The sequence below is a fragment of the Cucumis sativus genome, chromosome 1 (assembly GCF_000004075.3).
Source record: "Cucumis sativus cultivar 9930 chromosome 1, Cucumber_9930_V3, whole genome shotgun sequence".
NCBI classification, from domain to species: Eukaryota; Viridiplantae; Streptophyta; class Magnoliopsida; order Cucurbitales; family Cucurbitaceae; genus Cucumis; species Cucumis sativus.
This window is the reverse complement of record NC_026655.2, coordinates 20002629-20146807: the sequence shown is the minus strand read 5'-3', so window position 1 is coordinate 20146807 and position 144179 is coordinate 20002629. Positions and strand designations below refer to the sequence as shown.

Below are 144179 nucleotides of genomic sequence, written 5' to 3'. Positions count from 1 at the left end.
GATCTTAATTAATACAAGTATAGTATGAAGTGATAGAATCTTTATAACATGTTTAGAAATGATTTAAAATTTTTTTAATTACTTTTATCATATTCACAGTTGCTTTAATAATTTAATATTTTGATTCATTTTTAAATTCTGTTTTCTTATATGATTATAATGATTTTTAAAATGACAAAAATTAATTTTATTCTCAATAATATATAAATAGATTTAAAAGGAAAAGCAAAACAAAACAAAATTTTCTTCTTTTTTCTTTAAAGAAATGAAAAATGACGTTATATAAGGAAGAAAAGAAGAAGAAAAATGTTGCACTCCATTTTATATATTAAAAAAGAAAAGCCAATGAAGTTCAAATCATATGTGATGTTTAAAGCTAAAGAAAAATTATAATATGGGTTTCGTAATTAATAATTTTTTTTATTCTTTTAAAATTCATGATTAATAATACAAATCTTCAATGTCCAATATTCAAATCTCTTATTTATTTAATTTGATTAAATTATTAAGTTACCCAAATTCCTTCTTACAAGCTATGAATGTTGCACATTATATATTCATTGGAAAACAAATGCTACAAGGAGTCTTTATTTCATTTTATTATATTTTATCACAAGATTTAGTTGACTTTTGAATTTATACAGTTAAGAATATAAAGTGTATATATATATATATATATATATATATATATATATTCAATTAATGATCAACTAAATCCAAATGCTGTGATGCACGCTATAGATTTGATTTATTAAATAGAATAAAGAAAATTATATGTTTCTTTAGTTAATGAAGTTAAGTTGAAGAATAATGTAGTTTTAAAAAGAATGGATAGATATAGGGGTGATGTAAAATTTAGTTCCTTTAATATTCTAGTTAAAAGAAAGATTTTTTTTTATATATATTTAGAGTCGAAATGTGATTAATGTAGGATAGAAAAATCGTGAACGTGGAAAATAGTTTTGAATTTTTTAAAAGTTAGGTTTAATATGGATTTCTTAGTTTGAAACAAAATTAAAGATGCGTAATATAGAAAAATAATTAATCGTATGGTATTCAACTTAAAGATATACATACAAAGTTAAAAATATATACCATTCCATTTCAACACTAACTCATGTGTAATGCAGTAGTCATCTGCTTATCTCATGCCATCTATTTTAAATGTTCTTTGATGATGAATTATGTATACTATCAAAATCTTGTTGGGGTAATTACAACCGACTATAATTCATCGTACTTTTATGGTTGATTACAACTCGATGTAGTTATGTCTATTGTTGTTGGTTGGCACCAATCTTCTTGTAATTGAGTTGTACCATGATAAATAATTGTTTGATACACAATATGGTCAATTTACTATATCTCATTTTGCACCATATGATTGCAATGGGCACACTGCATATCTATCAATATAATTACAAAACTATTTAAAGATAACAATCTATGTCAAAATAAATAAATAGCATCTATATTTGTCATCTTCATCCCACAAAAAAAATAAAAAATTGTATAGATGTAAAAGAAAATTAAATAATCACTCACTTGTATTGTGTGAGGTACACGATTATCACGCTATTTAGGTTAAAAGCACATTCCTCGTCCACATTTCATTTGTATAAGTGCAGACGAGGTAGACATTTTTAGGAATTTTTAAATTCGATCCACGATTTTACAGCTCTATTTTCATCTATACTTTTTCGTTTGTCCTATTATTTTTGTCATTGATTATTACTTTTTTATTATAAGACTGTGGTTCTCTAAATTGTCGAATTGATTGAAAAGTAATTTGAAAAATATATGTTGTATTCATGACAATAGTTATATATATCATTCTTTAATTTCATATTTTATTTAAGTGTATAATAATTTGAGAGATTAGATCAGAAATCCAACCTTCCTTCAAAGAAGTATATTTATAGTGTTGGATAGCCACTTTGACTCTTTTAACATTTAATCTTTTTTTCTTTTTCCAGAAAAGTAAACTAATCAACAAACAACATAGTCTACAAGGTCAAATGAATCACATATTAATTCCTTGCAACCAATAGACATTGGCCTAAATATATACTCATCTTTCAAGAATAACATTATGTATTATAAGCATATCAATGCTTGTTAAAAATCTATGTCAACACCTATTCAAAATTCAATTCAACAAATGAATAAGAATGCAAATTAAGTCCACAAATGATAACGACGCACAAGTACTTGTTGATCGATAAATTTGATAAATGAATGGTCATTAATTTTAACATCAATTGTATGATTGATATATTTTATATTTGGATTTCATGATATAACAAACATAAAGTATATTAGACATACTACCTGTTGATACATCAATGGGAATAAAATTTCAATAAGATTAAAACGAAAATCTGAATTTGGTGCAGTGTTAAGAATTAACAAACGCCTAAGTGAAACCAATAGAGATTTAATGCATATATTCTTTCTTGCTAAGTTCATAAAAAGGCTATCTGAGCTCAAACTTAAACTTTCAAACTAAAATATATTGGAAAGTAAATAAAATTCAATCCAGGGAATATCCATATCCTATTGAACACATCTCTTTAGAATTTCTACTCAACTATGTTGCACATAAGGATGCAGCAGTATCAAATCAGCTACATCAAAAAAAGTGCAAATTAAAGCCTAACTCGAACAGCAGCCAGCTTTCTTTACAGCAGAAACATCCTTACTGACATCGATTTTCTCTCCTTTCGGAGGAACGGAAGCAGCAGCAGTGCCATCACCAGCCTCCATTGCCTTCTTGCTTACAATGTGATAAATTTGAGTAAGGACTTCAGCGAATGAGTTCTCGACATTGGTTGCTTCCAGTGCAGAAGTCTCCATAAAATAGAGAGACTCCTTCTCAGCAAAAGATTTCCCATCCTCTGTTGAGACTGCCACCAGGTGTCGAAGATCTGATTTGTTACCAACAAGCATGACCACAATGTTAGGATCGGTATGGTCTCGCAACTCCCTTAACCACCTCTCGACATTTTCAAAAGTGGAATGTCGTGTGACATCGTAGACAAGGAGTGCACCAACAGCACCTCGATAGTAAGCACTAGTTATCGCACGATACCTACAAATCCCAAAAGAGATGGTTAATCCACAGAAAGAATGAGACAGGAGAGTGTGTGATTGACTTTAAGATTCTATTGTAAACAAGACATAAAACAGAGCATACTAAAGAAACTTTATGATTCAGAGGATGAATTGGAAAAGCTAGTCGATGCAACATTAAAACAAACCTCACATATGATCAGCTAAAGCATTGAAGCAGCAAATGAATCTTGTTTACAATATAGCTCTTTCTCCATTTCTAACACAGAAAAGGGCAGAAATACAATATACTGGTTTGTTCCGTTTTCAGGTTAGTACTTGAAGTTATCAATTACAAAACATTCTTAAGAAGTCTGAAACAAATAAAGGGATATCATGGAATGCTACTCAATCACTGGAATAAAAAAATAAACCAGAATTTCCTTTGAGCAACACAGGATAAGCTATCCTACATTATGTTATTTTCTTTACATTGAAAAACAAGGAATCCTTTGCACCTCTGTAGAGGCAGAATGAATACTTCATACTGACAAACATGCACAGGACATGGACTTCCTCCAAATATGAAATGTACCAAGGATAAAACGTAACTTGTGATGAAAAAGAAAACTGCAGACATGTTCATTTTTGAGAAATCTAATACTAAACCTGATAAAAGGCTAATGACATAGTCACCCAAGAGTCCAGATCTCATAAAGTTGAGAGAAAGAGGAAGAATATGAAGAGTGGATAATAAGTAGGTTGACTTTGCGGACACGTGCACAGATGCAGACAAGATTTTTGTAAGCAAATATATTAGGAGAAAGAGAAAGGGAGTAGTAGATCAGCATTGGGTTATGCAATGAAAAAACTAAGAACCAAGAATGTATATGTCCTAACACTAGCGGTTTGGACTGCCTATACTTGCATTCTGTATCATTGAAAAGAAAATCAAAAGAAAAATATGTATATCTTTGCAGATACATTAAGAAATTTGGGACTATCATGGTTCGATTCCATACTTCAAAAGCATCTATCTAGTTTTGTAACTTATGGCTTGACCGATAGGAGATCCATGGTAGTCGAAAGATATGTTCATATTTATTAAATAAAGAAGGAAAAATAATGTGCGTCACACTTGTGTTGGGATATACTGTTAAGGCATGAATATCCATTTCTATGCCCATGATTAGAAGAAATCATGGAAGACTACTAAACTTTTCAGCAATAACAACTGATAAAGCACATCAATATATGTTTGGGTCGAGATACTGAAACTTTAAAGTCTAATTTCGTAGTTATCATGTCAATCTTGATTCCTAGTATGAAATGTTTCCAATGAACCTACTATGGAACTTCATATATCCAGTATAGAAACAAACTTACAAAAGTAGAAATGTTCTTCCATTTTTAACAGAACTACCTTTTCTTTTTCTCAGGGTCCAAACTCGGAAAACTACAGAATCTAATGACAAGCGTGTTTGAACAGGTCTCAGCATTACTTGAAGTCATTTCTAATTATGAAAAAAAATCACAAAACAGATTATGAAAAAATTCACTTAACAGAATCAACAGCCTTCTTTCAGGAGGAAAATTCAAGTAAGAGACAACATTCAGACGTTGCAACAGTTCTAGGAGTCTTTGTGATGCTATGCCTAAGCTCTCTAAAAAAGTTTCTCTAAGTTGTATAACAGCGTACTAAAATCTGTCACTCTACTTCTCTTCCAAATATTTCTCAATTCCTACAGAATTAAGGAATTCTAATCATTCTTGTACGTCAATTTATTTAAGGTGTAACCAGACAAGCAACTCGAAGCAGCATTGTCCAGATCCACTAAATTTGTAACTACCATCTCGGTTCTAAAGTCCAAAACTCTAATTAAGTGAATGCAGAAAGAGATTTATGATGTAACCCATCATAAATTTCACATTATACCACCCACTCTATAGAAGCTAACAAAAAAACAATTCCATCAGCAAAATCATCAAAACAACAGCACTACCCAAAAATCTTGATTCGCGATTAAAACACCAAACAACACCAAAACTAGAGTAAAAATAAGAAACACCCAGATCTTGAAAAAGGGAAAGCATAAGAAAGAGAAACAGTTTCGAACCTTTCCTGGCCAGCAGTATCCCAAATCTGAGCCTTGACAACCTTGCCATCAACATTCAAACTCCGAGTAGCAAACTCAACCCCAATGGTGGACTTGGACTCGAGGCTAAACTCGTTTTTGGTGAACCTTGAGAGCAAATTGGACTTGCCCACACCGGAATCTCCAATCAAAACCACCTTAAAGAGGTAATCGTAGTCATCTTCAGCTCTGTAACCAGCCATCGGAGTTCCCCTTCTGAAGAAGAACTTTGGTTGGAGTAAGAGAAAAAGAAATGGGGAAATAGGTAGATCTCAGAATGGGCGCTTTTTGGGGGGTGGATTTTTGATCTTGTTGTTTCGAGATTGTGAAATGGAAATGGGAAAGACCGCTGTGTGTCTTGCTGGGCTGGACTCCAAAGAGAAGGTGGATGAGGATGAGGAAGAGGAGAAAGACACGTCTCTTTTTCAAAATTTTGGATTTGGGAATTTATTTTTGGTTTTTAGGTTCTACCAAACTATTGAATTGACGTAAATATCCTTCCTTATTTTACGAACTCTGCTTTCCATTTGAAATTGTTATGGAAGGTTGTTTTTGTCATTTTGATGACAACGATCTAAGCGCGTTAGAAAATTAAATCATGGAAGGTTATTTATTTATTGGAGGGAAAAAGTGTGACGCTTTTTGAATTTTCTTACAACATTGGTTTTCTCTTTCTTTTTTTTTCTTTTCTTCTTCTTTCTTTTTTAAATTTAAATTTAAATCTATGAGAAAATTCTAAATCACACCTTATACCCTTAAAAATCACATTTCCTTCCTAAACTTTCATTTTTAATCATTTAATTTTATATTTGTAAAAATACAAAATACAGAATATATAAGTCATCAAATAGTAAAAATTGACATGAATTTCTTTACGCGAGTAACTAAATTGTTACAATTGTGAAATTACAATATAAAATTTTGATTGACAAACTTTAATAATCATATCACTCTTAAACGGTGACATTTTGCTATATTTGTAAAAAAATTGAACTATTGATCATCTAAATTTTTTTTCTAAATTTATATTGTTATTAAAATTTCACAAAAAAATAATTTTGCTCATTTTCCTAAACCATATATTGCTTTTTGTGGCATATTTGTTAACTAATCACAAAAGTCCAAATGGACACAATAATGAGAACAAATTTGAAATTATTAAGAAAAACCATATGTTGTGTTAGGGTAGCACTCATACATCTAGTTGGTACAAACTATTTGATAAAACTCCTTGTAATGTAAGTGACTTGAATGAATGATGTATGTAAATTTAATAGAAGGTGTTTAGTCATGTGCTATAGACTAGTGTGGGGCATCATCTACATGTAGTGTGTATAGAGTTTTGGGTGAGAGATCATATAAACTTATTAGATGTAACCTCAACATAATGAACTCTCATTTTAATTTTTAGGTATGGTTGAATAAAGTGGAGATCTATAGCTATACAAATTTGAGGAACCTAATCTTCTACTTTATAGATAAAGATAGAGATCTTTGTTTGAGTGTTAATCGAATACATAACAATCTAATAAGAGTTGATGCATATCATGATTTGATATTTTTTAGCCTTTTAACGTTAATAAAGCACTTTATTTATATCTTACTCATTTTCAATAGAAAATGTTAATGTCAACCTTCGTATATGTCTAAAGTTCAAATCATCAATGTCGATGGAAATATTACTTTCAAGGACTTTAATGTAAATTTATGGAAATTGTTATAATTAGTTATTGAAACTTTGAGTGTAGCTTAAGAATATTATTGATCATCATTTTTGTCAAATAAGACAACATCTATAGCATAATTATTAAAAGAAATGCAAGATGAATTACAAATTATCTAAAGTATACAAATATTTTTGAGGTGAAATGATGTTATAATGAATTCCCTATTAAATTTCGAGGTAAAAATGAGTGAAAATGAATGGAAAATGTTTGAATGAAGTTAAAATTAAATATAGGCATTTTTTTTGGGTGCTTTTTTTCTTTTCAAATTCAATTTCTTTGGAAATAAAAATTTTGAATTTAAAATAATGCTAAAAATTAAAAATAGTCCATTGAAAAAACTTCATTATTGGGTGTAATTAGGATCATAAAACTAAAAAAACATCAGAGAGCTAAGGTCAATGAGTAGAAAAACGAAATTCTTCCTACCACAATTTTGAATTCATCGAAATCTCAAAATTTCCACCATAATATATGTCATCATGTAGATGTCCTCTATTCGCACAAAATAGGAATTAAAGTAGAATTTGCACAATCAATTCTTGAAGCTCTAAACATGAACACAAGGGACCTCTAATACTAACATCCTTCTATATGCGCTTAAGAGTGTTTGCTTCCAATAACTAAAGAACTATTAAATTAAATATACGTGTGAACAACATATACAATTGAAAAATCAAAACAAAATCCATCCAAGATTTACTCGTAGAAGACCAAAGGGACACAAGAATTAACAAAATCATGATCAACCTGATTTACAGATGAGGTGCAGCATATAAAATCCCATGCACCTCCACCTTGTAACACTGTGGACAGTTTCTGTGGATACACAAAGAAAGTAACCTGTAAAGATGTTAAAGACAAGTCACAGACAAGATTTTATATTTAGCCTTTTGTTCTAAAGCCCCTACCATATTTGGTGTACCAAAAATGAATGCTCGATTCCTCGAACTATAATACATATTTCAAACTGAAAGGAGATTTTTCTGTGGACAACGATCAAACTGGAGCAGGGGTTTGCTCAAGGAGTTCTTTCCCGGTAATGCCGTCCTTCAGGTTTTCGAAATAAATATTGTAGTCTTTTTCTGGAGGTGGATTCTCAGGGTCCACAGTGAATGGTTCACTAAATGGAATCACACTTTTAACCTGCAAGATGATATCACTAAGAAGTGAGAACTTTAATGCTTGTAACTAAACTAGATCATCTATATATGTAATCAAAATCCCACGTTCAGTATTCTGCCTCTTTTGTGGTCATTCAGCTTCAGTCCAATCAGTAAAGCTAAAGATTCTTACCTGCATGCCCTGCCATTGCACTTTATCTTCTTTTATTCCCTTTTTTTTATGTGTGTAGGGGCAGGGGGAGAGGGGGTTCTTGATCTTTTGGATTTTTATTAATTTTTTGGGGCTTGGAAATAAACTGTCTTGGGACGTGTGATAACTTCAAAATATTGGGTGAAAATGCTTTTTCTAGTTCGATTACGGTCCATGTAATAAGTAGCATCAGGAATTTTCTCTACCCATGAACCTACATTTCAATTCTACATACTACAACTATATAAGATAACATGAGATTTCATCTCAAAATCAATTAACGATGGAAGAAGTGGTCTTCTATTTTATAAACATTATGAGATTCTTTGATTTATTTTCCAATACAGGATCCTCCATAACCTACAATGGGGTGTTTGGGACGAAGAGTGACTTATAATAGTTTGAGTGTTATAAAAGTTTGAGGATTCTAATAGTATGCATTTGAGGTGCAGACTATATCTCAGCTTTTGTCGGCGTTGCTTCCTTTTGCAGTGGCTGCTACTGGGACTTCCGCTTTGGCTTGGCTTTCTACTTTTACTTGGTAAATATTTGGAGCTTAGTGACAGATGGGGTGTGAGGAAGAGGAGAAGGGGAGTGAGAAAAAGTATTATCATAATACTAGGATTAGGAAAATCCTAATCAAACATGGAGTGACCTAATTTCCCTCTCCACTTCTCTCTGATCCTAGAGGCAAACAACCCTAATCTTTTACAAAGGGTAAGGTTAAGAAGTTGGAGAACATTCGTGTCCAGAGAACTTTTATTTTCTGTCTTCGTTTTTCAAGAAGTCCCATTCATTGAACTCCGACATAAAGTTCAAACAGCCATCGAAGTTAACAATGAATGAGATACTAGATAGATCATGGATGGAGGGGAAAAGGTAACTAAATCATTTTATCACACAAGAAAATAAAGTAAATAGAGATGAAGGGAGGGCATTGCCTCAAATGTTTTGTCACATGCATATGGACTTTCCAAAGCAGCAATGCAAATACGAGCAATTTCTTCCCTTGATACCTTACCCTGTATTTAAAAAAGGAAAGAATGCCATCACAAGAAATCTATATTTAAAATTTGAAAACCAGAATTAAAGTTAACACGTGTCTGATTCATCATATAATCTTCTGTTATATGCAGGAACAGTTGGAGAATGCATATTTCAGTGATAGGTATGTTTAAAATCTAAACCCCATACATCAGTTGTTGTGGTGTACCGTTATATTATCTCCTTGATCAAAAATGAGATCTGCACCAGCAGGCTCCTCCGTTAACGCGCAAGGTCTTATTATTGCATAAGGAATTCCACTTTCCCGAATTAAGTCCTCTCCCTGTATAGGAAATGATCAATATTTAAATGAAATGGAACATAAGAAGTCATATATGAGAGTTGGATCATCTGGCCAATTCTAGAAGAATGTATTAATAGAATTAGTCTTAAACCTTCAATTTGAATGTAAGAATAAAATCCAATTCTTTATTCAATCGGACAGCAGGAGGTTGTTTGCTGAGATCAAGCCCAGGCCTCTCAGGTCTTGTAACTCCAGCTGAACTCACATGGACAAACCTAGGAGTGGATAAACAGAGAGAGGAACTGATTAAGAAAATTGGAAAGAGATCAAAATAAGCTGAGTCCTAAAAGATGATAGTTTTGGTGAACCTGGGAGTTATAGGATCTTTTATATAAGCTCTTATACTTGACAGTGGAAGTTGAAATGGACCTTCAACAAAAGTTGGGTTGAGTTTCCCATCATACTCAAACTTGCTAAACATGAGCTGCATTATGAAGTACATGTAAAAAACACCATGCAAGGAAGAAAATGAGAAGAAACTAAAAGAAAAGCAATCTTGCCTGCAGTGAAACAACATTCGTAGGGTCAAAAGGTGGGGCATCTGTAACAGTACGAGCTCGAAAGATTGGCCTCAGAGAGGTAAATGGCACACGAACCTGAATATTTGAGGTGAAAGAAATATAACCAATCATTACTAGTTTGATTGATCATATAAAAAAATTTAAAAACAATTTTAAAAACACCCAATAAAGGTCTGATAGGGATACTCACAGACTGCCATTCCCCTTTTGCAGTGTCAAAGCCGGCTGTATAACCAACAGTATCCCAGTCTGTGCTGGTGCGGACAATCAGTTTATACCGACGTCCATCACCTTTGACACGCAACTCCAATCCATCATAAGCAGAAAGATCTTCTGGCACAGAAAAATTCTGTATAAATACAAAGCATGGAAGAACATTAGATTAGGCGATGTAGGAGAGCAACCTCTTTATTTTAGAAGACTAAGAAAAGAAACTAAAGGAAAAGAAAATGATCTGTCTGAAGAACAAATGAAGCAAGAATAGTAATTCCCATTCGCAACAAGCAAAGACGTGAAGGAAAAAGAACGGATAAAAAAATGATAAGGGTTGATCATTCAGCCCAATACAATAGAAAAAGAATTTGATGCAATCCAAATCTGGAAACACAATATTACTCCAATGCTACTCAAAATGAAAATCTAGGTTTTCTTGATGATGATGAAAAAAGAGTTCTCAATTTATAAGAGGAATATTCGTCATTAATTGCTTACTTAATGGAGATGTTTTTAATTCAGTTGTTCTCATATTTCATAACCTAAAAACGACCATCAAGCATTCTGTACAAAAAGGCGATTACAATTAGTTATAGATATCTGACAATGTAAGGCATGTGCAGAGGAAATATTCAAGATATGTACATTACCCTTGTCCGAATACTAGTAAAGCCACCATTGTTTGCAGTTGAAAGAACACCTGAAGCAGAGGCATCCAAACTTAGATTCTTGATCACAATGGTTCATTCTATTAAGAGTGACGTAATCTTGGGCTGGTACACTGTCTAAAGGCCTAAAGGAAGAAACCTTTAAAAACTCCAGTTGGTCCACCAGCTTCACCACCGTTCATGTCGATTTGAAATGAACTTTCACTTACTCCACCCATTACCACATCGTCTAAGGCACCCCAAGGAATTTCTTTGATACTGTTTCCTGCAAATAATGAAGTGTAAACTCGATTACTCCTGGAACATGATTGCATCATCACTGTTGCTGAAAGTATCTCTTTGTTTCTTGTCCCTTTGTCTCTTGATCCTGGAATTAAATTTCCCTCTCTTTTAACCAACATTTGCCTCTTCCCTGAGTTGTAACTTGTAAGAAATCTCTTTCATTGTGATGTGTTTCCTAAGACTTCTTAGGATCAGTAGAATATAGTCAACCAACTATATAATTAGATAGCCAATTTAATAAATGTGGGGCCTAAGCCCAAAACAAAAGCAAAAATTGAAGCCGCCCCAAAAATTGGAGGAATGAAAATGCCCTTCCCTACTTTTTCAAGAGGAATCAATGAATATACCTGGTTTCTAATTTTAAGGTGAGCTCAAATTGAGACTCATTCTAGCTTGAAGCAACAAAAATGAGGGAAAATAATTTCTTACAGTTAAATTACCTCTAAATGAACATGGCCCAAAGGAAATCAATCCACAGATCGTTACCTCATTTTGTGGAGCAGAGAAATAAGGATTCGAATAAGGGGTTATGAGATTGACAAATAAAGAAATAGAGAAAATGTTAACAAAAAATATCGACACACAGATTTATGTGATTCACTAACAATGTGTTAGTTGTGTCTATGGATAGAAGAAGAGATCAATTTATTAATGGAGATATATATTAGATAACGCAATATATTAGATAACGCAATCTAGAGGTGCCACTAGACACACGTGTTTGGTCATACGAACTTCAAAGCGTCAACTAATAGATTCAAGGCATTCTAACACACAGATTGGAAGAATCATCCACAAGGTATACAACGGGAATCTAGGAAAATGGTGCTCATCATTCAATGTACAAGCTGCCATAATTGCAATACATCTATCATCATTGGAATAAACTTTTCTAGGTAGAAAATGAAATACAAAATGCTACAGCTGGTAGTTGTTTTCTAATCAACCATCCTAGACATTTTCCTTCCCCCCGAACTTTGTATAATTCACCTTTTTCTTTCCTTCTTTACTAGAAACCTCTCAATTTTAAATCTTACATGTATCATTGAATAGGACCAAATGCCACAAAAAAGCAAAAGGCAAAATCACCTATAACTTGATAAAAGTGTACCTTCAAATCCAAAGAGTAGCTTCCCATTTCGGAGTCCAACACCACTCTTCACAGCATTGATCAAATTCTGCATTCCAATAAATTCCACCAATTCTGGGGAATCGCCTTTGATCTGCATCAATCAACCATAAAATGAATCTCGCCAGGAAGCATTACTTTTTACGTTGTCTACCGTACATGTCCAAGTCAACTATAATTTTTAGTTTCAACTCCCAAATAAAATTCATTCAAATCTGACTCCGATATTTAGCTAGTCACCTCAGGTTCAAAGAACTTGATTCCCTGCACCATATCAAAGATTGAATCAGAAAGCTGCTGCAGATATATGGAATTGAATATAAACAATAAGTTCCTGGAATTGACAAACGGTCAGAAAGTTAAAATAGTAATACCTATACTGACATAGATTGAAGGGTAAAAATAAAAATAGTAGACGTCAATAAACATACTTGGCTATACTTTGCTCTTTCTGGAGTGTCTCCTTCCTTTGGTCCAACAATGACGGAGATAGCATTAATTACCTTCCTCACTCCCTTAAAGTTCTCAGGTGCCAAAGTGCTCCCCTTCGTAACATCCCCAACAATCTGATATTTCAAGGTAAGGAAAATGATTTGGAGGTACGTGAAAGTTGAAACAAGTTCATGCAGAACAGAGCTTCGAAAAATGAGCAAACCACAAACAGAATGTGATTTCTTAATAATACTATCTACCTATTGTGAAGTGCTTAAAATAGTATACTTAATTTTTTATACCCACTTCTCCTAACTCCACTTCAGTCAGCATATTATATGGTCGTTTGGTTTTCAGACAAGTTTGGTTTAATGGCTAAAAATTCACATATACTTATATGACATGATGGTAAGGATGAAATCTACGGAGCTTGGTTGATGTGAAGTGAAAAAAAAAAAATAATAATAATACATTTCTTTAGTAATATCAGTAGGAAAAATTGAGGAAGTGGCAAATGATTAAGAATTAACGAGTCAACTTCCTAAGATACGTATTTAAGTTTCTCTCAAAGCAGGCTCGGTCAAGTTAGTTGATACATACTTTCATTTTGCTCACCAATTATCATCCATAATACTTTTGTAATACCTTTGTTAGAGTGTTGATATAATATGAAATTTAGCTTTACCCATCAGCTTTAACTTTTGGGTTGAGTGGTGATTTACGATAAAAGCAGGAGATCTTCTTGTTCAAAGTCTAAAACCCTTACTATGCCATTTATGCTCCATTTACTGTTAATTTATACTTCTTGGATCTCCACAAATTTGAAACTCAAAAGTTAGGGGAGTGTTAGAATGTTGATATAATATTAATTTAACTTCACCCATCAGTTTAAGATTTTGAGTCTGATTGGTGATTTAAGAAACTTCAATACAAGAAAACTGAATTTACTATAAAGCAAAGAGCAAAAGCATCGCCAAGAAGTAAAAAAAGTATTTACAATAACTTTGATCAATAAGTGGTGATTGAACTAACCAATCCAATGTCTGGGCCTAACATCTTCCTCGCTTTCTCTTCATTTCTGACCTGAAAGATAAAATAAAATAAAACTAACCGTTGAGAAAAAGAAAAAAGACATCATTATCAATACTTATTCTGTCTCTTCTCAAAAGTTGTACAAATAGCATGCGGTTTGAATTTGATGAAAGCACAACAAATAGAAAACCAATAAGCTGAAAATGGGAAGACTGATATACTAAAGCTCGAACTGGCAAGCCTTTTTTCCTCAGGATATCAACCACCCTTCTCCCAACCCCACCCGTTGCTCCAGCAACTAGAATGAAGCCAGAAGTTTCCATTTCTTCAACAGGTTTGCTCGGCGATGGACCCGACAGTTGAGCAATCAGAGACTCAAAAAACTTCACCATAAACCAAGTCAAATTTCAGTCAATTGATCAGTGAAAAAAAAACCCAATAAAAGCCATAAGGCCAAGAAGTTAATCCAACCTTGGATGGAGATGGGGGGCCATTGAAAAAGTACAAGGTTCTCAAAAACCTACCAAAATCCCAAGCTTCTGCAGAAACGGGTTTTGTTGGGAGTCTGAGGGAGCAGGATTGTGGGATGCTCAAGTGGAGAAAAGAGTGGTTTCCGGCGAGAATTTGGAGAAATGGGTTAGGAAGTTGAGATGATAGGAAGAAACTCCTTCTAGTAGTGGTAGTGGGTGATGACGAAGGAGTCTGCAACGGCAAAATGAAGTTGAATTGAAGAAAACAGGAGATGGGTTTATAAGATTAAAGATGAAATCGGAGTTGTTGAAGAGTGATTGATTACCTTAAGAAGAAGGGAGGAGGAGGACGGTAGAGATGAAAGTTGGAGGGCAAGGGAAGAGATTTCCATTATTGATTGAAGCAAAAATGAAAGAAGAGAGTTCAAGGTCTGTTGTTGATATTTGATAACTGAGAATTAGAAACAAATAGAGACCACAAAAAAGCGCCAACAATCAGACCGACTAACCCTTCCCTCCGCTTTAACGACGGGAGAATTAACAAAAACGTTTCTTTTTGTTTTTTAAATTTAGCTAACAATTCAAATGAGGGTCAAATCATAAAACAATACAACATTTTTACCATTTATAATCAATTTTATTTCTTTTTTCCAATGTTTGAGATCTAAATCATCTTATCAAAATATAATTGCAACTTCATTACACATCAAATTCAATCAAACGTGAATTAATGAAATTTTCTTCAATAACTTCAAACGATAGTGAGTATTTTTTTTTAAATCAATCAGAATTGGTCTTTTCTTTCTCTCCTAGTTCAATAAAATTACCATTTTAATCTTAAATGCATTCAACCCATCTTTTCAGCTTTTCTTTCCACTTCTTCTTTTCTATTTTGCTTCTTTTTACCCTCTATTTTTTTAGTTTTCTTACTCTTTTTTGTTTGGATCTTTTTTCATTTCTAGTATCTAGTATATAACATAAAACATAGAGCATTAAGTATCAAGCATCGTACATCTAGTGACATTCTTAGTTGCAAGCATGTGGGTGGTTTTTAGGCATATTAGTAAATTTGTAAAGTGTTAATATAGATTGGATATCACTTTTCGTTCACTTTTCAAATTTGAGTCATTTTTCATCTGGATCTCTAAATAGAAGTCATTCGTACAAATAACTCATCAATGAAATCATGTACTTTTTAAAATGGTTAAATACCTTAAAAATCCATTGACACTTTTAAATTTGATTTTTCAATTCTTACCCCAAAATAATTTCTCAAAATCTCATCAATTTTACATAAAAAATTAAATAGGTTAAACAAAAAAGAAATATGAAAGTGTTGTAAAAATAGTCGCATCAAGATACCAAATTCGAAAAAATATAATATTAAGATAATATAATATAATATATAAAATTAATAAATAAATAATAAAATTAAGAAAATTATAAAAACTAAAAAAATTTAATTTCTCCCCATTTCCTTTGAATTTCTATCCCATGTAAGTGTTTTTTTATGAATCATTTGAATTTCTCTCGAATATAAGTGCTTTTTTACAAATCATTTAAAGGCAATTGACTAGCATAAGATAAATTATATGGCCACTAAAAATGAGTGATGAACACTGTGGATTGTTTCTGTGAATGCACAAAGAAAAGTAACCTGCAAAGATGTTAAAGACAAGTCACAGACAAGATTTTATATTTAGCCTTTTGTTCTAAAGCTCCTGCCAAATTTGGTGTACCAAAAATGAAATCTCAATTCCTCACACTATAATACTGCTAAGGTACCTTGTCCTGAAACTCAGAAAAACTCCCAGACAACAATAACAAGAGAATAAAACAGAGAAAACACTCTGTTTCATATACTGAAAGAGCAATATTATCCAGTTCACAACATTACATGAGAAATCCAGCAAAGAAGAGTTAAAAGGAAAATAAAGACAACAAGCAAACAGTGCCCAGCTCCTTTGAGAACGCTGGAATCCTCTCCCTAAAAGCCTTCAGCAGCTTTTACCTAAAATAGACCTAGGGTAACAATCCCAAAACATTCCTTATTTATACCAACAGTCAAGGGGGACACGCAAAAAATTCCTCTCTTGCCCCTTCTTTTATAAGTATGCAAATTTGGGGGTTTCAACAAATACATATTTCGAACTGAAAGGAGATTTTTCCGTGGAACGCAATCAAACTGGAGCAGGGGTTTGCACAAGGAGTTCTTTCCCGGTAATGCCATCCTTCAGGGTTTTGAAATAAATATTGTAGTCTTTTTCTAGAGGTGGATTCTCAGGGTCCACAGTGAATGGTTCACCAAATGGAATCACACTTTTAACCTGCAAGATGATATCACTGAGAAGTGAGAACTTTAATGATTGTAACTAAAATAGATCATCTATATATGTAATCAAATCCCACGTTCAGTATTCTGCCTCTTTTGTGGTCATTCAGCTTCAGTCCAATCAGTAAAGCTAAAGATTCTTACCTGCATTCCCTTCCATTGCACTATATCTTCTTTTATTCCTTTTTTTTATGTGTGTAGGGGCTGGGGGGAGGGGGGGCTCTTAATCTTTTCGATTTTTGTTATTTCCTTGGGGCTTTGGAATAAACAATCTTTAAACGTGTGACAACTTTAAAATATTGGGTGAAAATGTTTTTCTAGTTGATTATGGTCAATGTGATAAGTAGCATCATGAATTTTCTCTACCTATGAAGGACAAACAAGTATATGCACCGGCATTTCAATTCTATACTACAACTATATTAGATAATGTGATATTTCATCTCAAAATCAATTAACAATCAATTAACGGTGAGAGGAATAGCACTTTTTTTCGATATAGGATCCTCCATAACCTATAATCTTTTACAAGTGGCAAGGTTAAAAAGTTGGAGAACATTTGTGTGCAGAGAACTTCTATTTTCTGTCTTTCATTTTTCAGAAGTCACATTTAGTTTACTGCCCGTAGAACTCTGACATAAAGTTCAAACAGCCATCGAAGTTAACAATCAATGAGATACTAGATAGATCATGAATGGAGGGAAAAGGCAACTAAATCATTTTATCACACAAGAAAATAAAGTAAATAGAGACGGAGGGAGGGCATTGCCTCAAACGTTTTGTCACATGCATATGGACTTTCCAAAGCAGCAATGCAAATACGAGCAATTTCTTCGCTTGATACCTTACCCTGCATTTAAAAAAGGAAAGAATGCCATCACAAGAAATTATATTTAAAAATTTGAAAACCAGAAGTAAAGTTAACAGGTGTCTGATTCATCATATAATCTTCTGTTATATGCAGGAACAGTTGGTGAATTGCATGTTTCAATGATAGGTATGTTTAAAATCTAAACCTCATACATCAGTTGTTTTGGTGTACCGTTATATTATCTCCTTGATCAAAAATGAGATCTGCACCAGCAGGCTCCTCCGTTAACGCGCAAGGTCTTATTATTGCATAAGGAATTCCACTTTCCCGAATTAAGTCCTCTCCCTGTAGAGGAAATGATCAATATTTAAATGAAATGGAACATAAGAAGTCATATATGAGAGTTGGATCATCTGGCCAATTCTAGAAGAATGTATTAATAGAATTAGTCTTAAACCTTCAATTTGGATGTAAGAATAAAATCCAATTCTTTATTCAATCGGACAGCAGGAGGTTGTTTGCTGAGATCAAGCCCAGGCCTCTCAGGTCTTGTAACTCCAGCTGAACTCACATGGACAAACCTGTGAGTGGATAAACAGAGAGAGGAGCTGATTAAGAAAATTGGAAAGAGATCAAAATCAGCTGAGTTCTAAAAGATAGTATTTTCGGTGAACCTGGGAGTTAGAGGATATTTTATATAAGCCCTTATACTTGATAGTGGAAGTTGAAATGGACCTTCAACAAAAGTTGGGTTGAGGTTCCCATCATACTCAAACTTGCTAAACAGGAGCTGCACATGATTATGAAGTGCATGTGAAAAACACCATGCAAGGGAGAAAATGAGAAGAAACTAAAAGAAAAGCAATCTTGCCTGCAGTGACACAATATTCGTAGGATCAAAAGGTGGGGCATCTGTAACAGTACGAGCTCGAAAGATTGGCCTCAGAGAGGTAAATGGCACACGAATCTGAATATTTGAGGTAAAAGAAATATAACCAGTCATTAATAGTTTGATTAAAAAAGAGTTTAAAGACACTTTTTCAAACACCCAATAAAGGTCTGATAGTGATACTCACTGACTGCCATTCCCCTTTTGCAGTGTCAAAGCTGGCTGTATAACCAACAGTATCCCAGACTGTGTCGGTGCGGATAATCAGTTTATACCGACGTCCATCACCTTTGAGACGCAACTCCAATCCATCATAAGCAGAAAGATCTTCTGGCACAGAAAAATTCTGTATATACAAAGCATGGAAGAACATTAGATTAGGGGATGTAATAGAGCAATCTCTTTATTGAAGAAAACTAATAGAAGAAACTAAAGGAAAAGAAAATGATCTGTCTGAAGAACAAATGAAGCAATCAGTAATTCCCATTCGTCATAAGCAAAGACATGAAGGAAAAAGAACCAATAAAAAAATGATGAGGGTTGGTCATTCAGCCTAAGCAATAGAAAAAGAATTTGATGCAATCCAAATTTGGAAACAAAATATTACTCAAATGCTACTCAAAATGATAATCTAGGTTTTCTTGATGATGATGAAAAAATAATTCTCAATTTATAAAAGGAATATTCGTCACAAATTCCTTACTTAATGAAGTTGTTTTTCATAACCTAAAAACGACCATCAAGCATTCTTTACAAAAAGGCGATTACAATTAGTTATAGATATCTGACAATGTAAGGCATGTGCAGAGGAAATATTCAAGATATGCACATTACCCTTGTCCGAATACTAGTAAAGCCACCATTGTTTGCAGTTGAAAGAACACCTGAAACAGAGGCATCCAAACTTAGATTCTTGATGACAATGTGTTACTTCTATTAACAGTGACGTAATCTTGGACTGGTACACTGTCTAAAGGGTTAAAGGAAGAAACCTTTAAAAAGTCCAGTTGGTTCACCATTTTCACCACCGTTCATGTCGATTTGAAATGAACTTTCACTTACTCCACCCATTACCACATCGTCTAAAGCACCCCAAGGAATTTCTTTGATACTGTTTCCTGCAAATAATGAAGTAATAAACTAGATTACTCTTAGAACATGATTGCATCATCGACACATAATTTACGTGATTCACTAACAATGTGTTAGCTATGTCCATGGTAGAAGAAGATATGTCGAGAAGAAGAGATCAATTTATTATTAGAGATAAATATCAAATAACGCAATCTAGAGGTGCCACTAGACCCTCTGTTTGGTCATACAGAGCGTCAACTAACAGATTCAAAGCATAGATGGAAAGAATCATCCATTAAAGAATCATCCATAAGTTATAGAGCTGGAATATAGGAAAATGGTGCTCATCATTTATGTATCAGCTGCCATAATTGCAATACATCTTTCAACATTGGAATAAAATTTTGTAGGTAGAAAATGAAATACAATATGCTACAGCTGGTAGTTGTTTTCTAATCAGCGGGTAGTTGTTTTCTAACAGCAGGTAGTTGTTTCAAATAGGACCAAGTGGCTCACAAAAGCAAAAGGAAAAATCACCTATAACTTGATCGAAGTGTACCTTCAAATCCAAAAAGTAGCTTCCCATTTCGGAGTCCAACACCACTCTTCACAGCATTGATCAAGTTTTGCATTCCAATAAATTCCACCAAATCTGGTGAATCGCCTTTGATCTGCATCAATTAACCATAAAATCAATCTCGCCAGGAAGCATTACTTCTTACGTTGTCTACCATACATGTCCAAGTCAACTAAAACTTTTAGTTTCAACTCCCAAATCACATTCATTCAAATCTGACTCCGACATTTAGCTAGTCACCTCAGGTTCAAAGAACTTGATTCCCTGCACCATATCAAAGATTGAATCAGAAAGCTGCTGCAGAAATATGGAATTGAATATAAACAATAAGTTCCTGGAATTGACAAATGGTCAGAAAGTTAAAATAGTAATACCTATACTGACATAGATTGAAGGGTAAAAATAATAATAGTAGACATCAATAGACATACTTGGCTATACTTTGCTCTTTCTGGAGTGTCTCCTTCCTTTGGTCCAACAATGACGGAGACAGCATTAATTACCTTTCTCACTCCCTTTAAGTTCTCAGGTGCCAAAGTGCTCCTCTTAGTAACATCCCCAACAATCTGATATTTCAAGGTAAGGAAAATGATTTGGAGGTACTTGAAAGTTGAAACAAGTTCGAGCAGAATAGAGTTTGGAAAAAAGAGCAAACCACAAACAGAATGTGATTTCTTAATAATACTATATCTACCTATTGTGAAGTACTTAAAATAGTATTCTTAATTTTTTTATTCCCATTTCTCCTAGCGCTACTTCAGTCAGCATATTATATGGTCGTTTGGTTTTCAGACAACTTTGGTTTATGGCTAAAAATTCACATATACTTGTATGATATGATGGTAAGGAATGACATCTGTCAAAGCTTGGTTGAAGTGAAGTGAAAGATAAAGAAAAATAATACATTTTTTTAGTTTATCAGTAGAAAAAAATTGAAGTGGCAAATGATTAAGAATTAATGAGTCAACTTCCTAAGATACGTATTTACTTCTCTCTCAAAGCAAAGCCTCAGTTAAGTTAGTTGGTACATACTTTCATTTTACTTGCCAATTATCATCCAGGATACATTTGCAATATCTTTGTTAGATTGGTGATATAATATTAAATTTAGTTTTAGTCATCAGTAATTTTTGGGTTGAGTTGTGATTTAAGATAAAAGCAGTAATTGTTCAAAGTCAAAAACTCATTATGCCCTTTATGCTTCATTTAATGTTAATTTATACTTCTTAGATCTTCACAAATTTCAAATTCACAAGTAAAGTGGGTGTTAGAATGTTGTTATAATATTAAATTTAACTTCACTCATCAGCTTCCCTTTTGAGTTTGATTGGTAATTTAAGAAACTTCTATACAAGAAAACTGGGCCTAACCATATTATTACAATAACTTTGATCAATAAGTGGTGATTGAACTAACCAATCCAATGTCTGGGCCTAACATCTTCCTCGCTTTCTCTTCATTTCTGACCTGAAAGATAAAATAAAATAAAACTAACCGTTGAGAAAAAGAAAAAAGACATCATTATCAATACTTATTCTGTCTCTTCTCAAAAGTTGTACAAATAGCATGCGGTTTGAATTTGATGAAAGCACAACAAATAGAAAACCAATAAGCTGAAAATGGGAAGACTGATATACTAAAGCTCGAACTGGCAAGCCTTTTTTCCTCAGGATATCAACCACCCTTCTCCCAACGCCACCTGTTGCTCCAGCGACTAGAATGAACCCAGAAGTTTCCATTTCTTCAACAGGTTTGGTCGGCGATGGACCCGACAGTTGAGCAATCAGAGACTCAAAAAACTTCACCATAAACCAACTCAAATTATTGATCAGTGAAAAGAAAAAAAAAAAAAAAAAACCCAATAAAACCCATAAAGCTAAGAAGTTAATCCAACCTTGGATGGAGATGGAGGCACGTTGAAAAAGTACAATGTTCTCAAAAACCTACCAAGATCCCAAGCTTCTGCAGAAATGGGTTCTTTAGGGAGTCTGAGGGAGCAGGATTTTGGGATGCTTAAGTGGAGAAAAGAGTGGTTTCCAGGGAAAATTTGGAGAAATGGGTTAGGAAGTTGAGATGATGGCAAGAAGTTCCTTCTAGTAGTGGCAGTGGGTGAGGATGTAGGAGTCTGCAAAGGAAAAATCACGTTGAGTTGGAGAAAAATGGAGATGGGTTTATGAGATCACAGATGAAGTTCCAGTTGTAGAAGAGTGATTGATTACCTTAAGAAGAAGGGATGAGGATGATGGTTGAGATGAAAATTGGAGGGCAATGGAGGAGATGTCCATTGTTGAAGCAAAACTGAAAGGAGAAGTTTGGAGAAACATGAATTCAAGTTTTGCTGTGTTGTTTGAGAATTAGAAACAAAGAAAAACAACGGACAATTCCTCCGCTTTGGCGGGAGAATTATAGATGAACCTTTAACTTACTTCTAATTCAAAAACCAATCTTCAAAATTATCACTAAAAAAAATTAACCTAATAATTTAACCATTCTATTTTTAAAAAATACAATACATTCTAAAAAAAAATTAGGCTTAATTTTAAAAAACAAACATAAAAAATGAAATGGTAACTAGACATTCGGATTTAAATGATTTCATCCAAATAAAATTGTAAATTTGGAATCACATTTAGGCATAACATTAAGTTTGATATAAATGAGAAAAACTTTGCTTAATTACTTAAAGTAAGAGGCTCAAATAAACGATGAGTACCTTGTTAAAACTAATGAAAAGTGGTCTTCTGTTTATTTTATCTCCGAGTAAAATTAACATTATATTAAATGCATTCAACATTCGTTTACGTGTTTAACCGTTCTTTCTTTTTCGTCCTCTTCTTTGTTAGGATTGTTTTTTTCTTTTTTCTTTTTCTACTTTTTTCTTTTGTCCTTTTTCTATATTTCTTTCTCTATCTTTTTGTGCATTTCTACTCTTCAATTTTTTCCTCCACTTTTTGAAGTATCAAACATCGATGGGCAAACATATAGTTTAAACAAACTATAACAGTGAGGGGCAAGGGGTAAACATATAGTATAAATAAAGGACACTTGCAAAAATGGTAAAATAAGTTATAATAATTAAGTTCGTAGCACACACATTTTATTATTTGCAAAAATAACAAAAACGAAGCCCAGCCCACACATCAAGAGGTAATATGTCACAAATGCCCTCGTTACTAATATACGTTTGATACACCTGATACACCCTTTGATACACATGATACTTCTTGATACACCCGATAGATTTGATTGATACACTTGATGCACCTGATACTCTTTGATACACTCGATATTGAAACATACTAATATATGTTTGATACACTTGATACATTGCATATACATTTAGTATTCTTCACGTATACAATTGATTGATTAAATGAACTTGATATGCTTGAAGTCTTACTTATACACTTGATATACTATTGATATACACTTGTAAACTCGATTAATATACTTGATAATGATTCAATTTACTGATATGCTTTAACAATATATTGTTTATATACTTGAGAATGATACACTGAGTTACATCATTCATATACTTAATAATACTCTAATGAACCGCATAAAATTTGAAAAAATGAAAATCACGTAGGTAGTATATTAACCAACTAATATATATAATATAAGTATATCATAACACTAACATACGAAACTGAGACAAAGTAAAACCAAAAAATTAATGTAAAAAAATGAAACAAAATCATTTGGAATCAAATTCAACTCAAAATACACATTGAACAAAGTAAACAAAAAAATCACAAATGAAGTTATGTTACTCCAATCAACAATCATTATATTATATTATTCATATTACAATTATTGTACTATTGATATTTTAAAATTAAGATTAAGACAGAAAAAATAAATAAATTTTCTAGTATAAGAATAAACAAACAATTAGGGTCTTAAAAAGTGGAAGCATAAATAAATAATGAGTAGGATATTAAAAAGAGGAAGATAAATAAGTTATTGAATGGTAGTTTAGAAATAATATCAAATTTAAGATGGAGAAGTGAAATTGTTGACATATTTGCAAAATTCTAAAACAACGTGCTATAATTGCTATATCATATTCTCAAAATACTATTCTATGCAATTTCTTATAAATAATTTGTTTAAATTGTAGTAGGTGATCGTTTAGAGGAAGATTACTCACGCTTGCATATGGTTGATTAATCATGTGTTGACTAGAATATTTTTTATATTTTTTATTGTAAGTCAGTGAGCTTTTACCGAGTTGTATTTTTTAAAATCCCACTTTTTTAAATTTCAAAATTTAAATTCATTGACACTTTTTTACCGAGATTTATCTGAAAAAAAAGAGTAAAACTACGCAATGTTTAAACTTCCAATTAGATTTTGAGGCCTTACAAAAATAACAAAAAAAAAAGTTATGATAATAATAAAAAAAAGTTATGATAATAAAACTCATGTCACTGTATTTTTTAAATTGTAAAATTAGCAAATTTAAAAGTCGATAACTCTATAATTATCGTTTGATGGTCCTATAATTACCATTTGATATCATTAATTTTGCTATATTCCCAAAATGCAAAAAGAAAAAAATAATAGGTATATCTGTTTTTTTTAAGTGTTTATGTGATTTGAGGCCATTTTTGTTAGATTTGTACGTATTAAATTATCCAAAATCTTTAAGCTTCTAAATTTGTATAATGGAAACACTTGGGAGAGAATTAATGATGGGTTAAAAATAGTAAAAATAATAAATAATCATTTTAGCTTACTTACTTTCAAATTTACAATTTTACTTCTGGTAAACTTCCATAAAAAAATAATTTCAATCATTTTAATGAAATGTATTTATAATACAAATGCAAATTAAAAAAAAAAAAGATGGTAAAATTATGAGAATGTGGATATGGGGATTGGGATGCTACTCATTGGATATGGGAACAAATTAAAAAGGCCTGCACAATGTCACAATGTCACAATGTCACATGCATATACATATTTCCTGCTCTATAATATTTAGTACACAACCACGTTACATGCATATATAATATTAGAACTACCCCCACCGCACCAACTTTATACAAAGAGGGAAGCCATAAAAAATAAAAGAAACTAAACAGACTGAATGAGGTATACCCAAATGTTATCACCTTGAGAAACGTGCATATTCACCCTCCTGGCCAATCATTTTCGACAATACATTACATATACAGTACTTTGGAGAATTATTAGATAATTGGTATATTTTATTTAGTTTATTTGTTAATTTAAATTAATTAGTATTTAATTTTGCACACTAATCTAAAACAGATATGCATCTCTCTCTTAATTGATGATCATCCATTTCATTTCTATCACAATCTACAACCAAAACTTTATTGTTTGTTAAGAGGTATAAAATGAAAGTAAAATGAAGATGTATACAATTAGACTAAACAACGTGTGTAGATATATTTTGATGGGGTTTGAGTTGGACATGAATGATGAAGAAAATAGGTTGCATCATAAGAAAGGGAAATGAGAAAGGATGGCATAGTATATTATAAATTCTATGGTCTACAAACTTTTGCTTAAGTATATCACTATTTTCTACAACCTCTGTTATGGGTACCATTCACATAGTAAATAAGTTGCAATTTTGTTGGTGCATATGAAAATAAGCCATGAAAAATATTGTTTAGTAGATAACCTATGTATATCTTGTACGTTTGGTTAGAAGTTCTTGATTACCAATATAATCGTCCTTGTTTCTGCTGCAAACAAGTTTAGCTAAGGGCTAACTTCTAAGATATTTGAATTCAGATATCGTCTAATGGACAAAGCATGGATGATGGAGAATAGGATGCCTCGGGAGTGGAAGCGTTCATTCAATTTGGTTTTCGTAATTGGCAAGGTTCCTGTACTATTAGGTGTCTATGTTTGAAAAGTGGAAATTGTGTATTTCATAAAGAATCAATAGTCATGTATCATTTATATGCTAATGGGATTGATCAAAGTTATAAGGTGTGGTTTTGGCATATTGACGAAGTTTTTACAATAAAGAGTTCAAACAATCGACGAGATTAAACGAAGGAAGAAACCGATGACAACGACAACGACTTATTTCATGTGCTAAATATGGTTCAAAAATGTCCATCACCGATTTTATGACGTACCTAATACATTTGACAATATGTTTAATTTGATGATGCAATGAGTCTTTGTTTTCTGGTTGTAAAAGATTCATAAAGTTGTTGACATTAGTTAGGCTATACAACCTGAATGTTAGATTTGGATGGATTAATGCTAGTTCTTCCGAACGTTTGTCCACAATTAGCAAGTTCTTGCCTAAAAACAATCAAATCCCCATATTCATATATGAAGCAAAAGAAAAATTTTTACTTTCTTAGGTCTAATTAGTTGTATAAAAAAAAATAGATGCATGTCCAAACCATTGTTGTTTGTATAAAAATTAAAGACATATGGCAAACATTAATAGATGCTCTAAATGTAACTTTTCGTGGTGGAAAACAGTTACGAACTCAAATGAATACATTTATTTTACATCTTTAACCTTAACTTTTCATTAAATTAATCATTTTCAATCACGAATATGTATAAGCTAGCTAGGCAATAAATATTTTTCAATATATCTTAATAAGACATGTCCACATTACATATTTTGTCATATTTTGTTATATTTCATAAAGAATCAATAGTCATGTATCATTTATAGAGTACACAATGTCAAATGCATATCATATTTTGTATTCTATGGATAGATGTACCCCCACCACCAACTTTATATAATGAGGGAAACAGTAAAAAGATAAGATAAGATAAGAAACAGATTGAATGAGGTATATACAGTATACACAAATATCAAAATAAAGCATATGGTATATATTGGATGTGGCCAATAATAGTGTATATTTTATGGTATATTATTTGATGTGGCCAATAATTTTCCAGTTCCTCAAGAATTATCACATATAATTGGTATTTTTATTTAGTTTAATTGTTAATTTAAATTAATTAGTATTTAATTTTGCACACTTCTCTAGCTAACACATGTCCATGTTTGATCTCTTAATTGCATTTCTATTTTTCATTCTTTCATCATCTTATCCAATCTTGGAACCATGTACCTAAGCATCTTAAAAATAGAATTTATGTACTAAATCAGATAATTTTTTCATCCTAACTAACGATGTACATGTTTTTTCGATTAATGTTCATTGTGTAATCTCATGTAATAGGGTGGCTTCGGAGTAGAACTCAAATCTAAAAAAAGCATCTTACAAAATGTCAGTGTTTGCTATTGGAATTTCAAATGGTTGCTCACTGTCAAGTATGTATTACCATTTAAGAAAATTTTGGAAAAACTGATAAATCCACCAACGAAATACTCATTCATTGAGCATGAGTATTGGAACACATTTGTCTCTTCCAAATTAAGCGAACATTTTAAGACAACTATAGTCACCATTCGTATATGTTAGTAGTTATGCTAAAACAACAAGGGTCGTGAGCGGCGAAAGAACAACAAATATAACTATCAAATGTCGCACAAGGGTTATGCAAACCTTATGGAAGAGATGATAATTAAGCCTTTGGAATAGTATGTGTTGGTTGGAATAATGCTACATACAATGTGGTATAACTAATCACAATGTAATTTCATTTTTAGAAACAAGCACATCTAGTAGTGGAGTAGTTGATTGTGTTTTAGTATGAAAAAAAGCACGAACAAAGAAAGATGAAAAAATTTTAAAGTATCAATATGAGAGTATTAATGAACAACAAATCTTTTTCATGTCGAGTTATAGATAACTCTAACACATTTAAAACGTCAGTATAAGAGTACTAATTCTTAATTTCACATAATTTCTAGTTTAACAATATAATAGTTTAAGGCATAGATGTTGAATTCTAATATCAATGAAAATATATGTTTGGACCTATTGAGTTATAGTTAAATTAATTAATAAAGTAACTTGTAATTTGCTATTCAAATAGCGTTTGTAGTCCAACGGTTAGGATAATTGCCTTCCAAGCAATAGACCCGGGTTCGACTCCCGGCAAACGCAATTCCTAATTTTTTAATCATAGACAAGAAAAACTACATTTATTTATTTATTTGAGTTTGGATGAATATATCTTGTGTTATAAATAGACTCATGTAAAACGTCATTTTTTCTAGAGTCTCATAAATATTTTTTTGTTTATTTTTTAAAAAATAATTATGTGATATTTTAATTAATTAATATTATTTCTAGAAATTATTCTTTTAATTTGAAATTTCATATAATTATTTAAAATAAAAGCGTAATTTATGAATTTTGTAAACTTATTTTTAAAATCTTAGGGACTAAAAATGTACGCATTTTGAAAACTTAGAATCAAATGAGTATATTATTCTAAACTTAATGATTAAAAAATGTGTTTTTAAAAGTTAAAAATAAATATAAGTATTCTTCCAAAGTTGAAAACTAAAAAGACATTTTTTCTTAAAAATTTAAACAGTATAATTTTAATTTGGAACTTAATTAGTTCTTTTTATTTGATTGAGCTTCATAAATAGTTTAAAAATCCTTGTACATAATTCTATCGTAGAAACTAATTATGAATGTTTAATTTACCGAGTAATGTGAACTAAATTTTAATATAAAAAATTTAGATTAAATTCTATTTTTTTAAAGTCATAGGAACCAAATTTATAATTTAACCTGTTGAGCAAGAAATTTTGACCAATTAAATTATGCACATCATCACATTAAATATGATGGTTATTCTTTTGTTTGAGTTTGGATAATTAAATTTGCTCAACCCAATCCAATTCCGGTCCAATAAAAAAATGGGCTCAAGCCCAACTCGCAAATGGACTCAAGTCCAAGCTCACAAAGTAAATGAGTCCAAGCCCACCTAAAGTCCATAAATTTTCTCTATAAATAGAGACCATTGACATTCATTTTTGGGGGTTTTTGGTTGAAAGAAGAATTGAAATTCAAACTTCTACAAGCTCTCAAGACGTGCAAGTTCGTATCAACCTCGAGATCAACAGCTTATGAAAGATTGAAGACTTGAAAGATTAAGCTTTCCTTATATTCTAGAAGATTGAAGTTCAAATCGACTTGCAACTAAAACATTCTGAAGACCGAAGACCAAGAAGTTTTAAGTTTTTAACTTATATTCGAGGGAAAGCATCAAAAGAGTAAATACTAGAGATTGTATTTACAATATTTATCAATATATCAAAGTTCAATTCCACGAATTACATCCCAAGGAAATACTTCTAAAGCTCTAAGTGACATTGGCAAGTAGCCAAATACTCGTAACCGCTCAAGGGAGACTCAATCATATGAAGAAATGTCATCCTTTGAGGTCACAAAGAACATTTGGGAACAACTGTCCAAGCCACCAAAAGGTGGAATTATAATCAAAGAAAATCTTGTGATTGCGAACGAATTTCCTCCTACGAACACTTGAATGAGGAGATGCCTCATCCAAATATATCATGTCGGTTATGGTGACTGGCGTTGATACAATTGAAGACAAAATGGCTGAGTTTGAAAAGAAGATCAACATACTCATGAAAGTTGTTGAAGAAAGAGATAATGAGATTGCATGTCTCAAGAATCAAGAATCACATTGAGCGTCGTGATGCTGCTGAATCAAGCCACATACATACTGTCAAGAATAATAACAAAGGAAGGCAGTTATGCAAGAAAGTCAGACACAAAATTCGACGTCAATTGCATCGCCGTCTGTTCAGCAGTCGTAGGAAATGATTGCAAACTCCATCAAAACTCAATATGGTGGACCTGCTCAAACTCTCTCTTTGTATTCCAAACCATAAACGGAGATGATCGACCATCTCAGAATGCTGAATGGATACAAACCACCCAAGTTCCAACAATTTGATGGAAATGACAACCCAAAACAACACGTTGCTCACTTCATTGAAACATGTGAAACTGCTGGTACACGAGGAGATTTGTTGGTAAAACAGTTTGTTCGAATTCTCAAAGAAATGCCTTCGACTAGTACATCGACCTGGAACATGAATCCATTGACAGTTGGGAGCATATTGAGAGGGACTTTCGCAATCGCTTCTACAGTGGCCGACGTATCGTCAGCATGATGGAGTTGACAAATACCAAACAACGAAAGGGGAGCCAGTCATTGACTATATAAATCGATGGAGAGCTCTAAACCTGAATTGTAAAGACAGACTCACAGAAATGTCTGCAATTGAGATGTGCACCCAAGGCATGCATTGTGAACTTCTCTATTTTGCAGGGATAAAACCACACACGTTTGAAGAGTTGGCGACTCGTGCCCATGATATAGAACTAAGTATCACACGTAGATAAGTAAAAGATTTCTTGGTTCCAAAAATGAGAAGTGACAAGAATGAAATCGATGACACTAAAAAGATTGCAAATAGTGTCATAAATGAGTCCATGGTTGTTCATGAAGGGATAAAAGCCCTATGACAGCGGAATAATTTAAAGAACCGTTTCTCAAATTAGTTTGGAAATCTTAAAATACCGGTACATTGACAAAATTTTAGAATCAAAATTTTAAATAAATTATAAGCATGCTTTTAAATTAAAAGATACAGAGAACTTACTTTCGATGACGTCTTTGAATCTATAAATCACCAAATTGAGGACATCACCCATCGGAGACCTTTCTATCCTCTGGGATGAGATTGGTTTGTGGGAACCAATTGGGATGGGAAAATACTTAGAGATATTTGAGAGAAACTCTTTTTGCAGAGAGAAAAAGCCTCTTACTTTTTTCTCTTAACGAACTTAGCTTAAGAAAATTGTTTTCTTCTAGATATTTATAGCACTCTTTCTTTCTTGGAATTGGAACAGGAGTAAGAGAGAATCATGAGATTCTTAATATCAAATCTATTAATTAATTAACAATTAATCAATTAGTTAATAATTAATTAAATAATTTAATTAATATTTCATTCAAATCTTATTTAAATAAATATCTCCCCAATATTTTATTAATATAATTAATTAAACTATATTTAATTAATATCTCTGCAATATCATTTTATAAATTTAATTAAATAAAACTAAATTATTAATTAATTCTCCAATTAATTAATAGCTAAGTTTAATATGAATCATATTCAAATATAAGTTTATCTCATAACCAATAACTTTAATATGAATCTAATTCACATTGATATTTGAACTCATTCAAATATTTTATCTCTCATAAATTAATTTTGAATCATATCCAAAATTAAATTTATAATAAAGTTTCATAAACTTTATATTATAATATATCACTATACATTAAACTAATTCCCTAAGTATATTTGAACATTTCAAATTACGACCAATATAAATAAATCTCATTACCCTTTACGAGCTAGGAAAGGTGTTGGATCGGTATGGCAACCCTAGAGGGGGTGAATAGGGTTTAAATAAACTTTTTGACAAATAAAAAGTAAAATCAACTAATTAGATATTTTTTAAAATTTAAATAAAGAACTTTGTAAACTTTGTTAAATAACAAGATTGATAAAAAGATATGAATGGAAGTATGCAATCAAACTCAACCAATAAGAATATGTAACTAAAATTAAATTAAAAAATAATTAGAAAAGAGTTAGAGAAGAAGACACCGTAATTTTATAGTGGTTCAGTTAAACTCAACCTACATCCACTTTCCCAAGCACCTCTTGGAATTTTGATTGAAAATCTTCTTTAGACTCTTTCCACGGATTTGAGCCGAACCGATTCTTGCTCCTTTTTCGGGTTCAAGAGCAAACCCGATCCTTTCCACAGGTTAGGATCCAACCGTTACAATATGTTGAAGTTTTTAAATCACACAAAAGAAAACTCTCTAAAAGAGTGAGTATACAATTTGAAGCTCACAAATTTAATCCTCACAATACAATAAGAAGCTCTCAAGAATAAGATGAAAAGAATAAAAATTGGAAGCTTTAGAGAGAATAACAATGTTGGCTTTTTGCTTGAGGAATGTAAAGATTTTTTTTTGATCTTGTGTAAATGTGAAGTATTTAAAAAAGAGAGGAAAAATAAATTCAAAATCATTTGGGTCATTAGATATAAGTAAAAGAAAAATGAATGGTTGAGATTTAAACTTAATTAGCCGTTAGACACAATACAAATAATAATATAATAATATGTCTTTTCAAAATACTTTGTTTAAAAAGAAATCAATAAAGCAACTTCACCCTCTTTTAAAAAAACTAGCCGTTAGACACAAGAAAAAATAATAATATTAAAATCATTTTCCTTTTAAATTCATTTTCTTTATAAAAGCCAATAAAACATAACAAAAAGCCACATTTGTTACTCCTTCATTGCTCCAAGTGACTTTCTCTAATTGGTTCAAATTGAATGCTTGGTCGCCACGTCACCATCTCAGGTATTTTTCCTTTAACCTTCTTTTAGCAATATTTTCTTCATTTGAACTTCGATTTGGGTGATTCAAGAGGCGTTAGAATCATTTTTCCAAGCTCTACGATATGGTCTATTCAAATTAATAAAATTGTCAATAAAAAAAAATCAGATTTGTTATCATCAAAACATAAATTAATTGAATAATTAAAATAAATAAATTTGAGATTAAGGGCCAAAAAGCCAACAAAGGGGACCTAATGGACCTACAGATCAGAAGCTATAACGATATGAGATTAATTTGCTAAACTCATTAACCACATTAATCAATATTCGTTAACTGTGTGTACACTCCACTAAAGACTCACAGCTGAACTCTTCTCACTGTAGATATATTTATATGTCCACAGATATAAACCAATAACAGTAAGTTAGTTCTTCACGAGTGTTCGTAACACCAGCTGGGTCAATTTACCGTTTTGCCCCTTTGGTTACATCTAACTCCTTAAGTACCACCAATCCCTCTAATGAACAATAGTTATAGTTGCTCTCGAGCTAAGAGAGGGTGTGGCGCCACATTGTTCAAGCCTTGAAATTAGCCCTTAAGAAAGCAATTTCTCTACTTACTCTATCTATAGAGAATGAGTGAATTCTTTCTTGTGTAGTTGTGTTCCCAGCTCCCTGATCAAATGAATCCTCAAAATGGTAGGCTTATTGAGTCGGCGATATAGACCACTCTCACCCATGCAAATCAAAGGACTGCGTTCATAGGCAGGAGTTCACAACTCACTCAAGATTCAAGTCAAGTCACCTGTGGTCATCTTGGTGAAATGTAGTCTTAACTAGTAACGGTGTTAATAAGAGAGACTATTCATTTTGTGGTTCGATCTTATACAAACTCTTTGTATAGAATACCTCTGCTCTAATGTCTCGACATGAATGATTAGGATCAAATCATTTGTAGCATTTTACAACAATTGTAACAACTACAAAGCAGACCGTATTCGTAGTGTCACTAGAATAAGGTATTCAGCTTTATCCATCTACTACAGACCATTTAGGTTATCATTTAAACATGATCCACTTGAATGTCTCCACATACATGTTTAGGTTACATAAGATAACCTTGGATGTTAGTTTATTGATTTTGTGGGTTAGTGCAACTAAATGTCAAATAAAATAACACACTTTATTTTATTAGATAAATAAAATGTTTGTATAATATATACAATTACAAACTACAAGACCACAAGATTTAGGGCATCAATCCCAACAGTTGTTACGGCGCCAAATAAACGAGCATTGTAGAAAAGTCGCAAATTTCGACCGCAGTCAGTAAAGTAAAACTGTTCAGAGACTTTAGTCACAGTACCCCAATGTGTTTGACCTTCAATTAGACGATGCCTAAGAGTGAGAACTCTTTCAAAAGTAGGAGCCTCATCATGGATGGAGGATTGTAGAACCTATACATTCTTCCCCTCAGACAAAGATATTTCCATAGATAATTTAAGAAGAATCGAACTGTTGTCTAAACGTGGCCAATGATCTGCAAAAGGGTCAGGCCATGACTTCTCCACAAGAAGACTAAGTCCACCTTCTCTAGGTTGATTTTTGTTAGAAAGTATTACAAGATGCCTATTTTCATTCACGAGTTGTTTTGTGAAGTAAACCATTGTTCTACAGAAAAAAAGGAGAGTCAACTTGGTTTCGAAAAAGAGAATATAGAAAAATAAGTATCATGAAATTCCAGCTGGCAAGAAGTCATAGTAGAAGTGGGAAACATGATAAAGTTGCATCGTCTATCATGTACAAACCCAAGAAGTCATAGCAGCAGTGGGCGCCATGATAGAGTTGCATCACCTATCATGTACAAACCCAAGAAGTTATAACAGAACCCAAGAATACAAACCCAAGAAGTCATGATATCGAAGTGACCAAACCAAGATGTACACAGGGGCCTTCAAATAAATAGCTCAACAAAATCATTCATAATAACAAAAGTAAATGGATCTTACTTTGGTACAACTTTTCTTTCAAGTTAGTGCAGCTGCTATATCTATAAAAACAAAAAGATAAATAGTGAGTTAGGGTAACTTACAGATAATATATATATATATATATATAACACTTTTATATACAATAGCACCCAAAAAATTAAGAAATTTTTTGTTTTTATTTATCTTGGATTTATTTGGGTCTTATCTTATATAATGGTAAATATTTATAGAAAGAATACTTGATTAATTATTAAATTTTGAAATTTAATTATATTGTATGGTTTTGATAAAGGTTGAATGATGTAGATAATTAAGTTTGGTGAAATTTAAAGATATTGGTTGTTTATATATATACATATAAAGTTATGGAATGTTAAAAAATATATCTCCTTACTATACTAGTTCATTTAATCTCGGGTGTTGCATACATATAAAGAAATATAGTTTTTTTTTTTTCAAAATAAAAAATAAAATAAACAAAAAAAAAGTGAGACTTTGATTTTTTTTTTTTTTGAAAACTAAAAAGAATATAATAATAAAGAAACAAAAAAGTTTTTTTTTATAAAAAGAAATATAAAGATAAAAAGATATTTTTTAATATATATATAAGAAAATAAAAAAAGAAAAGAAAAAGGAAAAGGAAAGAAACAGAAAAGAAAAAAACAAAAGAAAGGAAATAATAATAAAAAAAAGAAACGAAAAAAAAGAAAAGAAAAAAAAGAAAAGAAAAGAAAGAAAGAAGTCTTAATATATATATATATATAACCTAAAAGATTTGACCTTTTTTCTCTCTCTTCTTTCTTTCTTTCTTTCTTTCTTTCTTTCTTTCTTTCTTTCTTTCTTTCTTTCTTCTTATGCCTCTATTTCTTCTCTCCCTCAACTTCCTTTCTTCCCCTGTTTCTCTCTTACTTTCCGTAGTAACCAAAAGAAAAGAAAGAAGAGACAGAGACGCAAACACAGAGGACGAGTTTGAGTTTTTAAAAAGAATTTAAAGAAGAATAGGGAAGAAAAGAAGAGTAGGGAAGAGACGACCATCATTCTGCCTATACATCTTACTAGCCACCACCCCAATCTTTTTAACCGAGATTGTTTCCTCCAACAAAAAGAAAATGATAAGAAAGGGGGACGAACCAATGAAGCAACGGGAGAGAGTGAAGTGTTTTGGTTTATATTTTTATTTCCCTCCTTCCTATTTAAATGAGGGAGAATAACAAATCAATTTTCTTTTAACAAATTTCAGGATATCTTCCCAACAAATGTAGGATTTCTCTTTAACTAGCCAAAGTCACGAGCAAATCACGTGTTTTCTTTTGTTTCATCTTACTTTCGAGATCCACCCATACACGTGTACAAATCTCAAGAATCTAAAAAAAAAAAGCATTTGACATGAAATTTTGGCCAATTAAATTTTGCCACATAATCGTAAATATTGTGGTAATTATATTTATTTTTATTGGATTTTGATAATTGAGTTTCCTCAACCCAATTCAGGTCTAATAAACAAATGAGCTCAAGTCCAAGTCCAACAAACATATGGACTCAAGCCCAAGTACAACAAACAAATGGACTCAAACCCAAGTTCAAGAAGCAAATGGGCCCAAGTCTAGGCCCAATAAACAAATGGGCTCAAGTTCAAGTCCAACAAACAAATTGGTTCAAGCCCAAATCCAAGACACAAATAGGCCCAAGCCCAAGTTTACCAGCCCATAAAATTTATTTATAAATAGAGACATTTTGCTATTCATTTTAGGGATATTAGATTGAAGAAAGAATTGAAGCTTTAAAGTACTAAAGCTCTGAAGAATTAAAGATTCAAACTTCTACAAACTCTCAAAACATGCAATTTCGTATCGACCTTGAGATCAACATCTTTTGAAAACTGAAGACTTGGAAGATTAAACTTTCCTTGGATTCCAGAATATCAAAGTTCAGATCGGCTTGCAACTACAACATCTTGGTACCAAAAACTAAGAAATTCTAACGTTTTATCTTGTATTCGAGAGAAAACATCAAATGAGTAAATACTAGAAACTGTATTCACAATGTTTATCAATATGCAAAGTTCAATTCCACGAAACAAATTTCTTTCGATATCTAGTGCGAACAATTTCTTTAAATACGACGTTCATTTTCAACTTTATTTACGTAATCATTACATGTGAGTAAATTATTAATTTTTTTTAAAAAAATGATATTCTAACTCCAATACATAAATTTTATGTATTTAATTTACCAAATTGTCTTAGTTTTCGTAAAACAATTTGCGGTAATTTTTTAAAATACGACATCCATTTTCAACATTTTTTACGTAATCGCTATGTGCGATTAAATTATTATTTTTTTTATAAAAAAATTCACATTCTAAATCCAATACACTAATTCATATATTTAGTTTACCCAACTGTCTTAGCTTTTGTAATGCACGAGCAAAAAAGGGGGGTCAAAGTGGTGTAATCACAATAAATTACCTAATTCAAGAGTAAAAGAAGAAATAAAAATTTTAAATTCATAACTTAAAAATAAGTTATGTTTTTTAAATAAAAAGATTAAAATTAACCAAACTCATAAGTGTAGAAATTATAAATGAGAAAAAAAACAGATTAAATACTATAAAAACTCAAATGGCACTACAAGAAATCAGGAGTTTTCCGACACAGGAAAATCGTCGAAAAACATGGCATCGGTAGAATCCGCTGTTTCTCAATGCCGCGTGGACCTCGTCGGGGGAAGGACTTTTCTCTGACGCATGAATATGAGCGTCGAAAGTTTCCTGCCCTTCCTCCGACGTGGTGCTAGATACGTTGGGTAATGACCCCTATTCCCAACGTAAACTGTGTCACGTCGGAAGCTGGTGGACAATTAAATGCATCATTTGGCCTTCTTTCGACGTGGTGACAAGTGCGTCGGGCAATGAGCCACTATTTCTAACGTCCATAGTGTCGCGTCGGAGGAAGGACAGATAATTAATTGTGTGTCACGCCTTCCTCCGATGATATGTCAGTCATGTCGAGAATAGGTCTGAGATTCTCAACGTGTCACTTATAGCATCGAGAATAGGGTTTAGGTATTCCCGACGTGTCACTAAATGCGTCGGGAATACCTAACTATTTTCGACGTTTTTGATGTGTGTCGGGAATTCTTCGTCTTTTTAATTCATTCTTTACAAAATGGAAACAGAAAAGAGAAAGAAAAGAGAAAGAAAACTGAAAGGGAGAGGGAGACCGAGAGGGAGATCGTGAAGTCGTCGCTGTTGTCGTCCTCGTTGCCGCTGCCATCGTCATTGCATATCGATATAGCTTTTTTTATGTGTTTTTTTGTTTTATCTACATAACAAATTAGGATTTTGAATTAGTTTTTATTTTAGGAATTGAATTTTGAATTAAGTTTTAGTGTTTTGGAATTTATGAATTGAGTGTTGGCATATTTTTATTGGACTTTATGAATTGGGTGTTCCATAATTTTATTGGAATTTATGAATTGGGTGTTCCATAATTTTATTGGAATTTATGAATTGGCATTTTTTTATTTTAGAAATTGAACTATGTGAATTGGGCCTTTGATTAATGTAAATAAATGTTAATATAATTGTAAGTTTGTTAATGTATATATGAATTAATAAATAATGTATAAATAAATCAATGTATAAATAAATAAATGTATAAATATTTTTTGTAACTTTGTTAATTTATATGGTTAGTTTGTTAATATATAAATATTTATTGTATGTTTGTTAATGTATAAGGTTAGTTTGTTTTGGATTGAGTGTTTGATTAATATAAATAAAACAAATGTATGAATGAAATTGAGTGTTTTATGAAATCGAGATGTATGAATTATGTTTTGGTTCTGCTAGTAGATATAGTGTTTGGTTAGTTTGTTTGTTCTGGCTATCCTACTGTCATGATAGTCTTTTGTAGTTTGAACTTAGCTTTCAAATAAAATAGTGGAATGATTTGTCATAACTTATCCATGGAGTAATTAAGTTTAGGGTTTGATAGGGATCAATAATATATAGGATTGATGATCAAACAATTTTATGTTTTATGTGTTTAACGATGGATAAGAGTTGGATGAAACTTAGGAATAAGTTATCGGTTGAGTATAGAGAAGGTGTGTCCCAATTTTTAGAGATGGAGTCTAGACAAATGGAAGAAATGATGAAGAAGATTGAAGAATTGAGTCGAACACAAGGAAGATCGTGAGGCATCCGCAACTTTTATGCTTTCTTGCTTTATTGCTTTAATTTCATTTTTGGAATCTAAGACTATGTTCTTTGACATTTGTCTAATTATAATAAAATTTCAATTTTGATATTTTATTGAATACTATTTTGGTTGTTTAATTTTAATTTAAATTAAATTGAATAGAAACTACAGTGGAAACAAAAAAAAAAAAACTAATAAATAAATAATAATAACAATAATAATATAATAATAATAATACAAGTTTTTTAAAAAATTAAATGATATTTCCGACGCAGCATATGCGTTGGGAGAAAAGTCTATTTCCGACGCAAGATCTCCCGTTGCATGGTAAACGTCGACGGATCCCAATGGGTAAGCCGACGAATAAAAGACGTTGCTAGAAACTACGTCGGGAGATATTAACTGCCGACGCACGTTTGTGGTGCGTCGAAGATGGGTCTCCCAACATAGTTGTATCCACGTGCCTCTCGATGTTGCAAATTACGCTGGGGAACCTTCCTCGACATTCAGGACACTCTTTCTCAACACTGTGGCACGTCGAAAAAAGCTCAGTCCATTGTAGTGTGGATTAGTTATAAATAAGAAAAGGTTAAAAGAAGGATTAAGGTATGATTGAGGAGGTTGAGGTTGAAAATTAAAAGAGGAAAAAATTGCTCAAATGCTATGAAAATAATGTCAAATAAAAAGTATGACTTGTTTGAGGATGGATGAAGTTTCAATTAAGTAGGTTACAAGGGGTGATTATTACTTATTTTTCTATTATTAAAAAGAGCCCTAAAATTTAAAAATTATATGTTATTTATATTATTCACATAAGATTTTAGAAGAAATATAGTTCGTGGAATTGAAGTTTATATAGTGATGAATATAGTGAATACAAATCTCTAATATTCACTTCTTCGATGTTTTCTCTTTAAAACGTAGAATTTTTTTTATCTTCGAGCTTCAAGATGTTGAAGTTGCATGTCAATTTAAGCTTCAATCTTTAGAAATCTAAGGAAAATTTAATCTTCTAATTCTTCAATCTTTTAGAAGATGTTGATCTTCAGATTGATACGAACGTTCACGTCTTGAGAGCTTGTAGAAGTTTGAATCTTTAATTCTTCAGAGCTTGAGTACTTCAAAGTTTCAATTCTTCATTCAACCAAAAATCTTTAAATGAATGGAAATGTCTCTGTTTATAAAGAATTTCCATGGGTTTAGGTTGGCTTAAGCTTGACTCATTTTTCTGTTGGGCTTGAACTTGGACCCATTTGCCACTCAAACTTAGACTTAATTCATTATCCTCGTTTGACCCAATTTTTATATATAGGGCTTGAATTGAGTTGGGTATGAGAAGACGTAATTGCCCAAACCCAATCAAATTATAATTATCACAATATTTGTTGTGATGACGTGACATAATTTAATTGGTTGATTTTTTTTGCTCAACACATACATAATTAAATTTATTTTCGCGTGAAGTTATGAGCTACTCAAAACAATACCTCTTTTCTAATACCATTATTTATCGATTATTTATTTTATTTCAATGTTTTACTATATAATTCATCCCCATAATCTTAACTCCTAAGTTCTAAATAAATGTTTAGATTAATGTTGGTCACCCACTGAAGTTATAAGGAGTGAAAACTAAAATGGTTTCCTAATTTTTAACTTAATGGAAGAGAAGAAATAAAAGTTAGGAAGGGTCATCAAACCTAGCGTTTGTAGTCCAACGGTTAGGATAATTGCCTTCCAAGCAATAGACCCGGGTTCGACTCCCGGCAAACGCAGCTACCTTTTTACCTTTTTTTCTCTTCAGATTTATCTTTTACTGTTTCTGCTTCCTCTTCTTCAATTTTCCGTTTCCAACGAATCAAGTTTCACATTCAAACTGATGAGCTTTGACGGAACTGCTTCCTAAATTTTCAAGATGAGAGGCCAAACAACAAAAAGCAATGGGATCCCCATCTTCTCTTCATCTCCTCGATCCCCTCTTCACTTCGTCATTCTCCAAATCTATCTCTCTCCTCAGTTTCTAAATTTTGAAATTGGATCAAAACGCATTGGTCCTCCTGCATTCCTAAAATCACATCCATTATATTTGTACCCAAATCAATTGCTATGAAATCGGCTCTAATCCTTAAACTCTGGTAGCCCTTCTTCCACCCTCTGGCAAATGCAACCTCTGTTGACTGCTCTTCCGTCTCAGATGGTTTAGGCGCAGGCAGTGTAGGGATTTCCTTAAAACAAAACTTCATCAGGAAGTTAACAATATTTGAATTAACTGCGTGTTCATTGTCATCTTGTCATCTTGACCCTACAAAATTTTATTTTAGTCAGAAGGTTGGCAAATAAAGTTGCGTTTGTTCTTCATCTTGTCATCTTGTCATCCAACCTTTTCTTTACCGACGTAGCCAAATGCAAACAAATAATAATAACTACATTTACACTAGTTTACTTATAAGGAAAATAAATAGACATGAACAACCTATTAACCAAACGTTTTGAAATAATTAAAGTTGAAAAATTAGTATTTAAATCAATTTAAACAACAAAAACAAATGAAAAAAAGAAAAATAATATGTTGGATATGGCGGGGTTCATACCGTTTTATTCTGAAAAGTTATCTTTTTCTTGGTTGAAATAAAATATTATGATGGAATGATGATGTTAATAAAATAAAATATTAAATAGTATTGATTTTAAAAAATGAAATCAAACATTTAACCAGTTAATTATGATATGTGTATTATGCTTATGCTTTAATTTATAATTAATTTATGAAAAATATTACACAATCTTAATCTACGTAAGTTTTATAAAAAACTTTTTAAATTTGTAATAAAATAAATAATTTTAAAAATTAAATCAAACCTATAAAATGAATCAACAATTAATTTTTTTAACAAATGTAATCTAATATAACAATAAATATTTTTATAATAAAAATCATATATTTTGTTAAGTCCCATCCATACATTTTGTTTTTATATTCCTATGTTTGAAAAATATTTTTTTTTGTTAAATTTTAATATCACGTCTTTATTATAATAATATTTTATGATAAAAATAAATTAAAACGATTATATTAATGTATGAATTATTGGGCTTTCCATCGGTTTTTAAAGAATTATTTTAAATCATTATCTTTCTCTTGTTTCATTCGAAATATTATATGAATATTTGAAATAGGTATATATATATATAAAGTAAAATAACAATAATTAAACTGATATTTGGTAGTAAATTTAGTTTTAATATTTATATTCAGTATAAAACATGATCAAATTATGTTTAATGTGATCTATGTAATTGTATTTTTTATTTGTTCAATCTAATTTAAAACAATTTAAATTTTGTTTTTGTGATTTATGTAATTTTATATTTTTCTATTGATTTAAAATTTATTCTAGTGTTTTTTTTATAATAATTAATTATGATTATTGTTTTTTTTTTTTGTATATATAGAAAATGACATACAAATATGAAACAAATATAAATGCCAACAGTGAAACAATTCCTCCCAATGGTGAGATTAATCACTTGGTGTAGATATGAGTTCAAGTCAGATAGAGATAATATATAAACACTCTACTGTAAGCTCATTTGGATCCGTAAGGTTTATGTCATTCCCTATTTCGAACGAACAAGATTTAAACACCATGTTTTCAATTGCATTGTCGTTTTCGAATATGATCCATTTGTATGTGAATGCGAGTAGGTAGATTTGGACATCAACTTAAATGTAGAAGTGGAATACGATGAAGAATATGTTGATGTTGACTAGAAGTTAGATGCACAACCAATGTGCAGTAAAGGAGAAATGATAGCTACCAATGATTATAGAGACTTCATGGACTTTGATGATCGTGAATATGAATTTTCATCAAATACATTCATTGAGTTGGACATGAATGCAACACCATTCGAAAACATGATCCAATTATAGTTTTGGTGGTGACCAAGAACACGAAATTGTATCAGTGTTGCCATTAAGAATCACACACCATATGAAGTAATAGAGCCAACATCGACAAAATAGGTCATTCGATGTAAGAAGTCCGACGAAGGTTCCAAATTGAGACTTCATGCAATAATAAAAAATTTTCATGCTTTATTTTGAGATTCACAAAGTTATTTTATCAATATACATGTTTTTATTTGGAACTTACTCAAAGTCATGTGCAGTTGAATTTTTCAATGCTTGCACAAGAGTTTGGTGAATCTGTTAGAGAAAATCTGCCACTAATATAGTATTACTACAATCCATGATTAAGGAAGAGTTTGGCTATCATGTTTCTTAGCATAGGGCTTGAGATGGTAAAAGAAAAGCAGTAGCCAAAAGGTTTGGCGATTGGGATGAGTCTTCGTACAAATTATTAGATAGGTGGTTGTACATGGTGAAGCATACCAATGTTGGAACATTTGTTGAATGGAGGGTTCAAGCCACACCTTTGGAGGGTCATGTCATATTATCATCCGTATTTTTGACATTTGGTCCCTGTATAAAAGTTTTTAGTAGATGTAGGCCAATTATTTAGATCGACAACATTCACATGTATGACAAGTATCGAGAAAAGTTATTAATTGTTATATATGTTGATTCAAATGACCATCTTTTACAATTAACATTTGTCGGTTGGAAAGTGCACTATTACATTATAGGATGTGGAAGTTTTGTTGGCGAGTCTATTAGCGATCAAAGCCATGATGATTGTCAAATGTTACTCGGTGCGACCCCACCTGCTAAACAAATTCGGGGTTCGAGATTTAGTTTATCATGGTTGGGGATAGAGTCTCCTAGCTGATGATGCCGACAAGGAAACTATCACAAGATATGCCCAGACATATATTTTACAGTTGATGGGTGAGAGTTTGTTCGCAAATAAATCAACTCGTTATGTGCATTTAATATTCCTACAGTTCTTAGCTAATCTACACGGGCGATATTCTTGGGTGGAGCCTATTTGGCATGATTGTATAGATAGTTATGCAAGACATCAAAACAAGGTATTTGTGAAATTGTTGGACCGCCAATATTGTTACAAATATGAACTTGGGAACGATTTCCAATATTACAGACTCTACAACACCTACATGTCAATGCTCATCAATTACACGGTCGAGCTTATGGTTCAAGGTATGTTATTTCAATTTAATTTATATTAAAAATAAATTGTTATACATAGTACATTTAGAATCTAAAATGTTAGTTAAACAATAATGGAGAGATCAATTTTGTGTGACCAGGTTGGCTACACATGTAGTCTTTTAGATACATGTTTGATCTTCTTCAACTTGATGAGGTAGGTCATGCTGAACTTAAATTTTAAGTTCCATATTATTTGTTTCATATAATATGTTGTGTTTCAGATTACGTGGGAGCCATACAAAGCTATCATGGATAGTTTGCCACATTACTATATGAATGGTCATCACCTATGACAGATGGTTAGTCATCTCATATATTTTCACATTGGTGAGTGACAACATCTTGACAGAACACTCGAACAGTTTGATATTCAACAAAATGTTCCATGTGACTATAATACTAAACCACTTTTGCACGACATTGACCTGATGACTAATTAGATAGAGTTACCCATTTAGTGATGCAATTGCTAAATCACAAAAGCACTGTCGAATCTCCAATTGGACAATTTTATATGGATGTAACTCAAGAATATATCTGTTGGTACAGAAACATTACCAGTCTCTATATCACCAGACCGGGAGCTAGTGTGGGTCATCTGGTACAAATCTAAATATTTTTAGTACAAATTTATTTCAATGCTTTTTAATATTTCACAGAGATTGAATAATAGTAGACTTTTGGATGTAGCAGATGATCCACAACATGTCCTAAATATATACATAATGATAATGAGCAGTTCAAAGGAAACGTTCTCGAGTGTATGAGCTTGATGAATCGGAAGAAGTTGACCAACACGTGAAATAATTGCCTCCCATCACACAAACACAAAGTAGGCCTGGTTACGTTAGTATAATGATGATGATGCTAGCATTTGGAATGATGTATTATGATTCAAGAGTCAGTCAATCGTCAAACTTTAGAACATGATATTACAATTCAGAGGCAGGTCCATCATCATCAAACTTTGGACGAGAATACTATGTTTTAGGGAGCGATCCATCATCTTCTTACGTGCATGGTCACAAGCGTGGTTGTGGAGAATATAACGAATATTGGTACTACGAAGTGCCTGCAGCAGTACCCGAGCAACTAGATGAGCAATAACAACAAGAAAATCAAGAGAAAATACAACAACCAACTAGAAATCGTCGACAACCAGGTTGTGGAATATATTGATTTTTTTCATTAAATGAAAATTATTAAATTATTGTATTAGACATTCTATATCATATAATTACGAGAAAAAAAAAACACCTACTAAAAGTTTACGACCTTCAATTAATACAAAACTAATGAATTACAATAGAAAATATTCATAAATTAGAAAATAAATGTAAACATAAATTAAAAAAAATAAAAAGATGTCGAAAGAAATTTCAACAATTTGAAAATACAAAGAATGAACATACATTTTCAAAAAGTTTCAGTAACAATAAAATTTATAAGAAAACAAATAATTTCCTTTTGTGGGAGAGAGAAAATTAAATGAGTATTAAATTAAAAAAAACATTAGTGAGGAAAAAAAGAAAGAAAGACTCATCCAATAAGAGAGGAAAAAAAAACACTATTATCAATACAAATAGTTTGAAAACAAAATTATTAATATAAATAGTTTATCAAAAAGTAATATTAGTATAATTATTTCGGATGAAAACATTATACAAAATACAACAAACAATCATGGCGTACGATCAGTAGGTCACTCAAACTTCTCAATTAGGTTAACACTTCCTTAGCTTCTCTATCACATAGTGAAAAAGTAAATCTCTACTACAAAGATCATCTACTTCTCAACTCAAAACATAGACCAAAATAAAAAAATACATGGCACGACTAATAATCCATCTAAAAGAAAGACGACCAATTGAAACTAATGTCTTGCCGTGAATAGATTTTGAACTCTTCAGAGAGAGAACACCACATGGAAGAGGAAGTCTTTGTTAAACTCCAAACGAACCCTCATCTAAGAAGCTTTGTTTTGAACAATTCATTAATTTCTTTCCATCCATAATTTTGACAACAAGGCTTTTGTTGGGCTGAGGATTTTAGGTGTTGATTTCAGAATTGGACTCACTAGAATCTGCATTACACTATGTCTAAATGAACACCAAAAAAATCTAGCAAGCATTCAAGTGAGCAACAAGGCTTAACCAACATGAGGTTGAATAGGAACAATCACAAAATAAGTGTTGCGAAGGTTTATTTGCAGCCAAACAAAAAGGACGAACGGAAGGAGACAAACATTAATTAGCAAGCTTCTTTGCATCACCTCCCAACTATTAAAAGCTTGATAAATCATAACCAAATCAAAATGTTAATTCGTCGTGGAATTTTGGACTTCCAAATTGCTCTTTTCCATATTTTCATTGAAAAGAAAGGAGAATTGAAGATGGTTGCCCATTCAATTCAAGGACCAAGAGCTCCTATCAAGCACGTGAAGCCACGTTCTAGAGTAGAGGCAAAATGATGAAAATATAAATTAGATCAATTTATCAAGTTACTCTAAAGATAATTTATTGTTGTTTAGTTAATATCTATAAATTGTGAGAGTATTTAATAAAATATATTTTAGATCGGCTACATTAGTCTACAACATCCCCTAAAATAATAGTAAGTATGGACATTTAGAGAGGAAGATAGGATTTAAAGAATTTTTGTTTTAATTATATAAGATTTTTAGAAACGTTGTATGTGTGGGGCTTGAGGTGTATCAACATTATGATATGCAATAAATACATACAATTTTCAAAGATGTCTTTTTGAATATTTGACTTAAGAATTGGCCCTCGGCCCCTCCCTATCTTACACCTTCCCAAAATTTCATGGCCGTCGGCATCATCATCTTTTTCTTTTTTTCTCTCTAATTTTGCATTTTCATTCTAAACACATTTCATTAAAATGACTTAAATTAATTTGGATGGGCGTTTATTAAAATTATCGTAAATTGTGTGAAACAAAAATATGCGTACCATACATATTAAATTCAAAGGTTAGATATTAATCATTTACTTTTTCTTCATCCATTTGTTCTGCACTATTATTTGATTAGATAAATATAATTAATTGTTTGATACTTCAAATAGACTATCTTGAATTTTGATTCATATCATTATTCTCCTATATATCTAAGAAATGAAGGATTGATGTGAGTTCAAATATACACATTAACAGAATAATGTAGACATATATATTATTGAAGATGTATTGTAGAATATTTATTGCCTAGTCTATACACATTAATGATTGAAAGTGATTATGTAAGGTTAGAAATGTAGAATATTAAAACTTATGAATGAATATAAAAAGTAAAATGATAAAGATTTTGAAGGGTGGAAAGTAGAGTAAAACCAAATTATAAAATAATAAAAGGATAAAAAGGTTAGAAACGAAAAGATATATTTTGTTTAATTGAAATTCGAAAAGAGAAGAAAAAAAAAAAGGGTGGGGAATGGGCGGCAAATAGGAACACGCGGCATTATTAAACCAAACCACCGTCTTACAATTTAATGGCACGCAAAATTCAAAATTCTCCTTCCTTCTTCTCTTTCACTCACTCCTCTCTCTAACTCAAACTCCATTCTTTTCTTTTCCTTTTTCCCAATATTGTTTCTTTCAACACAATCTTCAAATTCAATACCAACCTTTCCAATCTTCTTAACATTCAACCAAAAACAAAAATAAGAAAACTCATTTTTCACCCTTTTCTACCTACCTTAATTTAATTTAGTCCAACTAGGGACCACTTAATTGAAATGACGATTGTATACAATTTCCTAATATACTTATTGCCGGTGATGGTAAACATTAGTTGATTATAGTTAGTTTTTTTTAATTATCAAACCATTACTGAATTGACTACCGTCAGTTTAGTAAATGTTCAAACATGAGGATAAAACAATCATTAGACGATTGATTTAAGTCTTTATTTTTACCAAATATTGTCGATCAACTTAGTTTTTCAGTCTATTATGCTCATATGTTTTTAGGCTATTATAAGAAAACGTACATAACTATTATGTTATATGATTACTTATTAGTCTATTTTACTCAACATCACAACAACATGAATCTCACAAATGGAAAACACTTGTTAGTTTAATTAGATGCTAAACAATGTGTGTGGTTTTGTTCGGGTAGGTTAAAAGTTTAATTCTTTAATGTTGTTTTTTCTAAAAGAAATCACTTAAAATATTTTTTAAAAAAATAAGTTTGGTCTTGAACAATTGAAATCAACAAAAAAAAAAAAAAGAAGTAAATTTTGAGTGTTCAAATTGTCGATCTCTTCCTAACTTGTTTATTTCTAAAAACCTAGTAGTAACTTTTAGAGTTGTCACATGAATAACTATAACAACTAATTACACGAACAACTAACTCTAATAACGTAATGAACTCATTCTATGCCATAGTTAGAGAGAAAAAAGTTAGTAGTAACCTATTGTTAAAAAAACTTGAGGCAAGTACGCAAGTTAAAAGAAGAATCCGGCAACTATTTTTCTCATCATCACTGTTTAAAGTAATAGATAACACAATTATTTCCTTCCCATCTCACACGCTCTTTCTTCTTTATATACACACACACACAGCAACAACAACAACACTTTACCCCCAAAGTCCCAATTTTCATTTTCTTCAAACTTCCTCTCCTAATGACTTCCTCAACCAAGAAAAAATCTCCATTTTTTTGCATCATCTTCCTAATTCTTCTTCTTCTATCTTCCATTATTTCCCCAACTAATTCCCAACCCACAAACAAACTTCATTATTCCAACTCCCTCTTCTTCCCCTCCCTCCCCAAAGCCCCAACGCCGCCATCTTCTCCCAGCAACAAAGGCCACGCCACTCTCACCGACCTTAAGCTCCTCCGCCGCACCCATCGCCGCCTCATCGCCGCTGCTGACCATTCTTCCCAATCCCCACATTCTTATTATTACTACAATCGGTTTCTCCGTTCCGTCCCAAGCCCCGGTGTCGGCCATTGATTTTATAATTCAACTTTTTTTCTTCTTGAGATAGATCGATCAAGTTTTGGGAATTATTGGTTCTTTTGTGTAATGATTGATTGCGGTTTTATGAGTGTACATAAAAAGAAGAGACACAGCAAATGAAATTTTTGGTTAATTATTCATTGTGTATTTCTACTCTTCCCTTTTTTTTTTCTTTAATTCGTTGATTTATATTTCTTAGTATATATGTTCTTATTGATCTTCTTATTAAAGCCATTGTATAACATAATGAAAATTAAAGAATCGGAATAAGGGGGAGTTTTTTAAGGGTTGCTATTGATTATTAGTTACTAATACTGAAAAACGAACATCATTATTAAATTGGTGACAACCCCACATAAAATACAAAGGAATATATGAAGAAAAAAAAAGGTAGACATTACAAAAGTTGATGGGACTTGCTATGAGGGAATTAAATACATGTTTAAAAGTTCTAAAGCTACAATTTCTTTTTAATTATGTTGATAAAATGTAGTTTAATTTTCTTTTATGTTTTAAGAAATTTAAATTGTTTTAATATTAATGATGATTTTGTATATATATCGTTCATTTTTGTTATTATTTAAAAATAATCTAATATCATTTTATTTTAACTGAAAAGTATCTTTTGTTATTGTTTACAACATCAATTTTTGCACCATTATTAGATGTTAAGTTAATTTATACTAATGATGTTACAAAATGAAGCCATGTATGATTTTCAATTCTAATATTATTTGCTATATTATCAATTATTATTCCACCAAAAAAAACTCTCCAATACGATTTCTTTCCTTTTTCAAAGTTGAAAAGAGTTAAAACTTATGAAAGCATCTAATTCAACTTTACTAAAACGACTTTAAGATTAAATTAAATTTAGTTTCTACGATGTAATAACAAAAAAAAGTGATTAATTTATAAAGCTTTTGTCAATTTACATGTAATAAATTCTAATTATAAATCATAAAAATTAAAATATTAATTTACTCCAAAGAGAGCAAATTTGTAACTAAATAAAAAGAATTATGAATAGTTGAGTATAATTATTTATTATTTTATGTAATAGTTATTTTGCAAATGGATACTTGTTCCCGCTTAAGTCGAGTTATGATATTTTGTTGAAGGTGTGTTACATTGCCCCAAAGTTGTATGTGATTAAGCTACTGTTTGTATATTTTACTTCGAAAATTGGGTCCATGCATGGGTTTTTCCTCTCATTTTTTAGTTCTTATTATGTTAAAACAAGCTTAAATTACAATGGGGATAATTATGCTTTAAAAGATGTACTTTTATTTTTGTGGTTGTAGAAGTTTTGAAAGTTCAAAGTTTAAATTTGGTCAAGTATAGTTCTAATTTTCTCGTTTTCAAGATACTTCCCTAGTTAACATGCATAAAAACATCTTCACACTGATGTAGTATTGAGTCCACTACACTTTGATATTTAAGTTATTAAAAGAAGTAATTAATTTAGCCTAAGCACGAAAGAGAGTTAGTCTGGGCCTCTCATTTATGGAGTTGTTGATTGATTACTTATTCTCCTATTTTGAAGTGTGGTTGAATTGAATCATTTATAAGTCTACTCTTTAACACACACCTAGCTCCAATTACCAGGGTGTGATAAACGTGTCTGGCGCCTGAGGTTACAAAATGCAAATCCAAATCTAGTGTGATTGGTCGACCCAAATTTTGTAAAACATTGATATTTTACTTTTGAAACACAACACACACTTCCCTATCCCTTCTCTCGATATGTTATAAATTCAGGTGGCTCTTACTTTTAGATAACCTTCAACAATTTTATTCAATTTGAAATGACGAATGTGTAAATAGTCACTAGAAATTCTTTTCTTTTTGAACGAGAAGACAAGGTTGAACACGTCCTTAACGAGTATATAATCTAGGAATAGAAAAGAAGAAATATGATTTCATGAAAAGACAGAAATTATAATTAAAAAATACAGCTTAAAGAAATTCTCAATGCTTTAATTTGTGTATACATAGTAGTTATTTGAATTTACTTGTTTCATTCTCATTTTCATTAATTCCATCCCTACTAGGGCACTCTATAAAGTTATTAAAATTGCGTCAATCACACACCATCTTGACTTCCCTGCCAACATATTTTTGTACTCTTTTGTTTCCTAACACTTATATGTAAACATCTCATTAATATTTAACGATCACACCTTTACTCCATAAAACTATTACATTTAATATTACATCTATTTCATCAATCAACATTCATTAATGACTAACTTTCTTAGAGAAATGTTCTAAATGTTTTTAAATTTTCACTCCTATCTCTAATATATTTCAAAATTTCAACTTTTGTGCTTAATAAATTTTTTTGAGTAAAGTTATTAATGGTTTAATTATTGATATTTAGGTGGGCCATTTTAGTGTTCAGTTATCTACAAACCTAAAATATTATTCTCTTTTTTAAGTCTTTAGAATATAAAGTTAATATCTCCTACTGCATGAGCATGTGATTGTGCAAAATAAGATTATAAAAAACTAGTGAACTTCTTCCAAACCACCACAGGATTGGATTGATCTCATGGCCTGGAGTGTTTGTTGTTTACCATATTCTATATTTAGGTTTATATATCTCTTTATGAAAAAATTACTTTTACTCACTCACACCCATATTATCACGTTTGTGTTCTTACTCGTTGCATATATTTTGATTCATACATACTCTTTAAGCTAAATGTTTGTACGAAATATGTTAAATAATCATTATCAAAAAGAATATTAATAACTTACTTTTTCATTTGTCTTTTATAAAATTATAGATAACCCTACTACAAATTAAGTGAATAAGTTTTTAAGCATTTTAAAAATATTATTGAAATAAACTATTTTATTATTCAAAATAAATTTAAGTAGTTCATCACAATGTGAGTTTAAAAGTGTATTTAAATTAAATATGGTAATATGGTAATAGAATTATGTTAGATTAAATTCATTTCATTCATTTATTTACTAGAATTGATATTATTGGACATGTGATGAAAAATTTACACAATAATATAATGCACTTAATAAAACAAAAACGAATTTTGTCACATCACATGATTGTATTAATATAATTTATTCAATCATCAAAATATACCCAATAATTTAACTTTTAAAAAGAAATGAAAGAGAGAAGAAAAAAAAAGGATATATCAATTAATTTGGAGTGTTTATAAGTGTCATGGAAAGTGCATAAACAAAACAAAAGAAAAACTAAAAGCATGTTTAGTGGATGGCTAAAAGCCCAACCAATGACTCCAATCACATTTTAATTATTATCTTTTTTTGAGAAAATTATTGTTATCTTTTTATTTTAAAAGAACTTAAGGAGACCTACAAACAAAAAGAATCTAAAATTGTTAGCCAACATTTCATACTTTATTAATCATTTTGATAAAAACATATAAACTTAAACATAGGTTAACTAATTAACATAGTATATATACACTTAACTTCTTTAATATCAAAACGTCAAACATTTTTCAAATGATTTACAATAGTTTATATGAACTAAAAATTTAATTCGCTTAGCCCCATTTTGTGTGGGAATCAAAAGCAAAAAAGAGGCTCCCATGCATATATATCAAAACAAATTAAATCCCATTAGGCCTAGAAGCATTTAGAACACTTATTTTAATATGAAAGAGAAAAGGCAAGAGGTTAGCTTCCGTTTCACTCCATCCCACCACTTGTCCATCTTTTGAAAATCAACAAAACAGTATCACCAAACTATGAAATAAGATGGAAAAAAATAACCCATTTAAGATTTATCGTTGTATATAATATCACAAAAGCCAATCTTCAAATAAAAAATGCTTTTCTCCCAAATAATATTCTCCCCCATCATTATTCCTAGTGAGGAAATGATGGAGTGGTAACAAATGTGTTAGCAGCAAACATACCAAACATCAATACTAAACAAATAAAAACGACACAAAAATTTATGTGATTTGTGATAGTTACATCGGCGATAGAATGAGAGTTGATGTCAAGTTATAAATAATGTAAATACGAAAAATGAACTTTAAATTGTGTTGAAAGTTATAGATAAACATATTTAATGCATTTTAAAAGCATAAATTAGAAATTTAGTTTCTATAGTTTAAGAGTTGGATTTTTAACATATAATATTGTTTTTATATGGACTTCAAATGCTAAAAGATGTATCAAAATTTTTGATTGTATCCATTTCATTCAATTTTATGTTGAATAGATGATATTTCTAAACTTGTCACGTATTATAGTTAGGGTTGATAGAATTGGAATTACATGGTGTGTTACAGCAAAGAAACCATGTGGTATAGGTCCAAGGGGTGTGTGATTTGTGAGAAGATCTCCAACATTATTCACGTGGGCTTAGGCAATGTGTAATTGAATTTTGTGGTCTTCATAAGCCCACATCAAAAAGAGTGTCGAGATCTTGTCACTCATGATGGAGCATTACTCCTAAAGCCTAAATTCAACTCATTGCTTCATTTCTTAATTCTCTTGGACTACTACACTACCATGAATTTCATTCAGCATTTCCCATGCTTTATATAACTGTCCCCTCTTGTCTTTGCAAATCATAATTGTCTCTTCTCTGTGGGAATAATGTACCATTCTCCATTCCTTATTACAATCAAACCATTTCATACGATTTTCCTTTGATGGCAACGCTCTCGTACAAGCAAAGGGACGATATCTTTATTTGGTTTAGATTTTATGGAGTGAAATCAAAACTAAAGTTATAAGTGTTTGTGTTTCCAACGTACTACGTCGTAACGTTATAAAGATATATGGAGAGTTGTTCTCGTCTTTAAGGTTCAAAGTCTCTCTCTCTCTCTCGTAATAAATCAATATCTCCCTCTATTCATGAACTTATGTGACGAGTTTACGTTTTCTCGTCTTTTTTATTTGTCAATTTCATTACAACCTAAATACGAGTTGGATGGATAGATGACAAAGTTGAGAGAAATCTAATGATAATTTGATGTGAAGGGAGGACTAAAGTATCACTTTAACTAGATAAGAGAACCGAAAGTAAACACTGAGACGGTTGATATGAAATTTTACGGATGAAATCAAAAGCAAACTTATGTGAACTTACATGTAGAAAATATATCATACCATCGTGGAGGGTCCTCTTTTCATCTTTGTATGTGTGTGTTTTTAACTGTTTGATCCAAGGACAAAGTTCTTACTAGGACAGTTGTGTATTTGAAATGATGGATTGTCCTTTTTATTCCATCTGTTTGGAATTTTGAAGCTGAGGAGCTCCCATTGTTTGAGATTGTAACTTTGGAAAGAAAAAAAAAAGTACAGAAATGTTTCCTTTCCTTTAATTGATTTGATGAAGTTTCAAATTGAGGGGGGCTGTTCCCATTTGTTATGCCTTAGATGCTTCCGCTTGTAGATCACTTCTTGTTATTGCAGAGATATCTTTTTTTGGTTTGAAATGATTGAAATTAAAGAAAAAAGGTTCAACAGTTCGTAGCATAAATGCATATCCACGAACATTATCCAAAATAATGTTAATGGCAAGACAGTACAATCACTATAATAACCTCATCATTTTCTCGTCTCTAGAAAACAATTTAATGGCATAACAGTTAAGAATGAGAAATGAGATATGTTAAAGAGAAAAGGCATCGAAAGTTATACTGGCTCATCATAAACATAGGACTACTTCCACCCCTTCGCAATGGCAGGTTCTAGCACACTCCGCAATATATACGAGGTCTCAACACTACGAACAATGTAACGTTTCCTTTCTTTTACTTCGTAACTGTAGTGTACGTTGTGAAGACATCCTCTTGACCCATGTGGCTTTGCAGCCTTGTTTTGTCTCCACAAAACAAACAATAATATCCACCAAATTTTGTATGCAGATAAATAAGCTTCACAAGCATGTTAACCGTTTCATTCACTAGCTAGTTCAAAGTGCCTAGATAGTTCACTCCTAGGTCTAAATGCCAACTTCAATTATTGCTATCATGGTAAAATATATAATAAGGTTTTGCTTATCTGCTGTATTCTATCATTTCAATATGATCATCATGTGCAACCGAATGTTAAAAACGCCCAAAGACCATGAATAATATGAAGAGCTTTGCAAATATATATATACTTAAAACTAATTAGAACGTAACCCTTTGCATTGGACCATTTTAAGGTCTATTCAAATATAACAATCTTAGAGAGAAGATTGGATTGATTGCAACTTTACCATTTTCTGATTTGTTAGATTCTTGTCACGTTTAATCATGATTTACTTCATGAACTCTACTTTACTTTCTGGCTACTATTTTGTTTTCACGTGCTTGTTATTTTCACTGAAAGCCAAATTTTAGAAATTCTTGTATTGCTTGTTTCACTGGTATGAAAGTATTGACTAACTTTACGTCATTCTTTATACAAATCCCAACCTTGGAGTCAATGATAGAGAGAAAGAAAACATGATCGTCATGACAAGGGTTTCATTCAATAGAAAGTGAATAATGAAATACAAAACCTAACAACCTATTTATACATTACTGCCCTTTACACAAGATCAACCCAAAATCAAATTACCTAATCTAATTTAACAATATTCCCTTTCAAATTCACATTACTGCCTGTTTAAAGAAAGTGACAGATCAAATATATGTACACAAGGCAAACAATAAAAAGTAGACAAAGAGTTTTGTTGGCTACATCCACATCTACGTTGTGATTGGATCAATTATCTCACTCTTGTGTGAACCTTTTAGAATACTAATCAACGATAAACAATAATAAAAAAACCTTCAACGTGAGAAAAACCACGGACCGAAGTCAAAATCTCCACTATAATCTTTAACGGGTTCAACAAAGTTCTTTCTAGTCACAAAATAGAGGCAAATATTCTCGAGAATAATAATCCGGCAACAAACAACAATCACAATGAAGAAAAATAGAAAGATGTCATAATATGTGGTAGCCAACTATCCACTAGAATACGACGGTAGATAGCTCCAAACGAAATCTCCACCCTTCAAAATGAAGACCATCGTACCAAAGAATACAGTGTCAAAATTTAACTTGATCGGACTACGAATCGATCCCAAATGGCTGAAGAATGAAACTGCACGTAATTTTCTTTTTCTATTTTTCACATAACTTTTTTTTTTTTTTTTTGTCATCACACCCACGCTATAAATTGGTCAATTGCTTAATAAAAAATTAACCTAAAAAAATAGAATGAGTTTCACAAAGTGAAATAAGTCCATCAATCTAAAGGAAGAGAATAATTTTATTATTAGAAAGAAAACGTCATATTTCAATTTATAGAGACCCCTTTAGGCACTCTACTTTAAGTCCGTCAAAAACGTAAATAAAGTAAATAACATAATTACAAATATCTCACTTAGATTCAAAGGTAACACTAGGACGCTCGTTGCTTCTGGTCCCTTACTCATCGATCAGATAGCGAGACTCCATGCTTAGCATAGTGGTACGCTTAAATGTGGTACGCTTAGCATAGTGGTACTAGAATTAATTATGGATGAAAACAAGTTATAACGATAGAGTAGATAGGCAAAACAGAAATTAGTTCCCATTATTGAGAAGTACTCTCTTAAGAAACTCTCTGAAGCGACTCAAGACAATGGTAACACATCACATATTTGATAAAATTTTGTTCAAATTTCTTGATATGAATGAATATTTGTTTATCTCTTTTTGCAGCATTTCAAAAGTGAGAACACAAAGAACAGATTCATTTGATAAAGTTTGTCTGCTAAGGGAAGTGTTTTCCAGCTAAGTCTTCAAGGTAAAAGAAAAAACAAAACAATACAAGACAAAGATTAGACTTTTGGTTCATACCCCATACTCCTTTCTTTAAATATGTTCTCCTTTCTGCTTTAACTTTCATACACAACTCTTATCCTTTTAACTCATCTTTTTGTACAAACTTTGGTTAACCAAATAAGTAAAAAGTTTCAGTTTCTTACCACACATTGCATTTTCCCTTTTTCAGATTCATTTCTGATTAAGGCTGTTCCAGATCTAATGACCCACAAATAAGATATTATACCATCTTAACTAAAATAAAGGATGATATATTCAGAGTTCAAAATTTGGATGCCCTCCACATTTTCTTCCATTCCTGGCTGTCTCCATAGTCCAACATCAGTTCTTATTGCATGATTCTTCCTTACTCGCCTGTTTCTTACTAAATTCTTAGAACATTGTTAATTACATTTAATTAACTTTGAAATTCATATGAATGTGTAACCCAAAAAGAAAGTTAGACCTTTCTTAATCATACTTTCATATCCTAAAAATGTGAACTCGAATCATTCATGTTTATCTCTTAAAGAAATATATATAAAAAGGAATTGGAAAGGTCAAATATGCTACTTTTATCTCATCTACGTAATAGAATCTATTTGGATAATATGCACCGAAACAAAATGATCATTTTCACATAACAACAAACGCACATCACATACATCATTGAGTTTTGTCCAAGTAACGGATTCTTAATAATGCGAAATGATGTACCAATCAACACGAATGCTGTTTTTTTCGATCTGTTTCACATTATATTCCAATGTTTTTAATATTAGTTTATGAATGATTTCTTATTTCACTTTTTGTAGTCCTCCTTAACTTAACGTTCTTAAGAATCTTGCTTCCCCACAGTAGACGTTATGTTAATGAACTCTTCCAAAGTCCTCAAAATTGACCAATATATGAAACTTCACAAGACTGGAATATTTTTACTATTTCATATCAGTCCTGACGTGAAGTGGACTTGATAAAAGAAAATTTGAATTAAATTTGGAAAGGTAAGGTCCCTATGTTCCTTGTTCTTTCTTTTTCGAAGACATTGAAAAAAGAATATGAACCCAAAGGTAATAAGATATCAGCCATAGTTTTAAAGGTCCGTGGTCGGTTTGTTTGGAATGGTTCAACTAAAACCAAGTTTTTCTTTCTTTTTCTTTGAATTTATGGAAGTCCGTTCCTTTAAGAAAAAAAAGTATATTCTTTTTACTTTTAACGTGAACGAGATGGATTTCGATTGGTTTAATTCGATTTTGATACAAGAATATTAAAAGTTTACGGTAAAAAAAATGGTGAATCTTCAACTTTAAATATAAGACAATTTGAAATGACTCTTCAACACTTAATAAAAAAAAGTTTTAAATAGAAAAATCAATATCTCACGTCAAGAAAATAAAAACTAGTAGAGTTTTCAAAGATGAGGCGGAAAAAGCAACACATATTATAAAATATGGTTGAACTGGGTCATAGTTTTGGTAAGTTAGATACATTAATTGTATAACTTTTATTCAAATTAGTCAAGAAAGATGAATAATAGATGTGAAATATTATTAATTTACAAAGTTTTTATTTTAATATTTATGAAAATGAAAGGTTGTATATGGTAGAAAGAATGGAAATCTCTAAGTGCTAAAATGCTAATATTTTAGTATTATAGAGATGAAGAACCACTTACGTATAAGAAAGATTAATTGTTTAACTATGAAGTACTCTTTTTCTTTTACTTTTCTTTAGACTTGGATCACATTAAATTATAATATTGTTAAGAATGTAAATACAAATATTGTTTTTTTGTTTTTTAACATTTACATTGAAAAAGTTATCGTGTGAATACTAAATAATATCTCCACTCTAACATATGCATCTAATGGGCAACAATTACATCTATGGTGTGCTCAATAGAAAAATATTAATTATGTGAGAGTCTAGTTGAATTACATCCAAAACAGCAACGTTTTATGTCAACATCGATTGTATATATTCAACCTAAAATTTAAAATTTGAATATGTAATTTATTTTATAAAGTAAAAATTAGAAAGATGGCATCCATTGTCTTTCAAGCGCATACCTACATTCGTATATTGCATCAACTGACTAGTCATACCCACTTGACAAAGGGATAGAAATTTACTATAAACGTTAGAGCAAAATGAGTAATGTAAATATTCTTTGCTTGTAACTTCTTTCATACATAATGTTATTTAGGTAGATTTAGCATATGATAAAAAGAAGAGCTTAAAAACTCATGGAGTGAGTTTAGGAGAACTTAAGAAAGCGTAGCAGAGCCACCAACATAAGAGAACCTATGGATAGTGCATAAGAGAACTCAAGATGATTTATAAGACAACCTAGAAAAGCTCAAAGAGTTCACGTGGAAAAGAGGTTGAAAGAACCTATTGAAAGCTCAAAGGACTTATGGGAAGAACCTTGTAAATGAATGGAAAAAAAGTCTAGGAGTACTTAAAGGAGGCTTGAAAAGAGGATCGTAGGAAAGTTTAGAGGAACCATAAGAAGAGACTAGAAGAGCTGAGAGCACCATGAGGAGGAGCGTTTGGTGGAGCTCAGAGGACGAACGTGAGAACGTATGTGGAGGTGGGATGGAGGCAAGGTAAAAAGGAGTTTGGTAGGGAGACAAATATAATATAAGAAAAATGGAAAGTTGGTTTTAAGTAAGGAATTGAAATTGATATTTTACTAAAAGGAAAAAAAGAAAAAAAGTAAGAAGAGTTTTATTTGAAAATTTGAAGGTGAGAGAGAGTATGAACAGAAGCAAAGTAGTGTTGTTTGTGTGTGTCTAAGTTCAATGAATTATTCATTCCTTTTGACTTTATTAATTGTTAATCTGCTTTTATTCAGCCACTGATTTTGGGTTAACCTTCACGTTTATAAAGTTTCCATTACTAATTACAAATTTACAATACTTAAAAAGCTAAATTATACAAAAATATATTTTATTTTTTGTATTTGTTTTATTTATAGTTTTGGTAAGTTTTGATAAAATATTTCTATTTTTGGAGTCCTTGAAGTTATAGTTTATATTTTGTTAGGATAAAATTGTTGTACAAATTGGACAAATTAAAAAACTGAGAATATCTATATAAAAATTATATTTATGTAATTTGTTTTCATTTTGGTTCTTTTCTAACCAAAGAAAGTGATAATAGAAATCCTTATTAATATATTTTAATTAAATTACAAGTTTTACCAGCAGATGCTTATGCTTATCCTATTTCACGTTTTTATAAATCCACTAACTCGTAGACACAAAATTGAAATGTTTGTATTTTATTATAAAAAGTTCATTATAAATTAAATATGTTAGTTATTTTTTTAAAAAAAAAGATATTCAATATGCCATGTGGGATTTTAAATTTTTGCATGTATGGTGTGAATTTGACGACTTACGTATATCTATAATTTTATTACATCTCGAAAAAATCTTACTGTTTTTAGTATAACAATCGGAGAAACGAAAGATCAAACTTCTCAAGCTCACTTTGATATAGTTTTTTTAAAAGAAATATAACAATTTTGTTTAGTTATATCGATAGATGATTGAAAAGTGAGTATATGAATAAAAATGGGTCACTTTTCTTGCTCTATTATCAAGAGTACCCATAATAAGTTAGTGGGATGTTTAGTAATTTTTTTTTTTGTATTTAAGATTTTGAAGGTCAGATTGTTGGTTTAGAAAAAGTAATATTTTTGAAGGATTTGAGTATATGGTAAAAAGAAAAGAGAATGGAGGAAAGAAGCGAATAATTGTTCTAAAAACAAGCGTAGAGAAGTTGAAATATTGATGGAGAATTTAAAAATTGGGAAATGAAGAGAGAGTAGGGAGTAGGTGAGGAAAACGGAGTGGAAGTGGCTAGGTATTAGCTATGAAACCAGCACCGCCAGGGTGATACTAAGGTAAATGAGGATCCAATAAAAGAGTGCCACGCATTAATTAAAGTAAAAAGAAAGAGCGATATTATTAAATAAAGTGGGAAGTCGGGTCAAGACTCAAAACCACGGGTTCCCATGTCTTTTACGTCACCCACCATATTCTTTGACTTTGATCACCCACGTGGCGTTTCAGCAATGGATGGGAATTATGGGATGGGTACGCAAGCTGTCGCCCTAAACCTTATTGATTTTTGGCATCAGGCTACGTTTACATTCTATCGACACCTGCCACTTTATGGTTGGCTATTTCTCTTTTCCAATTGGACCCAAAAATTAAACAACGCTCCGTTTTGAATATTCTCCCCCACACCCCACACGCTTCCCTCTCATCTTTTTTTTTTCCTTTAAATATTTTCTTTTCAAATGTAATAAAAGATAAATAAATAACTTCACAATCCAAACTACTTGAATTAAACATCTTATTACGCTTCTTAATTTGATTTCCCTCTGAAAAAGACATTTATGTTACTACTAAATTTGTCTTTTTTTAATTATTATTTTTATAATTTATAGTTTTAGTTCAAACTATGTGAAGAGATTTAGAAGTCGTTCGGCTCATTGCATGGAGTTAGTAAATCGGTAAATTGACGTGTAAAATTCTAAGATAAAATTATTCAATAAATATAAAAAAAAATTATATTAAGAGATAAAACTGAAATTGTTTGATAATGATGAATTAGAAATAGAGATGCACCAAAAGTATAATTTCTTGATAAATGTAAAAAATAGAAAATTGCAAAAAATGAAAAATGGAATTACTTGATAAAAAATGTACAAACTTTAGACTTGTTGATCAATAACATATTTGTTTGTTAATTAAGATGAGCTTACTTTGACCATAATAACATAAATAGTTGTAGTTTATTAAATTCAATGGATTAATGAAGATTGTTTAGCGTATATTAAATATGGCCCATTTTGTGGTGTATTTATACCTTTCTAGAAACTTTGAAATTATTTTTTGACTAAATATTTGTGTTTCTTCTAATTTATGATACACAAGGAAATGAAATTGAATTAGTCAATAAAATTTTATATACTAAGAAGAGAGAGAGATAGTTGGACTGTTTTGAGAGGCAAAGAAATTAATAGTCAACTAAAACAGTAAATACACTTCATTTTTCTTTCTAACCAATGTGTAAATGAGCTTAATTATATTATAATCTAAGATTAAACTATAAGTTTAGTCTTTAAACTACCCTTTACTCTTTACCATAATTAGACCAAAAAAAAAAAAAATTAAATTTATCCCTAAACTTTCTTTCTTGCACTTTTAAATTTGTATTTAACATGTTTTAAACTGGACATACTTATTTATATGCATACAAAGTAGGATGAGAAATTTCCATTTGGTTGGGAATAGAGGAGAGAGCGGGGAGGATCTTCTTTTTATTGGCTAAATACAAATAGGGATAAGAATGATATATTTCAAATTTGTATATTTATTAAAACGTTATATATAAATGGATTGTTTTTGCATATTTCAAACTATATATTTTGTAATATTCAAATGAAAGAATCTGTGTCATTCAAGTTTAAACATTTAGCAATTATGCTTCTAACATTTCAATTTTGTGGCTTATGAAATGGCATATTGAAAAGTAGTCCTGTAATAACCGTATGGTTTATGAAGAAAAGTATACTCTCACTTTGAAACTATTGTGAAATTAAAAAAAAAATAAAAAAGTCTTTATCTCGTATTGGCTAAATTATTATATGATATTACATGAACAACCTAATTTTCTAATAAATTTTACAAATGACCTAAATAAGCCTCCATATTACACAAATGTATGACCCAAATTACTTTAATACTCATTTCTATTATTTTATTGATTTATAACAAATATCTAAAAGGAAAAAACTATAAGATATGGTTTTGGAAAGAGAAAACGGCCATCTACTCCTTCCAACATGGGTTATAGTTTTGAACTTTTAGAGAGTTCGGAGGTGAAGAAGAAGACAGTATATGACCGACAAATACAAAACTTATCGGATAGAATCTGAGTAGAAATTTCGAGTTTATGATTGTATATATACAAAATATATGAAACATTAGGTATATTAATTAGGTATATTTTAGATATTCGATTTAATATGCAATCAAACAAAAATGTAATTTTGAATGTGAATCATTCTAGGGTTTATTGAGATTTTGACGGTCAAGAAGAAAAGTTTCAACGACCGGTAAATACAAAACTTCTCGGACAAAATCTAGGTAGAAACTTTGAGGTTAGTATTGTATATATTAAAAACATATGAAACGTTAGGTATATATTTTAGATATTCGATTAAATAAGCAAACAAATGAAAATGTAGTTTTGAATGTGATACATTCTAGGGTTTATTGATATTTCGATGGTGAAGAATAAAACTTTCGACGGTCGGTAAAGACATAATTTTTTAGACAGAATGTGGGTAGAAATTTGGAGGTTGCTAATGTATATTATGTATATGTTAGATATTCAATTAAATAGCCAAACAAAGAAACATGTAGTTTTGAATGTGATACATTCTCCGGTTTATTGAAATTCACAGTTAAAAAAATTGTTGCATTGGGATACATTCTAGGGTTTAACGAAAAGGTACTATGAGTATATTTAACTTACATTGTCATTTAAATACGTAACAAAAACTTACTATGTGTTGATTTATTATATATCACTATAAAGTATTATTGTATATAATATGAGATATATATATACTAAATAACATAACAGAACTAATATAGATTACAGATATATTAAAATACATTTATAAAGAAATCAAATGCATTTATAAAAAAAAATTATATATGTATGGTCATGTTGTCTACTACTGTTTTAGTAATATTTAATATATAAACATAGAATTTAAACACAAAATCTGTAGAAATTATGTATAAAGTATTATTGTATAATAATATAAGGTATATAGGCTAAATCACATAACATAACTATTATATATTACGAATATATTAGAGTACATTTATAAAGGATAACCATCTATGTGTGATCATGTACTTTATTACTATTTTAGTAATATTTATTATATAAACATATAATTTAAACATAAATTCTGTTGGATGAACATAAGAAAAAATTTGGACTTCTTATCATTTAAGTAAAGTACGAAATTTGAAGAAAAGGAAAACGAGAGCAATTGATTATAATTTAAAAAAAAAACAAAAGTAATTGAGAAAGCAGCTAACCGGAAGTTGTCTATAAAATAAAATTTCGAACAAAACAAGAACCAAAACGAAAAACATTATTGAATAAATTTTATATTCCATACAAAAAAAACGATTAGAATAAATTTTTTTATAAAGATAAATATTTTTATTTTTGAAAATTTTCACTTGAGTGGAGGACACTAATTCAAAGTCATACTTTCTCCCTCAAGATGATTTTCTTATGAATTGAAGAGCATTGAAGAAGCATAGGCATTTTCACTAAATTCATAAAATTTAACCACAAAAGTCTACCTACCTGAAAATACCACAAAAATGACATATAAATTCATAAAAAACTCATATTAAGAGCACTAGAATTTGGTTCAGTACACATGATTAGAAACTAATAATTAAGGATTTGTTTGATTATTTTTGAGCTCCTTCTCTCGTTTCTTTTCATACCTCTATCCAAACAAAACTATTTAGACTCCAAGGGTGAAATGGTTAGTAATTAAATGGAAGAAAATAAGCATAGATTGTTAGAGTAGAGTATATAAAGTGAAAAAAAGAGGACATTGGAAAAGCAGATTGTTTTGTTTGTGTTGTTTTTATAAAAAAGAAAAAGGAAGAATAGAAATGAAAAAGACTAAAAAGGGATTGAAGTCAACTGAAAATGGTAAGTAAGAAAGAGAGATTTGAAGAATAGAGAAGAAGAGAATGAGAGGAGATGGTGGATTTTCAAAATGCCAGCTCAACCACACTAACTTCGGCCCCACTTCCCCCCTTTTTTTTTTAATTCTTTCGTCAACTCTTCCTTAATTTCCAATTCTACATTTTCTACAAACATTTCCTTTTTTCTATTAACAAATAAGAATTTAAGAACTTTTTTTTGTTTATGTGATACTCTTCAAATGATTTAAGTGTTTCTTTTAAATTAATTGGCAGCATCAAAGAAGGCTTAGAAAATAGAAAAAAAATGGTGAAGTATTGTATTGTATAGAGATTAGAAGAAAGTTGGAGAAGCAAAGGAAGAAAGGGAATGGACAGGAATCTCTGGTAACACAATTTTTTTTTATCGTCAAACCTTTGGAACGTCCCTTTCCAAGTTTCTCCCATGCCCATGGTGGCTACCATTCTTAATTCATACATACTCTTCACAATTTCTCACTTCTTTTCCCCCAACGCGGAATCCCCATTTCTCCTCTTCTCTTCTTCCTTCTTTTAAAAACCCTCCCTTTTCCAATTCACTCTTCTTCTGTTTTTCAACTCAGATTTTCATCTCGGGTCTCTTTATTCTTCCAATTTTTTTTTTTTTGTTTTCGGTTCTTTGTTGCGATTTACCCACTCCGGTTTAACCCCCTCCCGGCCAGAGATCAAATCTTTGATTAAGGAATAAAGGGGTGTAGACCCTATTGGATTTTTCTCTTCTATTCCTCCTTTTTCTGTGTTTTCTTGACTTTCAGGAACCCTAGATATTTGGGGCTTGCTCTAATTTTATTGTTTATGGCTGCCGCTGCGATTTTTTCGTCTTTACGAAGGAGGAGATCGCCGTCTTTGGAGGCTTTTTTGGCCCCCGTTGACCTATCCGATGTGGCTTTAGTTCAAACCTTGACGATAGTGGCGACGGAGCTTGTTTCTCGATTTTCAGACAAGTCTTTCTTCTTCCAGCGTAGGAATTCGCGTTCTCTTATAAGAAAATTGGAGGTTTGTCTAGTCTTTTTGGAGTTTTTGAAGGAAACTGACGCCAATTTGCCTCACACCGCTTTACTCTGTTTGAAGGAGCTTTATTTGTTGTTGTATCGGTCTAAGATACTTCTTGATTATTGCTCTGAATCTAGTAAGTTGTGGTTGTTACTTCAGAACCACTCGATTTCGGGGCATTTCAATGATTTGAATTTGGAGTTGTTGACATTTTTTGATGTTTTTCCTATTGAGGAAGTTGAATTGGGGGCGGATGTTAGAGAGCAGGTTGAGCTTTTGCAGAAGCAGTTGAGAAGGACTAGACTGTTTGTTGATGAACGTGATGAGGTTTTGAGGACTCGTTTCCTTTCTTTTCTTGATGAGTTTGAGAACGGGAGGCTTCCCAATCCTAGGGAAATGAGGGAGTTTTTTGTGGATAAGTTGAAGATTTGGAATGCGAAGAGTTGTAGAGCTGAAATTGAGTTCTTGGAGGAGCAGATTGTCAATCATGAGGGTGATATTGAGCCCACGGTGGCGGTGTTGAACGGTTTTGTTGCTCTTACTAGATATAGTAGGTTTTTCCTCTTTGGATTTGAGGAAGATGATGTTGATTCAGGCACATCAAATCAGAAAAAGCTAAAGAAGAACTTGATTACTCAGGAGATTGCTGAGACGTTTCTAACAATTCCGAGGGACTTCTGCTGCCCAATATCACTGGATTTGATGAAAGATCCTGTGACCATTTCTACAGGTCAGACATACGATCGCAGCTCGATTACTAGATGGATGGAAGAAGGGCACAACACTTGTCCAAAGACGGGGCAAATGCTTATTCATACCCGCCTCGCTCCCAACCGCGCATTAAGGAATTTGATTGTGCAGTGGTGCATTGCACATGGAGTTCCTTATGATCCACCAGATGGGATGGATGCATCTTCAGAGAGCTATGCAATTGCTTCTCCCACACGAGCTGCACTAGAAGCCAATAGAGCAACAGCTATGATCCTTATTCAACAGTTATCCATCGGATCACAAGATGCAAAGACGATTGCTGCTCGTGAGATTCGTTTGTTAGCCAAAACAGGGAAAGAGAACCGTGCTTTCATTGCAGAAGCCGGTGCCATCCCCCATCTTCAAAAGTTGCTGGCTTCCCCAAACGCAGTTGCACAGGAGAATTCTGTAACTGCTATGCTTAACCTCTCCATATATGACAAGAACAAAAGTTTGATAATGAGTGAGGTAGGGTGTTTAGGAGCAATAACCGATGTGTTAAGATTTGGACACAGTACAGAAGCACGGGAAAACGCCGCAGCTACGTTATTCAGCCTGTCTGCAGTTCATGACTACAAGAAGAGAATAGCAGAAGAAGGTGGTGCAGTTGAAGCCTTGGCAGGGTTGTTGAGAGATGGTACCCCAAGAGGAAAGAAGGATGCTGTAACAGCTTTATTTAATCTCTCAACCCACACGGATAATTGTGTTCAGATGATAGAGGCCGGGGCAGTAACAGCTCTTGTAGGAGCATTGGGGAATGAAGGTGTTGCTGAGGAAGCAGCCGGTGCATTGGCTTTGATTGTTAGACAGCCCGTTGGGGCCGAAGCAGTTGCCAAACAGGAGAGAGCTGTAGCAGGATTGATAGCAATGATGCGATGTGGTACGCCGAGAGGTAAAGAGAATGCAGTAGCAGCTTTGCTCGAGTTATGCCGAAGTGGTGGAGCTGCCACAACCGAACAAGTGTTCAAGGCTCCGGCTTTGGCTGGCTTGCTCCAAACACTCCTATTCACCGGTACAAAGCGAGCGCGAAGAAAGGCTGCTTCACTAGCTAGAGTGTTCCAAAGATGTGAGCATGTCACAATGCATTACGGCGGATTAGGGGTTGGTTATGCCTATGCAAGTAACTCAGCTTCAAACAGAGAAACAAACTTCGCTAGCGAGGTGTCTGTGCCAATATCTATCTCGGTACCTGTCGTATAATCACACCGTTCACCATTCTCTTCGTCTTCACACTAAATATGAGTTCCCCAATTTTGTTCAAAGGTTAACCAATTCTTTAATTGAAAGATGGAAGGATTAATGGCACAACCATGTCCATATTTTATGAAACAATGGTTGCTATTAATCATGTAATCTACTCCTCATTTTAAATACTTGTATTGTATCCTTGCTGTGATAGAAAACATTTATTGGCAAAAATGGAGTCTCTGATCCAAAATTCATCACTTTGACCCTAAAAATTGGATATCCTCTTTCCATTGCCATCCAAAAAGTACAAATATTTGGAAGTTTGGTTTGAACATGGGTATCTTCCAATGGCATCAATTTATCAAACAGCTCTTTGTGTTGATTTGTTTTCTTTCATATCAGTCATCATTGCCATGTTGAACGGATTAAGCTTCATTTCAACATCCCTCTGAAAATCTATGAAGTAAAACATTATGATTTCAATAATTTTTCTAGTTAATTGTTAGAGGCCAATAATGTGGCTAATTCTAAACAAAGTTGTGGATTACTTTAATCAGGCTTTCTTCAAAGAAACAAATGCAAACATAGACTTAACAAAATACTTTCAACTGATAAAATATCAGTTGTGTTTATGATTTTTCTCAAATGTTATGTAATCAGTTGTGTTTTATTGATTGATTTTAGTATCTATGATGAATCCAATCTTCAAACTATTTTCTACAATACTTTTAATATTTGATCTTTTATACAAAAAATTACATAATTTGGAAAAGAATCGAGCATTTATGATTAATCAAATCGTACAAAAGATTACGTGATTTTGAAAAAGTTACATACAGATTTTGGTCTTTCCCTTAACGAAATTCCACCAAAAAAGTCCAAAAAAATGGATCTAGAGGTTAAACTTCTAAAAAAACCAAGAGTCGAACATAAAGCTAGTTCCACGATTTTCCAAAACGAGGTCTGCAGTGAAAGACAAACATTTGAGGGTTAAATTTGGACGATTTCCCAGTAATAAAAATTGGGTTTGGGGAAGTCCCACTCAGAACAGTCACATTAACATTTGAAAGTAAAATTGTATTTTCACAAGTCATAAGCATTAAGCAGTACGAAAGTGGTTAAAGAAATGATAAAGAGTGGTGGGGGCACAGGCTTTCACCACTCTTTGTACTACAAAATGCAATGAGATGAAGTAAAAGGGCACTCGAAGTGGAAGCAAAGTTGGCCATTTTCTCCATCAACCATTGGAGATCAGAACAAGACACCTGTATTATTTACGGTGGACTCGTTATTATTATGCCTCACACTTTGTTTTCAACCTCAAACAAACTTTGAACCCACCAATCCATTCAATATAACTCCAATCCATTCAATATAACTGGATGGTTTGACTTAATAAATCTATTAAAGTTTGTAAGTTTGTGTTTAGAATAAGTAGTTATATGTAGTTTTTTCGACAAATCTGAAAAAACATATTAAGAGAGGAAGATTGTTAACAAATATAAAATATAGAAAAAAATGTGAACATAAAGTTACTCGATGAATGTACAAACTTCGATGATGTTTACAATTGAAGTCGATTTTTTTACCCTAATTTAAGACGTTAAGAAGTTGGTGAACTAAATGGCCGGTCCTCTGCATAGTAGTACTCCACATTTTCCAACTTCTCAACCTCGTTAGCTGAAATCTGAAAGGAAAGTATTACATGAAAATCACATTTATAAGATCTAAGGTGGGTGTTCTTCAATTCAAACGTCCCATATAGAACGTCTTTCTTGTATGACAAGCCAAACAATATGGGGTTGTATTGCAGACTGAAAAAGAGTCTTTTATAGAACTACTTTGGATGTATGCATTGATAATATCCACAAAAATCTGTACCTCATTGTTGAAACGATCATGTTCTAATAAGAGGTTCCATTTAATCAAAGAGTCCGTCTCGTGCAGTTGCCTCAATAAGCTCTACTAATCCAAACAACTTCTATAGTTTCTATAATGATGGCGTCTGATTAGACTTCTGAAGATCAATGATTCTGTGTAAAAGGACTTTCATGTGTCCCACCAAAAAAAAGAGAAAAGAATCAGCTAAGTTGTTCCTTTTTTTTTTTATGTGTTTTCTAAAGTGATTTAGTTAAATCTGAGACGAGACTTCGAAGTAAAGACAATGGTCCCTTAAAAAATGAAGTGTTTCAAAGAGAATGTGATTCCTCTCAATGCTTTAAGAAAAAAAAAAGAAATCACTGATCTTTGATGACATAATAAAATTCCAAGATTTGGCTGATGAAACCCATTAAGAATGAATCTGCAGAATTGACCTTTTCTTCTCTTTGTTCTTGTGAAGAATGTGAAATTTTCGTAGATTCTATAATAACTGTAATGGCCAACACTTTTAAAGTTAGTTTGGCCAACACTTTTAAAGCTAGTTTTAAACAATTGCAAATACAAGAAAATGTACCAATATACTTCTATTGGTAATATACTTTATGATAGACTCTTTATCACCAATAAACTTCTTTAAACGATGTAGTCTATCATCAATAAACTTCGAGAACTGAAATTAAATAATGTGGTATATATGAATTTGATTCTTCCCATGGACCTAGGTTTGGTTATAAGCATTTGCACATGGCTGGTCTCAAAAAAATTATGATTTTAGGAGTTTTTTTTTGTTAAAGGTGATTTGTTAGATGAATGATATCTAACTTATTCAATAACAACAATAATTTTTATTCTAAAAAATAAAGATTGTTCGTGGCTTGTGAATAAGAAAGTCATTAGTCGTATATAATAATCAATTTTCAATTCTCTATTCCTAATAACGTCAATAGATAGGCAGAAACATAATAACTTCAGAGAACTCAAACATTGTCAGTGTAAATTGAACCTTCACAACTTCCCAACATCACTGTGGCTTTGATTACCATAACTACTAGTCTTCTTTCTGAATACATACTTTTTTAAGATTGAAATCCAAGCTTTCATGGAGAAAAATAAATAAATAAAGCAATGCTTGAGAGTCGAGCATACAATAGAAATGAGAATCCTACAAAACGAGAGCTACTAGCAAATAATTATAGGAAGGCATGGAGAAAGAGAGGACCTAACAAGGCCAAACATCATTGTATGGCCTCTCTCCCCTAAAGATTTTACTATTTCTCGAGTCTTGAACTCCATCCCGTCCATCTTGCCTAAGAAACAATCTTTTCTCATGGAAAGGCAGATGGAGGAGGAGCTCCTTAATCGACTCCTTGACACCTAAGTGGTCACAAACCTATAGCCAAACACCTTGAAGAAACCAATACCAACCCAATCTCAACACTAGAAAATATGATGGTCTTAAATTGCAAAGTCGCATAGTGTTTGGATAAAAAACTAGTAGCAATCACAAGGTGAGATCTTGATGTTTCTTTTAGGAGATTCTATGTCAATTTCTCAGAGTGGAAGTTGCAGTAAGGTTGTCCTTCATCTTCATGAACTTGTAGTTTGAAATCGCCCTTCCGAAAGAATCAGAAAGTGATACTAAAAGCCATGAACATATCATATACCCCTCAGATAAATTCAAGATGCAACATCATATAAGACTTTGATACACTTGTACACTTCAATTAAAAACAAGCAAATCATGAAGTGAAAGACCTTACAAATTGAATTCGAATCCTTTGTGTAAATCCTCAAGGACCAAAACAATTTCCTTCCCACATTTTGCAGCCTGTTGGAAGTCCTCAACAAAACAACATTCACGAAACAACATTTTACTTCAAACATGGGTGCTCAGAAGGACGGAGATACCACTCTACAATACAGACATTGTTAAACAATAGAACTAAATGAATGAAGTATTAAACAATAATACAAACTCTTTCTCTTCAAGTTACAGGTTTTCATGATGATTTAATGATATAACAAAAGATGAAACAGCAAAATTCAGAGACTATGGGAGACAGAGAACAAATGGGAATGAAGTTTTGGCTGAGGCACTCTCCCTAAATTGCTTTCCTTATTCATGACACCTTAAGCGTATGTGAACTAAATGGAAGCTTCAGATGCACTTAATTGAAAAAGGAAAACAGGTACGTTAAAACCTTGAAAGGGCAAGAACTCTTTACCACTCTCTCAAGAGCTACACCTACAAACTAACCCAAGATGCAACAGTACTTCATGCTCATAGAGAAGGAAACATACATCTTAAAAACAGTTCCAACAAATAAAATTTTAAACTGGACATGAGAAACTTGGGGGGGATAACAGGACGTGGAAAGATAGAATCTTAGGAAGATGGGATGCTGAACCCAGCAAAGATTCTGATCTAATGCAAACTGTATCCTCACCTAAATTACGCATGCGGAAAGGTGCGATGGAAACAAGAGAAAACATTAGAAAACTATAAAGATGATTTCAGCAAACCTGAATAAGGAACAAAAATATAAATATATTTCCGTAGGATTCAAATTCCTAAGATTTATTGACTTGCATATTATGCACTGATCCATTACTAATGTCTATTCCCTGATATATTACTAAAGCAGTAAAAAATATTGTTCATTCATAGGTACAGCCAGCAATTCTCTAAACAAGTCAAGTATCATGAGGAAATTAAAATCAACGAGACCAACTGAAAAAGACATGGGTGGAAGCTCAAACGTTCCATTCATAATAAACTATATTACATGTGAGCTAAGGGGAATCTGTAATTCAGAAAAACAGTCAACCTAGTATCAAAATTTCTCAGCTGGTTTAAGGTGCCCTATCTGTTCTACGACATTATTTACACTCCTCGTGTTCCACCAAAATTTTCCGTGATCACTCTGTCTGTTTTCTTCGTTTATGACATCCGAATCTTTTCTGGCTGATTGAACTTCTTGTGGATCAGATGCACCAGGATTCTCTGTCAAGAATTGCTGCCAGAAAACATCATTGAATCCAGTTGGTAATGGAGCATTTACTCCAGCTGCTTGATCTTTTGAAGCTACAGAGTCAGGAGCAACAGTAGCCATGGGCTCCAAATTCATGTCGATTCCAGGTGATTTACACCGAAATTCTTCCCTAACTAGTCTGCAAGATATAGCAGGGCTACTGGCATGACTCACAGATCCAACCAACTCCAGGTTTGAGCTTGAATCAAGTGGACTAACTGTTTCATCATAACTATGGATAATTCCTTCCCAAAAGGTCAGCGATGTCTCAAGAAGTTCTAACTGCTCTTTTTCCAAAATTGGATCAAAACTACAACCCATATCGTCTCTACCAATGGTTTGAGTTGTCCCTAAATGATTGTCCTCAAGGCTGTCTTCACTAATGTTGTAAGAAACTCTAGGTAATCTCCTCTTTCTCTCAGGAGTTTCCAATTGTGGCAGGAGATCCAAGTGAAGTCCTGGTTTCTGCAAAAGGCGAGCCATCAAACTGATAAATAATTGCATCTCCTGTTGAACACGTTGAAATCGGTCTTTCAAATTTTGTATTTGCAATCCAACTCCTTGATATTCTTGTTCGTACTTTTGCAACTCGAGTAGAAGCTGTTCTTTATCCAGTTTCAGCCTTTCGATGTCATCCTTAAAACTGTTCCTTTCCACTTCAGTTAGAGGAGATATTCCTTGACCGTGAAGGTTCTGTAAAGAATGACTATGGATTGGTTTTCTCCTGTGGATGTTCTTCATCAGATGTGGCTTACCTCTAACAAAATCCTCATTGGCAAATTCCCATTGTTCAGGATCCACCTTTCTGAACCCCTAACAGTAATGAACAAAATACTCAGAAAGCAAAAACATGGATACAAACACAACTACAGTGATGAAAACAGATAGCAGAAATGAAGTCAATAAAAAATTTATCGTCTTACATAAGTATTGAGCTGCCTGATGAAGCTTGAGAAGTTGCTATGCTTAAAGAATTTAGGCAACAAAACTGATGAGAACTCCAGTGGATTCCAAACAACAAAGCTTTTATCACTAGAACTCCATGAAACAATGGAATTGGTTGAAGGGTCATCAACCATATCATACGTTTTGACTAAAAATGGAGGCAGTGAAGTCAAGCCGCCTCCCTGAGCTTCATCCATTCTATATCCTAACCTCTCCAATCCACAAAATAAGAACCCCCCAACGAATTAAGAAACCAGAAGCTATACATTAACAATCCCCAATCCTTTCAAACCGAACACCAATCATCAAAATCCTTGCTTAAAAAAACACATCAATAGAAACCTAAGAAACTCACCATCTGGAACAACAATGATAATCCACCCACTAGAAAAGAACTTCAAACCTCAATATCGAAAACCCCATGTTGGGTCTCCATCAAAACTACAAAAACATCGCTAAAATTCCAGAAGGGGTTTTGAAAGAGAATTGGAATTAAGTTGAACTTGCTCAGCATAGCCTAAAGAAGACAGAAACAAACAGAAAGTTACAGAATGGAGGATAACGGTTTGAATTGAAGTAATAAAATACTTAAATTCAATGTAATGAATTGAAATGAAAGGGGGGAAAGGAGGCGATTAAAGAAGACCCTTCAATTCAACAAGCAAAAAGAGGGCATTAAAAAACGGAGGTCTGAGGGGAAGACTGTGGACACCATAGACCAGCCACCCGTAGTTCTGTTGTATCACTTTGATTAGAAGAAAGATATAAGGAAATGGGAAATAGAGAAAATGTTGAAGAAAATTATGAAGTAGCTAAAATGGTGGAAAAGATAAAAAGATAGGGAACTTGAAGGATAAGGCAGCCATTATTAAGCTTTCCAATAATTAAAAATGTTGGAGATCGAAGGATGTGCACGTGTAAGATAAAGATTGGCCATGACTACTTCACCTTATTTTTAATTCTTTTACTCAGGCTTCGATGTTAGATTCGTTTCATTTCATGTTCTAATCAAAAATATGTCTATTTCTTTTATATGAAAACCCACCAGATTGGAATTACAAATTCCTTCCCTATACATCTTCTTCTTCCATCTTCCATTAAACACTAATCTAAATCTAATTTATTATTTAAATTGCTGTCAAATTCATTTGGGATTTTAAAATTTGATAGTACAACTTCATCCATCTGCCTTCCTAATTTCCATATCACCAAATTTCTGTAAGTGACTTCAATTAGAATAAACTTGGATCGTCCCTTCCACCTAAGTTCAAGAGCAGCTCAAAACAAAAGTTTCCCTTTTTATCTTCTTCTAAAGTTACTAAAGTCATTCATTTTTTTCTCTATCTTCCCACCTCTCTTCAAACTCAACTTCATGTAATTTTTTTTCTTCATTTTACTATATTTGAAAAAATCATTATAATAAAATATTTGAATTAAATAAAATAATCGTTATGATAAAATATAATTTAATATCTAATTTCATTATAATATTATGATTTAATATGATGAGTAATACCATAAAGTGACGTCTTACAGTTGAATTAAATAAAACATAATTTGAATGTTAAACTATCAATCATTTTAAATATTAACTTTATAAACTAAATTCTTATGGATAAAAATGATTTACTGTAGAGAATTGGATTTGATATATTTTGTAAAAGTTTTTATATTTAAAAAATATCCTAATTATAGTACTTTTTAATTAGATTTTGATTAATTAATAAAACCTGTTTGTTGTTTAAAATATTAATATACCATGATTTATAAATAGAACAATTGGAATAATACTATTATTTAACTCATCAATTATTTAATATTGTACTAATGATAATACTTTTTTTATTGGGAAGTGATAGGTTGAAATATTTTCAAAAGAAAAAGGGAAAAAAAATTCAACGGTAGTGCCCCAACCACGGTGTCAAATTCACCTGTAACTTTTAACTTTTAAAAGTTTATTTATAGAAATGAAATGTGGTGGCACATGCACATATTTGAGGGTGAATATATCTCTTAAAATGATGCATTCTAATGTTAAGTCTTGCTTGTTTGTCTCGCGAGACGCAGTGCGACTTAAGCATTATTGATGCGGTTAAATGTTAAAGATGCATGTTTTAACTTTCTTTAATTTAACTTAATCCTCAAAACACTTAATTTAACAAACAAACTTTGGCGATAAACAACAACACTTAAACTTAAAACGTCTGGCTGCTCCTCGCCTAGCAAGTCCAAACTTCCTCTCTTCTTTGGTTTCAACGCCTAAGTGCTGGAAGATAAATTTTAAATAATAAGTTTAAAAAACTTAATGAGGTTTTATAAATCCTTTTCACAATACCTTCTCATAAACGTCATTTTGCAAATTCATTCAATAATCATATCAATTCATATAAATATACTTTTTCGTAGTGACAATAGTTTAAAGTATTATAAAGTAACTCGTAGTTTTGAACTTTAATTCTAACGCTATTGCACACTCAACATTATTCTAGTGTAGTTCTAAAGCTCGTGTATTATTTGATATGTTATTCATGTATGTCGTGTTTGGTTGGAAAGGATGGACCAATGAATCTTGCATACTTCTTGAATATATCAAGAATCACGAGAATAAATTTTCTATGCCTAAGAGAGGAATTATGTGTTTTTAGAAGTTTAAATGAAATGGATGACTTAATAATAATTTTTTTATTTGCTTTATTATATGCAAATCAATACTATATCTTGTCGATTCATGATATTCAAATATGCTAGGACTTTTAGCACAATTTTGTGGTCAAAGATATCATTTATGAGATTTTAGAGAAAGAAGACATCGCCCTCGAGATAAAGAAAAAGTGTTTAACTATCGACATTCTTCACTATCAAATGTCATTGAACGTTGTTTTGGTGTACTGAAGGCTCGATTTCCTATTCTTAAGCAAATGCCCGCATATCCGATTAAGACACAAAAATATATACCGACAACATGTTGCACAATTCACAATTATATTAGATTGAATGATCGTCAAGATGAACTATTCAATGACTTTAGCAATGAATCAATGATCTTTGAAGATACACAAAATTTGTCAACCAATTAGCAGAGTAATATAATTGAATTAGATGCGAGTCGACATCATCTAAGAGAAATGACCTGAGTGAGAGATAATATTGAGAATCAAATTTAGACAAGATTTGAAGGATAATACAACTTTATGTTTATGTTATTATTTTTATTTGTGCACTCGGACTTCATTGTGTTAAATGAATAAACTTTTGATAATTTTATTTTTTTTATGTTTCATGGAGGACATATATTTTTGTTTAATGTTTAATTGAATTAGTTGTGAATAAAATAAAAAATAAATCTTGAAGAAAATCAGGAAACAAAAGAACATTTATCAAACACATTTTTTGTTTTTGTTTCTTTTTTCAAAAAAACAAAGAAATAAATTCCTATTTCTCGTTCTAAAAAAGAAAAAAAAACCAAGAAATAGGAAACAAAAAATGGAGAACGAGAATTTTACCAAATGTGCCCCTAATTGTGGTATTTTGGTATATAATATTGTTTATTTGACATATTGTTTTAGAATTACATTATTCAACTTCATTTAGTTTGAAATGTCCCTAGTTAGTTTTAGTATATTAGTTGGATGAGTATTCTGTAATAATGATATCTTCAAACAAAATTTAATCAACATGTTTTATTTTTTATAATTTCTTAACCATTTATTTATTTATTTTTTTCAGAAGATATTTAAATAAATATATTTATTTAATCAACATTTATTTTATAATTTCCAAATTTTGATATATATCTTATGGCATGAACTAAATATATAGGTGTATATGTGACAAAATATGTGATATCTTAATATAAACTATATACTAAACTTAAAATATAAAGTATATATAATATAATTTAAAATTTGTACTTCTAAATGCATTTGAAATAAACAAAATGAAAGGGTGAATTTTGAATACATACATATGGATATGGAGCACTTTATAATACAAGAAAAATCAAAACGGGAAGAAATTGAAAGAACATATAAAAACAATAATTATGGATTGAATGTCAAAACCAATATTGAGAACGAAGAAATGCAACATGGGAACAAAATAATCATCTTCCTTAATTAACTTTTGGACATTTCAAATTTAAAATAAAATAAAAATCACAAATAAGATGGTTTGGAAAAAAACAATATATTTTTCTGTAATTAAGGAAAAATAAGAATGTTAATTGAAGAATATTTTAAAATAAAGTCAATTTGGAATTTCATTAATATAACTTCAAAAGTATTTAATTAATATAAATAAATCAAATTAAAGTCCTTTGTGAAATATACGGTTGAAAGGGGATTTTTCGTATAAAAATTCCTTAATCAAGCGTATCTTTTGAACGATAATCAAATGGGATTAATAACTAAAATATTGTTATTTTTAAAAGTATTTACAAAAAATACACCCTTTTGAAAACTATTTACCAAAATAGAAAAAAATAGAGATTCTTAATTATTCATAAAATTCCCAAAAAAAAATTAATATATATAAAAAATAGAGATATTTTTAAAAATAGAAAAAACGGACAAATTATTTACCCTTTCCAAAATAAAATCACTAAAAAAAACATATAAATGGTAAATATTTTATTTTTGACCATTTTTTAAAAAAATTATCTATATAGAAAGAAATAAATATATTCTTAAAAGAAAATAATGTTATTGATCTCATACATAAAATAAAATATGGGAAATAAGTTGAAAATATCCATATTTTGCTATAGTTTGTGAATGTTTTAATTTATTTTACTATTTTTGAAAATATCCATATTTTAAATTTAAATTTATTATTTTTAATCCTTTCAAAATTACTTAAAATTTTACATTATATAAATCTTTTTGACTAAATTATTCATTTAGGTCATCTTTAGTATTTTGCAATCACGACTTTTACGATTGAGTTCAATATCGTTTAATACAATTGAATTGAATGAGAAATAGTATTTTAAAACAAAATTTAACAACCTATGATTAATAAAAACGATTATATAATAGTTATTAATTTGGCAACATAACTTGTGTGTATTTGATAATGTTAATGCTTTTTACCTAGTTAAATTGTATTTAAACTAAAAAAATAAGCAAAAAATTTAGAAAAATAAACGAGAAATAAGAAACAAGAAATAATTATTAAACAAATTTTGATTTTTTTCAAGAAACAGAAAATAGAAATAATTGTCAAACATAATTATGTTGTTTTTTGTTCTAAAAGAATAATTAATGTACAAGAAACAGAAAATGAAAACATTATCAGACAGACAAATTGTCGATGAATGATAAGAAGAAAAACGTTACAAAAACCACCTCTTGAACCCCTTATTTTAATCTAAATATTTTAAAATTAGTTTAGAAGAATTAAATTCTTAAACTTTAATTAGTATTAACTTTGTTTTTTTGTGTATTTTAGAATGAATTACGATTTAGATTTTATTAGTGTAGGTAGTATAAATTAAAATGATATATTTTATATAAAGAAAATAAAAGAAGAATAAAGAGAGTTGAAAAGATATAAAAAATTGAGACGAGAAATGTTTGTAAGTTAAGTCATGGAAAAATGAGTATAATGAGTAATAGCGGTGGGAGTGGGTACGTAAATAGAAAATATAAGTTTTGGAAATATGAAATTAATGACTATATTCGTGGGTGCGTAGATATGGAAAAGATCGTATAATGCCTAAGCCTACCTCTTCTCTTTTCTTCTCTTTTTGTGTATATATATGTGTGTGTGTGTGTGTGTGTGGTAAACAGGTAAAAGTGTAGTTAAGCGAAGATAGCGATGGGTGTTATTGCAACTTCTTCTTTCTTTGGAGCTTCTGCTCTTTTGTTCCATCTCCTTTTACTTTCTTCCTTCGTTTCTACCCAAGGTAAACATTCTTCTACATCACCTTTTTCTTTCTTTTTTCTTTTTACATCCTATTAACCAACTTAAAAAACACTATTTGAAGTAGTAAGAAGAATAATTAAACCTTTTTATATGTTTGGAAATTATATGAATTAGGTGGAACATGCCAAACAAATTCGATAGCAATCAACCAAGCACAAGGGAAAAGAATGTTCAACGGAATCCCAACATATAGAGTGCAGATAACAAACCAATGTTTGGACAATTGCATTATATATGATCTCCATCTCAAATGTGGATCCTTTTCTTCTTCTGCCTTGATAAATCCCCGCATCTTCAAGAGACTTGCTGTTGATGATTGTCTTGTCAAGAATGGATCACCAATTGTCTTTGGTGAAACTATTTCATTTGAATATTCTACTACCTTTATGTTTCCTCTTTCCGTTTCTTCTCTCAAATGTTAAAAATCTTATTATGAGTTTAATTTTAATTTGTTTAGTGAGGATAGAATTTTAGGATTAGTGGTTAGGTTGTTTTAGTTCAATGCATTCACTTATGTTTTAATTTATTAATGGATATTTTAATAGTAGGTGTTATTTTGTTCTTCTTTTATCAATCGTGTGATATTGTTGTGCCGTTGAAGACAGAAGTGTGTGAAATGTGCAACAAAGTTATGTGTTGAGAGAAAAAGGGTTTTCTCGAAAAAGCATTTGCAGTGATATATTCAAATTTGTGGAAGTTTCGGTGTGCTCCTAATTCAATAACCTATGGGTTACGATACTACATATTGAAGATAAGAGATTAACAAGCAATTCAAGATTGTTTGATGAGGAAATTGCATGTGGTCATTAATTAAGGGGGAATGATCCTATTAATGTTACGACAATTGTTTTTACACAGGTTGCTAAGCTTTATACACTCTTTTTAACAGATAAGCCGGTTTCATCACACATAGTACTGTTCACTCATAGTAGCATTTACTTTTTATGTGCACATAAAAGTTAGCATCATCTCAAAAAAAACAACTAATAGTTTGGAAACCATTTTATAGTATTGAATTCACAGTAATCAAATCAAGCTTTAAACACCATAAATTATGCTTGAAAACATATAAATTTTTTACAGAAATCTCTTTTAAAACACTTCTCATTTGAATTATTCTTTCAAATGAGTAAAGATAAATCATAATAAAGATTTTAAAATAAATTCATTGGAGAGAAAAACACTCATGAACTTTACTAAAAAGCTTCTCTTCTCCTTCTCGTGAGCCTCTTCGCGTAGCTGAACCAGCAGCACTCCAACACTTTGATTTTTCTTTCCAAAACAAATGACTGAAATCTTTTATTTATAGAGATCTTGTTTGCCAGCTCCTAGTGGAGCACGTGTAAGCTTAAAATGTGTCATTAATCATTCTTAACTTAAATTCCACATGTGGCCCATTAAACACATTTAGAAAACTCCAAATTTTCTTTACTTTCTTCTTGCCAAATTTCAATCCATGAAGAACCTTAATCGTCCAACCTTTCTTGCAAACAACCTTAACCTGATGATTACACTTGAACTCCAAGAACTCTCCAACCTTTCCTCACAAATTCCTTCTCTGCGAAACATTAATTTTTCTGCGAAAACCACACAAAACACCTAGTCTAACACTTAATTAAAACTTTCACTTCTTAATTTTAATTTAGGCCCGGGTTTCACAAGACAAAAAAATTACCGCTCAAGTATCTCTGTACTTTTTTTTAAAACCACATCAATTCTCCAACTGAACCCCTAATGTTTGTGCTCTTAAATGCATTACAGACATCCCATGGGCCAAATTTTATTATAAGAGGTGAGTTAATATTGTGTAAATTAAAATTTAAAATTGGTTTTATTACAATTCTTTTTACATATAGTTTTTATTTGCCTATTAGTCTAAAATTTCGAATTTTGAGTAAGTGAACATCAAAATTAACTGAAAATAAACTTATGAATACTAATATTTTGGGTTTTTAGATATGGAGAATAAATCAGTTATTTGATTATATTTTTTCTGGTTGAAATTTCAAACGCATTTTCCTAAAGTAAAATGGAATAATAGATATAATTCAATTAAAATAAAATTGTCTACATTTATTTTCCTTTTAGAAAACGGAATTATTTCCTCTTCTTATGAGAAGATTACCCTTTTGATCTCTTCAATGTTTGTGAATAATCGATGTAAATTTGTACTTCTTTCTTCAAATTCTCACTCACAATGGTAAATTGGGAACCAGTGAAGGCTTTAGGCCAAGGTTCATGTGCTAGTGTGTTCTTAGCAAGATCAACAATGGATCCTCTCGATTATTTTGCTGTTAAAGTAGCTCGCCTTCGAAACAAATCTTCATTATTGTCGTGGGAAAAGAATATTTTGAAACATTTTATTGGATGCCCAGAAATTGTTCAATGTTTAGGTAGTGAGGTGACTTTAAATGGAGATCACCTTCTTTACAATCTCAAGTTGGAATACGCTGCTGGAGGAACTTTGGCTGATTTGATTCAACAATGAAAAAAGTTATCAGAGGATGAAGTGAAGGAGTATCTCAAGATGATATTAAAAGGGCTCTCTTGTATTCATCGCAAAGGGTTTGTGCATGCCGATTTGAAGCCAGCTAACATTCTTGCATTCCCTCAAAATAATGGGAAGATGGAGTTGAAGATTGCTGACTTTGGGATTTCGAGGAGATGTGGTGAGAAGCATGAAGTGGCCAAGGATGCTAGTCGTTGTTCAAAGTTATTTAAAAGGAACACCATATTATATGTCAACTGAATCTATTACTTCTAAGGTGTTCAACAGTGCTCTTGATATTTGGTCATTGGGTTGCATTTTAATTCAAATGGTTTCTGAAGAACCAATGTGGGAGAATTTCTCAAGTATCACATATCTGGTGACAAAACTTGTATCTGACATGGAAACACCGAAAATACCTGAAGAATTATCTGAGAAAAGGAAAGGATTTTATTAAAAGATGCTTTGATCGAAACCCTAAACAACGATGGACAGCTGATATGTTACTTGAACATCCCTATCTTAGAAAAGATCAAAAGGAAACTAGAACTAGAAGTAAAGGTGACGAGGTAGCTATAGTTTTAAGAGGTGTTCCATCAAGTAACTATGGAACAAGAAAACTTCCAGGGAGACCCAAATTTCCAAGAGACCTTTGTTTGCCTCATCTGCAACGCATGCTTGGATTATGGAGTATTCAAACTTAGATGATTTTATTGTTTGTTTCATGGATCTTCAAAATTTTTAAGAAAAGTTTGCAAATCACAAGTCAATGCACAACCTATACATATACGTAAAAGCCCACAAACTAGAAATAAAATTAGGGGAAAAATAAAAGAAATGGAATAGAGAAAAGAAGAAAAATAAGAATATAAAATATGTTTTTTTTTTACTCTTTTACATATTATTAAATAAGTAAATATATATATATATAATTATTTTTTTTGTTCCAGGCAGGGTCGGGGATGGGGCGACCCCGTCCTCGTGTTGCCAACAGAAAAGAAAAAATTTCCACACTCCCTCTCCAATGTTCAATGTATCCGGGGATTCGCCAACCCTGCAAGTTAACGGACATCTCTAGCGGTTGTTTTGTTACGACGTTTTTTACCAAAAAAGATTAGCTTGTGGTCGTGTGATATTGTTGTGGCGTTGAAGACAAAAGTGTGGGAAATGTGCAACAAAGTTATGTGTTGAGAGAAAAAGGGTTTTCTCGAAAAAGCATTTGCAGTGATATATTCAGATTTGTGGAAGTTTCGGTGTGCTCCTAATTCAAGAACCTATGAGTTACGATATTGCATACTGAAGATAAGAGATTAACAAGAAATTCAAGATTGTTTGATGAGGACATTACATGTGGTCATTGATTAAGGGGGAATGATCCTATTAATGTTACAACAATTGTTTTTACACAATTCTTAATGTTTGTGAGTTAGTACTCCATGGTTAGCACGTTATTCATGTTTGGAGCACTGTACTCTATGTCCTAACATTGTAATTGTCAATACTAGACGGGCAATATATTCTTTTATCATGTGAGTCTAAGACACTAGATGTACATGTGTCATCAAACAGGGTTACCAAAGTTTGATATGTTCTCTGTGCTTTTATGTGTTTCCGTAGTTGTTCTTTCTGTTATTAACTCCCAGTACAACAATAATAACTAAGTGTATGTTTTCTCAAATCTTATGTCACTACAAGAATCCAGGGTTATTATGATGCAGAAAAACACGTCAGAGTAAAGGACGTCGTAAGAGACGTGTTTTGTCGAAGCCATCACAACAAAGTCGACAATAGGGGCAACAACGACGCAATACAATGACGACGTCATTGAAGGTCATTAGTTAAAAATAATATTATAACTTCTAATGATGTCATGGAAGCCCGTGTCGGCGTTTCCACCCTAACAGTGACGTCTATGGCGACATTATTGATTGCGTCCGCAAAGGTTGGACCTTTCAGTCATTATGATGAATGACATTTTGATTAATTTGATAGAGAAATACTGATACCGTAAGTGGCTGCGTCACTAGAAGCGGGTTCTCTCGACGTTTTCGTTGTGCGTCCACTACAAGAAATGGGGGCTCTCCCGACGCATAAAATCGCTGGAAGATATATGAAAAGTGTTGGAAAAAGACTTTTCGACACATAAATATGCATTAGGACACAAGTCGAAAAAATGTGTCGGAAGTTCGTCGGAAGTTCCTAAACATCTATCGACGTTGTATAAACGTCGAAAATGCTGTCAATATAGCGTTGAGAGATGTCTAGGAACTCCCGATGCACATGTTAGGAACTATCGAAGCATGTGCATTGAGAATTTCTCTATTTGGAACTCTCGAAGCATGAACGTCGAAATATCTTCTATTAATTCCTAAATTCAAATTGAAATTTTGAAATTCAGACTCAACTTCAATCTCAACTTTAACACTTCAATCTCAACTTCAACACTTCAAATCTCAACATTCAACACTTCAATCTCAACTTCAACACTTCAATCTCAACTTCAACACTTCAAATTCAAATTCCTAAAACCTACAACTAATTCAAAATCCTAACTAATTTAAAATATAAATACTAAAACTAATTTGAAATCTAAAACCTAAAACTAATTTAAAATATAAATACTAAAACTAATTAACTAAAACAAAAATATAACTAAACTAAATTCAAATTATGAAACTTCCATTGACTGAAAATCTCGACGGCCAAATCATCCCTCCACTGTGTCCATTCATTCGAGTTCTCAATGAATTGAATGTCGTCACCTTTAATCGTCCCGTAGGTGGAGTCTCCCTCATCCATGTTGTCAACGAAATTGGCATTTGTCATATCACGGTTGATGAGATTGTGTAGTAGGCAACATGCCAGAATGATTCGACATTGAACTTGCACGGGGGTAGTACGACTTACCGCGAAGTATTTCTCATCGACTCTTCAGCACATCGAACACTTGTTCAATAACATTTCGTGCGGATAAATATTTCATGTTGAAGTACTCTTTCGCGGTGGTAGGTGCATTTCCCGCTCCTTGCCACTCTTGCAAGTGGTATCTTTGTCCTCTATAAGGAGCCAGAAATTCCTCCGCATTGGAGTACCCCGCGTCACATAGATAGTAATAACATGTTACGAATGTGTCAGATCTAACTAGAGGCATACAACTTTTGATTACCCTTAGAAACCTGCAAACCATTTGGTCGTGCGGACCCCTTCCCAACCAACCAAGATGAACACGAAATCGCCTTTCATGTCACACACACCGAGGACATTAGTGGCAACTTTCCCTTTACGTGTTATATATCTAGGCCTATCATTTTGCGACACATTCACCTTGATGTACGTTCCATCTAATGGCCCAAGGCAGTTTGGCATATTGAAACATAGTGCATTCAAGTAGTTGGACTTCATGATTCATAAGTAACAAAATTGAAGAATGTGTGGAACTCGAAGCACCTCCATCATGTGTTAGTTACTGGTTGTGGTTTGTTCAATAACTCGTCGTGCAGTCGTAACATAGCCAACAACACGAGGTCGAAGTGACAAGAAATAGTCTCCCTCAATCGCACAAGTCTCGTTGGATGACTATATTCTTCACATCTTGCGCCAATATATGTAGAAACATTGCGACCATCTCCTCCATATCGACAATTTCCGTCGACATCAAACCAGCGGTCGTCCTCAATAAATAACATAGAATGACAAAATTTTGTTTGTCCATTCTAGTACATAGACGACAAACAAGGTCAGAGGAGTGGATCATACGGAAGTATGCAAGCTGTCTACTTTGATGCCTAGTTTCGTACAGTGTATGTGTCACCCGCTTATTGTCATTAAAGGGTAAAAACGGAATAATGAAAACCCTAAAACTAGGGTTTTCATAACATGGGCCCCAAACATAGGTTAGGATTATTATAACCCAAGCCCACAGTGATAATATGGGCTCAAACACACCCTTAAGAATAAAATGATTTTATTTAAGAAAAAACTATTTTTCTAAAAAAAACTCATTTTTATTTAAACTATTTTACTAGAACTGCACGTGCATGTGCATAATAGGAAGACAACCATAATTATCACTAAATGTAACTCTACATAATTTTCATTTTTGCATGACCCTTTTGCTAGACTTATTTTGAAACCTAGCTATTAGACGTTTTTTAATGTTTTGCTTAATTGAAACTTTTGTAAACTCCATATGATTACATGATTTGTTATATTTTGTGAATAATTTGTAATATTCTTAACTAGACCATTCATGTTAATGCAACTATAATCAAAATTATTGTTATTAAATGTTAAACTTTCTTGTTTTTACATTATTGTCATCAAAATCAATAAGTCAATAAATTGAATTATAGGTAAAAATATTTATAAAAAAATTAATTAATTTTCAGGCATCAAAGTTTCATCAAATAAGTCCACACTTATTTAATAATTAGGTATTTGATTCCGAACATGCTCGTCAAACGTCCCCTAAAATAAAATGGAAAAAGTATTTAGGGAGAGGTTATGAGAAAGGTGAAAATGATTGAAGGGTCAGCTCCAATTATTCTAACGTATGACTTGAAAAGTAAGAAAGTGGAAACAAACAAACAAGCCCAATCCCTCGAAACGACACCGCTTCTATCTCTTCACTTTTAGCGGACCTGATTTTAATTTTTAATTTTTAATTCAACATCTTCCGTGGGCCCCTCTTCCCCAAATTTAAATTCCAACCTGGAAAGTTATAAAATTATTAAAGAAAAAGAAAATGAAAAAGTGCATTCAATTAATAATAATAAATAATGCCCTCTCGGACTCCATTTCTCATTTTGATTTATCATAATTTAATGTTATGTACACCTCCCCGTCGCACGTGTGAAGACTTCAACACAACCATCCCAATCAAATAATCTAAATTAAAACACTAATTAGTTCATTAAAATTTTTAACTTCAAAACATTAGACCTGTAAACAATCATCTATCTCATGTCAATCTCTTACATTTCCTGCTATAAAACTTTAAATTACATGCCAACTAAATATAGGATTGCATTTGTAGATTTGTCATATAGCTCGTTAGGAAAGTATTCTTTTAACCGTCAATCAACCTAAATATTGAAAACTCATCATTATGAAGAAGCTTACTTATGTTTGTTTGTTGTGTCGAGAAAAGAAAAGCAAATTTGTAGTTAGTGTCCAAAATAGAGAAAGATTTGTGAATCACACAAAAACGTTTATTGAACTCAATTACCATGACATTTCTCTCAAAGTAGATACACTGTACAACTCACATAAATAGGCAACAGAATATGCAGTGTTTGTAGTTCATTTCTTTTTTGAATCTTTCAAATGTAAGACAACTACTTTTCTAATATTTTGTTAAAATCGAACAAAAAATTAACTATTTGAGTCATTTTGAGGAAGAAAAAACCTCTGATGTTTAAGTCAATAAACAACAAAGGGTCGGAGCAAACTCGAATTTGAAAGAATTTCTTGACCCTATGAGGATGCTTATGTCTTTTTATTTACAAAGACATGGAGATAGGGTTCATATTTAAATGTTTTTAGAATAACGTATATAAGTTATATCTTCATACTCTACAATAACACATATTATAGTTTCAAAAAAGTCTCAGACTTTTAATAACATAGGTTGTCAAATTTTTTTAAAAAGAATGTCAAAAATTATTATTATATATTTTATTAATAGATTAGAGAATGTTAATTCATGCCGGCCTTTCTCTCTTGACCCATTACTCATATTTTATAGTTATTTTGATATTTACGTGATTATCATTCCAACATCAATCCAACACTCATAGTTCTTCGTCTAAAAATAACTCATAATACTTGGATGTTATTCCTCCACCATAGTTATTTGGATGAGAGTGCAATATAATCAAAAGATATGTATGCTTTTCTATACTATAATTATATGTTGGATGGATTGAGAGTGCATAGTGTTATTTCAAACCTCAATAATCAATGGGTGATCTTCCTATTCCTATACATTATTGACAATTAGAAAACAATAGATTTCAAATCACACTTAAAATAAAAGGAATGTAGGAATATCAAACTTAATATTATTAAATGAAAAAAGACAAAAATTGTTAGAGAAAAAAGAAATAAAAATATATAGATCGTGGAGGATGAAATGAGTTTCCAAATTGAGGAAAACCATATAAAAGAAAATTGAGGAAAACATGTAGGGACTTTGCCCACGGCTCGGAGATGAAATGTAATTTGTAATGAGAGGGTGATGGGGGTGTCATTATCAGTTTCTTCAAAAGGACAAAAAGATCAATGTCTGAAATGACGCCACGTGTAGTTTAAAGGTGAAAAGAAGACCAGGACACGTGGCCAGAGAATGATGATTCGGGGTGTGACCAAAAGAAGACGTTGGATGGGGCGTGATTCTCACGTGAACTGGGAAGCCGAAGGGCATTTCCTTAATTCTAAACCCCCTCCCCGTAGGGTACCCTCTTCTTTTGGAACCTAATATTAATTACTTCATAATTTTCTTTCGTTTTCATTAATTATTAGCAATCAATTTTCACTGTTTTGTGCTTTTCTGATGTGATCATGATCATGATCATGTCATTTTTTAGCATCTTCTATAATTATTCTTTTTATAATTTCATTTTTTATTTTTAAACTTTAATTATTTGTTTTTTTATTATTAAAAAAAAATATATATATATATATATATATTTTAACTCTTTTTAAATAATTCAATATAAATTCAACTCTGGCTTTGTTTGTTTTTTCTTTTTTTAATACAATCATTCGAGACAGAAAATTTAAACCACACTTAAATGGAAATTATCAATAATTGTGACAATTTTAATTCATTGAATGTAGAAAAAGTTCTCTCTCTCACCAAATATTTTAAAAAGTAAATTTTTTTGTAATTCATTTTTTGTTTGGTAAAAAAGTATACTAGTAGGTAAACTCAGTGTATGTTTTAAGTTTAGCATTTAGAAATTATAAAATTAACATCATGACTAACTTTAATTTTTAGATCAAATCCTACCCTTAGAGTAATGTATTCAATGGCAAACAATAGTTTAGAATAATGTATTAGGTTAATTTTAATCTCTTTTTCTCTTTTTTGGGAAACTTAAAATATTTATAGTTTAAAGAAACTTTACAATTTGTAATAGGATTTTGGATAAAATAATAATTGGTATTAATTTGATCTATCAGAGCTATGCTCAAACTATGTCCAAAATTGACAAATAAGTATATTTAAAATCAACGAACATGATCTCATCTCAATAAAAGCACATTTGTCTCAAAATATCAAAATATTAACCAATAACACTAGTGACTAAAAACATTACTAAAAAAAGTCATACATATCTCTCTATCCAAATAAATGTTGTTTTGGTAAAAATATAAATTATATTTGTTGTGAACTTTTCTAAAAAAAAAAAAAAAAGCACAAACATAAAGCATATGATATTTTGTGAGTCTCGTCCTTCAATTAAACCTACGTAGATCTTGAGTCTAGAGTTGAGTTGGAGAAAGAAGACTCCTTAAAACACTAGATGTAGGTGTGTATGTGTATATGTGTATATGTAGTAAGTGTGTATGTGTATATGTACATGTAGGGTGGAAGAAATAATGTTAGGATAGTTATAGAAATCATAAATGTAACGTTAAAAAATGAAAAGAAAAAGAAGAAGAAGAAGAAGAAGAATAACAACAACAAGGTTAATAAAAAGAAACACGTGGCTACTCCGTGATTATTGGGACAGAAAAAGAACGAAAGTGGCAAAGTCGTAATTTCCAACTTCCTCTCTTCTTTTTTAATTTGTTATTATATAAAGAACAAAATTTCTCACAAAAATTTCTCGACAAAGAAACTTAGTTAAACTATGCACCATTTTACGCTCTTCTTCAGCTTATCCACCGATCTTCATACACTCTTCTACCACTACCAAATCTCCCACTCAACTCTCCTCGACTATGACTTCCGGTACCAGAATGCCCACTTGGAAGGAAAGGGAAAACAACAAGCGTCGTGAGAGGCGTCGTCGTGCCATCGCTGCTAAGATCTTTCTTGGCTTGCGAATGTATGGAAACTACAAGCTTCCTAAGCACTGCGACAATAATGAAGTCCTTAAAGCCCTCTGTGATGAAGCTGGATGGACTGTCGAAGAAGACGGCACTACCTATCGGAAGGTATTTATCTAACTCTAACTCTAACTCTCCCCCTTTTCAATTGCTACTTGAAATTGGTTGTGTTGGATTCATTGGTTCAGCTTATGTTTTTCCTTTTCTTTCTGTAATTGGTTTTTGTATGGATTGGAACTTCTCAAAATTATGTTAATATCATCTGTCGGTGTTAGGTTAGGATGTTGTTGTATTGTTGTACCTCTTTATAATTTTTATGGCATTGTCTGTTTTAGACCTAAATTTACATAATTTTGTAACAATTGAGATGTTGTCTGTATCCTGGAAGTGGGGTTGGGGATGGTAAGTTGGTTTGATTTGAAGAATTTTGGAATCACGGACCTGTTTTTGGGAGTCTGATGGTCAGCTTTCAATCTTAATTTTGTTGACTGATTCACTTTTTTATTGGAGCCCACTATGAGATTCGTTCTGGTTAATAAGTCCTTGGTGGAAGACGACGAGGATTTCTCTGAGCTTTTCAGACGCCAACACAGAGGTGTTTCCAATACAAGGAAATGTTTCTCCCTAACCATCAAAATTAATCCTCCGCTCGTTTCTGAAAGTTTAGCTACTTTTTAGGAATTAGTTTGTTCTTTTTGAACTTCATTTCAGTTTTGCTTTGTTAATTAGCCAAACCCCATTTCAAAGCTTCTGTAGAAACACAACGAACTTTTTAGACGTTGCGTGTTGCCCAACTCTGTTAATGGGATCAAATGATTAACCTGGATTGCTCTGCTCAGCAAATCATGTCAAAAGGGGGAAGAAAAGCTTCAGTGTCCGGTTCCTCTCTGCACTCACCAACCCACTCACTATTCTTTTTATTTCCTTTAGTTAAGCATGCTGGTGTACAGTGGATGAATTTCAGTGTTTGCAATTTCATAGCAGTATCATGGAGCAATTATGGTCCCTTTTCCTTTTGGCTTGCTGGCTTTCATCTTTTTACAAAATCAACTTATGGTCACTCATACCGAGATTCCCGGGCTTCATTGAGATACTTTCTTTTACTTTCTTTTTCCAGTTCATTGAGAGCACAGCTTGATAGTGGAGCTGGGCCAGCAAGGTGTGTGAAAATCTGTATCCCAGTCAGCCCAATGAATAATTTCAGACTAAGCATTCACGATTCTTCTTTGACTATCTGCGTTTTTAAATTTTGAAAAATCAAATCTTTTCGGTCCTTTTTGGCAAACAACTTTCCCTTTTTAGCATTATAACATGAGGCTACAGGAACTCGCCGGGGGACAACATGTAGTGGGCTGTTTTGTTTTCTTTTGGCGTTACATGTATTTGCTCATCATGTTTGTCAATGATACTTCTCCAGCATAGGTCGATTTTTTATGATTTGAATTAAATTAATTAGTAATTAACCAATCTTCAAATCGCTGAAATTGTGTTGTCCGGACTGTTCTACTCAAACTTTTATGACAGAGAAACTTAAGATGCCTCCCTTTTTGGCAATTGTTGTCGATTCAAGCAGCACTGATAATCAATCTATATTTCTGCAGGGTTGCAAGCCTGTGGAACGCAATATCATGGGTGGGTCAGCTTCTGCAAGTCCATGTTCATCTTATCAGCCGAGCCCACGTGCATCTTATAACCCAAGTCCTGCGTCTTCTTCCTTCCCAAGCCCCAAATCTTCGCGTTACGCCATGAATGGCAATGACAATGGTACTGATCCCAATTCCCTCATCCCATGGCTGAAGAACCTCTCCTCGGGTTCATCATCAGCTTCCTCCAGGCTGCCTCACCATCTTTTTATTAATTGTGGCTCCATAAGTGCACCCGTCACCCCTCCATCAAGTTCCCCAACTGCTCGAACACCCAGAAAACCAAATGATTGGGACAATCATCCAGCAGTTGCTCCTGCTTGGGCTGCACAGCGCTTCTCATGTTTGCCAACATCGACCCCACAAAGCCCTGGGCGTCAGGTGTTGGCTGATCCAGCATGGCTTGATAGTATACGGATTCCTCAAAGTGGACCATCATCTCCAACCTTCAGCCTTGTGGCAAGAAATCCTTTCGGATTTAAGGAGGCAATGTCTGCTGGAGTGTCTCGTAATTGGACTCCTACACAGAGCGGAACATGCTCGCCCACAGTTGCTGCAGGCATTGATCATACTTCAGACGTTCCTATGACAGATGGAACTGCAACGGACTTTGCCTTCGGAAGTTGTTCAATTGGGTTGGTGAAGCCTTGGGAAGGAGAGAGAATTCACGAGGAATGCATCTCTGATGATCTTGAACTTACACTTGGGAATTCAAGTACAAGGTAAACTCAGTTATAAACGAAGTGAACGGGAGTTGCTAGTTCTTAAATTTGGTTCTTTCTCCAAGGGAAAATATTCAACTGAATGTCCGTGTGCTTTGGTTTGACAAAGATTGCCCATCGGTTGATGGTTTAATTCTTTCCTTGATAATCGATTTGTTGTTCTCCTTCCTTCCAAAATGAAAATTAGATTCCACTAATGAATCCCCTTTGCCTTGGTTATATTCAATTCAATAGGATGTCAATGTTCTCACCAACTGTTCTAATTCTGCCCCACCCCCCAATTACGAAGCAATTAAAGAAAAACAGTCAAAACAAGAAAGAAAGATCCATAACATTTGTGCAATACTTTAAAATAGTGGCGGTAACCGCACCATATATAATACCAATGTTTATACAATACACGATATCCAAGAATCAGATCACATTTCAAATCTGTTTTACTTTGGTTCAATCTGTACATGCTGTGCATAAAAGACAATAGGTGACGGTTTATGTACAGAAACAAATAATGATGGTGAAGAAGAGCTATACATTTTGTGTACCTAATAAGGAAAATGCTTCACCTGAAAGAACCTGTAGAATTTTTCTCATCAGGTGGATCGAGCAGATTAGTTTACGCTGAGCTTGATTGATTATTTATTGATCTTCTGATAAAGATCAGTGAGAGCACGATAAAGCATGGCGGCAGCAGGTGGTCTTGGGAGTGAACCAAGGAGAATGTCAGAGGCGGTTATTGACTGATTGCCATAGAATCGAGCATTCTCTTGTGTCCGAGTCGTAACAATGCTTCCTTTAAGTGAACAACCAACAAATGCACCTGCAAGTGATACAAAAAACGAAAACGTTATTTTCAATGAACACCATTCACGTAGACCATTCTTCCTTTGCTGTACAAGAAATCTAAAGGGGAAACCAAAATATTGCTTTCCAAACAAATTATACACCAGGAAAAATGTCTTGAAAAACATGTTAAAGTTGAAACAGATAATTTCAGACATGAACGGCAGACCTTTACTACAACTGTATGTATAACAGGAGCCAAAACCACCGTCACCAGCTCGTACATCGGCTTCAGCGGTCCTTCCAATAACTCCAACTGCAGCACTCAAACCAGCACCAACAGCCAGATGCATATTACCACTGAATGCATTGACAGCATCACTTGTCCTCAAGACGATTATAAAGTCAGTCAGTTCTCCTCCAATCTGTATAAAGAGAGGCAATGGCCAGATTGTGGTTTAGATGTTGACTGGAGAAGAAATCAGGATATCACAAATTGATTTGAGGAGTCGCAGTCTTTACTTCTTAATTGCATTAAGTAAACACTATGCATAATCTGAACTTTCTAGGGGTGCCAAATCGAATGTCATCATGCTAGTTCTGCTTAAAGCTAAACCAAGTCATCTCCTATATTAGGTCATTTAAGTTTGTAAATATTGCACAAGTCATTTACAATGTCATATACCATTTCCAATGGTGAAGGGCTGAAGGCAATAATAGACAGCTCTGTCCCTCTTTTCATACATAAAACTGAGTGGAACTTGAATTGCTTGTGAGTCGTTAGAGAAGAATTACAAACCTGAGCTCCCCAGCCCATACCAATAGATGAAATTGCAGATGGAGGAGACCATGAGCCATCTTCTCTACGTGCAACCACGAGACCAGTTCCTACATTGTAAGTCACCACTGCTCCCACTTTGACAGCAGTAATAATTGCTAGACCTTTCGCTTGTCCTAGAATCGCATCTGGAATTAGTTTCTCCGGTTTTAAAGAACCCACCTGAGCAAGAGCAAGAAAACATAACCACCGTTACAAAGAACTTGAGAAATATTGATGTAGCAGGGAGAGAAATCACACTTCAAAAGAATACTTCATTGCTTTATTACTAAACAAAAACCAGCTTATATACTTCGCCTAAAACACTTACAACAAACTCTTAAAATAGTCATTTAAACGACAAAACTTATTAGAAGCATAAAGATACTGCTCGAGGTAACACAGGTTACAGCAAATATAGGATCTTGATTCCATAAACAAACTTGGGGCTTTTGTTGGAAAGGAATAAAAGGGCGTTCGAACATAAGTCCACACATTTTTTTATTTTTTTTGGGATAGTTGTCGGTTAACCGCTGCTTGGTGGACCAAAAGTTATAGCAAATTCTTTTGCAGTTTCCCAATTTTTTTTTTTTTTTTTTTTTGGTTCTTTTGGATTGGTGAGCAACATGCAATTGGTTCCTTGGGCGGGGGCTTTCTCATCTCACAGTTCCTAGGCTGTCGGTTCTTGCCTTTCTGTAGCTTTTAATCATATTATTGTTTCCTACAGTATAACTTTTTTTTTATATATATAAACAACTAAACATAGTCAGAGAAATGGAGGGTACTTCTAAGAAGATTCATTTCAAAGCATATGCATCAACAACTTAAAAGCAATTAAGATTAAGACCATTTAACCAGAAAGTAGTGACAAATGATATACTTCAGATTTCAATATTTACCTTATTATATGCCCGAACGGTGTTCGTTGCTTTATAAATCTCATGTTCCATTGACTGTCCCCAAGGGAAGTTTAACCATGACCTCAATGTACTGAGGTCCGTCAGGTCATGGGTTGGTAGCTGTGCAGCATTACTCACTTTATCCATCAAATATGGTTGCACAGATTCAAGCCGCACATTACATACATCGCACACTCGTTGTGGATCTGCAACACGAAATTTTACAGGCAGCAAGCTCCTCCCTTTAGAGCAATCCCCACAAAATATTCCACCGCAAAATCGACAGTGATGCCTTGAGCACATAATTGGATGGAACTTCACACCACATAACATACAAGAAGAAGCAGCACTATCAGACAACCATCTGGGTGGCTCTGCTTCAAGAATTTCTCTTATATTACCGAAATTAGCTTCAGTGAGCGAATGAGCCAGTTCATTCAAAGCCTGCTCCACCATATGGCTAGATATCCATGACAATCTACACCCAACATTACTAGTCGAAGCCAACGAACCGACTTTTCCTCGAGCTGCAAGCAACATTTCAACCATCACATCCCACATTGTCAACTCTTTTTCTCCCTCAAAGCACTGGCTCCACCCCGAGTCACCTTCAGGAAAGCAACCGCCATTCAAGTGAAAACCTTTGGCCCACTCTTCGTGATCAGATTCAGACATGGGTGGAACAGAAATGGGTATCCATACTCCAGTATCTTCCAACAAAGGTGAATCATAATAGAAGCAATTTCCCCTATTCTGATCACAAGACTTTCCAATTTCCCCAGACTCAGAATCGCTTTCTCTAAATTCACCACTTTTTTCAATCGGAGAACACTGAGGGCCAAACGAAGCGTTGAGCTCTCGAAAAGAATCGAGTTTAGGATAACCCTACACAACATCATCATCATAAAATTCATATACTCAATTCAGAAGCTTTAAATTTCCAGTTTTTATCAGTTTACACCATAATAAATAGCTAATGTAAAATTAAAAAAGAATTGCCAACCGCTCGGTCCAGAAAGCGAACTAATATCAGATAATCAATAAAAAAAAATTGGGGAAAAAATCGAAGAACCGTATAATTGAACGGAAAGATTTGCATAGGCTTACCAGAGGAGAAGCGGAATCGTCAGAAACAGAACCCAGATGGGAATTGGGATAATCAGAAGCTCCGATAGCATGGGAATTAGTCGGAGAACACGGACGATTGTCCTCCATCGACGAAAATGATGATTGAACGATCGATCAAACCCAGATGAATAAAATCTGAAGAATTCAAAAAGCACAATGAAATTGTGAAATTGAAGAAATTCCAATGAATTCAAAAGAAAGTGGAGGAGATTGAATAGATAGATGGGTTTTCGTTGTTTTACGTCTCTCTCACTCTTACGCTTCAATAATACAGTATGGAATTGGCGTTTATGGGGATTTAATCTTCTTCCACAATAAATTAATTAACGGAAGAACTGTTGAAAAAGGCAGCTTCTTCAACTTCCAAGTTCTGCTGTCGTCAATTTTTCGAAGCTATGTTCTGAATCCCTAATCTTGAGAGAGGGAGAGAGGGAGAGAGGGAGAGAGAGCCAATCCCAATGATAGAATTTTATTTGGTTTGATGATATTCTTCTTTGAAATTCTCTGATTCCATTTGAATTAATATTTCTTTTTTTAAAAAAAAATGAAAAGTCTGGATTTTTATATGAATATATATTGGTTACTTTTTTTTAAAAAAAAAAACCTTAAATAAGTTATTTGAAATGAAAAAGAAATATTAACTAATTACAAATATAACAAAAAAAAAAAAAAAACAATTGAAAATAGTTTCCAATTCTCAAAATATATTGTTTTAGTTTGGTGTATATAATCTAAAATTTATCTATTTTAGTTATTTTACTTTCAAAATATTCACAGTTTCATTTTTTTATTATAATTTCATACCATACACTATATACAAATGTTTGATTGATTTTTCTTAATACTTCTAAACCTATGAGTTTAGATTTCAATTTGAAAAGTTTTGTTTTAACTAATAAAGTTATAATTTTGTTTTTCTTTTGCGGTTAAATTCATAAGCATAACACATCAAAGAACTAAAAGAAAATATATATGTCAAATAACAAAAAGTTAAAGAATGTGAGGTTGAAAGGAGAAAGATGATAACAGGATTACATGAATACAATAAACTTATCTAGCTCTAAAGTATTTGTATTAAAATCAAAAGGAAACTTGAAGTTTGTTGGACGAGTATAATGAAAAGCATAATCGTAAGAACTCATCGTGGAGATAGGCAAGGCTCCTCCTAAGTCGACCCAAATGGTTTTCTCTACCCTCACTGTGCAAGAGATGAATAGCAATGCCCTTAAAAAGAGTCTCAATTTTAAAAAGTTTAAGGTGAGAGTGGTATGTGACTGTATCGAGTCTCTTTTTAGTTCAAGTGGACTTTGAAAAAGGTATGGATGTATCTGATGCTAAAATTTTACTATTCAAAAAAGATTTTGGAAAAGCATCTCATTTTATTATAATTAAAGGGAAGAGAAACAAAATTGAATAGCCAAACTCAGAACTTTGTGGAGACATTAGAAGATGCTCTAAAGCACCCACCCAGCTTTGAGTTCTGTAAATTTGTAGCTTTGGGATCTAAATTTCGACAACTTTTCTTCAAATTTCCATGGAAAGAAGAAGTTCCCATCTTTCATCACCGCTCTCCATTTTCCTCATCTCCTTCCTCTTTTTCTTCTTCATTTCATGTAATGCCTTATCCCCAGATCGCAAATTCAACTCCCCCAGTTCTTATCGTACTTTATCGAGCTTACAGAGAAGGAGAGATCAACAGATCTCTAATTGCGGCGAGAAAGTTTCGGCTTTACAGTGTTCCCAGACCCCCAAATGCCGGTGGTGCCGGAGTGATATCATCGACGATACCTGCTTCACCAGAGCTGAGGCTTTGAGATTGCCCCAACAGGTCTTTTCCTGTGATTGAATTTCCTCATTGTATCTCTAATTTTTTCTTCAGATCTATTCATTTCCGGTTGTGGGTCATGTGTTTACTTCATATACTTTGATCTCCATGTACATGGCTGCTGGGTGGTTACTGGTTAGGTCTTTCCTTCTAGCCTTGGTTGGGACATTACAATTTTGAAAGATCAATACAATGTATTTGTTTGAGTTTATTTTAATCGAACTTGCGGATTGGTTGAGTTTTTAATATGTATCACCGATTACCTTACAGAATGTATTTGAACATTTGGATCGCATGCTATTAATCTTTTTCATGATGTTATGTTAGTCTTCAAACAAGTTTTCTTTGCTGGTGATCCAGGAGATTTTGTGTTCGAGCTCCTGCCATGTTATTTCTTTCTTAATTAAAATTGATTTCCACTTGTTAAGTTCTTTTTCATATGTCCACAAGTGAGGGGTGCGTAGGATGATACAATATTAAATTTGTCTTTCTTATAAGCCAACCTTTTAGGTTAATTGGTGATTTAAGATATGTCTTATTTATTGAATTTTAAATGAACTACTAAATCCTGTTGAAGTGAAACAATGCTTTTCTCATGTAGTACTGAATTGTGGAAGTAAAATACACCTTCTCGAGTCTTTAACTCTCATCTTTCACATTTAAAAACAATCTCTAGTTTGAAGAGGCAAATATTTGGTTTGGATGGTTCCTTGGCAAATATCAAAAACTGGGATTGCTATATGTTAGCTTGTGTAGAAAGAAAGAAAGAAAGCAGTGATAAAAAATGCAAATGCAAAGAATTGATAATGGGATTACATAGTTATTTACTTAAGAAAGGCATGGATGTTGGGAAGAAAAAGTTTTTTTTTTCTTTTTTCAGATTCTTGCTTGTAAGAAAGATTTCGGGGTGGGATATCACAAAGTGAAGATTTCTGAATTCACATTTCTGTTCTTGTGAGAAAAAATATATATCTTAGGACTATCAAGGAGCTGTAGAAGCCTTGGGGATTCTATCAAAGATTGACATCTTATCTATGCCTAAATCCTTTCCATTAAAATCTGAGGTGTCGCCTGGATAATCATTTAGAGCAACAAGTGCTGCGACCAAACCTGCATTGCTTGCTATGCTTGGTTCAGTAAACCAAGGTTTTTCCCTATCATCTGAGAAATGGTCAAACATGTCTGGACCAGCCACCATGGCTCCGGAAAGAATATTTGGATTTGAAGCCTTTGATAACAGCCATCTATCTCCTTCAGCACATGAATAGAACTGACCATCCCAAGGAATTGAAGCAGCTCTGTGGTGGACATGGGTGGGGAAATTGTTTCCATAGCCAACTACGTAGCTCATTTTCAACGGATTATCCCCGAGTATGTAGTTGAGCTGAAAATTTTGAATACTATTAAATTCTTATATCTTACTTAAGGATTGTTAGACTTCGGTTGAAAATCTTTATGTCAATGTTTCTAACAATTGCTTGGTTTCGTTTTCCAATTAACAAATGTGAAAACTTCTTTTGAAAACATAAAGATAATATTTCTCAAAATACAGTTCAATATTAGTTTTATTTATTTTAGAATCTAGAGCATTATGTTTTTCCTTTACTAAAGAAAAAGGTATTTAAAAACGTTGTCTTATTGCTCCCTGGATCATTTAACCAGAGGTGATTTTTGGGGAATGTTATAATGCTCTACGTTTTTCTGTTTTTTGAAATGGAAGACAAAGAAATGATTCTTAATACAGCACTTGCCTGAGAGTTGGAGAAGCTCCGCAACTTTTCCAAAGAAAAGCCAGGATTGGCAAAAATGCAACTCATGTAAGATGCTCCCAAAAGATCAAGGTAATCACTGTACAATTTACTGAGAAATGATGCTGTTGCAGCAAATTGGAGTGGTGCTCCATCATCAGGCCTTAGGAGGATCAATCCACCTACATTAACAATTGGAAGATTACCCAATTACTGGAAACAAACTTAGACATATTCTTGTTGTTGACAAAATAATCGGTGGGGATAGTAAGTTTTTGATGCATGGGATCTGAACGGATGGTTTACCAGGTGTCCTGTCGTAGTGTTGATCAATGAGATAAGAACACATGAGGATTTCTGTCATATTTGATGATACTCCTAAGGCATATTCATATGGATAGCCAGTATCATGAAAGTAGAGAAGGCGTGTCAATAATACCTATGGAAAATGTGGTAATGTAAGCCATTTGTCAAATCTGTCTTCGATCTTTTACATTTTATCAGAAATTCAAATAAGACATTTGGAGTTACCGCGGTTGCACTGAACTTATTGTTCCAATTGAAAATTCCTCTGCCAATACTTGCTTCCTCACTCTGTGCTAACTGAAATCGGACAGCATCAGTGGCATATGAAAGATATGAAGTGTTTCCAGTTGCAAAGAACAGCCAAGTTCCTGCCCATATCAATTCATCCGTGTAACTTGATGAGTTGTAGAACTTTCTTGCTTCTCCTCCACAAGAATCAACTGAGCTGTAAGTTCCTTGCTCAATTGGGTCTAATTTAGTCACTTGCTGAAACAATTTTTCTGCAGCTTTTGCTAATTCTCTTGAATAGTTGGTATCTTCTCTGAATACTAATGATGAAGCTGATAATGCTGCAACGATTTCTCCAGCAAGATCCGAAGCCCGGGCATCACATGTTGAAATGGGTCTGGGGTACATCATGTCTTCTGGTCTTTGCCAGCAGTTGTCATTGGTTTGAGCGTTACTATCATTACTGGAACTGCCAACCTAGGATCACACATTGGAGATGTTGACTGTTACGTAATAAACATGACATGGAGAATTCAATGTTGAGGTAATTGCACTAAAAGTATCTTGATCGGGATATGACTTACCTGAGAATATATTATGGTTTGATCAGAAGTTGCATTTGGGGCTACAAAAATTTTGAGCAAATATTCAGTTCCCCATCTGATGATGTCCTTTACATGATCAAGCTCATTCATGTCTGCATACTTCGGATGATACTCAATCACACTCCAGCTTAAAAGAGTAATGGTATAAGCTGTAGGGAAAGTGAACTTAATGTTGTTTCCAGAATCATAGAAACCACCAATGAGACCATCTGGTTTATTGCTTGAAACCCCATCTTCCAAGCCTGAATCTCCCCGAAACTTGACTGGACTACTTTTCGGGTACCTACCAGCTGAGAAAAGCTTTTTATCAGTCGGGCATGAAAAGTTCATCATAACATTTTTAGTTAAGGAGGATTTCTACATTTTTGAGCATCAAAAAACTTTAGTGCTTGATTTACTGCAACTGTGTAATTGTTTGATGCTTCGTGAAGATTATGTTTGTGAGGCAAAAACTGAAGGAGAAGTGTAAGTGCCATGATTAGCAGTAGCAGCAAAGCTGAAATGTAAGAACACCATTTGAAACGTCTTTGATTTGATATAACGATCTTGAAGTCAAAGGACTTGGAGTATGGTGAAGGAATTGAATTATATTCAATAGAAGATTCAGAAAAGGCATTGAAGTTAAGTCGTGTCGTGCTAAGAAAACGATCTGCTTCATGTTCTGTGTGGACAGATCTCTCTGGTTGCATCATTAGCTTTGATGAGAAACCGTCTGTTTTGAGAACTTTGAAAGAATCAAGGCGTTATGGTTGATAGAGATTCTTGGATCATAGGAGGAGTGGAAGAAGATTCCATTGAAGATAGACTTTGGAAGCTTAAACTGTCACTGATTTCCTTGAAACTGTGTCCAGTCTGATTAGAAGTTTTGAAATACATGGCTGATTCGAGTTTGAAAGGGTAAGAAAACCTCAGAAATCAACTGGATATGAATTTCTGTGAAAGTAATAATGAGTTCCATTGAAAGATACAAAGGATAAAAAGAAGACTGTTTGTTTATAGGTGTGTTTTTTCCTTATATATGATGTTTATATTAGGACATTCTAAATACTTCAGAAAAGTTCCTACGGTTCTTCCAATGTCTTGCTGGTGTCTTGTACTTGTACATTTCTTCTTGTCTGGTGTAGCCCATTGGAGATAAGAGTTCAAGGAGCTTAGCCAGCAAGCTCCATCTGCTTCTTGCTTTGTAGCTATCAATTGCTTCTAAGACATTGATTTTGTAATTCAAACATGTTTATTTAATTTAAATTATTCTTAATTGTTTAAAAAAGTTAATTTGTGTAAGATAAGGTTGATAAGCCAGTAATTAAATTTATGCTTTCATTCGTATTCTAGATATGCCTCTGACTGAACGGATCATCCTAGGCCCAATAGATAGGTAAGAGAAGGTGGTTTGGTTGGCCGAGACCGAGCCTAGAAAAATATCAAAGAAGGCATGCCCCTCGTAACACCCCAACACTGAAAGCCAAGAGGTTATAATCCTAATGCTACAATATATGAAGCCTCAGAGAAAGCCATAAGTCAACATCAACTACACTTTTAATTGCATCATGATAGCTCCAGAGATGGATAAATGAACTCACATCCAAAAATTTCCATTCTTCTACATAGCTTTCCATGCTAACTTAAGCATAAAATTAGGTTGTGTAGCAAGTATTCACCCTGATGTACATGTCTTTCTTGTCTTCCAAGTAGCAGTTTTTTCTAAACTATAAATTCACAGTTATTACCACAACATAGAATCGTATATACCTTTCCTAAATTTTAGCATCAAGGATTTTAGGTATGTGCACTTATTTTATTTTATTGTAAGACTATAATTAACCACTTTTAACAGATGGTATTGGGATTTTATTTTTATTTTTTTAAAAAAATTTAGAACCATATTCTCAAGGAATTTTCAATCTCATCTTAGAGAAGTATTTTTTTTTTTATTATTTGGCAGGGATTTGACTTAATCTCAAATTTGAATTCTTCAATTGCGTGTGCTTTATCCTTTTCAAAAAGAAAATTATTATATAAAAAAATATTTACAAATTATAACAAAATTTCATATTCTATCGATTATCGATAATAAACAACAGCGTTAAAATCATTTAAGAAAAGTAGGTAGTGTGTAGATTAAGAAATTCTGAGATTTCTAAATAATTTTTTTAGTAAGAATTTTCAAGCTTTACATTTAATATAGCATTTGACTTAATGGGAACATGTGGGCTCTTAGCCAACCCATTTTCTTCTCACTTTTTTTTTTGTCTTTCTATCTTTCTTTTATTTTGTGTTTTTCTTCCATTGGCTTCCCATTTTAATAAATCTCAATATTACTAATCAAATTTAAATATATAAATTAATACTAAACTTACAAAATAAATTGGTTGATGAAACTTTGATGATTATTTTGTGTAATGAAAAGAATTTAGAGATGTAGCAAAGAAAGATAAAGATAAAAGGATGTAGAGGTGATTAATCAATAATGGGAGAAACCCAATTTGAAATGGGACAACCTGAATATATGCTTTTATCAAAATGTCAAAACTCAACCTTACCCCAATTTTGGATTAAATACTCTTAATATAACCAAACCAAACGACAACTTTACCCTTTATCGAATATTAGTTTTGGTTCCTATTTTAGCTATATTAATCGGTTCTCTTTCGTTCGTGGTTTAGGCTAAAACCAAAGGAAAACCAATCCAATATCACTTATACATTATAATGGATAAATACCCATACTCACAACTTTACGAAAGGTTAAATTTCGACTGACTAAGAAAGTAAAAATCTATGAATTAAAATTCTAAAAATCCAACAAATTTTAATATACAACTTTTTTATACATCCATGAGCGTCTAGCTCGATCTTACTTATACCTCAACTAATCTTACGTGACAACACATCCAACCCTAGTCAACAAGAAAAAATTTAGATATCTGAATGTAACCGTACCTTAATTTATGATTAATTAGTTGTGACCCAGTAGGGAACTAGGGATTTAAGATGCAATAATATATGTATATTTTGGTTGGATGCAATAATAATATATGCATGGTGAATAGGGTGTGTCCAATTGGTCAAACTAAAAAGAAAAGTCAAATGTTTGTTTTTCAAAAGTGACACACATTTATTATATCCTTCATAGAAATTTTCTTTTCTAATTGTACCTTTTGGGTAGACTTCCACATAATATTTATTTATTTTCACTTTAAATTAGTATTATTTTCCTATCTATTCTCACTGTTAAATTGCAGAGCCAACAAATAAAAAGTGAAATCCATGCCCTCTCTTAAACATTTTACATTGTATATTCCACAACTTCACATACTCCATTCATTACCCCAAAAGACCTCCTTATAAAAAATTATATTCTTTTGTTAATTTGAGGTCAAAGCAATGCATATTGGCTATTGCATACCTACACAGTACACACAAAGCATGGATTTGTAATATGCATGACATGGTCTCTTTGTCAAAGTATGCAACTACCGCCATTTCTATTTTTCAATTGGAAAACAAAATTAAAGTTTGGTTGTCAATTATATTACTTTTCAATTAACTTTTTTTCTTTTAAACTTTCTATAAAAAAAAAAAAAAGAGTTAATTTCAGTATGAATTAACGAAAAAAATCTCTTACAAGTTCAACACTTTTATTTTAAATCACTTATCTCATTATTTAAAAATGAACCAGGCTTTCAATAACAACCATAAATCAGAAATCTATTATTTTTTATTAATACAAAATCACTTATCCCATTAGAAGTATTAAACTTACGGACTATTTTAAATTAAAATATTTATTAGTTATAATAAATTTAATAGTGATTGATACCTTTTTATTGATAGAAGGATATCAATGACTATCCAATGTTACTGATAGAATCTCTAATATATTGTTATAGCTTATTATAAATATTTGGTCAAATTTGCTACTTTTTATAATTATTCTTAAACTTATTTTTAATAAATTAAAAAGATCTTTTTAGTCATATATTTCATAAATGTCTTTATATTTGATTTTTTTCTAAAAATAAGTTTATAAAATTAATTTAAGACAAAAACACCCCTCTTGCATATGGTTTAAAATTAAATGTCAAATGTTTGAAATGTATAAAGAAATGAGTCAATATTCATACCAAATCGTAGAATATATCTAATATATTTCTACGACATATGTATGTCATTATAATGCTATTTTTATATAACGCGGACTTATTTTAGCTTGTCTAGAATAGTTCATAGAATAGTTCATATAGTTTGCTTTAATTTTTTTCATTTCAAGCTATTATCTCATATATATATATACACACCATTGTCTAGTTAATTTTATTGTTATTTTTAAATATCGTAATTAGAATAATAAAATAAGTCTAGTTAATTTTATTATTATTTTTAAATATTGTTAGAACAATGAAATATCACATTAACTACTTTAGTTTCTATTGAGTTATATATTTGACATATATTTCATATATACCAAGGTATATTAAGTTTAGTTATTTGGAAAATATATACCTCATTATTATGCTACAATTGGATCAATTTATTCAAAGAAAGCAAACAAAATACGAAGAATTCAGCTTCTAATGCTATTGCTAGGGCTCGTTTATATATTTTGCCAACGTGAGTGTTCGTTTGGACAAGAGGTGATTTAGGACATTAAATAGTTAAATAATCGATATTCACGAAGACGGTTGTTGTAAATATATTTAAATTTCAAGCCACCGACATATGTTTTAACATTAACCTTTGTATATACAATTTGATGACTCGTTAATTTGTCCCACAAAAAATTTAACCAATGTCTCTTCAAATTAAAATTCTTCATTATAATTAATCATTGAAACGGATATTTTCATAAAGAGAAAAAGAAAATTAATGAAAATTTTTAATTTGATAAACACTATGTTTATACATTTTTATCGAATTAAAACGAGAGAATTTTGAAAGAAAGAGATCGCAATAAAATGGAGAATGAAAAGGGGAGGAGGAAGTCATCTCCACTCACTCCACGCAAAGATATATAGTTCTAATTGATGAGCGAACTTCACAAATTTAACTGCACGATCATTTTCCATCTGCTTTTAATATGAACAATGATTCTTACTAAAAAAAAGAATAATAATAAAAATTCGGGTAAAAGATCACACAGTCAAATTGAGAAAAGAGACGACGAATTAACTAATATCTACAGTTTATATACTGCCACGATGAAGCTTTTTGAGTTAGGCTCTGTCTTAAATAATTATAGAAAAGCTTATCTTTAAGGAATATCAAATCCAAGTGAAGCCAAGTATTTGAATTTTATTACTGGGATTAGCTTGTTTCCAATATTCAATTGTATCACTGTTACTAAAAAGTTTTCATTTTCACATGGACGCTCTTGCATTTCGCCTCCAAACAATTCTACTAGCCTTTTGATTTCTTAAATTCAAACAAATATGTCTTAAATCAGCGAACCATTAGGAATTTTCCTTGAAGCTCTGAATTTTTTTGTCAGCTCCACTTAAATATCTTCATCTGGGTTTTTGGGTTTGGTTCCTTGTAACCCATTTCAGCTGCTTGGATTATGGATGTTTGAAGATATTAGCACTCTGAAATGAAAAGGCAAGGAAACCCATTTCCCCAAAAGTTCTGTGAACCAATTTTTGGGTGAGTTTTGTTCAATCTCATTATTAGGGAGGAGGAAAAGAGTTTCATTCCAGACCCACATCCTTAGAAATTTCAAACCAGGTAAATTTGAACGGGTGGTGTACACTGATTGGACAATTAATCTGTCTGTATCGCTGTTGATTTTTATTTGTTCATTGTTACTGATACTGTTGCTTGTCATTTCTAGTTTTGGGGCTTTGTGCTTACTTTGGGCTTTCAATCTATGGTAGTTTGAGCTTAATATCTCTTGAAGAAACAGTTCGTTGATGATGGTGACCAAGAGCTTCTTTGTTCTCATTTTTCTTGTGGTGGATTGCTTCATGTTCTTCGGATTTGCAAATTCCAAGGTTCCCCAAGAAGAGGGTACAATTCTTTTTCCTTTTCCTTTTTTGCTAGATATGGTTCCTCCTTCACAACCACCACAATAGAACTTTCTTGCTGAGTTTTTTTAGCTGCCATATACAAAATGGTTTGAGCATCTACTATGTTGTCTGTTGGAGTGTTGAGCTTCTGCTGTGTCAGAATCTATTTTATATGATTTTTGACCGCTTATGATATTTAATCCAAGGATTGTTTGAAGATTTGCTGACATCAATTTTGCACACGAGTTTTGGGATTATAAAATTTTTGCTCTCTAATACACACACACACACGCACAACACACACAGACATTATTAATTATTTCTTTCAGTCAGTCCTTTTATAATACACTAACTTTTAGATTGACATCAACATGAGCATGTCAACAGTGTGAAAGATTGCAACATCCATCTAGTCTTTGTTGCCTAAACAGTTCAGAGTGGAGAAAACTAAATTTAAGTAATTAGATTTGTCATTCTAATAGAAAGTCGCCCTGAAGAATTAGATTGCCATAATATTTCTTTACAAGAAAAAGACAGAGAGATTCCCATAATTTTATCTTGTCTGTTGTTTGATGCTTCATTCAACTTCCACAAGTATTTGTATTTCGTAATGTGGAGCTGCCTGTAGGTTTTACTTGAGGGAATGGTGCTTTGGGGATAGCAGTGAGCATAGTGTGTCTGAGCATTGAGGAACAATGTTTGTACATCAGTAGTTTATATTTAGCTTATTGATTTCCAAAAGCATCTTCTCCTTGATTTTGCATTGATGTTAGCTGCTCAGAATTGTTCAGTTGGGAGCGTTAGCTATTGCTTCAAATTCTGAATTGTTGGAGTTTAGTGACAAGCTTGGGTGGTTTCTTAACAAGTGAGCAACCAGCACTTGCTAAGCAGCGGGTGCCCATTGCTAAGATCATTACACCTCTCAAATGGGGGTGGAATTGGTTCATCTAAAGATAGGAGATGGTGCCTGTTAGACTGTGGACATTTTCGTGCTGTTTGAAGAAGCACAAGCGAAGTGTATTGTTCAACATTCACTACCCTTTTTGTGGTGCATTTGGAAAGAAATGAATAGTAGAATTTTTTAAGATAGCTATAATTCTTTTGATTTTTTTTGGACTGTGTTGCAACACACAACTTCTTTGTGGACTACGAATTACACCAAATACTTTTGTAACTATAACATTTCTATGATTTTCAACAATTGGAAGGCCATCATTTGTTAGTTTCTTTTGGGGAGGGCCCTCTTGCCCCTTGCCATTAGGTTGTTCTCTTTTGTTATATGGATATACATGTCTTTTATCAAAAAAAAAAATAAAAAAATCATTCACTACTCACTGCTCTAGGAGGCTTGTTGTTGTTTGAAGGACATTTCCTTGTTTCTTGCAAGTCGAAATATCTAGTTTGACAACAAGAAAGAAGATTGAGGGCTTGGATCTAGTGGGGTTGTTCGTAGATTTAAGTATACGTAATCTAAATATAGATATAGCTTACCATCATGAAACTAGTGTTGATTGAAGGTGTTATTCTTCCTTCTTTGAAAGCGCTGTCCTGTCTCATCATATATGCTCATGGCAAGAAAATAACAGATACAGCTTATGCCCAGCCACCCTCACCATCATCATTGGTAAACCAAACACCAATTTTCCTGAAATGATATTATGTATGTTGGAGAAGTTAAGAGTCCCACATTGGAAAAACCAAGGGGACTCATACTCTATATAACATAGATGCGCTACTCCTCACATGGCCAATTGGTTATGAGATGGAACCCCATACTATCAAATTTAACATGGTATCAGAGTCCAGTAAAGCCCAAACGGGTAATCGGTCCAAGATAGGTGAACCCAAAAGAGACACCATCTTGAGGGGGCATATTGGAGAAGTTGAGAGTCCCACATTGGAAAAATCAAGGGGACTCATGCTCCATATAAGATAGGTGGGCTACTCCTCTAATTGCCAATTGGTTTTGAGATGGAACCCCATACTATCAAATTTAACAATGTATCATATACTTCACAGTTCACTAATAAATTAGCCCAAAAATTCCATGACAATTATTGACACGATTAGATTAAATTATGATTGTTGAACATTTGACATGAGAACTGCAATGCCCTTTTTCTCATAAAAGAAGGGAACAAATTTTCTTTTCTTAGTTGAACCAAGTATAACCAAAATATTATACATTTTGAATGTTGCCTGATATTTATCATTCATGGTTGTTTATCACTCGTATCATAAATAACATATCTCTAACCTATGCCTTTCAATTTTTTATAGTTGATGTACTACAGCAAATTACGAGAACATTAGGTGCAGTTTATTGGAAATTCAATAGTGACTCCTGTGTTGTTGAGATGTTTGGGGTGGCAGAAAAATCTCCCAGGGGATCTGAGACTAACATTGATTGTGATTGCAGCATCGAGAATAGCACATTTTGTCATGTCGTAAGGATGTATAATCATCTTATCTTATTTCTCAATATTGATTACTGGCTTGGTTTGTTGTCTGTCTGGTGTCATATTCTGTTCCGCTTAAACTTCTATAATCAACGACACTATGATAGCTCTACATATCCAAAATGGATTTCCTTACATCTATGTATGTCTCATTGAAAGAAATTGCATTATAATTTAAGTTTAGTTGGATGCTAAGAATCTCCACTTTGTTGATAAGTTGGATCATTTTCTTTCTTTTTGACCTGAATGTAAAAGGTTCTCAGATATAGGAGTTTGATCAGAGGTGGCTGCCATGGTTCAAATAGTATTCTTGAAGATAATGATTGTTGCCAAATGCCAATCATTGAAATTTTAATCATGAAAACAAGGGTCTAGTTGAGTGAATCAATGTTAGAAGGATGAAATTCCACCATGTAAGGGGACACCAGTTGCATTTGTACTAACGTTCACTTGTTTTGCACACTTCGTGAATGAAACAGCCTAAACATTATTGTTATTATTATCATTGGAATAAATTGTGCCTCTCATAAATCATGAAGTTAACCATTAATTCCTTTTGCATTATATTGTTAATCAAATTCTTTTCCTACCAATACTCGACTTGTTCTTAGTTCTCAAATTGTAGTTTAATTTTTTTGTTTTCTTTTGATATCAGAGAATTAAAAAATCACAATCTGCCAGGTGTTCTTCCTCCTGAAATAGTCAAACTTCCTTACCTGAAAGAAGTGTAAGTGCAGTTATATTATATCCTAAAGTTTTATGTAGACATTTTTTCATTAGGAAACTCTTATCACTTTTTGACTTGGTGTAGTGATTTTGCTTACAATTACCTTCATGGTAACATACCTCGAGAATGGGCTTCAACACGGCTGACAACAATGTAAAATCTTGTCTTTTTTGTTGTTGATGTCCTGATTAACTCCTCTAATAAACTTCTAGTGAATATCTTGCAGCTCTCTTCTTGTTAATCGGTTGACAGGGGAAATACCAGACGCATTGTGGAATATTACTACTCTAACATCACTGTAAGTTGTCATAGTATATTCATTCTCTTTTTTCTATTTTCAGGGTATGGTGTTTTGGTTTTTGATTATATGAAAAGTGCAGCTTTACATTACCTTAACAAAATAAAAGCCCATTGTTCAACTCTCTTTCTACTCATTTAATAGCTCTAGAAGATCGAGTTGTAATTTTTTTTTTCGTCATTGTTGTGCATATATATCACTTATATGTTTCACAAAATCAGGAACCTTGAAGGAAACCAATTTACTGGTGCAATACCATCACAACTTGGGAGGTTAAGCAACTTGCAATACTTGTAAGATGTTATCAACTTCCTTTTAACATTCTAATTTTCTTCCTGTAAGTTTGAATTTTTTATTTTGTGGTATGAAGTTGATAATTTATTGATTGAACACTGTATATGCAGGTTGCTATCATCTAATCAATTTAATGGCACAATACCGACAACATTTGCTGGTTTGAAAAACTTAACAGATTTGTAAGTTTTTATTATGCTCACCTTTCTTGAAGTACTTTCATTCATTTTATCCACATTCATTCAAATTACACTCGTTGCATGCTGCAGCCGGATAAATGATAACAACCTAAATGGATCCATACCTGAGTTCATAAAGAATTGGATACTACTCAAGAGATTGTAAGCCATTTCTTTTAGAAAATTTTGAAGTTTCCTTCATTTTTTTGAGAAACAACCCTATGTTAAATTACATTTTCAATTATTAATACCATTTAAAATTGAATTATTGAAGAGAACTGCATGCAAGTGGACTTCAGGGACCAATTCCTTCAAAAATATCCATTCTGAGGAACTTACAAGAATTGTGAGTAGTACTCAAATTTATTTCTTCATATTTTTTAGTCTACCAGATGAATGATAAAACTCATGTTTTTCTTTATTAATACAGAAGGATCAGTGATATTAATGGGCCAAAGCAGGATTTTCCTGAGTTGACAAACATGACGGGCATGGTTAGATTGTATGTTGAATATATATGCTGTCTGCTATCTTTAGACCGGAATCTCTGCATAATCCGTTAGAATATGTTCTGTTTTTATTTTTGTTTTCTTGTTTTTCTAATTTCATCGCTTATCTCTTTTAGGGTTCTGAGAAATTGTAACATTGCTGGAAAGATCCCTTCATACGTGTGGAAGTTACCAGCCATGGAAATGCTGTAAGTATGACGTGTTTGCTCCTAGCATGTTTATGATACTGATACTCAGTTTGTTGATAAATATGTACGGTATGACATAAATATGATAAATTTTTTCGGTGACAAGTTCAGTGAAGGCCATCTTTTTGTTCTACCTTTCTTTTGTACTTTTTAGCCCTTTAGTTTTTTTTTTTTTTTGTTTCTAATAGAAGATAAATTTCCTCAAGAAAACAGTACTAGACACATGGTTTTCCACCTTTCACGATGGTGGTACTCTCCACACAACAAAATATCTCACAACCAAGGTATTTCAAAACACAATATATAGCATCCCACACCGACCCAAAAGATTAAACAAAAGTCACACAATTCAGCTGAAGGTGAATTTGCCATTCTACCCTTCCTAGCATAAGTATGTATCACTGGTGGTCTAACACATTGTTGACATGTTTGCTTTACATTGGAAATTTATTTATAGAGAAGGGATAATAGAATTCTGTCAAGACAGGTTTAAAAAATTTCTACCATTAACTGGAATTATGTTAATACAAAGGTTAAAAATACTTTTGGTCATTGAATTTTCATAGAGGTAGTTACCTTCAATTTTATAACAAATTAAATTTAGTCTAATATATAACAATTTAGTCTTCGCACATAATAAAAATTCACTTATTTTCATTGAAATTTTTACGAGAGGGATCAAGTTCGTTTGAACTTTTTAATTACAAGGACTAAACTGCTACATACTAAAATTTGAGACTAAATTATTAAAAACTTGGAAGTACAAGGACCCAATTCTCATAAACTAAAGATAGGGACTAAATTGATACTTTCACAGTTTCATGGAAGTTTAGAGACTACAAGTGGTTTTTAACCTTATAAACGATTACGTCATACGTCATATATGAATTCTTAGAAGGAAATTCCACTACAAATTCTTTCGCACCTCTCCCCAACCCCTCTCCTACTATTTATAACTAAAAAGCCCTACCGAATCTACATCCAATTACTAAATTCTACAAATACTATATTAATAACCCCATATAACTCTAATTTTGAAATGAGATACCTTTAGTTTTGTCAAATACTGTTTTTCTTTCTTCTCTTGGAACATATATTTTTTCAAATCTGCACCTTGCTAACAGACCAATATTGGATCAAATGATAAAGACATTGTTGAGAAAAAATGACCAACTATTGTAAACTCTTATACATTGATATCTTGCTTTTATTTTTGCTGTTGTTTTTTATGTTTCTTGACGATTCATTTGGATATTTGTTTCATAATGACTGATAGGGACGTCAGCTTTAACCAGTTAACTGGGGAAATTCCAGAGGATATAAGCATGGAGCGCATTAGATTTCTGTAAGTAAGACAATTTTCTGTTTTGATAATTTTCCAGTTTTATTGTAGTAATATGCATGTCACTAACAAAAATTAATTTTGAAATGCTTATAAAACTGCTTTTATTATGTATAGGTCTCCTGATCAATTATTTTATTTTATTTCTTTCTATTTATTAGCTTTTTAACTGGCAATATGCTGAGTGGCAACCTACCAGAGTCAATCTTGATGGATGGTACTAATGTGTAAGCTTCTTACTTATCTTATTTTTAATCCTTAACTTTTCCTCCTTTCGCCTAACACATTTTTAATATATCGAGTTTATTTTCCTTTTGGCTACTGGTTTATTGTTTAGTGTTGTCAACCATTAGATATTTCAAGGCCAAGTAGGCAAAGAAAAGTGTAACCCGATTAGGAAAAACCCTAAACTTAAAATTTATCGAACCTCCAATGTGAAGAGACACTTCAACTGGTGTTGGTTTGCTTATTTTTGTCCATTATAATACTGTCAATATCTTTTCCTATCTAATTCTTTTAGAGGCTTCAACTTTTGTAGTTAAAATAGTTTGTCAGTGGAGAAGCTTTATTTTTCAGAGTGATTATATTTGGTAAGTGTATGTTAGGATTGACATTCAAGTGCAAAAAAAAAAAACGTGTGTAAACATTTAGAAAGTCAATCCAAACTGGCTCTAACTTTATGATGCAAAAATGGAAAAGGTAGTGGATATTTCTAACTTTATGATGCAAAAATGGTAAAGGTAGTGGATATTTCAGCACAAGATCTTCTGTAGTCAATTATCCGTTTTCTTTTATTTTTGTCCCTTGATTGACATGCTCTTGTTTATTTATTTTTTTTGGCTTTCTGGGCGTCTGTTATTGGTAGTTTAACTGATGGCATGAAAGTCTTTGTGAACTTGGATTTGAGAATTTTAGCATTATTGTATCTCATAATTTTCTTCAAAATAACATTGGCCAAAAGATAAACATTGCCTATTTCATTCTAACTGGTATGATAATCCGCTCTGATGCAGCGATCTTTCATACAATAACTTGAAATGGCAAGGCCCTGGGCACCATGCTTGTAGAAAGAATTTGTAAGAAACTTAGTGTCAAATATTCTTTGAGATATTTTCCAGTATGATACAGAAAAAGTTTGATCTTTCCCGTATTGTGACAGGAATATGAATCTGAACTTGTTCCGAAGTTCTTCAAACAGCAACACCTTGTGAGTTACTCTAATTTTATCCTTTTAAACGAAATTCTCTTGCAGACTACATGATCATTGGAGTATAAGAAGAATTCATACCACATATATTTTTTTTCTTGTGCTGATATCTGATGTCATTGCAGACAAGAAAATCTCCCCTGCTTAAAGGATTCCATCTGTTCAAAATGTAAGTGATGACCTTTTTTTAGTTACCAGAAAAAGATAAAAGGGAATGTGATACACTGTTTCCTAGTTTCATTATTAAAAAGCTGAGTGGTAATTCCTTCATATTTATATATAGAGGGAGAATATGTAGAGAATCTTACTAGTGGCTTTAGGTTCTACTGCAGTTACTTTATCAGTTAGAAAACCGTTACAAAAATTTTAAATGAACAGGAAAGGAATATACAATTTAAAATGAACATAAAAGGAATATTGACAGATTCAAAATGTTGGTTCGTCAATTCTGGTGGGAATGACTTAACGATGGAGGTAAACAACAGAAACATTCTCTACAATGGGGATGCAGATATTGAAGGTGGGACAGCAAAATTCTACATTGATCAAGATAGCTACTGGGGATTGAGTAGCACTGGAGATTTTATGGATGATTTTGATCACCAAAATACACGCTACACTTTATCCCTGTCTTCATCAAATTTGTCCGAGCTGTATTCAACAGCACGTCGAAGTCCAATTACGCTCACTTATTTCCATCATTGCTTGGAAAATGGAAACTACTCAGTGACACTTCATTTTGCTGAGTTGCAATTTACAAATGATAAGACATATAAAAGCCTTGGAAGGCGGAAATTTGATATCTACATTCAGGTATTTGTCACGATAATTAAAAATGAGTAAGCAATATTAAAATTTGTAAATTGTCTCAAAATTATGCTTTATACAGGATAGGTTGGTATTGGAGAATTTTGATATCGATGAGAAGGCGGGAGGAGCTCAAAAACCAACCGAAATGCAGTTTGCTTACATTAGTGTATTTAATCATGTCCTGGAGATCCGATTCTATTGGGCTGGAAAAGGGACAACGAGGATTCCTGAAAGAGGAGTTTATGGTCCACTTATATCAGCTATTTCTGTTTATTCTGGTGAGTCCTTTGTGAATCTCGATTCTTGATTGACATTCTTAGGATGTAACCTATTAAAGGAGGATTTTGTTAGGATTCTTCAACCTATGTAGGCCGCATGGCCATTTTGTTTTTAGTGATACATATTGCAAACAAATGTAAGATAAAAAAAGGAATGAATCTCGCAAACATTCCACATTTCTATTCTTTTAGAAGATGAAAAGTCACTCATGTTTGCACTAAAAAATTTAGAGATGCCCTTGAGACATGTCTTGTTCATTCCCCAGCACAAAATGGAACTTTATGTTTCATTTGGGAACTTATATATCAGCTCTGCTTTAAGTTTAGCCCATTCATCACCAGATATTGTAGTTTTTGGTTCGATTCAAACTGATTCCTTGAGAGTGACGGTGTTTGATCCTTTGAACAGATCTTAAATATTGTCCAATCCGTGAAAGTAGTAAAAAGAAAACTGTGGCGCTTGTCGTTGGCATTACCGTTGGATTGTTATGCCTTGCTACAATCATCATAGTGGGACTTCTTTGGTGGAAAGGCAGTCTTAAAGTAATCAGGCGCAGTAAAGGGGGTACAGGTGTGTTCGGACTGCATGTTGTTACATTTTTTTAAACTTTCATCTGCTATGGTTTCTATTTTCAATTCAAAACAGATGAATTATGTGTTTCCTTGATTTCTTTAATCATCATAAACCTAGACCTGATTCTCATTTACTGTAAGATTTTTAGGAAAGGCTAGTATAAATTTAGTGGAAATTTATAGAACATCTCTCATGATAACATCTAACAATATGACCATATTTTATCTGTATTACCATGAACAGATCTTGCAGGAATAGAAGTGCAAACTGGAATTTTTACCTTGAAGCAAATAAAAGCTGCCACCAATCATTTTGATTCTTGTAATAAAATTGGAGAAGGTGGTTTTGGCCCTGTTTATAAGGTATTATTACTAAACTCACCGATAAGTTATCATCTACATTTGTTGAAGGGAAGTACTTATGAAGGTTGATTTGTAGGGTCAATTGGTTGATGGTACTATTGTAGCAATCAAGCAGCTTTCATCGAAATCAAGGCAGGGAAATCGTGAATTTCTGAATGAGATAGGAATGATCTCTTGCTTGCAACACCCAAATCTAGTCAAGCTCCATGGATGCTGTATTGAAGGGGACCAGTTGCTGTTGGTGTATGAATATTTGGAAAACAATAGTCTTGCCCGAGCACTATTTGGTTAGTTTGATTTTATTTACTCACACACGCAATAACACAAGTATACTTAATCATCTGGCCTAGTTAGTCTTTTTGCTAGATATCAATCTTCTCTTTTACATACTACGGGTTCCTTTTACTTTCCTTTGCATTTTAGGCTACGGCATTCCTTTTGTTATTATTTTCTTGTTTTGTTTGTAGGTCCGGATCACAGTCGGCTTAACCTAGATTGGCCAACTAGGCTTAGAATATGTATTGGTATAGCAAAAGGCTTAGCATATCTCCACGAGGAATCGAGCCTCAAAATTGTTCATAGAGACATCAAAGCTACTAATGTGCTACTGGATGGCGAACTGAATCCTAAAATATCTGATTTTGGTTTGGCTAAGCTCAACGATGAGGAGAAGACTCATATCACTACTAGAGTGGCTGGGACCATGTATGTCATAGTTCTCTCGTTTAATCAAATTCCAACATCTTCTATGCTTTGATAATCACACTTTATGTCGGATCAAGCGTTATTAATAATCACTCTCTGTGACAGAGGATATATGGCTCCAGAATACGCACTTTGGGGTTATTTGACCTACAAAGCAGATGTTTACAGTTTTGGAGTTGTGGCCTTGGAGATTATCGGTGGAAGAAGCAACAATGATTATGTACCAAGTGAAACCTGTGTTTGCCTTCTAGACTGGGTAATTCACTGCTTTACATGTCTGACCTCTAAATTGTCAATATATTTCTAAGCCTTTCAAAACTGCATCTGTTTTGGGTCTGAACAAATGAAACAAAAAATAAACTCACATTGCAGGCCTGTCACTTGCAACAATTTGGGAACGTCATGGAGCTGGTAGATGAGAAGTTGAAGTCAGAAATTGACATGAAAGAAGCAGAAAACATGGTGAAAATAGCCCTTCTTTGCACCAATGCTTCACCATCAGTAAGGCCTGCAATGTCGGAAGTGGTGAACATGCTCGAAGGACGGATGAAAATTCCAGACCTGATCCCAGAACCGAGCAGTTACAATGAAGATCTGAGGTTCAAGGCAATGAGAGATATGCGTAGACAGCAACAGAGCCAAAGCCTTAGTGGAAGCCAAACCCAAAACTCCACAATGCAAACATGTGAGTCCTCCTCTACATCTGGAAATGAGTTCTATAATGTTAACCCAACGTCAAGATCATCAACAACTTGAATGACATTGTTCATAATCTTCCAATCAATTAGTAAGCACATACCTTTGTATGCGCTTGTGACTTTCTGAGTAAGAACATTGTTATGGCAGTGCCCAAGAGATATTCAATGAGTTGTGGGAAAAGGAAAATTCTAAATTCTTTCTCATCCTTGATTTTGTACAGTTATTATGATATGTTTAATCTATCAAAGCTGATTCTTTAGAAAATATAAACTCGTAGGTGGCAGTTCTTTTCTTCTTTTAGCTTTATTTGGTTTCCTTCTAAAGGATGAGTGGGCTGCATTTCAGCATTTCAGCATTTCAGTTAAGCTTTGCTTTTTATTTTTTCCACCTGCTGGATTTCACCATCAACCTTTGGGGTGTTTATTGGTGCTTTATGCATTATGATAAGTAGGAATTGGTTGCATCTTTACACTTAGAGCATAGTTCAACAATAAATTATTTTTACTTGGTCTATTGGTTCAAATCTATATACACTCACTCATTTCTAAATCTGAAGGAAAATTACCTTTGGAGTCACCGAATTTTAAAGATGTATGTTTGGTTTATAAAAAATTCCAAGTTTACATTTTCGGTCCTCAAATTTTAAAAAATGAGTGCCTTACACTATGAACTTTCAAATTACAAAGTTTTTTATTCTTGGAGTTTAATAGGCTTAAAAGGTCTTTAAATGATTTTTTTAAAAAATAAGTGCATAATTTTTAATAATTTCTAAAACTCAACGGTAAATGGCAAAAACCATCGTTACTCTTAAATGTTCAAATTTAAAAGTTGAGTTATCTAAATGTTAAAATTGGATCATATTGAACTCACACAATTGTATAAATTGGAATAATAGTATAACCTTGAGGACTCAATATTTCAATTTTATGGTTTGTGAGTTCATTTTTTACAATTGTTGTTATTGTAAGTTTAAATATATTATTTTAGCAATTTTAGAAGTTTGGAGACCCAATCGTTATGGTTGAAAATTTTGAAAATTTAAAGGTGTTATAAAATAAAGAATAAAGAAGCTAAATAAGAACAATGAAACAACAAAAAAATAAGAGAATGGAGAAGAGAGAAACTAGAAAACAATTGAATTCAATTGTGGTGTGTCTTAGAAAGGCATCACATATCTCTATTTATAGGATATGTCATTGTATGAATTCATTGAGATGAACGTTATAACATAGAACTGAGGAAGATTGATAACCTATATTATAGGTTATGGATATTTATATAATTATATTTACAATACTCTCTCTTAGATATCCATATTATATAAAATAGATGTCTCGCTAAAACTTTACTAGAAAAAAACACGATAAAAAAAATGTCCTAGCGAAGAAAAATAAGTACATCATTTTTATATATTAATAATTGTCTCATTAAAAACCTTGCTAGAAAAACCTAATGGAAAAAACCACAGTCAAGGAAAAAAGAGTGCAGTATTTCTATTCCTTGAAGACAATATTTCTACTCCCTTATGAATATATCACTTGAGTTCTCTGAGTCGTCGCATTCTAATGTTGTGCACTAACTTTTCACATGTGATGTGGGTGATGCCTATGTGAATAAGTTTGCCGAGTTGTCATTTGAAGAAATTTGTTGAACAATGATATCACCATTTTCTTCAAGGTCGTGTGTATAGAAGAGTTTTGGTGAGATATTCTTTGTTCTATCTCCTTTTATATATCATCCTTTGATTTGTGATATACATGCGGTATTGTCCTAAAATAATATTGTTGGTAAATTTTTATTGAAACAGAAACCACATGTTTCTCGAATATGATGAGTCATTGACCTCAACTATACACATTCTCTACTAGCTTCATGAATTGCAAGAATTTCTTGATTCGATGAAATGGCCATAATGGCTTGCTTTACAGATCACCAAGATATAACAGTTCTCCTCCACATGTATACAGATAACCTGTTTGAGATCTTACTTTGTGTGGATCAGATAAATATTAGCATCTACATAACCAACTAGATCAAAGTTTGATTTGTTTGAATAAAACAAACACATATCAATTGTCCCTCGAAGATAACCAAGTAAATGTTAATTAACTTCATTCCAATGTCTATTTGTTGGAGAAAAAACTATATCTTGCTAAGAAATTTAGTGAAAATGTTATATTTGGTCTCATGTTATTAGCAAGATACATTATTGCACCTATTGCACTAAGGTATGGTACTTCAAGACCAAGTAATTCTTGATTATCTTCTCGAGGTCGAAAAATATTATTTCACATCTAGTGATCGAACCACCATTGAATGTTTAATGTGTGTTCTTTGTCCCTGTAGAATCTTTTTAAAATCTTTTCTGTACATGTCGATTGATGAATACAAATTTTATCGGCTAAATGCTTGATTTGCAAGCCTAGACAAAATTTTGTTTTGCCAAGATCTTTCATCTTAAATTTCTTTTTGAGATATTTTATTGACCTTGAAAGCTCTTCAAGAGTTCTAATTATATTTAAATCATTAACATATATAGTTATAATAACATATCATGACTGTGATTTCTTAATAAAAACACATGGACAAATTGGATTATTTGGATAACCTTCTTTCAATAAATATTCATTTAAACTATTGCTCCACATTCATACGGATTGTTTCAATCCATATAATGTTCTTTGTAATTTGATTGAATATAATTCTCTAGATTTTGAAATATATGGTTCAAGTATCTTAAATCATTCGGGGATTTTTATATAGATTTCATTTTCCAAAGATCCATACAGGTATGCTCTAACTACATTCATAAGATGCATGCCAAGCTTTTCACAAAGCCAAGAGAATGAACCACCCTAGGAAAGTTCAATGATTCAAGTAGTTCAATTTCGTTTACTTTATGCTTTATTTCCAAACTAAGCCAAAACATATGATTTCAAATTCTTTCGAGAGAAATTTTGTTGCCTTTGAAATCTCTTTAGGAGTTTTTACTCAAATCATCAATAATATATAATAAATCTTAAGTTGTGATTTCTTTTAAAAGCATATGGACAAATAGGAGTTATTTTTATACCCTCATATCAACAAGAATGTAATACGATGAATATTTTATAACTCTATTATTCTTGAATCATATGATTTTTGAACCTTTAATCTTTCAGGGATTCTATTAATAGATTCATATAAATGTATAATGACTACATCAATAAGGCGTATGTTAAGCTTTTCATATACAGTAAGATATATTAGATATCTAATGGTATTGTACCCACCATAGGAGAATATGTATCTCTCTTATAACCAATATCAATTCTTTGCAATAATTATTATGGAACTTGTTCCACTTTCTATTTGTTTTTCTTACAAATAAAACTTACTTGTATTCTGCATCTTCGATAGACATTCTCTAAATGTCTAGACTACTAGGTCTCACGATTTGAAACATAAGTTTATTTTGATTTGATTGTTTCTTTTCACATAAGTCAATCCTCGTTGTGTCATCGCTACATTGTTTAATATGTCTAAGTATATATTACTTATTTTCATAAATAATATCGTGAGCAACATTATATGCAAAAATGTTGTCAAGTTATTTAAGTATGATTCCATTTATTGTCATGACATATAATTTTATTAAGATCTCTCTACTATCCTTATTTACTTTTCGATTTTTATGAGTATTCATTCAAAATTTATTCTAGAATATCCATATTTTTAACTGAGCCATTAATTGACTATTCTTTTTCGAGGATCTTTCTCTTTGAAACTCGCATTTGCCTATCATGTTTCAAGTGTGTAGTATTGGCAATTTATTGCACTGGGATATCCCATTCTTAGATGGTATCTTTGTAAGCACTATAACTCGGTCACTTTCTTACAATCGTAAATGTTCTGTAAATGCATATGCATTTGATTTTATATCATTTTATTACAAATGATACAGTTTTTGGATTTCTAGTTCAAATAATCTTATATGATGATCAAAATGAGATAATACTTATGCATTTAATTCAATTTATTTTTTCAAACATTTTCTTAATTTCTCCCCCTATTGTTGGAAAAATTGTCTCATTAATGAGAACTAGCAAATTGCATAGTAAATATATCATCCATCCGGAGTTTAATTATTCTATCATCTTAAACATGATCTCATACAGATTTAGAAGCTTTGGTATTCAAACATAAGCTACAAGATGTTCGTTCACTCATCTCAATCAATTGTCAAATGTTTGGGATACAAACTCACTAGCATTCTCAAAACAAAATAATAAGCATATCTTTGGCCATCCACAAAATGCGGTAACAAAAATTAATAAATCATGAATCTGATCTTGAAAAAGCATGAGAGTTTCAATTTCAATTTTCACCAGTGAGAGTTTGATAATTAACCTCTTCAGAATAAGAAACCTTACCAATTTATTACATAAAAGAATTTATTAGTTCTTCAATAGATGTCAATGTATATTTTCAATTATGCATTAATTTTATTATTGACCTAAAATGACTCTCATGTCAAATAAAATTATATTTGGATCAATGAACTTCAAGTTCATTGTTGCATATATATCAATTATAGGAATGTTTGTGTAATATAATTGAGAAGTAAAAGCAGACAAATTTTTATAATATATGTATGTCATATATTATTCTTATAATCAATATCTCTATATGATATCAATTACAAAATATGTCTTTCCAATTTACTAAACATCTCCTTGATAGATTTACAAAGATAATAAAGTATATCAAGACGATCAAGTCTTGAAGACGTATTGTTTACTTTTAAGTATAATACGCATAGATGTATTATATGCAAAACATAAATATCAATTATTTTTATTCTCTCCAAGAGATTAAAAGGAAATCCAAATATTTCATTCATTTATGAATTGGTAAAAAGAATAATCATCTCTTCAGGAGATTGTAAGTAATTTGTGATATTCAAATAATATTATATTTATAAGGTTAAAATAAAAATTATGATCTCTTCGAGAGATGCAAATAATTTCTCAAAGATTGTTTTCATACATCACATTCTTTTAATTTTCATCGTTAAGGATTTTAATTTTTCAAATAGATTCTTAATTTACGCCAAGTATAAAATTATTTTATCTTTTTTGTAACATATTTGAAAAATAAAATTCTGATATAAATATATTTGGTTCTAATCAAATAAACATTTCTTCTCTATTAACATAATTTTGATCTTACTAAATATTGTAACACTCACTCCAGGGAATGCTATTAAATTATTTGATCGAAATTTACCATTTTTTTTTATAGAAACATATGCTCAATAGCTAATACAATGTTTCAAACTTTTTCTCTCAAATTGTTATTACCAAGAGCAAAGATGTTTTGACATGTACAACTACGAGTGCAAAGCAAAAACTATAAATACTAACTGATTTATGTAACTTCAGGTGCACTAAATAAAAATTGGGTTTAAAAAGTAATTAACCATTATATATCACTTTCATAAACTTTGTCATACAAGAATTTAATCAAATATACATAATCACTATATATAAATTTTCAAGACTCACAAAATTCACATAAGAATAATTTAAATATTCAACCATCAAATAAGTTTCAACCCAAACATGGCAAACAAACAAAATTAAAGATAATATTGAAAATTTATTCTCATATTTGAAAAGTAAACTTAATATATAGAAGATAAACACTACCACCATATTTGTCAAAAAGAAGGTGATAGAATTAAGAAAATAAATTTCTTCATTAAATTTTCCATATAAAACAATTATATTGGAAGATATGAAAATATAAACTAAATCAGAAACCATCCAAATCAAATCTTTCAAATATAAAAATTATATTTAAATGTAAGGCATGATTTCCCATCTTAATCTAAATAAGATTTAAAGCATTTAGAAGATACATCTAAGTTGATATAATATATAAGATTAATTAATTAAAAATTTAAAGTCAATAAATTCTTGATTCTCAATATTTTTTCTATCTTGAATCACTCAAAATAAGGTTATATGAGTTTCTCAAACAAAAATTTTATTCTTCAACAATATATATAGATATTTTACGCACAATTCATGAAATGTTTGTCCTCAACAATAAAAGATTGTGATGAAGACACATGCACATATACAATATGTAGTAAGCTAATCGAAAATCTAAATTTTCGATGGATGGAGTTTGGAATATTAAAGATAATATTGAAAAACTCACAAATAACTTTTATGTCACAACTCAATATTTAATGCTCACATAAAACTTTGTATGAGTTTTACAATGTTATTAGATTAAATGTAAAATATAAATATATTTTAACAATCAATTTGCAAACACATAATTTTACATATATGATTAATGTAGAACACTCACATTCTTTGAATTTTATGTTTAAGTACAAGAAAAATGAATGATGGTGGTGAAAAGATAACTAATGAATACACCAAATACATACCTATGCAAAGTCATCAAATACTTACTATACTTGAACGGAATTCTAAACACCTCAAAACTATAGAGAATAAAGAATAAAGAAGAGAGAGTAAAAAAGAATGGAAGTAATTGTGGTGAATGTTATAAGGAAGAACTAAATAAAATTGGCAAGCTTAAGTTATGAATTAGGAAAATATAGGTTTTACAAATTTTTCAAAAATTAATATTTAAACTAAAAAAGGTCATATAAAAGTAGTAAAAAAAAAAAAGATTGAAAATGACTAAATGCAATAAAAATTAAAATGTTTTAAATCCAACGTTTAAGAATGAAGATAAAGGCAAAAGAGAAAGGAAAGTGTGTACATTGCAAAACTAAAGATCATATAACACAACTTTGCAATCCAGAAACTATTCAAATGCAGAACGAACACCAAATCCATTTCTTCATCATCCACCGAAAGTCGCAATCCGATCAAGAATGTTACCCACCACCTCCTTCGCTTCCCGGAGCCGCCCAACGCTCCGATTCAGTTTATCTCTCTTCAACACAAGGCTCGGAGATTCCTCCAGCATCTTCTCGATCCCAACTCCGCCTGGTCCCAATATTTCATTCACGATTTCCGGTTCAAGTTCTTCGTTTATCAATTTGTCGATGCTATATTCAAGATGAAGTGCCATGCAATCCACTAGTCTCTTCAGCACGATCTTCCAGTACGCCGTCATTCTCATTCTCAGATCGTACGCCTGTGGAAGAAGATACTCGTACTGCCGAAGCCCTCCCACTTCCACTTCCCCATACCCTACGATCGTGATTTTCTGAGCTAAATTTTCGTTCACTTGTTTTACGAATGATTCTTGCTGCGAAATCAACTTGTTCCATTCCGTCCCATATTCGGGATTGCAAGTGTAATCGGTTAGTTTCTCCATTTCTACGAATTCCATCATTCGTTCCATTGATCTTTTCCTCATTTTAGCTAATAGTACATGTCCGGCTCTTTTAGTGGCCAGCTGGAGTTGGTGGTAATTAGAAGCATGTTCCATTAGAACTGCAGTCACAATATTTTCCAAGTAATTCCAAATGGTTTCCACGAAACCTATAGGCAGAGATGATACTGCTTTCACTTTTCTTTGAAGTATGACTAGAAATGCTGTTCTAGGAAGGAAATTGGGTAATCCAATTGCTTTTGATTCTTCGAGAATTTTGATCTCTTCAATCAGAAAATTCTCTCCAGAATCTTTTGTTGAAAACTGATTCAACTCTTTAGAATAATTATTCAGCATTTCAACCAATCTAGCTGTGCAATGCATGTTTTTATCATCTTTGTATTCCTCAAACTCACCTCTTATTAGAATGTTCTTCAAGGTTTCTTTAGCTGAACTAATTATTCTCATTAAAGCCGTCAATGCCTCTGCAAATGAAGTCAAATTCTTTGGCAATTTACTCAATTCTGACAAATTCTCACTCAACCTCTCGTTAATACTCCTGACAATATCTGGTAAATTCTTTGCTATGCTCGAAGCCTGAATTTGCACTAATTTCTGTGCTAAAACAGGAATTCCAACAATTGATTTGTCAATCTTCGACAATAACTGGTGAGATTCAAACAACCTTGCTTCTTCCCTTCTTGCGTCCTCGTAAGATTCCTCTCCAATCCTGTTTCTTACACACACGTAACCCAGTCCGATGTTGACATCATCGGCGGTGACTTTCTCCATCAGTCCTTCGGGTGCTCTGTCAGCCTTTGTTACCACAGCCAAGGTTCTCTCCCCTGTTTTATCCACAACCTGAGACATTCTAATTGATTCACAAGTGGTGAAATCGACTGTTGCTGATAAAACATTCAATATTATACTTCGTTCAGGAGTAATATACTCCATTAGAATATCCTTAATCTGATCGTATATGTCTTCAGGCTGTCCATGAACAGGAACCCTAGTTATTCCAGGAAGATCAACCATGGTTAAGTCTGGTACCCCATTCTTTTTCACTTCCAAAGTCAATGGGGTATTGGATATGCCTGTTAAGATTAAAAACAAATGATTACCGTCATTTCTTAATTAATCAGTATGGAGAGTCACTTGAATCTCATGCTAACATTTTACCTTTTCCATGGCCAGCTAGTTCTTCTGTTGCTGCATTTATGGCTTCAGAGACATCGGATTCACTTGTGGCAATTGATTTTCCATTGAACTCCAAGCGAAGCTCTGTTTGTGGTGCAGAGTGTTGGTGAAGCCTCATGATCAATGGTACTCTGGTGCAAATACCCTGTCCCCTGGGGAGGCTGATTCCGGCAAGGGATTCCAGTACGCTGGACTTGCCGGAAGATTGGTCACCAACAACAACAATGGTGGGGAGCTGGATCCCTTCTTTCATTATGTTGAGATGACGTAGTTTGTCAACAGCATCAATCAGCGGCCGAATACGGTCGTTGTAGCAGGAAACAATAGGTGCAACGAAATTGGAAAGCTCATTTGAGTCTTCTACGGGAACAAGAGCAGTAATAGGAGAATCCATAATGGTTTCTTGTTGGTTGGAAGTTTGAGGAATTTTCTTGTTCCTAATCTTAGAGGAAGACTTGTATGGAGTCATTTTGGAATAAGGATTGGAAAACAGGAACTGAAAATGGGAGGGGATGGGAGATTGAGAATGGAGGTGATGACTGTGAAGAGGGGGGGAAGATAAGTGGTTTGTATTTATAGGAAAGCAAAGTGGATGAAAATAGAGGAATGTGAATGGAGAAAAAGAAAGGATCGTTTGGGAACCCGTAACTGAGTATGGAGAAGTGAAAGAGTTTTGGAAGAAGAAGAAGAAGAAGGGGCTTTTAAGTTTGGAGTTTTGGAAGATTGCATTTGCGTGTAATAAAGTGCTTTGGAAGGTGGTTTTGTTTTCAATTTTTCATGAGCTTCTTATTTAATATAGTTTTAGTTCCTAATTCTTGGAATTGTGTTCCAAATTTAATTCATGTCTATTAGTCTTCCACATCCAAATTGAAGTTTTAGTAGGATCTTGGAGGGGGGGATGAAGTAGTGGAAGCAACAACCAATCCTTAACATCAATCAATATCCGTTGGAGTAGGAGATTATTCTTTGCTGTCCAAATTTGTCATGCAATGATAATGATGGTGTCCATCTCCCACATCTAGCATCTCTCAAATAAAAATAAAATCTAAGCCACTTTTTCTTCTTTAGCATACAGGTCAGTTGTTACTATTAAGAATTTGAATGTATAATTTCATTCAATAAATTACTCATTACCCTATTTTTTACAATATTTTTTAAAAATAACATTATTAAAAAAAATCAAGAAATGACAACCGTTGATAATTATATATTTATCCCCAATGATGCACGTGACATCCTAAGTGGCTCTACTTCGTCAAAGCAAGCCATGTCAGCTTTAAGTACGTGTTGACGTGGCAGTCGCCACCCAATTCTTATCAACAACTATTGAGAATTGAAAAACTAATTTCAACATTTTGTTTCTCCATTTGGAAGAAATTAATGGCATCAAGCAACGAGAAACCGACTCCGATAGCAGCGAAGGCGGAGGGGAGGCTCCTCAGCCGCTGGGAAAGGCGATGATGGCGATGCAGCAGGTGGTGGACAAAGGGGCTCAATTGTTGCAGTCACTAAAACCATTGAAGCAAATGAGTCAACATATTTGCACTTTCACCCTACAGTAAAAAGAAAAAGATAAAATTAAGTGAGAAGACCTCTGTGCGATATAGCTATGTTTTAAACGCTAATTTTTTATGTAATGATATGCAATAGTTATGTTTCAAACGTTATGCGAATGAAAACTTGAAAGTTTATGATATTTTAGCTTTTAACTATGAATTATGACTATGCGATAACATGAGCTATGTGAGATAGCTATGCGAAATGTTAGAACATCTTATCGCATATGTTGACATCTTAGGATAGATGATCAAACATGATAAGATATGTTAATGTCATGATCTTTATTACATATTTAAAAGAATTATATGTTTTATTATCGTTTTGTATTTAATAAGTCGACATAATCTCTCCATAAATAAACATGTTATAAAATTATACCATGCCACATAAGACGAGGTGCAACAATATCACTTTATATAGTCATGGCCTAATTCTCCAGATCTAGACTCATCACTACATCTATCGACCCAACCAAGACTTTCTCGAGGCCTCCATCTACAATTTTGATGACTCTAATGCTCGCTTTATTGGTTCCTATCAATTTTAACTCGAGATTCTATTTAGTAATCATTTTGACTATTTGATGTTTTTTCTTATCAATTTTAACTCGTCGAGATTCTATTTAGTAATCATTTTGACTATTTGATGTTTTTTCTTTTTTCTTTTTTTAAATTTAAGCTACACTTTTAACTACAACCATTTGTAAAAGTAGTTTTGAAAAACTGACTTCCATACCTTAAAATAGGGATAAATAGTAGATTAAAAAGAAAAAGAAAATAGTAGTTGAAATGATTTTAAAAATGAAAAATAAAATGGTTAACTGACGGCCTTAAATTTCTAATTACATCAGCTCCCACTTCAAACTTGGATACCAATTGGAATCTTAATTAATTTTAATCTTTAAACACCTTCAACTTTCTTATAGAAATTAATGGGTTCATGTATGTTTTGCATGAATTAACAAAAATTGAAATAATAATAATAAAATTGGTATCAATCGTTTAAGAAGTTTAGGGTAATAATGAGATTTAAAGTTTAATGCTCAAACTGTTAGGTTACCTAAACAAGATTAATATAAGGTCAATTTTGATGTTAATCTAAATCTTAATTATGGATTTTTAAACTGGAACACTTGTTTGAGTTTAAACTAATTAATTTATTATAATTGGAAATTTAATAAAGAATTTGAAAATATATTATTATAATATTATTCTATCGATTCTTTTTCTAAGTGTATTTCTCATACTTGTACCATTGCTAAATGATCAAGAAAATAGAGACATGATGAATAGAGTATATTCAATGTGTTATATATGCGGAAGAGCAAAAGCTTTAACACTCTCATGCTCATGAGATATCAGGGCTTTGGGTTAACCCACAAATACCCGAAGTGGGATGAGATGGCCAAAATGTACTACAAGTTTTGACATGGCAGCTCGATAGATGTACTTCTATATTAATTAATATTATTAAAGAAATATGTAATTTTGATAGGTTTCACTCATGTTACAATTTTAATTAAATTAAGAAAGAAATATGAAGTGAAATTAATTTTAGGTGACATTAGAAAAAAAAATATATTTTAAAACTTTTGAAATATACTTAGGGACGGAAATGAAAACATATTATCCATTTAATTTGTAATATTAGTTAATAAATTAGTTAACTAAATTTGTTCGTGATTGGAGCATTAAGTACGGTATAAAACTTCCATTGGAAACCCCATCACTCATTAAGTACGGTATAAAAAAAAAAAGAGGACAGTTTTTAACAAAATAAAAAAAAAAAGGAAAGAGAGATGATATCATGACAGAGATATTAAATAATATAATGTTGAAGAAGGAAAAGAAACATTTGAGTAAGATGTTTGAAATGAAAAAATGTGTACAACTAATTAAATTTCTAAAAAGATAGAGGGGAGAGTGGATCAGCCATGTAAAATGAGAGGTTTTCTTAATTAAGTAGAGGTTTAGAATCAAATAGAGAGATAATGAAGTAGTGGTATAGTAATATAAACGTACGTATAGGTATAGGATTTCCTTTACAGAGAAATCATTTTTGAACAATTATAAAGTATAGTGAGTTACAAAGATATCTAAACCAATTCTAAATAATCTTTCCATAATATAATCACAGTAAAGAAACCTCTGAAACATATTAAAATAGGTATTAATTAAGTTTTTCAAAACACTGTAATAGAGTACTTTAAATTGCATTCAAGTTCAAACTGATAACAAATTTTGAACCCATTATTTTATTTGTAACATTTTAGATTGGCTTGTATAAAGCGTCAAATTAGATTATATGATCAGCAAAATGTAATTATTTTAATGTGTTTTGTCTTAAAGTTAATTATTTCCTCTCACTATTATTCATATGGTTTAGTTTCCATATAAACATATTATTTAATGAATACTAGAAGAAAAAACAAGAAATAGTTTTAATCACGTTTAAGAATTATTGTTGGATCAATTAATTTACAATAATAATATAATAAAAAAATCCGCCAGCAATAATCGGTTGTTTAAAGTGTGAAGACATTATATATGTAATTAATTTGAAAAAGTAAAGCATAAAATTAATTGAGAAAGATAAATGAGTTTGGCTTTGAATCATTCTCATCTCTAAGCTTTGTTTTATCCAAAAGAGTAATGTCAAGTAGTGGGAACATCTTATATTATATTTACGGAATATTATTTTCAACCTAATCAATAAAAAAGTTTTATTATATATAACCCAATGTACAAATAGTATACTATTTCAGATTCTCACATACCCTTTTCAACTAATGGTGTACAATATCAACCCTATACATTACTCCACAATCAATTATTTAAATATTTAATATCAGATGAGAAACTATAAATCAAACCTCCATTCATAAGAAAGGAGGAAGAAAAATGAGAATTGCCGTTGAAAAAAGGAAATTTTGGTGGCTAACTAATTTATTTGTAAGAAAGATAATAGTTTGAATATGTGTTAGATGTCATTTTTCACGCGGCTGATATGATGATCAGGGGAAAACATTGTATTTGTAATATTAATATTGAATGTATGAATATTATGAATATTATGAATATATGAATATATGAATGGATAAAATTAAACAATAAAAGAGAAAAAGGCGGCCATAATTCATGTGAATTTCCCATCTACCCATCACAACTTGCAAATCATTGCTTAACAATTGCCCTATTTTGACCAACCCTTTTCTTTTCTATTATACAAATCGCTAACACAGTTCATCAATTCATTCCCCCCTCTCATTCATCCTCTCTTTCTCAATTCCATCTCTATTTCTTTTCAATCCTCTTCACTCTTTTCTATAAATTCAAATTCACCCATTTCTCATTTGCATTACCCTTACGGGTTTGACACCAACATAACAAATAACATATTTTGAAAGACACAATTTCTTTGTTTCGTTACTTTCCTTTTACTTTTTAAAATTCTAGTTTTACATTTTTCTTTAGCTTTCAACATCTTGCATGAGTTGTATTTTTAATTTAGTCACTTAACATCCTAATTAAATTTTGCTATAATTTCTATTTAAGACTTTACATTTCTACTCATTATTACTGCTTTAGTCATGTGTATTACTTGATCTAATAAAAGTACAATTGATTATAACTAAATTAATTTCAATTAAAAGATCCCCATCATAAGAATTTTTAATTAATTGATTAAGAATAAAAAGAAGAAGTATTAAGCAAAAACTCAAAGTTTGATTGATTTAAAATTTTTCTAAAAATATAACATTTTGAAAACCATTAAATTCCATTATTTTAATAGATAATCCTTAAATTAAATCGATGATAGAAAAAATGGGATTGAAATAGACTTAGTCTTATCCTACACATTTACATCAAAGATTACATTATACCATAAATAACCAAAAAAAAAGGCTTCATTTATTAATCAAATAAATTTTTATATCATATAGTTGGAATGTTCCAGCAGTGTGATATTTTCGTTTTCCCAAATCCACCTCAGCCATGGGCTCCACTCAATACGTCACCGCCAAGTTGGCATCTACTCACCCCAACACGACGACGTATTCATACAACATCGGTTATCTCGCCCGCGCCACATCCACTATACCATTTAATCCAAACCGTAGGTAATATTCAAATCAAAAAAATTAACCAAATCAACGGTGTAGATTGCATTCATAATCTTAATCAATAATCACTCCCCACACGAAAAGAACACCCATCCGCGTAAAAGAACAAGTTCGTCGTCATCCAGCCGTCACGCAAAGTGACGAAAGTTACGGAAGCCGTTAAGTAAGGACGGCGAAATTAAAGGGAAGCGTATTTTAGAAGAACTTAATGACGTAATTACTATACTACGCCGTACCGACGAGAAAAAGAGACTTCATCTTCTTTTTCCCACTATAAAGGGGAATCGTAACTGCTTCAAAAAGCTGCTGAAAGTTGAAACGACACAAAAAACGAGTTCTTGTTCTCACCGGGAATTCTTCCATTCATTTCACTCCCAAAACCTAGCTGTAAAATTGTGATACTCCAACTCATTTTTCTAAATTTAGTTGACCGAAAATATTGTTTTTCATTGCCGGAGATTCGTCGGAAAGCAGAGAACTGCTTCTTACTTAGGGTTTTAGAAACAAATGGAGACGAATAACAGTAACAACAACGGGGTGAGGTTTTTGTTAGGGAAGCAATCGTCGATGGCGCCGGATCGCCAGCCGGAGGAGGCGGAGTTGGCGGAAGACGGTGAGGAGATCGATCCAGGGGTGCGATTGATGTATTTGGCGAATGAAGGCGATTTGGAAGGGATTAAGGAGCTTTTAGATTCAGGAATTGATGTTAATTTTCACGATATTGATAATCGGACGGCGCTTCATATTGCTGCTTGTCAAGGCTGCAACGAGATCGTCGATTTACTGCTCCGCCGTGGCGCTGAAATTGACCCCAAAGATCGCTGGGGCAGTACGGTAATTTGCCGCTTTCTGCATTTTCTTTTCCGGCCCGCGTTTACTTTCTTTTTTAATTTTTTAATTTTTTTAATTTTTTAATATATTATATATATTTAGATACTTTTAATTTTTTTTTTGTCGGTCTTGGAAATTGGAAAATACGTTTTAATGGATAGAAGCATTTGGTTTTTATCTAAATGACGAATACAAATGAAGAGGTCAACAATCAATGATATTTTTACGAAGAATAATAAAATTTCTGGAAATTATGAAAATTTAACTATAAAATGTTCTTGATAAATTTATTGGATATTTCTTTTGATTACTTTGAATTCAGTATCTGTAAATAATTATAATGGTAGAAATAAATTATCATTTCATGAAAAGTATTTGAGAAAGAAAGAAAAAGAAAAAAAGAAACAAACAAAACGTCGAAAACATACGGGAATTTTGTACGCAGGAAATGGGTGGGTCCGTTATTTCGAAAGGGAAATTTCCATTTTTTAAAAAGGAAAAATTAATTCAGTTAAAGGAATATTGTTCGGATTAATTTATTTTTTTCCAGAAGAATATTATTCGGATTATGTTTAGACTATTATTTCTGAAAATGACCCTCCAGAAAAAAACAAAAAAAAAGTCTCTTTACTTTATTTATTTTTACCACAAACTTAGATAACAAGTAAGCAAAAGAGGTTTTAAAAACCTTTAAAACTAACATTTTGTATTAGTACAAAATTAAATTTTGCATGAACATATCTCAGTAAGCATAAAATTATTTTGTATTTGAACTTTAACGTTTGGGGTTTGATTCTTAAATAGGAGTTGAGGTTTCTTAGTAGAACTAAACTTTTGATTTTTTTCTGGTCTAGTAAATGAGTTTGAAAACATTGTAAGATAGGTCAAATAGAAGTTGAACACAATATTAAATATTTGTAGAGCTACTAAAGATAAAATTAAAGTTATAGGACCTATTAATGAGTGGTAAAAGTTTTATTAACTTTTTGAGACGAAAAGAAGAAAGTTGAGGTTTCTTTTTTCTATTTGTTTGTTTGTTTTATGGTATAATGTTCATATTTAAATATGATTTGGGTTTTGATTATACTTAATTTTGTTAACTTTATTACAAAAATTTGTCCATCTGTGTGGTCAATGAATCTTCGTCACCATACATAATTTCATGTTTACTCTTTTTGAGAAGAAATTTTCAACCTGTTTTCTGTGGACTAATGGCGGAAGAATAATCTAAGTTTGGAATAACAGCCTCTTGCAGATGCTATATTCTACAAAAACCATGAAGTTATCAAATTGCTGGAAAAAAGGGGCGCAAAACATCTGGTACCTACAATGTCTTTCTCTCTTTCGTTCTTTTTTTTTTTTTTTTTTTTGAATTTTTCGTTTCTACAATTGCAAAGTGTTGGATTATGTTCACTAATCATGGTTTCATTACGTTCTATTTTATTTTGTTCACAATGCTGGAAAATTCAGATGGCTCCCATGCATGTCAAACATGCTCGTGAAGTCCCAGAATATGAAATTGATCCTAAAGAATTTGACTTCACAAACAGTGTCAACTTGACCAAGGTACTTAACACTTTTTCTTCCACCCTGCTTTTCTTATTTTTTCCTAATATTTGGTTGGTTTTACTTTTTTACTGTTGAATGTTGATCTTAATCTAAAATTTCTTTCCAGGGAACCTTCCATCTTGCATCATGGCGCGGAATCCAAGTTGCAGTCAAAGAGCTTCCTGAGGATGTGATTTCAGAGGAGGATAAAGTGTAAGTAACCAAGTTCTAGAAAATATACATTCAATTAAGGAGGATATAGATATGAGACACACAGTATGACACGATATGGAGACAACATGTCATTTTTTGTTGACATCTAGGACATAGACACAATAAGTTCATGTTTATTAAATTATGTATCATTTATATGCAAGAAGTAAACTCAAAGTTAATGTATTTATGCATTCATGTGCTTAAAAGATTATTTTGATGTATGTCTAATAAATGTTGAACCTGATTTTGATTTTGTACAACTAGCGTCTAATACATCTATTAGTAACAAGTGTTTGATACAAGTTTAATATCATATTGTCTAGTTAAAAACTTAAAGTATCTGTAGTTATTAGGTGGTTATCATTAATTTCTTGACTGAAATCACCTTTTTCTTTTTTTCTTTTTCATCCATTTGGGGGTTTCAGGAACGCCTTCAGAGATGAGCTTGCATTGCTTCAGAAGATTCGGCATCCTAACGTGGTTCAATTTCTTGGTGCCGTCACTCAAAGTAGTCCCATGATGATTGTCACTGAATATTTGCCTAAGGTTTTTCTCCAATTCATTTTAAACTTCTTCAATGGATCTGAAAATGAGAACTATCGATAAACCCAATGTCCATTTCCCCTCATGTTATTGTAATTGGTGCTGCAGGGAGATCTTTGTCAACTTTTACACAAAAAAGGACCACTAAAACCAATTGTAGCTGTGAAATTTGCCCTTGACATTGCTAGGTATTCATTATACACTGCTCCCTTAAACTTTTTAGATAAAATGTCCATCTTCCATTGCATCTTATGTGTTTTATTTCCTGAAATTTTGTCCAGGGGAATGAACTATTTGCACGAAAATAAACCTGCACCGATCATCCACCGTGATCTTGAGCCATCGTAAGAGTTGATTCCTCTTCAGCAATGGCATCTACTCTAATTTCTTTGAAATTCCTAAAGATGTTTCGTTGTTTGATTATAGAAATATATTGCGAGATGACACTGGGAACCTGAAAGTTGCAGACTTTGGAGTTAGCAAGTTGCTCACAGTCAAGGAGGATAAACCTTTAACATGTCAAGACACTGCTTGTAAGAATTTCCTCTGATTAATCCATAAACTTATTCTCTTCATCACATAAAGTCGTGAATACATTCTCAATCAAGCTATTTGTCATTATAGGCCGATACGTCGCTCCAGAAGTTTTCAAAAATAATGGATACGACACCAAAGTAGACGTCTTCTCCTTTGCTTTAATTCTACAAGAGGTTTGGTTCTTTACAATCATATCAACCTGTGAATGAACCAATGCCTTAACTTGATTTTAATACTAATAATGCACTATAATAAAATAGATGATCGAAGGACAACCACCATTTTCAAACAAAAAAGAAAATGCCATTTGTAAAGGGTATGCAGCCGGAATGCGCCCTCCTTTCAAAGCTCCAGCTAAATGCTACGCCCATGGAATTAAAGAGTAAGCTCGGCTGCTTCTCTCTCATCTCTATTAAACGAGAGAGTGGTATGGATGATTTTTCGTACTAACGAACCGACATTTCTGGTCAGGTTGATTGAAGCTTGCTGGGATGAGAGGCCATCAAAGAGACCAACTTTTAGACAGATAATCACAAGGTTGGAAACAATTCATCACAGTCTTAGCCATAGAAGGCGTTGGAAGGTTCATCATCTCTTTCACTTCTTCATTTTCAAGCACTGATATGTTCAAACAAGACATTAACTTTTGTCTACCATTTAAATAAAATTCATGCAGCTCCCAACGTTGAGATGTTTTCAGGATCCTGATGCCAAGATAAGAAGAGACCATCTCTCCAGTAGCCGGAGCCTTTCATCGCGATCTGCAAGCAGCATATGAATCAACCAACTCCAAAACCTTCAGCTTATGTTTGTTGTAGAAAATTTTTTTCTTTTGTTATATTCATTTCAGTTCAAATTTGTTTGCAACCCCAAAATAATGTGTTGCTGCTTGTGCAATTCCATTGCAAATTCTCTCTCCCTCCTTAAGTTTCTGGGTTGAGATCTCATATTGTACATTGTTGCTTTTACACTCATGAATACAACAATTTGTTTGTACATTAAAATGTAACACGATTAACCCAAAATGTTCAAGAAAATTGTATTTGAAAGTTCTCTGTTTCTATCGCCATTTTTGTGAATCTCTCTACTCTTATTATCTCTTTGATGAAATGCATACGAAGAAAAAGTCGTTTTTCTCTGAATTTTAACGATTTCACTCGAGGGGCCATTTTAGGAATTGGATATATCGATCAAATTTCTGTGAATATTCCGAACTAATCTCCAACTTCAACGCGTATAACCCATTTGCCCCATTTGGCCGACGACTAAGGTCGAAAGTACACAAATGGAGTTTCCCGAGTGCCCAGTTTGCCTACAAACTTACGACGGCGAGTCCATAGTTCCTCGTGTTCTCTCTTGCGGCCATTCAGCTTGCGGTACCTGCCTCGAGAATCTCCCTCAGCGATTCCCCGAAACCATTCGGTGCCCCGCCTGCAACGTTCTCGTGAAATTCCCTTCTCAAGGCGCTTCGGCTCTCCCCAAAAACATCGACCTCCTCAGACTCTGCCCTGAACCGAACGCCGGTGAACTCGTTTCGAAGAAATCCGTCAAACGATCCATCAACCAAACCCACGAGTTCTTTCCTCGGCTTTGGTCTGATGAATTCTACAGAGCTTGGAAGCACTGGGTTCTGCCCCACGACGCCGTTTCGATCGAGCGGTGTGATGGTGTCGACGGAGTGGAGAAGTTGTTGCTGGGAAGAATTTGTCCTGTTTCAGATTCTTCGTTCCCAATTACGGTTGGTGAAGACCGGACTGTAAGTCTTGTTCGAATTGTTTCATTGCCTTGTTCGAATAATGATTGCTTGTTTAAGTTTAGTTATACTTCTATGGTTCTGAAATGCTTGAATGAGTTGAAGGACGAGGAGAAGAATGAACTGGGTTTGATTTTGAGAGCTGGTTTTGTGAATGGTGGAAGAGTTTGTAGGACTTTTGGGTTGTGGGGTAATTTGGAGGATGGATTTTTGTACTTAGTATGTGAGAGACGAAATGATAACTTATTGGAGATGATTAACAATTGGATAAAGAAACTTGATTTCAGAAACAAGGTTTGCTTGAACAAAGATGACTTACTTAGTTTTGCCGTGATTGCCACCGAGTTATGTGATGCAATCATAGCTATGCATTCTCTTAGGTTAAGTACTGGCTTTCTGAGTCTTTCCTGTTTTAGTCTTGGAGTATTTGGTAGTGTTTGTGTTGATATAAATGGGGTTTTGGTGATGGGAAGAACTGTTTGTGAGACAGTGATTGAAGCTGTTTCTTCCGGATCAAAACTCCATATGAAAGAATTGGGGATGCTTACTAGTAATCTGATAAAGAAAGAGGCTTTTGTTCCCCCAGAGGTTTTACTAAAATTATTGAATAAAGAAGACGTTGGGCTTGAATGCAGCACAACCCTATGTTCGGTTGGGAACAAATGTGATATTTGGTCTTTGGTTTTGGTTTTGCTGAGTCTTCTTCTTGGGAAGGACTGCTTTGAAGAGACACTGGGGAGTGTTGAAGAAAGTCATTCTGATTGCTCTGCCTTTTATGGCAGTTGGGTGGAGAAAGTTAGTTCTTGTTTGGACACGAAGTTTGGTTTGGGGTATGCATCATTGAAACAAACACTCTGCAGGTCTTTAGATTTTGATCCTGAAAATCGTCCACATGTTGTTGAACTGTTGAGATGCTGTAGGGAACTGATTGTTAGTTCTGAGTTGGATGCTTTGGCCAGTTTGAAACTTGGGGTTAATGAATCTGGTTCTGAATCTGGTGATCATTGCTTGGTTCTGGGGGATCTCATTCGACTTCCCGACAAATTGATAGAAACTCATAGAGATGATATGGATCAAATCACGGAGGAGAAAACAACAAAAAAATTTGTTGATGGGATATCAGTTGGAATGGTGAAGTCCAGAGACATGCTAGGCCATCGTGATAGCGTTACTGGTTTAGTAATTGGAGGTATGTACGATGATACAGTCTCCTCTATCTTTTATGTTGCCTTTGTCTCAAATATTTTTCTATGATCATTTCAAAATTTTATGTTTTATTGGCAACTGACAGTTCGCAGAAAGTTCTTTAAAAAGTTCAATATTGTAATGAATGGAAGTACTTTGATACTGATGACATTCAAAATTTTGGACTCTGTGAATGACCTTCATGAAGTTGTGCCCTGACGTTATTTCTATTTTAAAATGCATCCTCTCTCTTCTTTTGTAGGGGATTATCTGTTTAGCTCGTCATATGATAAGACTGTTCAAGCATGGTCTTTGCAAGTATGGACTTTATTGATTTTTTACCTCGACAATTGAATGAATCTGATATATTCTTCTTTCTAGTATCAGATCATTTATTTGTACCCTGTTTCTAGACAATGTTACCCCTCCATTTGTTCTAAACCATTGATTTGAACATTTCTTGTAGGACTTCTCTCATGTACACACATTTATCGGTCACGAGCATCGCATAATGGATCTGGTATATATTGATGAAGAACAACCATTATGTGTGAGTGCTGATATTGGAGGTGGTATTTATGTCTGGAGCGTTGCTCTTCCTCTCAAGCAAGATCCATTAAAAAAATGGTATGAGGAGAAGGATTGGCGTTATGACGGTATTCATGCCCTGGCTTACTCAAGCAATGGGTACCTTTATACCGGTGGAGGTGATAAATTGGTTAAAGAATGGTCATTGAAGGTAACTACTACTTGGGTACAGTTTATTGGCGGATCATACAAGTTTTCCAGATTGAATCCTTTAACTGAAATTTGAGAGTTTTGCCTTTTAGGATGGCACCTTATCAGGCTCTATGCATGGTCATAAATCAGTTGTTTCCGCTCTTGTGGCAAGTAATGGCGTTCTTTACAGTGGCAGTTGGGATGGAGCCATTCGGTTATGGAGTCTAGCCAATCGGAGTCAGTTAGCCGTGCTTGGGGAAGAATCATCTGGAAGCTTGGGCTCTGTCCTACGTCTGGCTGCTAAAATGAACATACTTGTTGCAACTCATGAAAACGGATCCATAAAGGTTTCAAATTTCTTCAAAGACCACTCGTGCTGTTTAAGATTTACTTCTGATCTCATTCATTAGCCATACACATCCTTCAATCTTGTTAAACATTTAACGTCAACCCAAAAGCCTAACTTAATGGGCATTCTCCTTCATGGATCTTCTATACTTGTATAGTATTAATCATCAATCAACCAAAAAGCGTAAGTGTTAGACCACCCATCATACGCCAGTATAGTAGGAGAAAGAACAGGAAAGAGAAAAAGGACGAGGAGTTGGTTATGTAACCAACTGCAGGTGGGGACCACAAGGAAATGGAGTGCCGACGCACGATCCCCTAAGGGGGACCATGGCAGGGGAGTGAGGGAGCAAATATAAATAGAGACGAGAAGGAAGGGAGAGGGCAGAGAATTTTGGTGATAAGAATCCTACTGTTATTCCTTGAGAGATAGGAAGGCAGCCGAGGGGAGAGAGAGAGTCTTCGACGGGGAGCTTTTTATTTTTCTTCTGTATTTTTCATTAGCCACAGTATTTCCTATATTGTATCCTTTTCCATTGCAAACTGAGAAGGTCGGGTTCTATCAACTTGGTATCAGAGCACCCATCGATCCAAAACGAAAGGGAAACCATGGTTCAAACCAGAAGCGAAGAGAGAAGAGACACGCACGAACAAGAACTCAACAAAATTCCGGCGATGGAAGAGAAACTGACCGTAATGTCACAGAACATGGAGAACTTGCAGGCTCAAGTGGAGAAAACTCACCAGATGGTGATGATCTTCATGGAAACAATGGCCAAGGAACGGGTATTAGCGAGCGGGAAGGGTCTCGACTCGTCAGTACAAGAAACATGGACGGGAAAAACGGTGGAGGGAGAAAGTTCGGCAAATAGAGAAACAAAAAAAGGGACGGCAGAAAAGAAGGAAGACGGCGAAGAGGATGGCAATGATCGAGACAAATTCAAAAGAGTAGAAATGCCTGTATTCGATGGAGATGACCCCGACTCGTGGCTGTTCCGCGCAGAGAGGTATTTTCAAATACACAAACTCACGGATTCTGAAAAACTAACGGTCGCCACTATCAGCTTCGAAGGACCTGCACTCAACTGGTACCGATCACAGGAGGAGAGAGGACAAGTTCACCTGCTGGTTAAACTTAAAGGAGAGATTATTGATCCGATTCCGATCATCCCGCGAAGGTTCCTTGTATGGCCGGTTCTTGCGTATCCAACAGAAGTCAAGCGTAGAGGAGTATACGAATCTCTTCGATAAATGGGTGGCCCCATTATCGGATATCCCGGAGAAGATCGTGGAAGAGACATTCATGGGAGGGTTGTTACCGTGGATTAAGGTAGAAACCGAATTTTGCAATCCCGTGGGATTAGCCGAGATGATGAGATACGCGCAAATGGTAGAACGACGGGAGATCCTGAGGAGGGAAGCAAACTTACCAGGATATTCGGGAACCAAATTCTCGAGTAGCAGCTATCCTACAACCAAGACATACGGTGGGGTAAAGGAACAAGGGAATAAAGAGAACGCAGCCTTCCCAATCCGAACGATTACACTGAGAGCGTCGCCGGCGAAGGAGGTTAGGAAAGAAGGACCCTCGAGACGACTATCGGACGCGGAATTCCAGGCCAAGAGAGAGAAGGGACTCTGTTTTAAGTGTGATGAGAAATATTACTCCGGGCACAAGTGCAAGGCAAGGGAGATTCGCGAGTTACGAATGTTTGTGGTCAGGGCTGACGATGTAGAAGAAGAAATCATTGAGGAAGATGAATACAATTTAGAAGACTTGAAGGCCATGGAGTTGCAGCACGAACCGGGAGAAGTAGTCGAGTTATGTATTAACTCAGTAGTAGGGTTGACAAACCCGGGAACCATGAAGATAAGAGGCACAATCCAAAACAAGGAAGTGGTCGTGCTGGTCGACTGTGGAGCAACCCACAACTTCATATCTGATCGGCTAGTCAAGACATTGAAGATAACCACAAAAGACACTGCCAACTATGGAGTAATACTGGGATCCGGAACGGCCATCAAAGGCAAGGGAGTGTGTGAAAAAGTGGAGCTGAACCTCAGTGGGTGGACAGTAGTAGAAAATTTCCTACCACTGGAACTCGGAGGAGTAGATTTGATCTTGGGAATGCAATGGTTACACTCCTTGGGAGTGACAGAAATGGATTGGAGGAACCTAACCATGTCTTTTTTTCATAACAGTAAAAAGGTGGTACTAAAAGGAGATCCGAGTTTAACAAAAAACTCAAGTGAGTCTAAAAAACCTCACTAAATCTTGGGTAGAAACGGACACGGGATATCTGATTGAGTGCAGAACACTGGAGGCATGCCAAATGAAAACTGCAGAAAACGAAACCGAACTGGAAAGCATCTTGACAGTTCTAACACAGTATGAGGACGTCTTCGAGGAGCCTAAGGAGCTACCCCCCAACAGAAATATCGAACACCAGATACACATAAGGGGTGGAGCAGACCCGGTGAACGTCCGGCCTTATCGGTATGCATTCCAACAGAAAGAAGAATTGGAAAAACTGGTGGACGAAATGATGGCATCAGGAATTATACGCCCTAGCACAAGCCCCTACTCCAGCCCTGTTCTCCTGGTAAAAAAAAAAGACGGAAGCTGGCGATTCTGCGTGGATTATCGGGCGCTCAACAACATAACTGTTCCAGATAAGTTTCCCATCCCTGTTGTGGAAGAACTGTTTGATGAGTTACACGGTGCCAGCCTCTTTTCCAAAATAGACCTGAAGGCCGGTTATCATCAACTGAGAATGTGTAGTCGGGATATAGAGAAAACGGCCTTCAGAACTCATGAGGGACATTACGAGTTCTTAGTAATGCCGTTTGGACTCACCAATGCACCAGCAACCTTCCAGTCACTAATGAATTCTATCTTCAGATCCTACCTGAGGAAATTTGTCTTGGTTTTCTTTGACGATATACTAGTGTATAGCAGGAACTTAGAGGAACACTGCCAACACATGGAACTGGTGCTGGAAGTTTTAAGGGAGCATAAGTTGTTTGCCAACCGGAAGAAATGCTGCTTCGCGAGTGCAAAGGTAGAATACTTGGGACATGTATTATCGGGAAGAGGAGTAGAAGTTGACCCTGAGAAAATTCGAGCAGTCGAGCAGTGGCCAGTACCAACTAACGTTCGTGAGGTTAGAGGATTCTTGGGACTGACCGGTTATTACCGACGTTTTGTACACCATTATGGATCCTTGGCAGCTCCTCTAACGCAGTTGCTCAAGCTCGGCGCATTCAAATGGGATGAAGAAACACAGGAGGCGTTTGAGAAGCTTAAAAGAGCCATGATGACGGTACCCATATTAACTCTACCCGACTTCAGTATACCCTTCGAAGTAGAGACAGATGCGTCGGGCTATGGAATTGGGGCGGTACTAATGCAGAGTAAAAGACCAATAGCATTTTACAGCCATACATTGGCACTGCGTGACCGAGTCAAACCAGTATACGAGAGGGAATTAATGGCAGTGGTAATGGCAGTTCAACGCTGGCGACCCTATTTACTTGGGAGGACGTTTATAGTTAAAACAGACCAGAAATCGCTGAAATTCTTGCTGGAGCAGAGAGTCATCCAACCGCAATATCAGAAATGGATTGCGAAGCTGCTGGGGTATTCTTTCGAGGTGATGTACAAACCAGGGTTGGAAAACAAGGCGGCAGATAGCCTATCACGAATACCTCCAACTGCACATCTTAACCAACTGACCGCTCACACTCTGGTCGACATCAAAGTAATCCGAGAAGAGGTTGACAAAGACGAATATCTGAATAATATTATAGACAGAATTCAGAAGAAGGAGGAGGTAAAGAACTACACTCTGCAACAAGGCATACTGAAATACAAAGGAAGGTTAGTAATCGCAAAGAACTCCTCATTAAAATCAGCGATTCTGCATACCTATCATGATTCAGTCCTAGGGGGCCATTCAGGATTCCTGAGAACATATAAACGGATAACAGGAGAGTTGTTTTGGGTAGGAATGAAGGCAGAAGTACGCAAATACTGTGAAGAATGCATGACGTGCCAGCGGAATAAAACCTTAGCCTTATCTCCAGCAGGATTATTGACTCCTCTCGAGGTACCAAAGAGAGTTTGGGAAGATATAACCATGGACTTCATCGAAGGATTGCCTAAATCAATGGGGTTTAACGTCATATTCGTAGTGGTAGACCGCTTCAGCAAATATGCGCACTTCCTCAGCCTTAAACATCCCTTTGACGCCAAGATGGTAGCTGAACTATTCGTGAAAGAAGTGGTAAGACTACACGGGTTCCCACAGTCAATCGTATCTGATAGGGACAAGATCTTTCTGAGTCACTTTTGGAAAGAACTTTTTAGATTAGCGGGTACCAAGCTAAACCGAAGCACCGCCTACCATCCTCAGACAGACGGACAGACAGAGGTGGTCAACAGGTCAGTTGAAATCTATCTAAGATGCTTTTGCGGGGAAAGACCGAAGGAGTGGGTGAAATGGTTATCCTGGGCTGAGTATTGGTATAATACAACATTCCAAAAATCGTTGGGGGTGACACCATTCCAAGCTGTGTACGGGAGGACCCCACCAGCCCTGCTATATTACGGAGAACGGGAAACTTCCAACTCAACCTTGGATGAGCAACTGAAGGAAAGAGATGTAGCATTGGGAGCTTTGAAGGAACACCTACGCGTAGCTCAGGACAAGATGAAAAGTTATGCTGACAAGAAAAGGAGACATGTCGAATTCGAAGAAGGAGATCAAGTGTTCCTAAAAATTCGACCCTACAGACAAGTGTCCTTACGGAAAAAAAGGAACGAGAAGCTATCACCGAAGTATTTCGGGCCATATAAGATAGTAAAGCGAATTGGTCAGGTGGCATATCGGCTGGAACTACCAGCGGCAGCAACAATCCACCCCGTGTTCCATGTGTCACAATTGAAAAAAGCCTTTGGAGAAAGTGCGAATAACAAGGAGCTGTTGCCATTTCTGACTGCCAACCACGAGTGGAAAGCCGTGCCACAGGAGACTCATGGTTATAGAAAAAACGAAGCAGGGGAATGGGAGGTTTTAATAAATTGGGAAGGCCTACCGCATCATGAAGCCACCTGGGAAGGCTATGACGACTTTCAGCAATCCTTCCCCGATTTCCACCTTGAGGACAAGGTGAAACTGGACCGGGAAGGTACTGTTAGACCACCCATCATACGCCAGTATAGTAGGAGAAAGAACAGGAAAGAGAAAAAGGACGAGGAGTTGGTTATGTAACCAACTGCAGGTGGGGACCACAAGGAAATGGAGTGCCGACGCACGATCCCCTAAGGGGGACCATGGCAGGGGAGTGAGGGAGCAAATATAAATAGAGATGAGAAGGAAGGGAGAG

General features: G+C 32.8%; 13 protein-coding genes, 1 long non-coding RNA gene and 2 other non-coding genes across 26 annotated transcripts in view; 9 read left to right on the top strand and 7 right to left on the bottom strand.

The window, feature by feature from the left end:
- Positions 1–2421: 2421 nt before the first annotated feature.
- On the bottom strand, positions 2422–5624 carry LOC101203665 (ras-related protein RABA1c). The gene is made up of 2 exons (XM_004147338.3): positions 5169–5624; positions 2422–3091 (listed from the first exon to the last, which is right to left on the bottom strand). Exons 1-2 carry the CDS (start codon positions 5387–5389, stop codon positions 2656–2658), a joined length of 657 nt encoding a protein of 218 aa, XP_004147386.1. The 5' UTR covers positions 5390–5624; the 3' UTR covers positions 2422–2655.
- Positions 5625–7452: 1828 nt separating this feature from the next.
- Positions 7453–14816, bottom strand: LOC101203416 (protein HIGH CHLOROPHYLL FLUORESCENCE PHENOTYPE 173, chloroplastic). Of its 4 annotated transcripts, none has more exons than XR_004219405.1 (17): positions 14646–14816; positions 14321–14551; positions 14071–14232; positions 13850–13900; positions 12817–12951; positions 12626–12649; positions 12368–12479; positions 11114–11239; positions 10957–11006; positions 10284–10442; positions 10073–10168; positions 9881–9996; positions 9664–9787; positions 9438–9551; positions 9166–9246; positions 7822–8056; positions 7453–7729 (listed from the first exon to the last, which is right to left on the bottom strand). XR_004219405.1 is itself a non-coding variant. In XM_011659283.2 (16 exons), exons 1-16 carry the CDS (start codon positions 14709–14711, stop codon positions 7910–7912), a joined length of 1794 nt encoding a protein of 597 aa, XP_011657585.2. In that variant the 5' UTR covers positions 14712–14816; the 3' UTR covers positions 7485–7909. The 4 variants fall into 4 exon arrangements, 2 of the variants coding, with proteins under 2 accessions (XP_011657585.2, XP_011657589.2); XR_004219388.1 differs by having other exon boundaries at positions 7468–7753; XM_011659283.2 differs by having other exon boundaries at positions 7485–8056.
- A 1326-nt stretch (positions 14817–16142) lies between these two features.
- LOC101211769 (protein HIGH CHLOROPHYLL FLUORESCENCE PHENOTYPE 173, chloroplastic) lies at positions 16143–22389 on the bottom strand. The gene is made up of 16 exons (XM_004147370.3): positions 22222–22389; positions 21897–22127; positions 21640–21801; positions 21419–21469; positions 20434–20568; positions 20243–20266; positions 19985–20096; positions 19344–19469; positions 19186–19235; positions 18539–18697; positions 18334–18429; positions 18137–18252; positions 17920–18043; positions 17694–17807; positions 17421–17501; positions 16143–16646 (listed from the first exon to the last, which is right to left on the bottom strand). Exons 1-16 carry the CDS (start codon positions 22324–22326, stop codon positions 16500–16502), a joined length of 1833 nt encoding a protein of 610 aa, XP_004147418.3. The 5' UTR covers positions 22327–22389; the 3' UTR covers positions 16143–16499.
- A 5583-nt stretch (positions 22390–27972) lies between these two features.
- Positions 27973–28044, top strand: TRNAG-UCC. Its single transcript has one exon. It is a non-coding gene; the product is annotated as a tRNA-Gly (tRNA).
- A 12213-nt stretch (positions 28045–40257) lies between these two features.
- TRNAG-UCC lies at positions 40258–40329 on the top strand. Its single transcript has one exon. It is a non-coding gene; the product is annotated as a tRNA-Gly (tRNA).
- A 24197-nt stretch (positions 40330–64526) lies between these two features.
- LOC101204151 (U-box domain-containing protein 17) lies at positions 64527–67601 on the top strand. The gene has a single exon (XM_004147340.3). It carries the CDS (start codon positions 65086–65088, stop codon positions 67231–67233), a length of 2148 nt encoding a protein of 715 aa, XP_004147388.1. The 5' UTR covers positions 64527–65085; the 3' UTR covers positions 67234–67601.
- A 4102-nt stretch (positions 67602–71703) lies between these two features.
- On the bottom strand, positions 71704–73923 carry LOC101204390 (heat stress transcription factor A-4c). Of its 2 annotated transcripts, XM_031880216.1 has the most exons (3): positions 73726–73923; positions 73058–73596; positions 71704–72947 (listed from the first exon to the last, which is right to left on the bottom strand). In XM_031880216.1, exons 2-3 carry the CDS (start codon positions 73274–73276, stop codon positions 71937–71939), a joined length of 1230 nt encoding a protein of 409 aa, XP_031736076.1. In that variant the 5' UTR covers positions 73277–73596; positions 73726–73923; the 3' UTR covers positions 71704–71936. The 2 variants fall into 2 exon arrangements, with proteins under 2 accessions (XP_031736076.1, XP_011657567.1); XM_011659265.2 differs by having other exon boundaries at positions 73058–73923.
- Positions 73924–89292: 15369 nt separating this feature from the next.
- LOC101204637 (BES1/BZR1 homolog protein 4) lies at positions 89293–92141 on the top strand. The gene is made up of 2 exons (XM_004147342.3): positions 89293–89658; positions 91152–92141. Exons 1-2 carry the CDS (start codon positions 89443–89445, stop codon positions 91917–91919), a joined length of 984 nt encoding a protein of 327 aa, XP_004147390.1. The 5' UTR covers positions 89293–89442; the 3' UTR covers positions 91920–92141.
- A 117-nt stretch (positions 92142–92258) lies between these two features.
- On the bottom strand, positions 92259–96036 carry LOC101212249. Of its 3 annotated transcripts, none has more exons than XM_004147372.3 (6): positions 95782–96036; positions 95519–95674; positions 94412–95296; positions 93495–93695; positions 92925–93120; positions 92259–92732 (listed from the first exon to the last, which is right to left on the bottom strand). In XM_004147372.3, the coding sequence occupies exons 2-6, from the start codon at positions 95624–95626 to the stop codon at positions 92548–92550; spliced, it is 1575 nt and encodes a 524-aa protein (XP_004147420.1). In that variant the 5' UTR covers positions 95627–95674; positions 95782–96036; the 3' UTR covers positions 92259–92547. The 3 variants fall into 3 exon arrangements, with proteins under 3 accessions (XP_004147420.1, XP_031741636.1, XP_011657554.1); XM_031885776.1 differs by having other exon boundaries at positions 95799–96036; XM_011659252.2 differs by having other exon boundaries at positions 95519–96036.
- A 534-nt stretch (positions 96037–96570) lies between these two features.
- Positions 96571–102145, top strand: LOC116405937. 2 transcript variants are annotated; one of them, XR_004219018.1, is made up of 2 exons: positions 96571–97367; positions 101584–102145. It is a non-coding gene; the product is annotated as an uncharacterized LOC116405937 (long non-coding RNA). The 2 variants fall into 2 exon arrangements; XR_004219022.1 differs by lacking the exon at positions 101584–102145 and adding an exon at positions 98342–98890.
- On the bottom strand, positions 98143–101526 carry LOC116405927 (endoglucanase 9-like). Its single transcript, XM_031889675.1, has 5 exons — positions 100231–101526; positions 99644–100123; positions 99419–99551; positions 99116–99294; positions 98143–98748 (listed from the first exon to the last, which is right to left on the bottom strand). The coding sequence occupies exons 1-5, from the start codon at positions 100582–100584 to the stop codon at positions 98347–98349; spliced, it is 1548 nt and encodes a 515-aa protein (XP_031745535.1). The 5' UTR covers positions 100585–101526; the 3' UTR covers positions 98143–98346.
- A 3397-nt stretch (positions 102146–105542) lies between the features above and the next one.
- LOC101204874 (probable LRR receptor-like serine/threonine-protein kinase RFK1) lies at positions 105543–117183 on the top strand. 2 transcript variants are annotated; one of them, XM_011659248.2, is made up of 25 exons: positions 105543–105971; positions 106121–106253; positions 108533–108707; positions 109367–109438; positions 109523–109591; positions 109665–109736; positions 109958–110029; positions 110141–110212; positions 110300–110371; positions 110484–110555; positions 110640–110711; positions 110835–110906; positions 112183–112251; positions 112410–112475; positions 113262–113324; positions 113408–113455; positions 113581–113624; positions 113880–114268; positions 114345–114543; positions 114953–115114; positions 115361–115479; positions 115556–115766; positions 115947–116184; positions 116290–116440; positions 116557–117183. In XM_011659248.2, the coding sequence occupies exons 2-25, from the start codon at positions 106157–106159 to the stop codon at positions 116938–116940; spliced, it is 3060 nt and encodes a 1019-aa protein (XP_011657550.2). In that variant the 5' UTR covers positions 105543–105971; positions 106121–106156; the 3' UTR covers positions 116941–117183. The 2 variants fall into 2 exon arrangements, with proteins under 2 accessions (XP_011657550.2, XP_031744872.1); XM_031889012.1 differs by having other exon boundaries at positions 106078–106253.
- Positions 117184–123577: 6394 nt separating this feature from the next.
- LOC101212732 (dynamin-related protein 4C) lies at positions 123578–125964 on the bottom strand. The gene is made up of 2 exons (XM_004147374.3): positions 125410–125964; positions 123578–125324 (listed from the first exon to the last, which is right to left on the bottom strand). Exons 1-2 carry the CDS (start codon positions 125894–125896, stop codon positions 123754–123756), a joined length of 2058 nt encoding a protein of 685 aa, XP_004147422.2. The 5' UTR covers positions 125897–125964; the 3' UTR covers positions 123578–123753.
- A 233-nt stretch (positions 125965–126197) lies between these two features.
- LOC105434497 (oil body-associated protein 2A) lies at positions 126198–128386 on the top strand. Its single transcript, XM_011650200.2, is given in 3 exon segments — positions 126198–126985; positions 127078–127090; positions 128312–128386. Coding segments are annotated over 3 exon segments (189 nt in total). The 5' UTR covers positions 126198–126884.
- A 3016-nt stretch (positions 128387–131402) lies between these two features.
- On the top strand, positions 131403–135834 carry LOC101205123 (integrin-linked protein kinase 1). Its single transcript, XM_004147344.3, has 12 exons — positions 131403–131944; positions 133187–133261; positions 133412–133507; positions 133617–133702; positions 134131–134251; positions 134357–134436; positions 134530–134592; positions 134675–134781; positions 134873–134958; positions 135046–135167; positions 135257–135368; positions 135462–135834. The coding sequence occupies exons 1-12, from the start codon at positions 131618–131620 to the stop codon at positions 135561–135563; spliced, it is 1377 nt and encodes a 458-aa protein (XP_004147392.1). The 5' UTR covers positions 131403–131617; the 3' UTR covers positions 135564–135834.
- Positions 135835–135878: 44 nt separating this feature from the next.
- The window catches only part of LOC101212974, a 9797-nt gene continuing 1496 nt past the window's right edge, over positions 135879–144179 (top strand). The window contains exons 1-4 of one of the 3 annotated variants that reach the window (XM_011659231.2): positions 135879–137727; positions 137986–138041; positions 138190–138462; positions 138554–138790. In XM_011659231.2, the coding sequence (XP_011657533.1) occupies positions 136071–137727; positions 137986–138041; positions 138190–138462; positions 138554–138790 (2223 nt within the window). In that variant the 5' untranslated portion in view covers positions 135879–136070. The remainder of the gene's footprint in view (positions 137728–137985; positions 138042–138189; positions 138463–138553; positions 138791–144179) is intronic. The other 2 variants (XM_031888314.1, XM_031888312.1) reach the window with 2 other exon arrangements.

Coding starts and splice junctions, on each gene's coding strand:
- LOC101203665 (XM_004147338.3), bottom strand. CDS start 5,389: ATGGCTGGTTACAGAGCTGAAGATGACTACGATTACCTCTTTAAGGTG. Junction 3,092..5,168: donor GATACTGCTGGCCAGGAAAG/GTTCGAAACTGT, acceptor TGGGATTTGTAG/GTATCGTGCGATAACTAGTG.
- LOC101203416 (XM_011659283.2), bottom strand. CDS start 14,711: ATGGAAATCTCTTCCCTTGCCCTCCAACTTTCATCTCTACCGTCCTCC. Junction 10,443..10,956: donor TTACTAGTATTCGGACAAGG/GTAATGTACATA, acceptor GTATTTATACAG/AATTTTTCTGTGCCAGAAGA. Junction 10,169..10,283: donor CAAAAGGGGAATGGCAGTCT/GTGAGTATCCCT, acceptor TCAAATATTCAG/GTTCGTGTGCCATTTACCTC.
- LOC101211769 (XM_004147370.3), bottom strand. CDS start 22,326: ATGTTTCTCCAAACTTCTCCTTTCAGTTTTGCTTCAACAATGGACATC. Junction 19,470..19,984: donor GCTACTTTTTGGATTTGAAG/GTACACTTCGAT, acceptor CATTATTTGCAG/GAAACAGTATCAAAGAAATT. Junction 18,044..18,136: donor AAATATCCTCTAACTCCCAG/GTTCACCGAAAA, acceptor ATCCACTCACAG/GTTTGTCCATGTGAGTTCAG.
- LOC101204151 (XM_004147340.3), top strand. CDS start 65,086: ATGGCTGCCGCTGCGATTTTTTCGTCTTTACGAAGGAGGAGATCGCCG.
- LOC101204390 (XM_011659265.2), bottom strand. CDS start 73,276: ATGGATGAAGCTCAGGGAGGCGGCTTGACTTCACTGCCTCCATTTTTA. Junction 72,948..73,057: donor TCAGGCAGCTCAATACTTAT/GTAAGACGATAA, acceptor CATTACTGTTAG/GGGTTCAGAAAGGTGGATCC.
- LOC101204637 (XM_004147342.3), top strand. CDS start 89,443: ATGACTTCCGGTACCAGAATGCCCACTTGGAAGGAAAGGGAAAACAAC. Junction 89,659..91,151: donor ACGGCACTACCTATCGGAAG/GTATTTATCTAA, acceptor ATATTTCTGCAG/GGTTGCAAGCCTGTGGAACG.
- LOC101212249 (XM_011659252.2), bottom strand. CDS start 95,626: ATGGAGGACAATCGTCCGTGTTCTCCGACTAATTCCCATGCTATCGGA. Junction 95,297..95,518: donor ACGATTCCGCTTCTCCTCTG/GTAAGCCTATGC, acceptor GATGTTGTGTAG/GGTTATCCTAAACTCGATTC. Junction 93,696..94,411: donor CCGTTCGGGCATATAATAAG/GTAAATATTGAA, acceptor GCTCTTGCTCAG/GTGGGTTCTTTAAAACCGGA.
- LOC116405927 (XM_031889675.1), bottom strand. CDS start 100,584: ATGATGAACTTTTCATGCCCGACTGATAAAAAGCTTTTCTCAGCTGGT. Junction 100,124..100,230: donor AAACCATAATATATTCTCAG/GTAAGTCATATC, acceptor GTGTGATCCTAG/GTTGGCAGTTCCAGTAATGA. Junction 98,749..99,115: donor GGAGCTTCTCCAACTCTCAG/GCAAGTGCTGTA, acceptor CAAAATTTTCAG/CTCAACTACATACTCGGGGA.
- LOC101204874 (XM_011659248.2), top strand. CDS start 106,157: ATGATGGTGACCAAGAGCTTCTTTGTTCTCATTTTTCTTGTGGTGGAT. Junction 109,592..109,664: donor TCAACACGGCTGACAACAAT/GTAAAATCTTGT, acceptor AATATCTTGCAG/CTCTCTTCTTGTTAATCGGT. Junction 116,441..116,556: donor GTGTTTGCCTTCTAGACTGG/GTAATTCACTGC, acceptor CTCACATTGCAG/GCCTGTCACTTGCAACAATT.
- LOC101212732 (XM_004147374.3), bottom strand. CDS start 125,896: ATGACTCCATACAAGTCTTCCTCTAAGATTAGGAACAAGAAAATTCCT. Junction 125,325..125,409: donor ACTAGCTGGCCATGGAAAAG/GTAAAATGTTAG, acceptor TAATCTTAACAG/GCATATCCAATACCCCATTG.
- LOC101205123 (XM_004147344.3), top strand. CDS start 131,618: ATGGAGACGAATAACAGTAACAACAACGGGGTGAGGTTTTTGTTAGGG. Junction 133,703..134,130: donor ATTTCAGAGGAGGATAAAGT/GTAAGTAACCAA, acceptor TGGGGGTTTCAG/GAACGCCTTCAGAGATGAGC. Junction 134,593..134,674: donor CACCGTGATCTTGAGCCATC/GTAAGAGTTGAT, acceptor GTTTGATTATAG/AAATATATTGCGAGATGACA.